Below are 129,536 nucleotides of genomic sequence, written 5' to 3'. Positions count from 1 at the left end.
TGGTACGAGTACGCTAACGGTAAATGTGTAAACAAACTCTGACCGAATCGTACAATGTGGGGATTGATACTTGCCGGCGTAACAATATGGTTGCCTATGATATTACGCTCTACGACGACATCTCACATCACTGTCATGCATTTAAAAAGGGTAAAGATGAAAAATAAACCGGTTAACCCATTGGCTGTACTAAGTAACTAGCTACGCGCAGTAGATGACGAAAAAGAGCAACGCAAGAAAATAGCATCGCTGGTACGCATAAAAAGACATATGCCATCCCTTTTTACGAAATCCGCCGTGACAGTCGCTAAATGCTGTTCCAGATCCATTAATTAGATCATGACGTTCGTCAAGTCATTGAAATTCGTAAAGAAAATTGAAAAAGAAAAAGAAAATGCAGACAACCCCCGGTGTGACACCAAGCAGACATGCCGTCGTGGTCCGTATAAAAAAAGAAAGCTTGACAAGGTACGGACTCGGTCAGATGAAGCCATCGCCTTCTCCCTCATTAGACACACGAAACAGTCTAATTTAGAAAGAGGGAGACACGAGGAGCAATTAGCTCAGGCGATGTTCATGCTACACTGACGCACGGCGGCGATGACTGCTAGACGGCGGTTTCGGCGGCACCATCAGTGGCCGACCCAGTCGGCTTGGGGTCCCGAAAGAAACGCTTATGGAGGCGGATGCAGCCCATGATTCTGGAAATACAAAGTTAACGGTTGAACTATGTCTGAGGAGGGGAAAAGAGCGGGCGATTGGTGTTGTTGAAAAGTGGAAGATTACTTACGCAATGAAGACACAGAGGCCATCATTAACAATTTGCAGCTTGCATTCGTAAGCGCCATATATGACGTACTGTGCCGCGGAGACAGCCAGATTGTAAATAGCCACCGCAGCGAAAACTCCACCGACGTAGTCCATGGCAAAATCTACGCGTTTGGAGGATTCGACATATTTAATAAGAATGAACATTCCAGTGCTCAAAATCATCAGAGAGACTATAAAGCTTCCGGAGATAACATTCTGTGAAAATACAACTTGTTAGCTTGACTTGTAGGCAGATGTCGAGGTGAGGGGAAAGCTCAGAGAAGCAAGGTCAGATAAGCCAGGCATGAGGACAGAGGAGAAGCAACAATGACAGGCCTCCGACACTTTCAGATCCCGCCGGGAATGAAGCAAACATGCTGCTCAAGAGGACTCAAAATGACAAAGAGACTGAATGAAAGCGTGACTTACCAGAGCCAACAATTTAGCCTTGGAAGAAGCGTCGATGGTCATCTTGCCGTCTGGGCCCTTCTCCCAAGTCCCGAACCTGCAGAAATGAAGAGCCGCAAGGAACATGAGACCCGCAAGGTGCATAATGATGGTAACCATAATCGCCAGGTAGATCTCCAGAATAGACAATGCGAGGGCCGCTATTCCAGGAGGTTCGTTCGCCTCAGAGGATAAAGCTTTGTCGGTTTCAAGCTTGGACTTGTTGGGGGCTTCAGAAGGAAGAGGAGTGTTCGAGGAAAGGTTGAGGAGCTCGGCCTCAGTAGCGAGAAGAGCCTTTTCATCAGCCCCGGTCCAGACGTACATAGGGTGCTTTTCGTCACTGGAAAAGGCCATTTCGAAGTCAGGCGTGGCGGAAGGGTGCTTGTCGTCAGGCTTCGCCATTGTGATGCGTGAAATCCTATTTATGCGTTAGTATCAACCGTGTGCTTTCCTTCAGTATTGATCGTGTGCTTTTCCCAGGTTCTTTCTGAGCAGCAGCTTCAACTGCGTGCTTTTCTCAACTCATTTCCAAGCATCACTCTCGACCCTGTGCTCCCCTCAAGCACAGTATTTCGGACCCTCTTCCACAAACTTACTTGAGATTGTTATTTTTTCCGTGAAAGCAGAGTGCGAGGAAATTTGAAACAACAAGAGGATCAAACAAGACCAATCACCTCGAAATCCTATGAGAGCTTGACAATTGACAAGGACAAGAACGAGACGAAGACGCGAATGTTTATTATCAAAATGTGTGGGGCAACGGGGGGAAGATTTAACTTATCGCTAACCAGACGCAGCGTGGGGGAGATGCGGGATGACGCTTTTAGCGCCAGGGGTTTAACGAACGCCAGAAGTAAAACCTGACCCTGAAAATGAGCACCGGATAAATACCTGGTCATATGACTTTTGCTTAAAAGGTACTTGGTGGGCGTTCACTTGTCGCTCAACCTAACCTTAACCCACGAGCTGTAGCTTAAGCGATAGGGCTGCGCATAGACAGACCCCTCCGAGCAGTCCAGTTCGCGGGAAACAGGCCACCGAGGCCACGGAATGGCTCAAGATTTACCTAAGGTATGATTTGTATAGGACATTACGAATACGGCACATCGAGGTGCATGGTAAAAGATGCGTGTATTTTAGCAATGGCGGCATCGGATTGTCGGCCTTGAATAGGACCTTACTGCGCGGGTCCAAGACAACAATCTCCGGTTCAGATAATGAACTGTTAGTCCTACGTAGTTTATCCAGCTACTTGGTGCTACTAGTAGTCTAATATAAGGTGAAATGCCACGGCTGGTCAAAGTTATAGAGTTTATTCATGACAGTAAATCCCTCCTGTGTGTCTAAACTCTGAGCACTTATATAATGAAACCCTCCTGTGCAATATATCCGCAAGATCTGATGACAATCCACGCTCAACGCCATACTCCATCATACTCTGAAAAGTCACTGCAAGCTCAGCATATAGCTGCAAATCAGCCCATTCTCCAAATAAACAAGACAAGACAACTCCGCCATCTAAAATCACCCATACGCCATTCAAGACCTCATACCCAGTGCCACATATCTACCTCACCCAACTATCTCTTGCCAACCACCACATCGTATCCTCTCACATTCCCCGTATTGTTCCCTTTACGCAACGACCTCCCATCCCTTTGGACAGCAGACCTATCCTCTGCCCCACTCAATCCCTCCTCCATACGCCGTAGTGTCTCCAGCATCCTCCGCATAGCCCGCATGCTCATCATACCCGCCTTGTGCACCCGCATTCTCTTCATCATCGCCGGAGTAGATCTGCTGCTGGAGAACGATGCTGTATACACTTGCCTTGAGCAGTGTAAAGACAAGACTTGTCTTGCGTTCGAGCGCGCGTAGGCCGTCGAGGATTTGGGCCGTTGGGGACCCAGCCAGATCATTCAATGTAGATGCCAACTATATTTTGGATTCTCTGTTAGTGGAGTCCAATGACCATTGTACTTTCCGACAACATCCATAGGCAAAAAAACAGTTACGACATACCCGATTCATGTTCCCCAACAGCCGCGCATATTCATCCAGCACTTCTTGCTCAAGTGGCGAAACACCCGTTGATGTGCCCGCACCGATGCTCGCGCCAAAGTTTGCTTCGCCGCTCCCACTAGGTGTTGTCGGAGATGCCATTGTATTATGCTCTAATTTTCGTTGTAATTTATTCGTCGCAGCTTATTCGTCGCAGTGTATCGTTTGCACCCTTGCCCGCTGAGATGATGGTGGTTGTATCGTCTGTACTGTTACCCGACACACTCTTCTCGTTCTTTCTTCCGTGGAAAGGGCCGGCGCAATCAGGTAAGCTTGAAAAGGTTTTTCTTTTTCAGGTTTCTGACCGTATCTGCGATACGCAACAAAAACGTCTTCTATCCTGCAACTGATCCGCCAATTCGCGAAATCCGAAGAAAAGAGACGCAAGGTATGGTTGTGCTTGCAGAACGCGCGCAAGATCGTATTATGCTGAAGAAGGGATATGCTCGTTTGGATATTTACAGAAACGGCGTTTGCATCGAGATGAGCTCGAAATAATATTCGGACGCGATTCGCGACGTGGGGGAGCTTAGGTGTGTTTGGGAATCTACTGCACCGAGGATGTTTACCGCCAAAGTTTATCATTGGCTGACTGCTATGGCTGAGCTTTCTTCCGAGTTCGGTTCACCCCAAGGTTCGCTTGCCTACCCACAGTTGCGTGCCACAGCCTACAATACGGCACCGCCACCACAGTCAGCATCACTGTCATAGTTGGCAATCTATTGCATGAAATTTGGCAATAATATAATAAGATCGTCATGAATTTTATCAAACATGTGCAGGCCGAGTACCATAACCGCAATTGTCCTACCGCCCAGCAGCAATTTCAATCCACACGAACCCCATGCGCAAACGTAAATACAAATGCAAATGCTTCTTTCAAACGAGGGCTACATAATGAAAGAAACCCCATATTCCCGTGCCGCGATTGTTGCCATGGATCGTAATGAGGTAATGAAGGAAATAATGAAAATGACGAAAAACGTCCTCGGAATCCATAGACAGTGGAAACTTGCGAGGAGATTTAAAAAAAAGCAATGCCAACGCAAATGTAATAAGAAGCCCGGAACATGCTCCTTATGACAATGACTCCGCTAAAAACTCCCAAAAGTTTAAATTAGATTGATCGAATTGGTCAAATATGGACAACCCAGTCAATCGAATGTCGAATCGTGGATTGTATGATTGCATGAATGCATCGACTGCCCTCTGATTGGATCGTTCAACAGAGAGGGGAAAAAAGAAGCAAGGCAAGTAATCAAGTCGTTCAGGTTCGTTCTAATCGTCGAAAGACAGGGAAACGATCCCCCGTCGGTTGAGTATGCTACATGATTTCTTTAAGGCCGTGTCCGCTACCGCGCGTGGCCGATATGATCGTCGTGATGCATGTGTGAATCATCACCATCATGATGGAGCGTCACGCTGTTGAATTCTTCAAATGGGTCGGGTCCCTCGTTGCCAGGGGTGGCTAATCCAGAGTCGAGTGGAACTCCCTTAATCCGAGAAGCGCTAATATCGACACTCTCGCTCTCCTTCATATTGCGGAAATTCATTGTATCGATGCCGCGACCTTGGTGGGGTATCATTGGCGGTTTCATATGTCGAAGCAACGCCCACTGTGTCGGACGGAAGAAAGGGTGAACTTTGACGTCGGAGGCGCCCGCACGAGAGCCCAGACGACGTGCTTCATCTTTGATGAGTAGCTTGCGAATGAGAGATTTGCAGAGACTGATATCATTAACAGATTAGCAAAACAAGTGACCCAAGTCGCTGGGCAGTGCGGAGAAAACTTACTTGGAAGTCTGCGGTGCCCCAGAGTGTTCTGGGAAAGGAACGTCGTCGCGTAAGATATTGGCAAAAGTAGCGTTTCGATTCTTGCCCTTAAAGGGGGTGGTCCCGTAAAGCATCTCATAGATCAATATGCCCAGCGTCCACCAGTCTACGGCACTCGTATGACCGCAGCCTTTGATGACTTCGGGAGCAATGTATTCCTCGGTGCCAACAAATGAGTTGGTTCGAAAGTTGGCAATGCACGATTTGGTGTCAATGGCAGGTAGAGATGATGCTGAAGCGCCGGTTCGGCCAAAGATCACAGTGGGCTTTCCACCGGGCTCAGATTGCTTGGACAGGTCAAAGTCAGACAACATGATGTGTCCAGACTGATGCAAAAGGATATCTACACAATAGTTGATTAGTATTTGCATGCGCACTGTCAAGCAAGGCCATTTTCCAAAACATACTTTCCGGTTTCAAATCGCGGTAAATGAAGCCCATGAGATGAAGGTATTCCAAAGCGGCAGTAACCTCGGCCGCATAGAATCGAGCATCATCTTCAGAAATGCACTTGCCTGGGCGAGTCTGGAGTGCTGTAACAATGGTTTAGTCGGTGACATTCTATCTAGGACAGGCATATTCCTGGCGACAGCATACCTCGGAAGAACTCTCCGCCCATACAGTACTCCATACAGAGGTACAAGTGCTCATCGGACTGGAACGAGTGATACAAGGTGACAATAAAAGGATGATTGCTGGTTGCGAGAATTTCCTGTTCTGCCAATGCCCGCTTGATCTTATTCCGCTTGATCATCTCTTTCTTGCTCAACACTAAGTCAGGCAAATACGTTAGTCCTCATCCACTAGACAAGATAAGGATTGACATACCCTTCATGGCATACAAACGGCTAGACTTTTTCTCCCGCACTAGGTACACCTTGCCAACATCTCCCTTTCCAATCAATTTGATCTTATCGAAACTGGAAGGGCCAACTTCAACATTTCGAACCTTGATCGAATTCGAGCTATATGTGCGGCGGAACGCAACCGCATTGCGTATCTGTCCAGGAGTCGGGAGTTTTCCACCTTCAGGAACTGGCATCAATGGATCATCGGTGGCAGACTCGACCAGAGCCAAAGACGAGGTGACTTGGTCCTGCATCAACGGAGCCTTGCCCAGCTCAGGCGTCATAGGCCGGTCCGCAGTTGGCCCAGGCACAGGAGCGGTCGCTGCGAAGAGACCTTGAGCATTTGGTGCCGAAGCTACGCGCCGTAGCTTCCGGGCCAGCTCGTCCTTGTTCGCTGCCGTCGCCTGGTCAACGACCCCTCCAGCTGGATCGACCTTCAATGTTGGAACAGGTGAGTCAGGAGGTGAGGGAGGCACGCTACCCTCATTGTGATGTCGGATCGCAGGTGGGCCCTGGTGGATAAAGTACGGGTTCGCGGTCATTGTGGGAGAAACGGCATCTTCGAGCGGGTTGCCCTCACTGGCAACAGTGGTCGAACGGTTTCGACTGATGTTGGGAAGGAATCGCGATTGTCGGAAGGCAGACTTGGACTCTTTGGGTTCCTTGAGTTCGGATTTAGGAGGAGATGTGCCATCGCTTTGGTTGGTATTGGATGAACTATTGATGCGGAAGAAGTTCTTGAGTCTCTGAGGGAAATGGCTGCCACCATTGGGGCCATTGAGCTTGTTGGAGGACGATGACATGTTATTGTGTCCAAACGCTCGCTTCTCACTATGTAAGGCCGAAGTGTTGTGAGAGCCAAACAGCTGGGTCATGACGCCGAACAGAGAGAAGCAAGCTCAGCACTCAGTAACCGTGATTTGTTTTTTTTTTTTTTTGTGGTTGAGCGACCACAGGTGTGTCCTCTGCTGCACGAGGAATCGGCGTGAAGCCAATATTCGTTGGTGTTGTGTGGATGCAGCGAGAGGTGGAAAGGGTTGTGGGAATATTGAGATTGGGTAATCAGGGGAATGAGGCGGATGATAATGACTGGGGGAGGGAAATAACGAGCGATGATGTCGTTGCCGATCTGGACACGACGAATGTCTCGGGTCAGTCGCACAATTCAGAAATCGGATAAATGTTCAACCCACGTACCTACTCAAAGCCCTGGATTAAGAATCAAAAGGGGAGAGGAAGAAAGCGAAGCCCACAGTCAGATATGGTGTAATGATTTCGTCCTTGGCTGATAGGTGAATCTGTGAATGGTGGAATTGGCCGCTCTATAATTCAGCGTGGCCGGAAACAAGGGTAAGTCAGATAATTATGTCGATATAACCACCTCAGAAAAGTAGCAATACGCGATTGCCATCCTTTTCAATGGCAGTAGTGAGTGGTGAGATATTGAAGTCGGGCAAATGACGCGGGAAGTAGCAAGAAGAAATGAGGTTACGAGGCAGAAGCGTCGTATAGATAGCAGCAGTAGCGACGGGAGTATTATTAGAGGCAAGTTTGGGGTCGACCGTGTTCGCGAGGTTGACTTCTCAATTTGGATATCTCCCCCAGTACAAGATGGGTTGTTGGTCCGTGATTTGCAATCGAACGATGACACCAGAAGGCAAAAAGTTCCTGGCACGAGTACACGACGCGCGAGTATGGAAATTGTACTAATACTCTACCTCCAGGTATTCAACAAGGAGAAGGAGAAAAGACCTGCGCAGGGCAAAACTGTTTGACCAAGTATGGTGCACCGGGATATGCCCAGACGCACACCCACACACCCACACATTCGCTCAGTGCAAAAGCAGCAGCTCGAGCCAAGGGAGACAGGAATGGGGGCTAGAACCAGACAGATACAAGACATCAAACAATGGGGGCGACTATTTCCAGTCTTTCCAAGTCCTCTACGAAACTATTCTCGGCCCAGAGTCTCTCTGTAAGCTGCTCCGTATCTCTGTTGCGCAACAATGAAGCGTCACCAGTGGCCTCAGGTACCCACAAAAACTCCACCCATAGTCCGGTAGTGCTTGCTCTCCGTACCGTAACCGTTTCCACGACTCCTGCTCTGTTATCGCTCCGGACCCTCTTGAAGGAGTTTCCCGGTGGAGAAGGCGACGCGAGCAAGGGTGGGGTCTCTCCGTCCGCTCACTAATGGGGATTTGAGCTCAAGCATTGGTGGCCGTACCGGTACGAAGGCAAGACCAATGTCTCCGGTCTCTGGCCTACGTCGTCCTCTTGCGAATCTAGAATAAGTTACATGTCCCCCAAAGACAAAAGCATGTCAGTCACGACATGTCATAAAAAAGACACCGTAGAAAAAGCAATGTGTCCAAATCCCCTCATGAAATCACACGCAGCCTTATTATTCCTGTTGCCGCGGGGTTGAGCAATTCGCTCGTCGTTGGAGGAAAAAGCGGAGATTGTCCCGAGGAGCGAGACGGCCCATGATTTAGAGCCGCTAAGGCCATGAAGAGAAGGTCAGTTGCTGTCTTGGTGTGCGACGAACGATTCTTCATCGCTGCTGTGCCTCTTCTGGCTTCTTGCCCGTCAATCAAGTCGACGCCTCGCCAAGTTCCGACGACGGGGATTCTGTCGTTCTCGAACGCCACCATCACGTTCCATCAGCCAAGCAAGCAGGAGAGTGCGGCTGGGCGGGGTGACAAGCGCATCGGCAAGAGCAATAGCCATGAGTGACTCCAAAAAGTTATAGCTCTGGCCCGCTGCAAGCGCCTATCAGACACCGGCGAGATCTCCATCTTATTAGCTAGCTCTAATTACCTCCACATAGACCGAGAGCGCACGTTCAACATTGAAAGAGAGTCATGAGAACATGTTAACTGAGAAATTGATGACAAAACTTGGCTTCCAAACCCAACCGGGTCCCAGGTCTTTGTGTAAACGTCGATATGTAACTTTTCTTTTTTTCCGGCAAGATCGGTATCTGTTGCCGCTATCAGTGCTCTTGTCTCAAAGCCTATCAATCAAATGAAACATATCGAGTAGGGCACACCTGCAGATGGTGCATGGACTGGGTCCATTGGACTGATCAAAATATGCTTCTATTGGGCCAGTGCCGGACCCAGGAGGCGAGGGTCTGCCGGCATTTCGCACGCATTGAAAAAAATTTCCCTGCTTCCGTTTCCTCAGGCATAATTCACTGCTATTGTAGGCTTTCCCACACTCTATTCGAAAATGTTCTCAGCAAGAAGAAACTTTTCCGCACTTTAAAAGCATATGAAATCTAGGTATATAATTAGTCCAGCGTCGAGAGCAAGATCGAAGCAGCGTTCACCGGACCGGACTCAATGCTAAGACAACGGTTTATTTAAGCAATTATGCCCGGCCAGATCTCCAGAACCGTATATTTAATATCAGCCTTCATTCACATTGGTTCAATTTTTGCACCTCTACCTCCTTTGGTCAGTGCCTATGGGTAGGAAAGCGTCCAAGGAGGAAGAGAAACTGAGTCAACGGCGGCATCTTCCGTTAAGTCCCCTGTTGAGTTGATTTAAAGCCGTTAAGTAGCTGCTGCTTATTCTCTGGGAGGCCTGTACAGTACGGCACCTTGTGGATATCTTATCTAGGAAGAATGTGGCCTTTCGACTCATCCTTGGCACCTTTCGTATGTTCCCTTATGAAATGTTGCCACAAAGCGACAGAGTGCCGGGATTCCGGAGGGTCGAGGATGTGAATATCATCATCTCATAATACGTACTGCCTGTGCAGATCAAACGTAAGCATCCAGTATCCACGGCATCAATGCCTCCGCTTTCCGTATTATCCAGGAAGCTTACCTGTGATTATTTTGCTGCTCAAGCTGATTTCAGTCAATGTACATACTCAAACACTCTGTACATATCTGCGTAATGACGTCACGGTCTACCGATTTATTTCCAGCCGTTCAAGACAAGGACAATGAATGAGTAGGAGCATGGATACCGCAGGATATTGGCCGTGGGGTTGCCGAGAGACATTAAGGAGGAATAGTACAACTCTTGCTTCGCAACAACACAACGGTGTCCCAAACTATCGGAACCCGCTCTAGCCGGTGCTAATAGCCTAATTATCCGGACGGACCGATCCATTTGGCTGACATACAGTAAATCTACTACTTAGCAGAAGGCAAGTCACTGATAACCTCTAGTTCAGTCACATAGAAGACACTGGAAGAACTAAACAAATAAACGCCGGTGGTAATAATAGTAATAATGATTAACTATGACTGCTCCTATCTGCTTAATCGTGAACCTTGAATCTCCTGCTTGAATAATATGTAGTGATAAACCTCAAAGAATGAGTTAAAACTACCTTGATGCGCGTTTCTATTCGCTGGCGTAAAAGTGAAATCTGCCGACAAAAGGAAACACTCGTGTTCAAGCAGTAAGATAAAGATGTAAAGAACAGGAATGCAGCGCAGCACAAATCATAGTCCGTGTGTAAAACATAAGATGGATGACTGATGTAAGCAAAGTAATAAGCAAAGTAAAGAAAAGTGAGCAAATCGAAAGCCAGTCGAGAGCAGCAGTCCGAAAAATCAGATAAAACAATGACAAAATACCCTCCGAGCATAGTATTAAAGAGGAACAATGTCGCGAGATGTACGTCGAAAAACAAAAGCAAGTTTGGGTAGACAAGGTTGAAAGAGGCTGGGCATAGTTAGCATTCTGTGCAAGAGTCGAACATAAATGCAGACGCAAAATATATGCAGCCATTGTCGAAAATTGAAGTGGTGAAAAAGCTGGGCATGTCCTTGTCAAAGGTACACTGTAGAAGAGTCCAAAGATCATGCAGCCATTGTCGAAGATTCAAGTGGTAAAAAAGCTGGGCATGTTCATTTCTTGGTAAGAGTAAACTTTAAAAGGGCCCATAAATCATGCAGCCGTTGTCGAAATCGAGTAGTAAACATATCAAGCATGATCGGAATCCTCTGTAGATATTAAAACATATCATAGAGGATAAAGACCATGCGACAAACAGTGATCCAGAGGTCGAAAACCAGAAAGATAAAACTTGACAAATTGAGTTGGGTCGGTGTGCGAGATGGCGACAAGAATGAGTGTTGGGAATGTGACTTCAAATGTTTGCCAGCTGACCTAGGGTTGAAAAACTGTTTCAAACAAAGAACCAAGTTCTCCAAGCCCTGTGGTCAGGATTGTTGCAATGTCTTTAAAATTTCCAATCCACCATCTCAGCTTCTAGACCCAAGCTGTTCTAACGCTTCGAGGGATGTTGCGCCTTGTATTTTGCAATCTCATCGCGTTCTTCTTCACGAAGTGTCTTGAAGAAATGCTCAACCCTGTTGTGATGACTTCGATTGAGAGTGACATCCTTGGGGCGAATAACGTCGGGTGTGGTAACACTTGGAGACGACGAATTATCAGATCTCATTCCAGAATTGACAGAATTGACTGTAGCAGAACTGGCACTGGAAGACGGGCCGGCCGTAGTACTGTGCGCAGCACCGTGTTCAGTTGTAGATGAAGACGTCTTTTGACTCAAGGAATCCGCAGCCCCGTCGTAGCATGGAAATCGGGCGACTGCTTGAGCAGAGGGACCTGAAACTGAGCTTCGAGCTTTGGTGAAACGCTGAGGAGTGGCTGACATCTTCCAGGTCTTCTTTTCAGTAGAAGGGTTTTTGTTCTCTTTAGTCGGCGCGTCTTTGTTTGACAACTTGCCGTTGTTGGGGGTGACCGGGACGTTGTCTGGGCCACCTTCTTTTCCTGAGGGCTTTGGGCCACAAGAAGAGTAGCGGGGATCTTTGAGCAGCTGAGCTAGAAAGACACTTCCGTATTGGACGGGAGTTTTGAACCTATGAGCGGAGAGGCGGTCAGTATTGAGGGCATACAGAATTATGGGTGAAGCAAAGGTGAGTTCAAGAGTGATTATGAAACAAGCGTGACAGTGAAGCAAAAAGGCAAACAAGACAGCGATGAATTTTGACTCACCCGGTCAGCCAGCTTTTAGAGCGTCCAGTAGACGTTAAAGTATCATCTCTGCCTTCCCCCTTACTTTCGGCAGTGGCGTTTTCAACCTTTGGTCGATAGCGTTTGACTTCTTCTTCAGAGTACGTGGGACTAATCGAATTAGGACTTGATTTCAAATACCCAGGAAAAGGTAGATAACTTACATATCAGAACTTATTTGCTTGACGTATGTTTTGTCAGCAGAGTGCCTGAGAGTATGCGGGTCGTCGCTGAATCCTCCCCAGATCACATCGCCATATGAGCTGAAATGAAGATGGCGAGCATTCACAATTTTGACAACATCAGCAACGGCAGCACGAACCTCAGAAAAATTCTGAGTCAAAGGCCGCCAATAAAGAGGGTTTATCCCGCGAGCCCAAGTCTCAAAGACGGAAAGTGGCTTGTTTTTACCCTCCTGCCAGAACTTTACAGCAGTGGGAATGACCTTATTACCAAAAGCGTCCGTAGGAGCGGCGGCTTCGAGCTTCCAAATGGGGATGCCGTTTGCATCGACCCATTGAGACACGCAAGATTCAGGCAAGAGCGGAATTCCGTCATTGCGCGGGCAGCGAGCAATAAGCTCCTTCATACGGAGATATTCGATAATTCCATCAGGAAGGCAATTGCCAGTTTTCTTATACTTCGCCAATCGCTCCTTATTCGGAGCCGGTGCACAGCCAAACACCCATCTGCCTCGTACTCTGAGTTCCCAAGCTTCGGGGACGTCAAAAGCCCAAATGTCGAGGCGAGCCTGTCGAGCGGCTTCTTCCATTTCTTCTTCAGTCTGCGAACAGTTGACATCGTTGAGATCGGCTGATTTCTCGACTTCTTGCTGAAACCAGGGTCGTAGGATAGGCGTACCGAAGGTCCGAATTTGTTCCAACATCGACTGGGCGAGGCGAGGATCGGTATCAGACTTCAGGGCCCAAGGCTCTTTAGCTTCGTCGTCGTTCGGAGGCCGAGGGATCCCAGCACCATAAGCACACTTGAATATTTCAAGGTAATCCAGCTCTTCAAGAGAGCGGCGAATCTCGTCTCTTTGGATGACAAAGCACCGACGTCGTTCAACCAGAAGCTTATACTGCTCTTGGCTGATGTTCTCTCGAAACCTCGCTATGTGCTTATCAATCTCCTTGAGCTCGCGTGTCACATAGTCAAGTCTCTCCTGAAAAGAAGAACCATGTTGACGTTGAGAAACAACAGGTTTCGCAATAATATTGTTTGTCATGGGCAAGACTTCGCGGGTTTGATGTTCCTGCGAGCAAGCTGGAGCGCTGAACATATTCATCTGTCCATGAGGATAGACGAAAGACCCATAGATTTGCTGCATTCCGACTGCAGGCATAGTCGATACCGAATGAGATCCGTTAACGACCATGACTGGCTGTCTGCTGGTTTGAGTGGGTGGGGCACCAGGGAGATACTGGACCTGTGCAGCCTGTGCAATGCCTGACAGGTGAGGTTCCGGATGCCCAGCAACCATGAGGTTGGAAGGCAAGGTCTGATGAACCAGCATTGGTGATGGCAGAGCCGAGTAATTCAAAACTGGCTGGATCATCGGGCTCATGATGTGAGGTGCCAGCATATGGGAAGTCAACACAGGCTGCTGAAAGGTTTGAGGGCCAACGAACTGCGGAACGACCATCTGATTATAATAAGCACTCTGCGGCAGGGGTTGAGGCAGATTGGCCTGGCCTTGTTGATAATCAACCGAAGGCTTGGTAGGGCCATCGGAAGGAACTGGGACGATAGCGCCACCGGGCGTAACAAACTTCGAAGGCGGAGAGGCCACTCGTTTTTTAAATTCTGCGAATTTTGGATCGTCTTCAGGGAATGCTCCAGTAAGAGTTTTCCGAGTGTGGGGAGGGAAAAGAAGACGATCGGCCCGTGGAAGCTGTGGAAGCTTAGGGTCGATCCCTTCAGTTTCCTCCATGAGGGACTTCGATTTAGGGATGTGCTTTAAAATATTTTCTTCAAGAATATTTGCCATAATTAGCTTATTGTTCTCGGATAAAGTAGAATAGTTCGAGTTGGATGTTGTTGAGCCAGATCTGCGCTCGGAGGAAGAGTCCGAGACGAAAGAATGCTCCTTTGAGAGCTTTCGAGGCGGAGGAGAGCCAGTTAAGATAGTCGCTGGAGAAGCAACTCTATACTTTGCAGGCCTGGGCCTCGTTGGGTAGGGAAGTGGAGCGGGCATGGTTGAGGAAACGCATGAGATGAATTGAGAGAACGATGCTGCCCAAAAAAAGGCGAAAGCAGAAGGACAGAGGGGGGGGAATGAGTGGCGAATGCGTGGACTCTTCAAGGAAGTGTGCCCACAAAAAGGTCACAGTGACTCTCGGCCAAACGGGTGGGCAAGTAAACAAAGAGAAAGCTCACCTTTCCACGCATCAGCGCTGAACTTTGAAACATTGCAGACAGCATTCTCTGGGCCGCTGAGCGACAGCAGGGTATCGATATCATAACTGAGCCTTTTCGAGGTAGCCATATTTGCAACCTCGCCGGCGACAATTTTTTGGCCGGCAGAAGATTGCTCAAACCCGCGCTCGCTGGCTGGAGTGAGGACGCTCACCCACTCTTCCTCGTCAGAGTCTTCACTGGAAGAGATCTCGATCAGCATCTTCCACTCCTCAGGGGAACCGTCATCACGCTTTCCGAAGCCCATGTTGGCACCGAGTCGGTTGTAACCGGAAAATAAATAGATAGTGATGATTTTCTTCGATGGAAGGCAACGCGGTGGTGAAGCTAAGCGGTAGAGTTGATGCTTCCGTGATGTGTTGAAGGAAGAAAGCGAAAAGAGAGGACCCACCGTTTAAAAGGTAGTGTAATCTGTATGTGCTAATGCTGGTTGCTTAGTCGTCGAGTTATGTGATGATGTCGTTCAATGTTGTAGCTGAAGAGTGTTCGTTCGCGATGTTTGACTGGTGTTTACCTTCTGCACTCCTGCCTTCACCATAACATATCTCAACAAGGAAGTGGCGACCCTCGACCCAAAAGGAACAAACAATTTCCTAATCAATCTGGACCAATAGTCAAGCTATCAATAACATTCCTATTGTCTCCCTCCGCTTGATAAGCTCCAAATGCCTTTTTAAGTCGGCGTTAGTATTGTCCCATTGAAATCTAATTACTCGGTATTGAGGATACAATACCCAGCATCACAATGGACATCACGAAATCAATACGGTATGGCAGGCCAAGCACCATCACTTCGACACCACAGGCAACGCAAGACATCGAATATGACTGTGCAGAATGATTCGAATCTTCAATAATTCAGAGCAGCAGAAACTAAGTAGCAAGAAAAGAACAATTCACGATGCGATAACTGCGTTGATATACATTGCATACCTTTGTGAGCAACCCATAGAGCATCAAGAACCTTATCAAAACGCCAAGCTCATTCGCTATGCTTGAGAAGATTTAAAAAGTGGGAAATGGTGAGACGTGAGAAAGTGCAGCTATCTGCGACGTGTTGTAGATCGGGCTGTGGGCGGCGGCGGTTCAAAGGCATCATCATCATCATCCGAGATCTCATCATCGCTCTGCGAATATCCCACAATTGATGAGCCTGGTACTAACAGCTATAATGAGAAAACTTACCGGTTCTTGCACCTTCTTCCGGCCAGGGCCTGGACTCTGCTGCGTAGACTGAGAAAAGTTTAATCTCGTTTGTCTCATCGATGACGCTGCTGAGGCCCTCGATGTTCGCTTTTCGGGAGATGCGGCCCTCCTATTTGCTCGTGTTGCCGTAGCTCTTCCCCGGCTTGACGTGGGTTTGGGTAATGGAGGGTCCTCTTCCTCATCATCCTCCTCTAGCATGATGATGTCCTGATCCTGATCCTCGCTTTCCTCAACCGGCTTCTTTCTCCCTCTTGTCCCAGCCGGTTTGGCCGCTGTAGTTTTCTTTGCACCCGTACTTGTCCTTGTCGCCGAAGCGGTGGTCCTTCCGCGACCTCTCGCTGGACGATTTGGCGAACGCAGAGGGGGTACATCATCTTCGTCTTCCTGCATCTCATTTTCCGAATGGATTAAAGCCCCTGGCTGATCCGCCCAGTCACCGTCCAGATCTGAGTCCCAGTTGTCGGGTCTGGGCTTGAGCTTGGCCTTTTTCTGTAGAGAGACGTGAGTAATTGTGCTCCTAAGCGAACGCGGAAAGTGCGGCCTACCGTCTTTTTAAGAACACCTGCAGAGAAAAGCTCCTCCAACTTGGACCGGTGCTGGTCCATAGCTTGCATTATGTCGTGCTCATCGGCCTGGTTCATTGCCATCAAATGTTTAATTTGATTGGACAAGCTTTCATTGACGAACATCTCCATTGCATGTTTGTCATCCTTGTCGACAAACTGACTGACTGCATCTCCGAAGGAGTTTTGGGGAAGGATAGTGAGCGACTGGGCCATGAGGAATTCGTGTACCAGCTTTTCCACTTTGACGTTGTCGATCGTAAGTTGTGCGATGACAGACTCTTCTGGTAAGTCGGGCTCGTCCTTGGATTTCCCTGATTGTATTCTGTAAGTGCTCAGGAGATATAGAATAGAAGAAGACAGACATACTAGCGGAAATTGTTTTCTTGCGGTAAAATTGCACAACGTCATTTACATTGGCGACTTTACCGACAAATCGATTTGAAAATCGCTGAGGGTTTTCGCAATCAAATTTGCCACCTTCTGGGGCAGTATATTCGACTCGGAGTCTTACGAGAGGAAGCGGGGCTTCTTGCCTTTCTTCGTCACCGGCTTCTTCTTGTGCTTCGAACCATTCTTTTTCAGCTTGCTTTATTAGACCTTCGACGATACCCATAAGGTATCGGGTGAGCTCAGTTCGATTGTTATCCTTTTTGGCTAGGGCCTGCATCCTCTTATCGTCTTGAAGAACAATCTCCTTCATCACAAAAGGGCGGACAGTTTTTAGCCGTATCGGTTCAACTTTGAAGTCTTTCCCAGTGACACTTAAAATCGCCACATATTTAGGCACTGCTTCCCCTGGTACGAGGGAGGTTGCAACAGAGGAGCCGGGCTGCATAACGTGGAATGAAGTTTCCGGGTTGAGCCGCGGATTAATGAGGCACTCATGTTCGTGGCCCCATACGACTAAATCAAGGAACTCGGGCAGAAAATTCTCCGGGAGGTATCCGGTTTGCGTATATGCGTGACTGCTTGTATCAGCATTGGCACCTGATTAAATAGAATTATAATCGCATACTGATTTTGATGTACGCTCATAAGATTAAACCAGTCATTCTTCATGGTGCTTGGCCGGAAGAACTTGACTTTTCCGTCTCTAAAGGTTCTGAACAATCGCTCATCTCGTACATTGCTCATGCCGTATAAAGCCAACTTGGTACGCCCCTTCTGCAGTAGAACTGGTTTTACGTTTATGTTATCGGACTCGGGGGTCCTGCCATAGTAATTCAATAACCCCGAGATCTGGAGTAAATCAAGAGCAGCTAAATGGCCTTCCTGAAATGTGTTAGTCCTCAGACTATTCCATGAACATAAGGTATGTTCCTATTGTCCATGTCTTTACGTACTCCTGACGGGTCATCATGGTTTCCATGGATAGAAAAGACTGGAATTGCGACGTTGATGTCTGGATCTTCGTAATTGACATGGTTGAAGGCTCTGGCCGAGCGTTAGTACGGCATGACAGCGTCAAAAATTTGGCAAAAAATTACCCTTGAAAGTTCTCCGATGCATCGCTCAGCATTTCCAGCTCGCAGGGCTTCTCGCCGTAGCAGTTCATCCGCAAGGACCTCATGACCTGGTACATAGACTTTCTCGATGGCTTATTGTCGTGGAACAAGTCGCCCGCCAACAGAACCATGTCGACGTCACGGTCTTTGGCCAGACACATTACCTCATGAAAGCTCTTCCAGCTGTCATCGCCCCGAATAGCATCTCGTTCATTGTACCCGACATGGTTGTCGGTCGAGACAAGAATTCTGATCGTATCGGCACCTATTTAATCACAGTTGCTCAGCAATAGCTCTAAAACCTCGAAGCAAATTCTCGGAATTGTCTTTGAACCAAGTTTTAATTGATATCAAACGCGACAGGTCTGTAGCAACACATACCGGTCGGTGCAGGCATTATGACAATCTAGAATCAAAGCTTCAATCCGTTGCGTTTTAGTGAAGCTAAAACAGGAAATAGGAAAAAGGAAGTCAAGATATTCCAATCATTATTTGAGACAAGAAACGATCTACTTTCTCAATGAAAGTCTAAAATAGACATCAAGGAAAGCTAGAACATGTGAGAAATGCTAGCAATTGCTGCCTGCCACTCTGCCTCTCCAGTAGGAAGACGCGCCGTAGACCGCGGGCCGCCGCGAACTATCGGCCATAATTGACCGACCCTGGCGTTGCTTAAACTTTGGTCCTCGCTAGTCTTCGCTATTGCGGGAATTGGTTAAACCTCAGACAACAGAGATCTCGGGCATCATCTTCATCAAATCCGATTTCAAGTTTGCGACGCCTTGACAATTTGCCTCAATCACAATGTTTCCCTCTAGAGCGCTCTTTGCGCGCTCCGTCTGGAAAGGTTTGCTTCCTAAGCTTTGATCTCATCTGAGGAATTGATTGTCGCTGACGTGAGATAAAAAGGACCTCACATTGTCCCGTAGGTAGCCCCCAGCTCGACTTTCACACGAACGCAATTCCCCCATTGCAATACGCATTTCAAAAGTTTTTGCGCGCGGCATGCCTACTTCATCATGGCTCGTCATATCCAAGCGCTTCAATTGCCCATGATTTGGCCCCTATCACGTACCCAGCTTTAGGGCAAACGCTCGCACCTTTCTCCCTTAATCTTGTTCCGGAGCCAATCTATTACTTCAATACTTCTGTACTCTCGAATATGCTGCAAAGGCCAGTCTGCGGCTAATACTCTGCCATTAGTCTTCCCATTGTGCGCCCCAAAGGCAACGAGCGGCCGCCGCCAATCAAGACCGATGCCCGGTCTGCCACCATCTTGCCCAATTTCGTCGGCCTGCGATTTCAAGTGCACAACGGAAAGATCTACAATGATGTGACCATCACGGAAGATATGGTTGGCCACAAGTTGGGAGAATTCTCTCCGTAAGTATTCCTGTGCTGTCAGGCACTTCGAAGGGCGCTGATGGGGAGATGCAGCACGAGAAAGCGATTCACATACAAGCAGACGAAGAACAAGTAAACTTTGAGATTTGGAGTGGGATTTCTATATATATCCGTGCAGCACAAGTTTGGTTGGACACTCGCATAAGCTCGGCGTTCTATATCGTTTATCAAGTTCACGTTTAAGGTTAAATTATACAAAACTATCATTTCTTCCTTTCTTAAGTTGAACTTCCAATGCTCCTTATATGACTGGTCGTATGCAGCGGTTATTTCTTCTAATTAGACCCTTTTACGGCCTTTCCCAGTGTCCGCGATATTGCCTCAACGCCTCGTTACGCCCAGCAATTTCTTTTTAAAAGAAGTAAACCGTCCCATATCCGATATTACCTGAGAAAGATGGCCGCACTCAAAAAAAATGGTGGAAACATGCAAGACAAAATCAGCTTCTAGCCATCCTTACCGATAGAATTCCCCTCTTCTCACGTTGACGCCGTACTCTCCTACTGCCATACCGAGATCCTCCATTGTCAGCACTGTTCTTCCTTGGCCACCTCCTTGACCACCTCCACCGAAACCAGGTCGCTGCATTCCCAGAACTGCACTTTTACCCTGGCCTCCGGCTGTATCTTTTCCTCCTTGCGCACCACTGGCTCCACCAGCCTGACCGGGCATAGGGAACCCTCCCGTTGCGCCCAAGCCTCCCATGGGATTGCTAGAGGTCGTATTCGATGAACGGATACGAGAGTATTGATATGCATCGGCGGCAATATCGGCGATGAACTTCTGGGTTGCGAGAGCAAGAAGGCGTGCGAGTTGGGGGGACGTTTCCGGTGGTGGCGGAAGGCCAGCTTTTGTGAGGTAATAATTCGTTACAGCGTCAGGAATCTAAGCATTTGTCAATAACCATTATCCTCAAGTCAGAAAGAATATTTGAGTAAATATGCGGCCAGAATGGCCCGCCTAATCTTTCCAAAGGGCTATTCAGAGGAACGGCTAAACATACAATCGGAGCGTAGTCATCCATCTTTCCAAGGAATTCTCGAAGCGTCGCATCCTTCTTTGAAGGAACACGAGGATCTGGTGCCGGGGCGACAGGGTCCACTGCGACATTGACAATGTATGTTAGCATAAATGTATACCGATGCCGATACAGTTCAATTGTAACTTGTAACAGTGGCGTGACAATTCGGCGACCGTTAGCTCCGCATCTGAAACAGAAAGAAGGAACAGATATTGACAGTGCAGCTTCAACTATCAATATAATCCAATAGAAAATTGCGCTCACCATCATCATCACCATCCGCAGCTCCGTCCATATTCATCGCGTTCGGCTGCGATGACGTTCCACCCATATCAATATCGGCATCGATGGATGCATCCAAATCTTTTTCCTCCTCTTGTCCCTCCTCTTTCTTGATTTCAGAATTCATAGCATTGCTGCCTGAGGAGGATGCCGAAGCATTCTGTTCAGAATGTTGTGATACAGGATTGACCTGCGGCGCGGCGGTGGACGCGGAACCAGGACCAGATGCCAGAGTCTCGTTGGCATCTGACATCTTGACAGTATAAGTATCAAATTACCAATATAGATGTAGTATTTGAAACGCAATACGATCTGAAGCAATGTTGCACGAGCTATTCGTTGAAGACGCGGCACCAATGTTTTACGGTCTGTTCTAATGATAGAGGGTCGCGATACGATAAAGCATGGATGATCTATGAAGCTTCCGGCTCTGCGCACGGCAAGTTCCGAACCGTTGAGCCCACAGGTCCAGGCAGAGATATGTATATCTATATTATAAGAGTTTATTCACCTCTATGGCAATTGACGAAATCTACATGGCCCTATCTATGCGAACAGAAAGGCGAAGGCATCGCATTATTCGAATAGTTATGGTACATTTGCGTAAACTTCGTGTCACTAGAAAAGAAGTAGCTAAAACCCCTTAACGCCGTCCATAGAAGCACCTCCATTTCCAAACATCCCGGAGCCAGACCATGGGAAAGAATGGCAAAACGGTGATGAAAGAGCAAAAAGCAAATTCAAAACTTTTCAGAAACCCAGCGGACGCACCATGACCAGTCAGATCACCCGACTTGATGTTTCCGTAACAAACCAGGGAAAATATAATAAATACAAACCTTTCGCGCCAGAATGCTATGCATAACCTTTTCCGCGCCTTGAACCTTTCATCAAAATAAAGAGCGTTACAACCATTTAACCTTCGCTTTGACCCGTAAACTCCGCTGCTCGGAGCGTTTGCTCGAGCCGCCTTTCGTAGTCGGCATCAGGATTAGAGACTTGTTGAGGTATTTGCTCAGAGATCTGCTGGGGAATTTGCTGAGGAAGCTGCTGGGGAATCTGCTGTGGAACCTGTTGAGGCATCTCCTGTGGCATTGGCTGTGCCATCGGCTGGGGTATTTGCTGAGGCATCTGCTGCGGGATCTGTTGAGATAATTGCTGAGGCATGTGCTGGGCAGTCGGGTGATGTTGCGGTGGTTGTGACATGATAGACGTCGCCGCCGGGCTCATTTCCGTGCTGTCAGCGCGAGAGCCGTTGGCGAGAGCCATAACGCCTTCAATGTGTGCCCGATCCTCTTCGCCCTTCAACCTAGCACGTTCGCGCGCTTCATGTTTAGCCGCTTGCGCAGGTGCTCTGGTCTTCAATTCACCAGTGACAAATTGAAGATAGTACGGCACCTCTATGCCACTCTTGAGAAAGAAAAGCTTCAGATTTCTCGCCTTATCCTTCAGCTGCACCTGATTACGGTCCTTCAGTACTTCATTCACCGTTCCGCCCGGGCCAAACATGGCTAAAATCTGGCTCCAATGCGGACCCTTGACTCGGTCGAGACCGGCCATCAGGGCGTTCTCCTCCTCAGTAGTCCAAGGGCGACGCTGGCTGGGAAGACCAGCACGGCGATTGTTCGGCGAAGCCTTGGCGGTGGCAGCTTGTCTTGCTCGCTCGTAGAGAACTTGAGTAGGTGCAGTCTGAGTGTGATAAGGTATATCAGGGACTTCGCCCAGTGTTTGAGCCATGGCCGGTGCCGCATTCGCATGTTGAGCGGCATTCGGATCATGATTCCAGAGCATGTGGGCTCGGTTCTCCTGCACAGGCTGATGCTGTTCTTGTGGCGGGGTGTGTGATGCATGACCCTCGTGCTGAGTGCCATATAAAGCAACTCGAACAGCATTTGCTGCCTTCGCAACCACATCGTCATTATTTTGATCGTAGCCCTGGGTTGCAGTGTGCACATTTTGATCGTGAGTATATTGCGGGGGTTCCTCCGAAATGGAGGGCTGAAATTCCGTCCCAGAGTACGAGGACCGGTTTCTTGAGGCCTTCAGATAATAACAGAATTAACCTTGTGGTCCAATGGAAACGCGAGAAGTTATTTAGGGAGAACGTACCTGAGGCGTCACAATTGACTCAAAATTCTTACTGACGTAGTTGCAGACCTCACGTAGGAGATCCTCCCAGACATACTTATCGGGCAATGCGGATAGATGTTCCTCGTCGTTCGGTTCCGCCAAGAGGTGGTCACGCCTACTGTAGGCACGCTTGACAAAGTCTTGCTCACTGGGCGCCAGTTGCTTGGCACCTGGCCGTCGGCCAAGCAAACGGTCCTCCAAGTCCTTTGGGAAAAGATCGTCTAGAATCTCTTCCCTTGTCCTTTCGCCATTTGACATGGCCGAGATGTATGCTTGAGTCTTCAGATCGAGATACAATGCGCCCTGCGATTTCAGAAGACGGCCCCCATCTGGAACAAACGTCTCAAGAAAAAATTCATTCAGGTGATAAAAACCAACGTCTTGGCTTCCAAAGACACTAGACACGAAAGTTGCGAGGTTGGATTTTCGGATCGTATCATGCTGAGCCTGCTCGTGAAGACTCAAGTCGAAAGCCGACAGGAAAGGCTCATGCTGGGAATAAACCTTTTTCGTGTGGTCAAAAAGAGACTTGAGCGTAGCATATGCGTGACCCGCGTCGGAGTCAGGTTCCGTGACAATAGTGAGGATATCCTGATACGAGCTCTTCGCCAGCGTAGAAAGTATCTGTGTTGACTGGAGAGACGTTAGTAGACTGCAGGCGGCATGGCATCCTTGGGAACGAACCAGATTGTCTAGGATTGGCAGACTCTGAACCCTAAGATGCATGATGGCATCGTTGGACATCCAATTGTTTGTGTCGAAGACATCATGGCCATCGCTTTCTCGTTCAGCTGCGTTCGTTTCGTTGCGATACTGGTAATCTACCAGTCCAGCAATTGCAGCTTCCCAGGGGTCCTGGGCAGAAGGATCAGGAGGAGGATCAACAGTCGAGTCCGTCTGCGATGGCTCATGCACGACCTCCTGAGAGACGGCCGGTTGCTCAATGCTCGGCAGCGGCGGTTGCGGGTCACCCAGCTCTGGCAAAGGCGGATGGGACGGAGGGGCCGGATGTTGCTCAAAAGGCGACTCGGGAATTGAGTCTGGAATGGAGGCATGTCCTGAGGCTTCCAATGCCTGCTTTAACTTCTTTCCCGAGCTGTCATCTGTGTTGGAGGAAGTCCGTCGCCTCTTCTTCAATCGCGCGCCGATCGTGTCATCGCCATCATGCGATTCCGAAATTTCCGGAGGAGCTAGGCTATCGAAATTTTGCTCCGGACCTAGAATGCAATTGGTGAAATGCCCCTCGGTCAGTCATGAACTTGACTGGGATCAATCCGTGTCGTGACGCCAGACTCTGGTCGCTGGGGGGGGACCACCCCGTCGCAGCGAGATGTCAAAACGCCAACAGGACGCGGCGCAAACTCACCGACATGGGCGACCGGAGGGTCGGTGACAGTGTGATCTATAGAGACGGCCTCGGCCATGGCCTAGAGGCGCGGTCTCAGCCTTTGGGATCGAAATGGGGGCGTATTCTGGGCGTATAGGTATCGTCACTCGTATCTCGTGAAGCCCTTGACCTAAGCCCCAAACCTGCGATGAGGGCAAGAAGGATCAGCCTGTACGTACTGCAGACGAAATTTTACCCCAAGCAGAAGTTCTCGCACTTTGCCAGCCGAACGGGCCTGTGATTGGCTAATGACTGTCAAATTTTGACTAATGGAGATCTCTTTCCTCTTTTGGAAAATTATCACCTGACAGGAAACTACTTTCCTTTTAGAGACAATTAATGCAGATTTACCTCACATCCTTGTCGTAGCTAAGATAAGATCATCTCTTTATCAGGAATCATCTCAACTCCACTTTCACTTCAACCTTCGTGTTAACCTCAGACATGATTTTTCCAACCTGCATATGCCAGAATAGTCGAAAATGAGCGTCATCATTGCACATTATCAGCCTTGTCGGTCTCAATTCCGTCACCAGGACAAAGGAAAGAGTCGTAGGGCAAAGCAAATATGCTACGTGCGGGGGACATTGTGGCTTGCCTTGGCTCAGCTCGAGGTCCACGTTTCGGGTAAAGTGACTCTCACTAATAAACGGATCGCTGATAAGCTCCTTGCCAGCCCGATGCAATGCGGTAATCGTACCTATACAGCTTTTGATACCCAACGTCTACCCATGCCTCTGCGTGCATTCTGAACCTTTCTTTGCTACTTTTGTATGGCAGCAAGATGTCCTTCTCAACGCTTGCGAGAGTATTGATACATCACTCACCAATGGTTAGCTAACCGCTCGCGTGGTGCTTTTCCGCCATGGGTGCTTCCGCATTCTTACCGCAGTATTTTGCGATTAGAGAGTCTGACAAGCATGGAAAGCGAGAGACGCCCGCCACATATAATGACTGATAGCTCAAGCTTGCGATTCTTGAGTGAAATGATGCAATAGGCAGAATTTATGAGCAGAATGCTTGCGGCATATCTTCGCCTTGGGGAAAGGTTTAGTGTCAGCATGGGCGTGTGAAACAACAGGCCCGCGCAAAGCATTTCATTATCTGCCCCCGCGCTGGGACAGGGAGCGAAAGCTCCATGTCATTTCTTGGCATTTTCCCAGTTATTGAGAGCCATTCCGAACTGGTACACCAACTATTGCATATCGCTCTGGCATGGCTAATGCCGCTTGCGATAAGCTTTGACTTTTCGGTCCAAAGCTCAACTGCGTGTTGTGATGTAAAGACGGTGTGGCTCCCGATACCAAATCAAAAGTCAGCCGTTAAGGCTGTCGGCACGGTTGATTTCGCAAGCAAACACTTTCCGCCGTCTAAAGCAATTTGTATAGTTAGACACACGCTTGAGGCTTGAGCTATGCACCAAGATGGTTGGTCAGGCGGAGGAGCTGTAGCCGTGCTGCAATGAGCTTCTCCCTAGGATCTCTCTTTCAAATAGCTGTTGCGCCCGCAAATGCTCATGATACCTTTTTTTTATGCTTCAACCTCCATGCTGTCTGTTTGCTCACTGTAGCTAGACCGTGTTACTTTGCATATTTGAAGCAATAATGTGGTTTTCTACTGTCAGTGCGCTTGTTGCGCTTGTCTTTTTGCGTGGCGTGAAGACTCAAGACAGCTACAAAGAGAGGGTGCATGCTTCTGTCATATTTACGCGGCATGGAGAGCGTACGCCCATTGCGCTTTCGAACTCTTTGACCTTGACACCGCTTGGAGCTCAGCAAATGTACCAAGCGGGCTCCGTCTTCAGAAACCGCTACGTTGTCAACGATCCGTCATCGCCACTGAATGCCATTATTGGCCCTGATTTGATTTCGGGCATCTCAACATCCTTGAACAATGATGATCTCTATATTCTCTCGACCGACGACGAATACGTTGCTGCTTCTGCGCAGGCGTTTGTCCAGGGCTTGTATCCCCCTACCGGCGACTTCAACGGCTCAAGCATCAATCCGTTCACCGAGTCTATCCTTGCAAATGGGACATGGATTGATAGCCCGTTGGGCGGATACCAATATCCACTGATCCAGACGACCTCATCGCTCGACCCTAACAGCATTTGGGTGCAAGGCGACGAAGATTGCACAGCATACACCCTATCCGGCGCGGCGTACTACGCAACTAGTGAGTTTTACGATACCGCGGCTGCAACGAATACCTTTTACGAAAATCTGGGTGCGACCATTCTCGACGGAGTGTTCCAGAATGAATCCATTGGTTATTATAATGCCTATCCAATCTACGAATATGCCAATTACGGCTACCAGCACAACATGACAATCCGGAGCATTCTCCTCATGGACTCTGATTTGCAAGACCTCCGCAATCTCGCCAGCCAGCTGGAATTCGCGCAAAACGGAAACCTGACCGCCGATGGGGGCATCAGGGCCATGGCCGGACGAACACTTGCCTCCAAGGCTCTCGGGCTCCTTGCCAACAATATCGAAACTGGCGGCACTGAGAACAAGCTGAACGTCATGTTTGGTGGATTTGAGCCTTTCCTCGCTTTTTTTGCGCTCGCACAGTTGCCCATGGTTTCCGGAAACTTTTACGGACTGCCGGAATATGCAAGTTCCATGGTTTTTGAGCTCTTCAGCATCGATATCCCCGCTAGCAACAACCAAACGTATCCTCAGACTGACGATCTCATGGTGCGCTTTCTCTTCCGCAACGGCACCGATGAAAACGCCGATATGATTTCTTATCCGCTCTTTGGTCGTGGTCGCAGCGAGACCGACATGTCGTGGTCCGATTTCTCCACCGAAATGGAGGCAATTGCGCTCTCGGACATTGCCCAGTGGTGCAACGTCTGCGAGGCATGGACATTATTCTGCATGGCATATACAAGCGACAATTCCACCTCTTGTCTAGGCGGCAATGATGACGATGACGACGACAAGGACAGCAACGTGACGCCTCAAGTCGCAGGAGTCATTGGCGCTGCTGTCACTCTCGGTGTCGGTATGATTGCCTTTGCAATTGCCATGCTCCTTTTCGGAGTCCGCTTCCATCGCAACAACGGCAGGCGAAGAAGCTCCGGATTCGGCGGCTTCAAGGGCCCAGAAAAGATGGACTCGGATGCGGACCTTACTATTGTCAAGAATGCCGCAGGTGTCGCGGTCGAGCCGAGAACTCATGAGCGCGTAGGAAGTTGGGAATTGTCCGACTCGCCAACCGCAGCTGGTGGTGCAGGTAATGCTGCTGCTGCTGGCGCAGGTGGACAAGCCCCACCTCGTCCGGAGCGCTCATGGAGCCAAATTTCTGGTCTGCAGCGGAATGGCCAACGGCACGCGAGACTGGATGACCATGACGAAGATGATATCGGAGTCGATCCGTATACGAAACCAGTGCGCATTGACGACAGGGTGTAATTACTTTTTTTTTGGCTCTCTCTTTTGATTAGCTTTCTTTTCTGGTTCTCTCCCCCCGTCTTGGTTCGTTTCTTATCTGTTTCTCGCTATTCTTCTCTCTTTTAATAGCTCTACTTTTCGATTTATTTATATCCCAGCTATATGCCTTGTACTTATTCCGTATTACCCAGGTCAAGGCTACAATATGATTCCCTTTCTTTCTTTCTTTCTTTCTTTCCCTAGGAAACGGAGTATTTATGGTCTACCCAGTTCCTGCTTCTCTATATACGCGCGAGTCCTACGATCGCAATTCCGGCGTACACTGTTGTATATATAGGTATAGGCTCTAGTCTATGCGATATATCTGATTGTAAAGAAATGAATATTACGCTCGTGTGAACTATTTCTAAAACAGGTCTATCAAGATAACGTACGTTTTACGCCCTTTAAACCAAAAAAGAAATTGTCTTGGCCCTCTAGAACTTTCTGAACTTTCAGAACCTTCAGATCCTCCAGAACCGACGTAGCGGCCTCTCCAAAATAAGACAGTGATAAGACAGTGGACCCTCGGGGGTGGGGAGATGGACCTCAAAAATTCACCAACGGCCTCTCAAATCCCAAAACTCTCGCCACAAGCACCGCCAACCCAAGCACAATCCACCCCAGCACCACGCCCGCCATTACCGCGTCCTTTTGCCCACCAAACACGCGCCGCAGCCACGCCTGCACATCACCCACGACGAGGAACTTTTCGCCTTTATCCCGCCGCGCGCGGCGCATGCCGGGCAATCCGTCCAGACTTGCCGCGTTCCAGTCGCGCTGGTACGAGTGCAGTTGGTTTTTCTTGATCTTGTTCGCGGCCCAGTGTGTCATGGTCGGGCGGTCGGTGAAGGGGTCTGCCGCTGTCGTAGTAGTGCCAGTGGCGGTCTTGGCGTCTGGAAAGGTCGATGATGGGATAGATGCAGAGGATGGTGATGTTGGAGGGAGAGAAGAGGAGGAGGGTGGGGCGTTAGTAATGGTGATTGAAGTAGCGTTAGATGGTGGCGAAGAAGAAGCAGTAGAGGATTTGCTGTCAGGAGACATGATGGGCACGCCGAAGCCGCAGGATGTTTGGACCTGCATTGAATCAGTATCATTAGTCAAATGACTTTATGTAGCAATGTGCATGAAAACAAAAATACGAGAGACCAGAATATAGGGAAGTGCCAAGGGAGAGCAAAGAAAGATAAAAGGATAAGAAAAGAAAAGAAAAAGGCAAAAGAAAAAGACAAAGAAAAGAAATGGGAATATACCTTCCACACATCCAAAAAGACAATCGCTCTCGCACCCACCGTCTCCACCTGCTCCTTGGTCATGCCAAACCTCTTCACCGCATCGTCCCACCTGGATCCTTGATCCCACTCAACCACACTGGCATTGCAAAAGAAGCGCATAATGCGCGGCGAGGCGCCAAAGCTGCAAAACATGATCGTCACGCGACCATTGCCTGGCTCGTAGGCATGCGAAATCGTCTCGCTGCCGGATCCCGTCGCGTCAATGTACGCCGCGTGGTTCTCGTCCAGGATGCGAAACGTACTCCGCGGATGGCCCTTGGGGGAGATGTTGACGTGTCGGCCAGCAAGAGGCGCCGAGGCCGTGAAGAAGAGAGGTTGGTTTAATGCCCAGTCGGCGAGATTCGAGGAGATGGACGGGTAAAATGTCGGCATTTTGGCGTCCCTTTTTGTTGTGTTGATGTTGTGGCCCTATTGGTGGTTTTCTTGTTGTTAAAAGTCAATGTGTCCTGCTCTTCTCCTCTTCTCCGGAGAATTTTCGATGCCGATGTGTCCTATGGTCTAGGGAAAGGATGAAGGTATAATATTTTGTGGTCGTCTGAGAAAACAAAAAGTATGCGTCCCAATAGCAGTCACAAATAGTCTGACGACAGGGTATGTTACTATATATGACTCAGATCCGTCAACTCAATGGAAGTAGCAGTCAAAAAAGCCGTACTATCGATTGGCTGTCAACGTCCTCAAACGGCAGCTTAAAAAAATTAATGTCCTTGTCTGGAATTGATTTTTCCGCTTGGACTTATTTCACCTCTTTGGTGTATGGTGTCTGTATGATTGCTCTTGGAGAAATAAAGAGACCGAGGGACGAAGCCAATTGGGTCTGACGGTACGACCGCAGGGACCAACAAATATATACAGTGTACGGTACCAATAATATAAGCTATTAAGGTGACCAGGGTCCGCGAGACACGGCGGGTCTAGAGGTGAGTAGATCGGATAGATAATTGTAAGCCGATACCGTGCGTGCTTCGGCGGATGGCTCTTCCGTCATCAATCAGGTGAGGAAGTAAACAGTATAGTCTGTAATGATTCCAGTCCAGTCAATTCAATGAATCTTGACTTCCAATTCGATTGCAGACGTTCTTGCTGATCAAAAACAGGAAGAATATAAAATACTGAGTAATAAAATGATTACAAGACAGAGAAGAGGATCGTGAGGATCGTAAGGTTCGGATATAAGCATTCGGCATTAAATGACAGAGGACTAGAAAGGGAACTTGCCGATTGCATGTGCCGCTTCTTATCGATAATCAAAGGGCTCTACGGAGACATTGACAGTCATTTGCAGACTCACGAAATATCCATCAATAGTCCAAAAGATTGATCATGAATCATGTCTTCATTTATTGAAATTCATAAACAACTAATTTCAATCATTCTTGACGCTGAGCATCCTGCTTGCAAACCGACGAGCGAAACCCAGCTAATCGTGTCAAGACCTATAAACCTGTTCAAACATCATGAATAAAGCGCCAGCGCCAAAAGAAAGTAAAACCTCCAATTTTTCATTTAGGATATTTTTGGCCCGCTCTATGCGAAAGGAGCATCGCCAAAGCGAATAGCCACCGTCTTGGTCTGGCTGTAGTGCTCGAGCGCAGCCTCGCCGAGCTCACGGCCAATTCCAGACTGCTTGTAGCCACCAAATGGAAGCTGGTGGTGGAGAGCATTGTACTGGTTCACCCAGACGGTGCCTGCACGGAGCGCATTCGACACACGGATAGCAGTGTTCAAGTCTCTGGTGTGCACGGCACCAGCCAAACCGTACATGGTGTCGTTGCCCAGCTTGATCGCCTCCTCTTCCGTCTTGAACTTGCTGATAGTGCAGACGGGGCCGAAAATTTCCTCGCGGGTAATCGACATCTCCGGAGTGACGTCGCTGAAGATGGTAGGCTTGATAAAGTAGCCCTGAGTGCCCCATCGCTCACCACCAGTAACGACAGTAGCACCCTCCTTCTTGCCTGCCTCAATGTAGCTATACCGAGCGTCAGTAAATCGTTTCTTCAAGAAAAATTGTATTACATTGGACAGGATAGCTTACCCCATGATGCGGTCAAACTGGAGCTGCGACACCTGAGGGCCCTGGAAGGTGTCCGGGTGGAAGGGGTCACCAAGCTTGTTGGCCTCGGCACGCTCCTTGAAACGAGCAAGGAACTTGTCGTAGATGCCCTCCTGCACGTAGACACGGGAACCAGCACAGCAGCACTGGCCGTGGTTGAAGTAGATACCAAAGTTGACCCATGAGATGGCATTGTCAATATCGGCATCGTTGAAAACAATGTTCGGGCTCTTGCCACCCAGCTCGAGAGTGCAGAGCTTCAAGTTGGAGTTGGCGGCAGCCTTCATGACGGTACGGCCAATGGCAGTGGATCCAGTGAAAGCGACCTTGTCAATGTCCATGTGCGATGCAATAGCAGCACCGGCAGTCTTTCCGAAACCAGAAAGGACATTGATGACACCAGCGGGGAAACCAGCGTCACGGACAAGCTTGGCAGCCATGAGCGCAGAGAGAGGAGTCTGCTCAGCAGACTTGATTACAACAGTGTTACCGCAGCAGATGGCGGGACCAATCTTCCAGGCCCACATTTGCAGAGGGAAGTTCCAGGGGATAATCTGACCAACGACACCGAGCTAAAGGTAACATTATCAGCCAAAACGAACAGATACATTGGTAACGTCTAAATCTTGAGCAATACATACCGGCTCCTTGCGAGTGTAGTTAAATGTCTCCGGAACAGTCTCAATTGTTCGGCCCTCAATCTTGTCGGCGAAACCACCGTAGAAGCGCAGACAGCCAGCAGCGCCAGTGACGTCAGCCTTGGACATGGAAATGGCCTTGCCATTGTCGAGGGACTCAATCGCGGCCAAGATGTCAATGTTCTCCAAGAACAGGTCCGCAAGTCTTGTGAGTAGGCGACCGCGGTTCTCGGGGGTGACCTTGCTCCATTCTCCCTCAAAGGCCTTGCGAGCGGCCTCTACAGCATGGTCCACATCCTTCTCGGTTGCCTCTTGCACGGCGCAAATGACCTCTTCGGTGGCGGGGTTAATGGTATCGAAGGTTTGCTTATCAACGCCAGAAACGAACTGGTTGTTGATGAAGCTATGGATGGGAATCGAATTAGCCACGCTCAGCATTGATATTCAGTGACACAAAAGAAGGGGGAAGAAATGACGATGAGCCGCAATTATTTAATGGGCTCATCAAACATAAAGAGAGCACACTTACAGTCCAGTCGGTTGCTCATACTTGCCCGTGAGGGGCGTCTCAATGTGAGAGAAAAGCATTGTGACGATTTACTGAAAGGATGAAGAAAAAAAAAGGCTAATGGTATCAAGAAAAAGACGTAATTCAATGACGAAGCGATCTGATGTAGATTGAGGTGAGAGTGAAGGAGATTAAGAGCAGAGAGAGCTGGGAGAATGAAAAGGGTAGGCCTGGAGGCAGGAAGGATGGACAAAAGACTTTATATACGGGGAGGGGCCGCACCACCAGGGCGTGGCAAAGGCCACGAGACCCGGGAGACCCCTCTTAGAGCTACATGTTTCGATGGAGCAAGAAGACGCCCGACAGGCCGTGGGTATCCATGGATACAGGACGAACGGGGGCAACGTGCTCCTTGCGCCTGCCGGCCGGCCGACCGAAGGGGAAAGAAAAGAATTATAGGAAGCTCTCTGGCATCATAGAGTAAAACAAATCATCTGATTGGATAATGCAGAGATTGACATAGTTGCCGGCGCGGAGTAAGTTTAGTTTTTGGCAACACCAAAGGTGGAGCGGAGAATTGGTAGGATTGACATTGGCGTGGGAAGATCAATCAATGCCAAAATAAAGCTAGATGTGCTAATGCCCGACACAGTTAGGGAGACACACGCTCTTCATTTTGGGTGGGGTGGGTGGGTGTGCGTGTGAATGTGTGTACAAAGAACAGTTTGTGGTGCGTGGATGTTGGTGGGGGGAGCAGCTTGGATGGCGCCAAGACCCTGGCCGGAGTTTACGCAGCTCCTTTTCGCCTGCCCCTGCTGTCCCCATCAATCGTTCATACAAGTCATTTCTCTATTTTCTCTCTCCCCTCCCCTCCCCATTGTTATCATCGGGTCCTCAGGGATGCATGAGAGCGTTGAGAGACAGAATGAAAGGTATTGCCTCACGCGCAGAGAAGGCATAATATCCTGTCCATATAGCCAACGCCTACAAGGTCAATTCCCGGTTTGGACTCTGCTTCTTCATATGCTGGACCCTGATGCTTTCAATCTTCGCTCACTTCAACTATAGAATTTCGAAAGTAAACGCAGCGTCCAGACACCAAGATGCTCATTGCGGATGACAATTTGAGTGCCTACCTTCTTCATGCCCCCAATCCCAATCTACGTGTCCAGGCAGCGCTCCAGGTCCTCATGCCAAGTAAAAGCTCGTATGACCCTCAGTGTATCCACTTTCGACTCCCTTTTGGTGTTTCGCCTCCCAGGGTTGTATCAGTAATAATAAATTGACCAACGAAGAGCATTGAGGTGGATTTTTGCCTGCCCCGCTAACTGGCTCACCCTGCTTATCCACGTCGGATGCAAGTCTGTCCCCACATTTGCCTCCCCCATGGAGCGGCCGTAAACATCGCCGCGCCCTTCGTAGATGGACCCCAAATTGCGATGCACGGATGACAGGGTGCATCACAGCCGAAGATTTCACGGCAGAATAGGCAGCGAATAGGCATCAATCACACCTCGACCCTGCGGCCGCCGTTTATGGTACGTCTGAACGGATGCGGTGCTTTGGCCCGAAGGCTGTCGCTACTGGTGGCTGGCCACAACCCATGGACGCAGTAAACAGTCCCTTTGGTCCGAACATGTCCAGGGTCGCAACACCCGCCCTGTCGCTGCATCCTTGAGCCATGTACGGGTTTTGCACCTTTTGAAAATCAATAGTGAGTCCCCAAAAGAAGCATTGTAAAACGAACGATCCCAGCATTTGGTTTTGTTCGCTCTCCGAGATAATTGAATCCCTTGAACCAGTTCATTATCAGTACAGTACGGACAGCGTTGGTGTGGGGCGAAACTAACACAAAATCCGGTATCCCCACTCGAGGTTCTTTCCCAGCAGATTACCCCACATTGTCATATGGACACGCAAATGATGCGCCCCAACCAAAAAAGAGCAGGTTCACTAACGCCGGAGAGAGTCCGTCGTGGCCATCCTCCTGTGCCTTTTGCTAGTTCTTCCGCTTTTCCTTTCGTCCAAGATCTGATTTGACCACATTGTGGCTGATGATAGTCGTTTCGAGCTTACTCCCTGGGTCTGTAGACCCTCTTTGATATGCGTGGGCGGTTCTAAGTCTGTAGCATTTGCGTTCGACCGGCACGGGTGACGGGATGTCGTTGGGAAGCGGAAGGGATCGTCCCAACATGTCATCACCCCCCTCCTCCTCATAGCTCCCATGTCGACTTTTCCATTCAAAACGGACATGATACAGCGTGTAGCTCCCTTTGCGGACTGCTTATCCTCCTTAAGTCCGTTGACCCTGACTCCTTGCCTCTGTATGAATAGAATGGACCATGTTTCGCCTCGCTCAACCATGTCCTCTCGTGCATTGTAGAAGTCGTATTTGCCATCCCTAGCTAACGTCCTACGAACTGGTCATAGATTGTATTGAAAGATCAGCTTCCAAAAATACTTTATCAGCTTCTGGAAGAATAACATATTGCCCTGTTCAAAGACTGCACGGCCAGCTACACTGTACCTGATTCCAGTTTGGCTCATTGCTTTATATGGCCCTTCCATTGTTGTGAAAATACAAATCTCGTTGTTTCGAACCCCAGTTGTGCCATTCCAAATATCATTGCAAACATGCACTCATTGAACCTCGGTATCAACACATCTGGCGGGCGCACAGCGGAGGTCCATTGATAATAAACTTGACTCTGCCCAATAAAATTAGGGAGGCACTCTCGTATGTCGTAACCTGTCCATATCGTACCTGACTCTAAATTGCCTTTGGTGTGGTTGTTAAAGGAAGCCGGACCCACAAAAGCCCCACTGGGACCGTCATGACGCTGTTGTATCCACGGTGCAACATTGCAATTTTGCACGAGACCGATGTATGATGAAATAAATTTCCTCTTTTATTTTTTTATTATTTTTTTTCCCTTCAAGTTTCTATAGCGATGGTGAACGCCTGTACTTTCTACAAAACTTTCTTAAGACTTTACTTAGATACATAAAACAGTCTTGAATTTTCCTCAAGTTCGGATGTGGAGTAGAAAATAAGTATAATGCACAATATTTTCACAGATGATTTATAAATTTGAGTTGAAGAATTAACACTCAAACTATTCACCTTGGCATATACCTTACTCCGATACAGAACAACAATGCCATACGTACTCTGAAATTAATACCCACATATTCTTCAATTTAATACGCTCTATGGACGATCGTCAACCTGTATGATGCAATGTGTGTCTCCTATTCTGGTGACGACCGAGGGACCGTGATGCTGCGTTGTAGGCTTTGACCACCAACCGTAATGCTTTTGAGGCGATCGTGGTTCGAACCACGAAGGAGGAATTCGATCATGGAATTATTTCTAGAACGAGCTCCCAAATATCTGTCATAAAATTCCATCCAGATGGAATAAGGGAATAGGATAAGAAAAATATATAAAAAAAAGGAAAGAAATGAATGGCAAAAGTTGATCACCAGCCCAGCAAACCCGTCCCATACCAGAAGTCGGTGCGATCCGGCGCCGCCACTCCATGGTGAGAATGTCTCTGCAGAATTGCTTCCCTCAAGGGTCATTCTCATTGCTTAGAGCTCCACAAGCGATTCGTGGGTTACCCGCACGAGTTGAGAACTACCACAAAGTTCGAACCGGACACCGTACTTCCGTTGGTGTGATCGGGGAGAGGTCCGCTGGGATACGGCAACCTCCTCGACTTACGACCATTACAGCCAAAATATTTTTGGGCTTAACAACTTTATATACCAAAGGTTTGCACTTTTCACGCTAACCGCTTCTATTTGCACGCGGAGTATATACAACCCGTCCCAACTCTCCGGGCAGAATACAGCACTTGAAGCAATTGAACCATTGTTGAGTTCTTCTAATCTCTACAAAGGTATTCTGTGATGATATTTCTCATATCGGCTATGAAGCAGATGCAACATCAATAAAAAAGAAAGGATAGAAAAGAAAACAAATATATGCCTCGCGAAAACTACAGCCCAGCTGACCGATGAGTTATCGCTGCCAGACAACGCTGCACCTGGCCCCCGCTGTCCCGCGGCGAGTATGAGATAAGAGACAACTATGGTACAGGTATTGGGGAAAATCTTGTACCTCCCGAAAACTCCGGTATGCAAGATATTCCGAATGCGAAGAGAGATCTTTGACATGCGCAAAGGGTAATCGAGTCGAAACACGGGTTTCGCGTTCAGAATAAAGAGAAAAAGGAGATGAAAAGAAAAGCAAACAACAAAGTCTTTGAGCGCATGTCGTTTGTATGGATCAATATGCATAAGCCCCGGTGCTGCACATGGTATGATATGGATATTCAAAAGTACCGCCCGCGCACCTCCGCTGTCATGTCGTAGCGTTCATCTCCGGACACGTCGTAATCATCGCTCATATGCACATCACAAAAAGTACTCGCCTCGTCCACCGCGGCCTGCTGGCACAGCACGCTGGTGGTCGGGTACGGCGCTGAAAATGGTGAATTTGGGGTTGAGATCCTCGCTGAGGTTCATAATTGATGCTACATTGCCGCATCGGTAGCAATAATTGGGAGCGGACCACACCGTAACCACGTCCTTGTTTTTGAAGTGGTACTAGAAAGTAATGTCAGCTGACGCCAACGACGTGGTATAGCAGCGTTGGACATGTAAATGCTCACCTTGTAGCCCTCGTTAACTAGCTGATGTGCTCGAGCGATCAGCTGCAAGCCGTTGACGTGGTTGAACTATAGACTTGTTAGCGGGGCAATGAAAGAGTGAGTTGCGAGAGATGCTTACCTCCGATGAGACCTTGTCGCCGAATAGCCAACCGGCACCACGAGGTGACACGGCCCAGGTGTCAACGTCCTCAGGGTCACTCCAGACCAGATCGCAGAAAGCACCCTCGTGCGGAATCTCCTGAGCTCTGGCAACGACTCGAATCTGATCAAGCGTCCGGATTTCCGGACTGAGGCCACCGTGGACACAGAGCACTTTTCCATCTACAATGGCAGCCAAAGCCAGGAAATCAAATACCTGGCAACAGGCCTTCCATACAGAAGCATTCCCATACTTGGTCTGACACTCCTCGTAGAATCCATAAACCTGCGTAATCTGCCGTGATTCATGGTTGCCTCGAACGAGAGTAATCCTATCAGGGAATCTAATCAAGAGAAACGAACCGTCAGCTCAAAGTTATGATTCGACAGGAAAAGCTTGCCGCCTTACTTTGCTTTTAGGCACATAAGCAGCGTAAATGTCTCCAGACTGAAGTATCCACGGTCGACGAAGTCGCCCAAGAAAACGTAATTCTGCTGCCCAGAGCCTGAGACGCTTTGGCCACGGCCACGCATTCCGACTCCGGAATCATCATCCCTCGTGCTTCTACTGTAGCTTGATGTTGCTTCCGACCCTCTTCGACGTCCTCTTGATCCCTCCTCATCGACATCGTCGCCGCCATCACTAGTTGTTGGTTGCTCTTTGGCGCCACCTGATCTCAGCTTTCGCTTTAACTTCGGGTCGGTGATCTCCGTTGGAGGCTCAATATCATCAGATGTTATAACATTTGTTGGCACAGTTGGAGCTTCCACATGGGTGTCGTTAGGCATGCCACCGGCCACTCGGAATAGTTCGAGGAGATCATAAAACTGGCCATGAATATCACCACACACGGTAACCGGGGTCTTGACTGGTTGGATATTGGATTCTGTATGTTCAAAGTAAGCATTTGTTCTAGATAAGGAGTAAGACGTCCGTCGACGAGGCATCCGTAGGCATCCGCGCTACGATGCAGGCCAGTAAATTACCTTCCATCAGACATTCTTTGACAATGTCGCACAACCGTTTCATATCCGCCTCGGGAAGATATTTGCATTGTTTTGCCTGTTCAAGCCATTCATCTGGACCCGCCCCAGGCGCCAGCCGCGCTGGACCTGGCTGGGGCACCTGCTCGCCTTTTGGCATGATAGGCGCACTATCAAACAATATCGAGCCTTTCTAGATGCAATATGTCCAGTGAGAATGTGGTGCAACTGGACACAAAGATTATGTCGTTGGCTGGGACACTGGGTCACAGTTCGTGAAAGGCTGAGCGTCTTGTGTGTAGCGTCTAGCTTCACACCTACAGTGCAATTATTAAGGTCAGCATCGATGTGGACCGAATTGCAAAGGGTGCAGGACATACAAGGGGGAAATGGTACAGCTAGAGATTAGATGAGTGATCACAGTATATTCCGGTCAAGTGTAATTATCATATGAGACGTCAAGACCCTGGCGTCGCATGGCAACTCATGACCAAGTCCACTCGCCCTCGAAATCCTCGCGGAGGTCCCAGGTACTTTGTTCCCGGATCTCCGTTATCGCTTACTGTACACATATCCACTACGGCAGCCAAACTGCACATCTGGTCTGAACCATCAACGGTAAGCTATCCTGTGAATTGAAGATATCAGCAACTTTTGCCTCATATTTGGAATTTGACTTTTCAATTGTCTATTCCTTTTTACCCGGCAAAGGAACACCATCAGCTGGCACATTTCTGGTCCGGGATCAGTATGGCTGCCGCTGGTGCGCCTATTTCGATAGCGAAACCTTCTGCTGATGGCCCAGTCAACGGGATTCTTGCAGTGAACCCCTCGGCGATCCAGAAAGGTACATCGGCGGGCAATACACCAAAGACAAGCTCTAGCAGATCGAATGCGCCCCGATTAAAGGTGATAATTAGGAGGCTTCCACCAGCATTTAGCGCTACGGAACTCGATACTGCTTTGGGCGATGAGTGGAAAGTAGGAGCAGGAAAGATTGACTGGGCGCAATACCGGCCTGGCAAGGTCTCCAAAGAGTACAGATACCATTCTAAGCACTTCCAGAAAAGATGCAGCGCTGATGTCAAATCTACAGTCCGGCAAAACCTTCACGCCCTTCTCGAGCTTACCTCCACTTGACCGACACGACTCATCTCAATGCGCTTTCAGAACTTGTGCGCAATACTACTTTTCACGATGCAAAAGGCACATTCAGAGACCCTTGTTTATTAGCGCCACCTACAGCAGAATTTGCTCCGTACGGACGAATCCCGAACGGCCGTCGTCGAAATGATGCTCGACAGGGCACAATAGATCAGGATCCCGAATTTATCGACTTTCTCGAAAGTCTCACAAACCCAATTCAGAAGCCACCGAATGTTGATAATTTGCCCGAATCGACCTCAAAAAAGGAAGAGGCGGCCACGACTACGCCGCTTGTTCAATACATTAAAGAGAAGAAAGCCGCGAAAACCAAGGAGCCAAGTACTACTTCTAGGGGATCGAAAGAATCCAGAAGCGAGCGAGTTTCGGAAAAGAGAATCCTCACAAAGAGTAGCAAGGACGCTGCCTCCAGCCAAGAGAAGAAGGGTTCGCGCGAAGCACGAGCGGAGAGGGGTGCCAAGGACCCTATCAAGGTTCTAAGCAGGGAGGCCTCAACCCCTAGTAAGAGAAGCCAACCCTCATCCCCGACTGTTGCCGCGGCTCCGTCCAAAGAGACAGAGAGGAAACGAGAGCGCGGAAATGCAAGCGCCGCTGCAAAGATACTGCAAAGGGATTTGGGGCTTGGAAGTGGCAGTGGCAGACGTGGATCAAAGCGGGAAACAAGCACCGAGACTACTTCGGCCGGAACATCATCTAGAGCGCAGAGCTCCTCCAAGCAAGATGAACCAGCGACAAAACCTAGCTCGCCAGCGCCAACGGAAAAGGGAGCATCCACTAGCACGAGGGCTCCCAAAGGCGAAGGAAAGCGCGCACGTGGAGAGAAGAAGACGGAAAAGAGTGGAGTCTCGTCTACTACTCCTTCACAGACACCCTCTCCAGCTCCCACTCTTTTGAAGAAGCCGGGTTCTGGAAAACCCGGAGGGGGACAAGCAGCATCTCGGCCGGCATCGAAGGGAAGTTCAGCAAACACAGCTTCTTCCAACGCTCCTACGCAATCAACTTCTGCCGGTCCTACGCAAGCATTCCTAAAACATGCAAATGTCTCACAAGGTATCACGGAGCCATTGGTAACTACATCTATGAGCGCATACGGAAAAGTCACAAAGGTCGAGATGGATAAGCGCAAGGGATTTGCATATGTTGACTTTGCCGATGCTCAAGGCTTACAAGCCGCCGTTAAGGCCAGTCCAGTCAGCATCGGTCAAGGTCAAGTCACTATTGTTGAACGAAAACCTCAGGCTCGTTCGACACCAAGTGCCAAAGGAGGCAAAAGTGAGGGCCGTAGCTTGGGACATGCAGGAGGAAATTCAGGAGCGATACCAGCAAAAGGTGGACGAGGTCGAGGACGCGGAGGCGGCGGCGCAGGAAGAGGATCTGGGAATGCAGGCGACGCATCCACAGCGTAGCCAGCTTGAGCATGTGCAACACATGAATAACTCCATAGTAATATGACAGGTACTCAGAACATATTTTACCATTGCCGCATAAGGCATCCAATGATACCACACTGATTTTCGAACGACGGGTACCACTTGACGATCATAAGTATGAAGAACAACATGAGCTACCCGATATTTTAGTCTTATGGCCTTGTATAGATCGGACTTTGTCTCGCTACGAAAACAACACACTCGAGAATACATTGATGTCACATTACACGGAAACTGTAACAAAATTATTTGTAAAGGAATAATATTCATTTCTATCAAAATCTTCCCGCCCCACCATTGCCCATTGTCTCCAAAAAGAATTTGCAAAAGCAAGCCTGTCAGACCTCCACCAGCACCCACCCTCCTCGGCCGACCGAAGTCTAAGTCGAAAGAGGGTCGAGATCATCACCACTCTCTAATTCGTCACCGACAAAGTCAGATCTGAACAAAGGCGAGAGTAAAAGGCTTCACTCTAGGGCACCGGGGAAATACGATCATCAGCCAGGTTGGAGATTCTGTGGCTCTGGTAAGGAGCTCAGAAGAGGACGTTTACTATAGAATTGATTCTATCTGTAGATTGCGAAGACGCACGTTAGCAATCGATTCATTTCAAAATGCACAACTGCATAAAGAGCAGAGTAGAGCAAAGAGTGTTGATTTGCACTCTTTAGGGGGGGGAGACTCACGAAGTAAAGTCGACTAAAGAGAAAAGAAAAGAGTTGGAAAGGGAGAGCTCTATTTATGCTGTTTGGCAGGGTCTCGCTTAGGGCTGCCAAGACCTGAAGAAAAATTTCTGTTACGAGACCAGAATGGGAAGCCGTCACGGTGTTACCCGGCAGATGCCGGTCATCTCGGTCCGGTGCAGGGGGTGACAGTTCCTTCACTCCCGTTGACTTTTTTTCGCGGGTGGCCAAAAGTACGTACCGTAGTCAGTGAGAGTGTGGTCCATGGTGGGGCAATTATTGGTCTCCAGGCCCGGAGGGGCTCACAGCAAAGATGCCGGGAAGTCTCTGTTAAGATCAGATAAGCCGAACGCTCATTCGTTGCTGTCGACTGACTCTCCGTTTATCGGCCCGCCAATTGACTCTACTTTTGTAACTTTATTGCTCATCAGTTTAATTGTTTTGGATGACCCAGGAGCAATTGAACCTGTAAAATTCACGCATCATCATGCCTTCTTTCACACCGTCGCAAAGATATTTGAGCACTCGCGGAGGCTCCTACGATGTACGCTTTCCTATTGTTGATTGGTGTTATTTTGCACTCTTGCGTGATTTGAGGGCGTCAGGAGTCAAGACAATTTGGGGATGGAGTCATGCTAACTTCACATGTCAAACATTAGTTGTCTTTTGAGGATGTAGTCCTCAAGGGTCTTGCCTCTGACGGAGGTCTCTTCATCCCCGAGGAGATCCCCAGTCTGCCTGCTGACTGGGAAACGAAATGGAAGAACCACTCATTCGAGGATCTTGCATTTGAGATCATGTCGCTCTACATTTCCACCGCCGAGATTCCTTCAGAAGACCTCAAGAACATTATCCGGAAAAGCTATGCCACCTTCCGCACTCGCGATGTGACTCCTATTGTCACTCTGGACGAAGAGAAGAAGCTGCACCTTCTTGAGCTTTTCCACGGCCCGACTTTCGCCTTCAAGGACGTTGCCCTCCAGCTGCTTGGCAACCTCTTCGAATTCTTCCTCATCCGCCGGAACAAGGGCAAGACTGGCAAGGACCGACACCACTTGACCGTTGTTGGTGCTACCAGCGGTGACACTGGTTCCGCCGCCATCTACGGCCTGCGCGGCAAGACGGACGTTTCCGTGTTCATTCTGCACCCCAAGGGCAAGGTCAGCCCCATTCAGGAGGCTCAGATGACCACTGTCCTCGATGCCAATGTTCACAACTTGGCTGTCAAGGGCACCTTTGATGACTGCCAGGTAGGAAATGCCCTGCGCTGACACCTCAATGATGCGCATTCGTTGTGCTAACAGAAACATTTCCAGGACGCTGTCAAAGCACTTTTTGCTGACCCTGAGATCAATGCCACGCACAACCTTGCCGCCGTCAACTCTATCAACTGGGCTCGTATTCTTGCCCAGACCACCTACTACTTCCACTCCTACTTCTCCCTCCTCCGCTCCGGCAAGTTCGCTCCCGGCTCCAAGGTCCGATGGACTGTCCCCACTGGAAACTTTGGCGACATCTTGGCCGGTTACTTTGCCAAGCGCATGGGTCTCCCTGCCGAGAAACTCATTGTCGCGACCAATGAGAATGACATTCTGAACCGTTTCTGGAAGACTGGCTACTACGAGAAGAAGGCTGCCAAGGGCCGTGAGGCTCTCGATGGCCTTAAGGAGGATGGCGCAAAGGCACAGGTTGAAGGTGTCAAGGAGACGCTCAGCCCGGCCATGGACATTCTGGTCAGCAGCAACTTTGAACGTTTGCTGTGGTACCTTGCCAAGGAGGTTTACGGCAAGGGTGACGAGACCGAGCAGCGAAAGATTGCTGGACAGAAGGTCAAGCAGTGGCTTGATGATCTGAAGACGAATGGCGGCTTCGGCGTCGAGCCTGCCATTCTCGAGGGCGCTAAGCGCGACTTTGACAGTGAGCGTGTGTCAGACAAGGCCACTGTTGAGACCATCAAGCAGCTCTACACTTCACACCCCCCTACGGCAGCCCACAGCGATGCAAAGGCCGAAGATGGCACTCGTCACAAGGGTGGCTACATCCTTGACCCTCACTCCGCCGTCGGTGTTCAGGCTTCTCTCCGCTTCATTGAGCGCCTCGCTTCCCCCAACACCCACCACATCTCGCTCTCTACCGCTCACCCGGCCAAATTTGTGCAAGCAGTCGACCTTTCTCTGAGAGACGTGCAGGGCTTCAGCTTCAGTGCTGCGATCCCCAAGGAGTTTGAGGGTCTGGAGCAAAAGGAGAAGAGAGTCATTGATGTGGAGGAAGGTTCTGGTTGGCAAGGCATCCGGGAGATTGTCCGGAAAGAAGTTGCCAAGGAGATGGGTCTTGCGTAAATATAGGGTGTCTGAAAAGCAGTCATCATTTGTGCAGCAATTTTTTTTTTTCCTTTTTAACATAATTAGACTACGAGGTCATGTCACTTTTATATCCTTTAGCTGAGAATAGACAAAAATATGCATTTTTTGGTTTATGAAGATATTCTTGCCATACTGGACTTAGGTGGTTGCCGTACAAGCTCTGACCACAGCGAGACCCTGCCTTAACGTCACCATGTCAGGATGTCGGTTCCTCGGGTCAAACACAAAGCACTTGCATATACTCACCCAACCCCACAACTCTTCGTCATTGCCCCAGTTGAAAGCATTTGACATCTTTCTTCTGAGCTCAATGGAGCATCTACACAGTCATTAGAGATACCGGATCAACATATACATAAATCTAAAGCGTCCCTTTTCCACAAATCAGCATCATGGTTCTCAACGACGCCGGCTTTTCGCCGGACTCTTCTCCGCCTTCTGATCGCGACCCCTACTCCTCTTCCTCCTCCAATTCTGCTACATCCTCGATACAAATCGACACAAGCAAGATCCCAAAACCGGTCCCCATTTTAGGCCCGTTATTCGGGTACAACCAGACTTACCTCGCGCATACTATTGAAAACCGCATCCGCGCTGCGTCCAAGGTCCTCAAGAGGCCAACCACACAGGATGAATCCGAAGCACTGGCATTTTGGAGTGGAAAGATGCAATCCATAGCCTCATGGGGCCGCCCAGTCGGTCTAGCGGCAGGTTGGATCCAAGCATACCGCACGGCCGAACAGTTCCGGTTCCCGTTTATCAAACCGAATCCCGAATTCAACAGGTACCAATTCTACTTTGGCATCAAGGGCGAGCAAGCGCGGATGCTGTGGAATGCACTCCGAGTAGGCTGCTACAGCGTATTAGGCGTTTGGTTCGGCGGTATTGTCGTAGGATCCTACGCCGCAACCGTCGCAGCCGTCGGCGAGCAGCGAGACCCACGTCTAACAGACTTGATTAATGCCATTGCGGAACGCGTCCGACAACATGGCCCACTGCGAACCCCACCGACTGACCATCATCATCATCATCAGAACGAACCCCGAGGATTTCCATCCCAGCAGCATCCCGGCTATCCACGACCGCAATCTGGATCATCAGCTCCTGCGGCGGGTATGAGCAGCGACGATGACGCGAGCCCTACAGCAGGAGGATTCGGCGACGATACCACGTATTCTGACGTGGCCGCATTATCCAAGAGCCAAGATACCTCTGTCATGTCAGACCAGCAAATGCAAGGTCTCCAGACCCAGCGACAAGCCACGGTCGACAAGATGCGCGCAAACAGATATTCTTCTTCTTCTCCTCCTCCATCTGAACAATCTCCAACCTCCTCGTCCTCATCCTCCACCAATCGCGGCACTACTTTCTTCGACGACGATCCCCGCGACCACGCCGACTACAACTACGCATCCACCTCTAATTACGACGAAGACGACGACGACATGAGTCCCACTGCAAACACACAGCGCCGACCTCCCGCAGGAGCCGCTGACGCAACTAGTGGATCCGTATGGGACCGCATCCGCCGCGAGTCTGCGCATCCCGACGCAGGCCACCAACGCGGCGCATGGTCCAGAGCAGCAGCAGCCGCAGGGGCTTCGCGGACCAGCGAGCCCAACCCTGACGAGTATCCTCCCGCAGATCGCCAGCCTGCAACAAACACCTGGGCTCAACGACGACTAAGCAGTTTATCCGGCGGTGCTGGTGGTTCTGATTCTACCTCCTCTTCTTCCTCAGGCGCAGGCGATAGTTTCACGTTCTCGTCGACAGACGAAGACCGACAACTTGCCCAGAATGAAGCACAGCGCGATTTCGACCAGCGTCTTGAGCGCGAGCGACAGGGCGGTGACTTTTCGTCGTCCCAGCCGGATGGGGCTGGGAAAGGATGGCGCAGATGGTGAAGCTAGGTCTCGTTTCTCACGGGTTCCTTTAACTGTTTAGGGATTTTTTTGTTGTTAGGGGTTCTCTTGTATTCTGAGAATCTGTTTGGAGGATTCAGGGTCTGAAGGTCTAAAGTTTGGCATTTTGACGACTTTCCATTTATTATACTTACCACTCTACTTTTATGCGAAAGGTTTTATTTCCTTTATTTTCTCTTTTGGGAGCTATCATAGGGCAAAGTCCAGCGAACAGTCAAAGTCATATTGTATATAAAACAGCAAAAAAAAGTGTGCTTGGCTAAAGTCTAGACAGAACTGACGAAATCTGAATAACACGCGAAACACAATTACTACTTAACTTATCGATTGTGCCGTAACACTGTCTAACTAAAGTACATGTCGAGATTATCAGCCAGTTTAACAGCTGTCAACGGAATGTCTGACAACATAAGGTGCATAAGCTCGAGGAGAATCTGGATTATCTCATTTGATTGGTATTCATTGGAAGATGAAATTGGAGATGGAGATAAAAATTCGCTAAAGTATAGGATATAAAAGGAAAAGATTCAGAATAAAAAAATAATCAAGAAAAAAAAAGGGTGGAAAAAGAGAGGGGTTTAGAAAACGCCTAAAAGGGAAAAAAATAAAATAAAATGAAATAAATATCACAATTCAACTAGTAAGTACTTATACAGCTCCCCTTCAGAACTGGGGGCTTCCAGGCAAGATGCTGCTCAATGCTCAGTGCTCAGGTACCAACATGACTGTGGGTGCTGCGAGGGAGGATACAGATATCTCGCATGCATGGCAGTTGTATGGCAGGGTATCGTCGTTGATGATTATGTGATGAGACAGAAGAAAAGAGAGAGAGAAAAAAAAAAGAAAAAAAAAGGAGAGAATGCAACGGACTCAAAAGGCTGTTCAGATCGGCCCTCTGTGGAATGGCTCTTAACATCGTCAAAAGGTTCATAAGGTGGCTCGTAAACGGTATCGTTCTGGCAAAGGAAGGGCTAACATATTTTTGGTTTCGGTCTTATATGAATGGACGGATGAGACAAGCTCAGATCATACCGCCTTCATGCATCGCTGCGGCAAATTCTCGTGGGCGTCTTCCGGTCTTGTACATCAAGGGGGGATTTCCTCTTGGGAGAGGCTGTGAAAGAGCCTGTTCAAGTGTTACTCCAGAATAGTTGTCGTAAGGGGAAGACTTTTCTTGCTGCGCTGAGGAAGGTGAGGCTTCAGGGGGCCTCTTCTCCCTCCGGCCTCGACTACCACTTCGCGGATGTTCGCTTACATTCTTCATTTTGCTCGAAAGCGTCGCTTCTTGTGTACTCTGCCCTCTGCGATGCGGCGACCTCAACGTATGATTCGCGGCCGCTGGCGGAATCTGGGTAGAGATTTGAAGTTGAGGTGGCGCTGGGGCGTCGTGTTGAAGCTGGGATTGGGATTGGGATTGCGGGAGCTTTACGGCTGGCGCAGTGGCCGATTTCGAAGCTTCTTCTTCTGTTGGAATTCCGGCCTCTTTGTCTTCCATAGCAATGTTAATCACTCCGACCGCATTGCCAGCTTTGTCCGGAACCGAACGATCTTGGGAATACTCGGCCGGCTTGGGAGGCACTGGAGGCGGTGGCGGAGGTAGCGGAAGAGACGGCGGTGCCTTTTTCTTGAGATGCTGCAGTTCGGCCAGCAAAGGCGGAGCTGATGGGACTCGATTGGTGTCCTCTGGCTTCAATGTATTATTTGCGGCCTGTGCCGCCTCGTCAGCATCAAGCCCATTTAGCGCAGCGTTTGCAAGGGCTGCGGCTGCACCAAAACCTAACTGTCCGGGCTCAGATTCGCCTGGGGCAATCTTCCTGACAGCGTGTCCCTGCTGTCCTGAGGCTTGTCCTTTGCTAGGTGGGAGATTGTGAAGAAAGGCCGGATGCGTTGGGAAGCTGGATGGCAGGGGACCCGGGGATAAAGGCCTATCAGGGATGGGGGCTGACATGGAACGACCCATTATATCGTCCGGAATCCCTGCCTTGAGGTGGTTCGGAAATTCGCCAGTTCCTTCCTCGCTGAAGGCGGACGGCAACATTGATAAGTTATCAGGTACGTCAGGAATATAAAATTCATGGCTGCTTCCGCCTGCAACTTTGTTAGAGTGCAAAGGATGAGGCATAGCCTTTGGAGTGGGCGGCAGGCCGATCCCGATAGCAATACTACTATTCGGATCAAAAAACGTCGGCCTTCTTTGCGAAGAGACGGATTTGCTTCGTCTTGGCTCGCCGATGCCCCAGCGAGACATCATGATCCAGGCGTTCGGATTATCTCTGATGTCTTGCGCCGAGCATATCTCCACAACGGGAGGTCTCGATTTGGCAAGTTCTTCTGGATGTGGAATGAAAGGGACAGAAGGACGGCGCGACAGTGACTTACGGCGGTCTTCAAGCTCTTGTGCAGCCATTTGACGTTTGAGATCAGCATCACTGTCCCATAAGTCCGACTCATCTGTACGATTCCCGTGCCGGTGTTGTTCCGCCGAAGATCCGCCAATAGCTACACGAGAGAACGCTTCATCCTCTCGAGCCTGGCGGCTTTGCGAGCGATTATAGCGCCGCCGGCGGTCAGGCGACGGATCTCGTCGGGCACTTGAGCCTCGTTCGTTTTTTTGCCTGCTACCGCTTCTGTACCGTCGGGCAGGAGAAAGGTAGTCGCTAGACATTGAAACTTCATCCGTACTTGTCAATGCGGCCTGGGTCATGTCGTTCGGCTCCGTGGACATTGGTACAGGTGACGAAGGAGATCTTGACGGTTTCCCCTTTCCTCTGGACCTGGATCGACCCCGATCACCCTTAGGAGGATGAGCCATAGAATTCTCTTGATGGATTCCGGCTTTTCGCTGTGCACTCCCTGCTCGTTTACCGGCATTTTGACTCTCCGCTCTTCTCTCTTGTGACTGTTCATGAGCGTTTCGGTTGGAGGTTGCAGATGCCTTGGAACGAGTTTTTGAATGCGACTTTTGCTGGCTGCGTTGCGAACGCTGGCTAGCGTCTGCATTCGGGGAAGTGGACCGATAGTACTTCTCTGCGTCAGCAGTTTCACACCTCGGGTATAGCTTGAGATCCTCTGGAGACATTGGTACGGGTGAAGACGGAGATTTTTTAGGCCTCATGTATCTCACATCTCTCCGCCCACGACCTTCGGAAAATTCAGTCTGCCTATCCTGACTCTGCATTCGAGCATCAGACGGAGCTTTAATGTTCAATCGCGGTTTTCGATCACGGCTTTCTTGTCGATGTCGACTTCCACTCCGATACCGCCGAGAATAATAATTTGCTTCTTCAAGGCTGCTTATAAATTGATCGATGCTTCTACTTCGCATTTCATGTCGTGAAGAGATTGAGGGTGTCGAATTGGCGGACGAAAAATTATTTCCACGGTTAGATGCATAAGCATCAGATGAGCGGGCACTGGTTGTGGATATATAATCTCCCGTAAGAATTGATTCGATCGGTGGCCATTGAACTTGCACTTCCTCTCCCTTCATATTGCGTGGCCCATCTCGCCGCTCTCCGTTCGGATTCGCAAAGGAACCTTGTACAGGGGAGTAGAGCTTGTGACTTGGGGAAGTTTGGGAACGAGGGTCCTTTGTTTTCGGATCATACTTGGTCGCACTCAGAGTAGCTCGAGAGTCCTGTTGACCTGACTTCACGCCATTGCCCTTCTGCTTTTCCTTCGCAGATAATGAGTCAACAATCGTAGCTAGTGAAGTCGGCTTTGCAAATGGATGAGGCGTGACATCTACAGGAGTCTCGCCAATGGAAGGCAGCCGTTTTCTGCCATATCCGCCTGGCGTCCGCCGGGCTGAAGATGGATTGCTCCCTCGGCCGTGAGGGCGAAGCCAAGCTCCGGGAGAGTTAGAGAGTGCTGTATCAGCTATGGGAGTGACTCCAATATTGTTCATTGGCGTGCGATCATCGGACGTAATAGCCGAGAAATATGAGCCAGGTGCAACCTGGTTGGAAGGAAAGGACGTGATAACTTTCAACGCAGCATTTTTAGTTGTTAATCGATTCGGATTCCCTGTTCCGGGAGGCGACAGAGGTGGACCAGTAATGATAGGAACTGGCGGCACTCCAGGGGCTCGCACCCCTTTGGGAACCTGACCAACTTGGGTTGGGCTCAAGGATTGATTTGCTAATGCCGGTGATTTCAACGATGACTCGTGGTTATGACTGTGGTGATGATGGCCATTTGCTGACAAATGTTGTATATTCGATGATTTAGATATTGACTGCCTGCGTGTTGGCGGCGTCCAGGATTCACATGGACCTATGCTAGTGCACGAGAAACTACTGCTTATGAGATTTTAATCTTAAGTATCAGGAGTGCTTTGAGCTTACCATCTCAATGCAAGCTGCTGCTGAGAGCTTGTGATTGCATATTCTCCCCAACGTCTAAGCAAATGAGACAAGCGTTGCCAATCTGTGGGGAAAATAAGGCAGGTCAAGAGAACTGCCTCTCTAAGTTTATCATTAGTAATGATATCTGGAAAGTAGAAGAAAACTTACAAGAAGTAGTTCCGTGAAACATAGACCTCAACCGCGTCCTCCTGATCCCCGAGACCAAGTAAAATTGTGACAGAGGAATGAACGTCGCCTTTCTCTAACAAACGCTGTACAAAGGCCTGGCCAACTTTCTTTGTTGATGCCTGGCCACCGATTTGGCTCAAGGCCAGCAGCATCCAGTCAGATGCAGTCATTGACTCAGACCCAACCATTGTCTTCATCATCTGCTCATCAACGTCCGTGATCCACTTAGAAAGGAGTACAGCAGCAGGCGAGCCAGGCGGCTGATGGGTCACTGCATAGAGTAAGAGGATGAACAAGTCACTTTTTCAGATTTTACACTTACATTCATCTTTTATCAAGTCTTCAATATCACCGTGCCACCCAAATACTACACGCAGTGTTTGCCGTCGAAGATCGTCAGGAGTTAGGTGACTCTCGTCTCGGCACGAGGGAATCGTATATGGGACTTCTTCCAATTTACTCTTTGTATAACTGAATATATCAACGACTTTGTTGGCCTCCGGGCTTCGGAGAAGTTCGTGCTTAAGACGTGAACCGGGCCGTTTGATGCGATGAGAAGAGGCAAAAGAAGATGAGCTGCTGATGGAAACACTGTCGGCACCGCCATAGGACATTGTTCCATTAGAGAGAAAAGTAACGTCACTCGACTTCGCCGAAATGGATGATTTGGAAGGGTAGCCCGGCCGGTAGCGACCCCCTGAAGATCTTGAACTGGCAGACCCAGTACGGCTCAGGGCGGATGACATTGAGCTAGTCGTATCAATGCGATTCTTCCGGTCGGCTTCCATCTCTGCCATTTCCTGCACAATTTTCTGCAAAGGGGTCAACGCTGCAGAATCCTCTTCGCTCTCGGGTTCACTTCTCAGTGCTGTCACGGGTGTGTTCCCGGAAAGACCTGTGCTTGAATGGCCCCTGCCGGTCGATCCAAAGCGAGGCGGGGCAGGAACAGTTGCTGGGAGATGTCGAACGCTTGCAACCAATGTAGGAGGGCTTAACTCATATTGTTGAACCGTATCATCCCGACTCAGGGTAAAAAGTGTCGCGGTAGGCCCGTAATTTGTTATTCCACAGACGTCACCTGCAATCGGAACGGTTTCGTATGTGACATGCTTTGTCCGAACGTCCCAAACCACCACTTCACTGCAATCTGCGTCAGAGAGCCCCAATGGAAATATTGCAAGTGTGTCGGGGCCAGCATTAGTGTCTACTTACCCTTCTGAGAATTGGACAATTCTGCCGTTCTTAGACCAGCCCAGCCAATGACGCCCTGGCTGACAAGATTCTGGCCGAGTCAGTGCACGGATGACTCGGGGAGACTCGCTCGACGGCTGCTTTGGAATGCTCCAAACGCGAAGGTCTCCATCCATTGTTTGTGAAGCAAGCATTGAGGCCTTTTGCTTGGAAGATGATGCATGCCATGCTAGATGAACTAGTGGCGAGGGAGCTCGAGAGGTTGTAAGTGTGTGAAGAATGGTGAAAGTTGGCTGGACTGTAGCGATCAAGATGGAACCGTTCATATAGCTGGATATAAATTAGCAATCGCATTAAAAGAAGTTCAGTGAGTGACTCAAACCCAATGGCAAATGTTTTGCAGTCGGATGACGGAGCCAGCGCTGTTATAGGATCGAAAATTGTACGAGTAGAGAGATGCTCGGAGGTGGACGGTTCGAACAAAATGATATTGCCCTTGGAGTTGCCTGAAATCTATTAGTGATGCAAAAGGATACTGGTGACAGAAGGAGACAGCATACCAAAGGCAACGTTGCCATTTCGCATCCAATTTGCGACATTGATATGCTCGAACGAGGCAAACCGTGCAATTTCTTGTCCGGTATGCATATCCCAGACAATTGCAGTTTGCCCAACATCATAAGTTACGGCCAGTCTGCCACCGCCTTGAGCACTGGCATTATCTACCGAGAGTAACAAGATGTCTTCGCGATGGTTTTCGAAGTACCTCTCAACAGCGAGAGTGTCATGATGCAGACACACCACAGTAGGCCCTCGAGTGAAAAGGAATAGAGAACCCGTTGCAGCGCAGATTCCGAGGACGCTTTTAGATCGTAGTTTCGACCGACTTGGTGCTAGCTTTTTCACCGAATTATGCGAGCCTTGCGAGGCAGACCGATGCCTGATCAACTCCTCCGCAGACATGTCGTCGACAAAGGCTCAATCGTGGAGGCGCCTGAAATCTGTCAGATTGCCGACAGCAAACGAAAGGTATAGCTCATTGAACTCCACATAAGCAGTACAGGAAGAGATTCAATCTTCCTGAAGATGCGACTTTTGGCCACCTACCTCAGAAACATTCGGTGAGAAAGGCTCCAAAAAAGCTTGAACTAAGACTGCGTACTCTGCGCGGACTGCGTGGAACGGCACGAGATGCGCCTGTGTCGAACACTCAGCACAGGTTATACATAGCACTGCAGCTTATTTAGGGGTGGCAGGAAGCCTGAGCCGCCATATTCGGCACAACTAAGCGCCGCACCACTGAGGTGGAGTGCACCAGTGTGGCTGCGTGGGAGGAATTAGCCATGCAGTACGAACCTTGATGCATATGGTACGATAAGAGGAGATATCCGGCCAAAGCCAATAACCTGGGCAATACTTAACAACAGCAAATTCGTTTTATGCTGAACAGGCCAAGCAGACCGAACATTAAAGCTTCAAATCCAACCAGTGCAACATAATATCAGATGAACTGAAAGTCTGGAAACCTACTCTGGAGCTCGAGTGGCGGCCCCCAGACCAACACAAACGGCGGAAAGAAGAGGAGGTATGGTAGCCCTCCGCTTCTAAATGGAAGATTGTGCATACGAGCAAGAAACATCCAGGCTTTGCAAGGAGCCAACCAGAACTCGTTTTTGAAAAGGGGAGGTCAGGACGGAATCTATTGTCAAACTGGATCTTTGCCGAGGATAGGCATCGAGACCAGTACTACAGGTCTCATGTTGACATGGGACCTTGAGTGTACTGGACGATGTTGGTTCAGAACAAGCATGGGGGGCGGGTGTGATCAATTGACAGACCGGCAGGTCAGGGACGTCGATAATCAATCAGGAAACCCAATGACACGGGTCCGCCGAGTTTGACGAAAGGGGCATGGATGGGGAAAATGCTGTATTAGGGTCAATCATTGGGTCTGCGGGGGGACGAACTACGGGCGGCCAAATCGGTCTCTAACCTGGATAGACTAGCGACCCTGTTGCAAAACGCCCCTCTTTCTTTGCTCATCGCTATCGGGTTCCAATTGCCCTCCGTCACAAGAATTTCCTCGCGATAAAGTCCTTCAGCCCTTGGTCCCTTTCTGACCTGGCTGGGAAATTACTTTGGCTGCATATTTGTAACTTCCAAACCAAAGTCTTGTCCCTATTTTTGTGACCTGCTTGAAGTTTCCTCTATCTTAGACGCAGGTCTCACCTCATTGTCTGCCGCGCTCAGCTTTTAACCTCGAATTTTGGAAATAAGCGCGGGCACAGCACACCTAGGAATGGGTTCAGTAGCAGGACATTTCTCGTGCCCTTTCTGCATTTTCATTTCTACTTCTGACAAGTAAGATGAGGATAGCTATGCATCAGCTTTACACCGCAGTATCCTTGGGCTCCAAGAGCTATCAGGCGCTGCTCGAGGCGAGGCCCGCTCTCTCGGTATCATCGCAGGTCACGTTGTCACACATCAAACACTCGCCCTTGCCGAAGGAAATGGAGCACGATGTGCTGTAACCTCTGAATGGCGAGCACTGCAGGAATTGAAATGTAGGTACAACTCAGAGCATCCAGCGATGCATCGATCAAATTCTCCAAAAAAATTTGTTCGTTTGATTAGTGCACGCAGCAGAGAGTGGTCTCTTCGCTGGAATAGCGTAACGACGATCAGAATGGTTCAAACACTCAGCAAAGCTGCTGAATCGTCGTTTTGCCCCATAGGCTAACTGCTTAAGGAATCTCCGTCACCGCGCCATTGCTGACCGCCGTCTTTCGTCCCGTGGACAGTACGGGACCCTCCCGTTGTCCCGTTCCGACATCTGCCTTGTCCATGTGGAGATGTGGGTCCAATGCGACCAAGTCCTCCTCTTCACATCTGAACCCTTCTCTCAGACGATCACAGACCACTTGTATCACTTATCAGTACTAAGGTCAAGGCTCTGCACAGCACAGCACTCTATTGCGAGGAGTTTATCCGAACATAAAATTAACATTAATTTACTATTGCTGACTTGAGCGTCTGAACACCGCTCCGAAAGATTCTAGAAGATGCGCGCCTCATTATCTAGGTACCTCCTCAAGGCAACCAATGCGATCAAAAGCACGCGGGCGAGAGGGCGAGATGCCACGACATGTCCAAAAACAGACCCGAAAATGGAAAAAAAGCCAAGCAAGGGTATCCCATGGACGATTTAAACCGTCTCTGCTTAACTCCAATCATTTGCCAAATCAAAATTCAGATTCCAATCAAAAACTCCAACAAGGGTATCATTTGCGACAGCAAAAAAACAGAAAATGATTGGGTACAAGAGGACGTGACTTTCTCATCACACCTTGTGATGATGATGCCGAATCGTTTCCTCGGCCCAATTTACGCGCCCGCGCTAAAATGCGGCCCACCCAGGCCGTGGACCGTGACTTCGGCCCATCCGGCCAACCCCGTCCAAGCTCGTCATTTATTTCTCTCGCTGAGCCGTTTTCTCTCATTTCCCCAACGGACACCATAACTGGTGATAAGAGAAGCAGCGATAATATGAGCCATCACTGTCACTCCATGTCGATCCGTACATGGTGCCTGGACGCCACACAGAGCCGTTTCTTGATGACTGAACCTTGTGCCTCAGCACAAGGTCCTAGCCCTGATTCGAAACAGAGACTCGATTCTCTTTATGCCAGTCATTTCTTAGCAAAGTGACTGGCTTTAGTGGCTGCCATCTGTGGCGTCCATCCTGATGCCGGCGACAGCGGCGAGGCTCGTGATATGAGCGACATCACGCTGTGCTTTGCCGTACTGTCTTGTGCGGAAGAGCATGAGTCTTTTCTTTTCTCTATTCTGCGATTCGCCATGAATCATATCGTGTCTAAGGAAGTACATTGACATTAGTACATTGACCTCGAATACCAGTCGTCAGAGCAACTAACCTGAAACACGAGCAATTACTTCACTCTGCTCCAATGGCCTCTCCATGTCCCTCTCACTCTGGGATCTCCGAAATGGGAGTCATGGGCTTGGAAGGTCTGCGATGCTTGCGAGAGCTCGAGCTCCGTCGGCGCTTCTTCTCCGGCTGTTGCTGTTGTTGACCGGAGCACCACGGAAGCGGGTTGAGCGCAAGCACGTTGACGTCAATCATGCCGCTGGATGTTCTTGGGGAAGAAGGCTCGGCATCCGTGTCGAAGACGTCTGGAAACAGATCTGCGTCTGAAATGTACGCGCTGGGCTCACTGGAGGGTACCTCCGAGAGCGAGCTGCGTCGGGGCCACGACGGGTGTGCGCAAGAGCGCTGCGAACTTGTTGACGATGGCCGCGGAGTAAGATCGACGAGCGAATCTACTGGCGAAGACCCGGGAGATCGCTTGTAAAAGGAGATGGGCGAACTTGATGGAGAATCGGTGAATGGCATTTTGTTGTTCTCTTTTATTTATTTATTTTTTCGGTAGTCTGTCGAATTATTTGTCGCGTTACTGGATCACAGTACGCGATTTACCTGTTGAAGCAGTAGGTGAAGAAGCCAGGCGTTTGAGGACAGCGACGAGATTATATTTTTTTTTGTTTCCCCCTTATTTTGTTGCCTTGGACTGGATGACGGCAATGGCGGTAGAGTCACCCTGGCCTCTGCGTAGCGCGTGTATTTGTGTATGCGCGCGCGCGACTTTTGAGGGGTTTGAGGGATTATCGGAATATCGTCAACGGATGGTTTGTAGCGTGTACAGTGTATGGCGTGTGATGTGGTGTGAGTCACTTGAGTGATCCAAGCTAAACGAATAGGTCCGAATAATTAAATCGTATGTTGATATACAAATGGTAAGTAATCACAGATAAATTATATTGTAATTTGAAAAAAATGTGGGTCGAATTTTTTTTGTAGTCGTAAATTCTGATGTTGATTGTCGCTGTTGATATCGTAGCGTTCGTAATAATATATGCCCACAGTATATAGTGTGTTGTGTAAGGCTGGACTCCTTTTATTTTCGGACACCGACTCGCTGTAACTTATGTATGTATGTATGTGCGGTGGGGATGTGGATGTGTACGGTATGTATGTTGTCCAAAAACAAATGACGACAATGGGAGCGAAGATCAGCTCCCAAATCCGTTTGTGCTGCCGGGATATTATATTAAATTCTTTGACTCTGAGCTTTTTGCACTCTTGACTCTGGGCGAGCGGAAACGAACGGAAAAGTCAAATATAGGATGAACGGCTGTAAAGGGGAAGGAAAAAGGAGGATCACGGTGAGATTTTATGTTTACCGTGTCCTGCGCCGCCCCCCCTCGGAGTTCTTTATAGTTTTTTTGTGTTTGCGTGTTGCTTTGCTTTGCAATACTTACTGCTCCCCCCCGGTCCAGTCCAGTCCGTGAGCATACAAAGGGTCTGGTCCGGGGCTTGTGTGCGTGTGTGCTTTTTTGCTGTCTTTTTTTCTTTATTACAGCTTACATGTAATGTACTGTACTGTACAACAATGTGTGGGTGTTATTATTTCCAAGGCCCGTGTGTGTGATTCACAGAGATTGCCCACCGCCCAACGCCGCCATCGCGCCGCCGCCACTTTCACACGGACCCTGACCTGGCCCTCTCCCCCCCGTCCCCCTGTCTGAATGGAAATCTTAATCCCTTGGATTACTGTGTGCCAAGTCTTGAGCTGGGGCACAAAAGGAAAAACGACAAATGATACGGTACGGTGGATTGGATTGGATTGAACTGTTTGACTCAGCGAAACTAGGTAGGCAGCAAAAACAGCGAACAGCACCGCGAGTAAATCTCACACCGACAAAAAAAATGTCATGCAAAATGCAACATGCAACCTGTAACCTGCCTAGGATCTTGGTCAGCCCCCGACGCCTCTCCGCTGTCCCCGAGAATCCGGGTCCAGTGGGTTGGATCAATCGGTACGGAGGTAGTGCTACACTTGACCAAACCCCCCGTGGGGTTTATTGGGGTCTCGGTGAATGAGAGAGAGTGTGTGTGATATGGTTTCCTGTGGGATTGGGGTCGCATGGTGTGCCACAGTGCAGATAAACTCTAGTCAGATTGTAAGCGTTGGTAATCCTTGAATGCTGTAAATCCTGTAAAGCTCCTACCGTGGCAGGCATTAAGATACTACCTACAAAACAAGATGAACATGTGTACCCGCTCTCGGGACCGAAACACGGGGCAAACGGGACACCGGTGATGTGTGTGTGGGTGAGCACAGAGCAACTCAGACAAAGAAAAGAAAAAGAAAAGGTCAGACATGAGGGGGGTGGCTGGATGGAGACTAGACCCCAGAATTTCAGAATTTCCAAGAACCGGATGAGATTTCCGGACCACCTGGACCCTGAATTAAGAGTCCTGTAACATACCCGTGGGGTTTTCGGGGTAGCTGAACTGAGGTATGGTAGGTATGGTACTTGCACTAACTTTACCTGAGATACTGAGATACTTTTGGATACTTGGCTGACGAGGAGACAATGGGGATAAAAGAGCAATACATGCTCTACTTTTCTCATACGGATACGGCATAATTTATACGACTACAACATATTACATGCAGTAACGGTACGACAATACCGTGTCCGAGACAGTGAAATCATTGAAGAACACAGTCATCTCGTACATGGTAATAATAGTATATTAGAAGATATTGATTATATGGAGGTGATAATACACTATGACAGGATATCGAGGAACTAAAAGTAACGATAAAAACAAAAGCAAAGCAAATATGCTACAGGACACCGTACGCCTCAAAACATACAGAGTTCCGCCAAAGCCACTGCCAACGCGTACGCGTACTACGGCATCCATCCGGGCCCTCCGACCCTGTCAGCCATCCCGTCGCCAGTGTTCCGTATGCAGCGACAACTTGACAGCCCAAAGCCCAAAGCTCGAAGCCCAAAGAGCAAAAGAGCACAAAACCAGAACGCCAGCTGACGAGGGTCCACGCCAGAACGCCAGCCGCCAAACGCCAAACACAAATGTCAAACGCCACAGTGCGAAACTTGATCAAGCCTGCTTCGGGGATCCAGCCGCTCTGCATAAGTTCCATCGTGGTGGCTTTGTCTAATTAACAGTACGTAGTAGCCACGGACCATGTGGAGCGCACTACGTACTACTGGTATTCCACAAAAGATCAGATCTCTACCCGTCTGGCTATCACTATTTCCCCCCTTGTATGGGTCTAACGTTAGTCTACGAGTTTACTAGGCCCCTAGTCGCGGATCCAGCGGGCCAGCGGGCCAGGAACGCCCTAATGCCATGAAAACGCCACTTGGCGCGCCTGGTTTGAGAAACGTATCGAATTTTGACCAGTAGATTGCATAACCCAGTGTGTATGTGATGGTGATGTGATTGTCTTATACTATATATGTCCCTATGTTTGATAGGATATCAAGAATACGATGGTTTGTAGTATACGATATGGAAATAGAAAACTCAGGCACGTTGCGGTACCACGGGCTGACGATTGAATTAGACGTCTGATTCAGTTCAGCAAGCCTCTTGAGTATTATGATCTCCACTGCATCGCTATCTGGGCAACGCGAGATAAGAGGGACGGTATGGGATGGTATGGGTAGCGACCATGTTACGCGTGGTGGTATACTAGCAATCTATAGGACAGCAAGGACAGTCCCATCGCATGCAGTGTAATCTGGACCCAGTGTCGTGGGAATTGATATATCGGGTCAAATGCCTTGACTCACCGCCTGTGTCGCCATGCTCTACAATTTGAGATATACATGCCTTTTGCAACTTTTATTTCGGGGATCCAAACTGTCGGTAGTGTTCTTGCTATATAGTAGCACCGCAGTATTGACTGGTTAATTGTCTAGGTATTTAACTACAGGTGACCGGCTATCACAAAGGGTCAACTTAATTTGCGGGGGACCTGGGGGGCTAGAACTACCTAAGAGACTAATTCTACGGGAAGCGAAAAGTTAAGTTGATTAGTATAACTAGACCCACGGGTAGCGAACGGGCCGAAGTGAGCTACATTAGTTGAACTTTACTTAACTTTAGTCTGCCAGGGTTTTCTCGGCCAGATCTTTGCCAAGTATACACTGTAGGTAAGGTAAGTTACTGACCGCCTAACTCTATACCCGCTACAGACAACGCGGGCTGAGGTAAAGCCAAGCGACCAAACTTCACCCAACAAACTCTAAGTCAATCCTTTCCTCTGATCTGGCAGTGCGTCCGCATCCGCCACGCATTGCCATGCTTTGAAAGGGAAATCTAAGCATGGGATCAATAATTTAACTTTGTGCTATCCTGCCATGCATGAACGGCAACTTATCCGGCATCCATCCGATAAGCCACCATGCTGTCTGGCAAGCTGTTGTGGTCCATGGACAACCGTGGCGCCCTGCAATGCAATGGAAATCACAAGCTGTTAGACCTACTCTATTAGGTATATCCAATCCCACAGTACGGTAATGGTGGCCGATATCGGGGAGTAAAACCTGATGTGTTGTCCACGGTCACAAGCAATAAAGGCGCCCAAGAACATTACATTTCACTGCATTTATTGATATTTTATAGTTGGGCATGGAAGCAGTGCCAATAGGGATGATACCGCTTCTCTGACACTTCAAACTTAATTGAAATCCTGTTGTTCAACTGAGCTGTCTTTGCCTTGGCTTCGAGTCTCGTAGCGTACAGGACAGTATCGATGGCGGCTTACCGACGTGTCAGTGGAAACCTACAGCTATGGCTATAACCGAGCCCAATTACAGCGGCGCACCCAACTGGCTCACTGATATGCTACACCGTATCGTCAGCCACAATGTCCACTACGTTGCATCGCTGTATTACTGATCCATTAATCATCCTCTGCACTTGGCAAAGTACCTTTGCGTACCCTCTCAGCTTGACAGTTGATAAGCATGTGTCAGTCAAGCCAGCCTCAGCAAATATCCAGTGAACATGGCGTTGTACTGTGCTGAAAGTGAAACATTCTGGTGGTTTCCTCCCAAGTAAATATTTGTACTCTACTGTGCACCGATCTCAGTCATATTAAATCATCTGTCTCAAAGCCAATTATCCCAATTTCCACAAGTATTGCTCTTGTACCGCTGGACCTCAAAGCTCAGCTAGCACAGGAAATAATCCTCAGAACAGGTAATTTACCTTACACATATGACGTCTACCTGGACTCACTGCACTGCCTCGCTGTCATCGTCGTTCGATAACGACCACATTTCAATTTTCTGGGTCTGTCATTCTCAAGTTTATTGCTAGTTAATGGACGTCATTTTGAGTATTTGGTTGTACTGCAACAAGAACCACTATTGAACAGGCTAAGTACTCTACACATTACAAAGTGGAGTGTTACTGTCAATGTCACTATCATTGTTGCATCATATCATAACACGAAGAATTATCCGACCTGAAAATAAGGCTGAACGAACAAAAGAAGATAGACCTGAGAAAGGGCCCGGGCTGAAGAGCATCGTGGTGGATACACAAGTAGGGCTGGTGTCTGCCGTCACTCGCGAACATGATGTCCAAGCTTGACGAAGATCATCATGACGATCGCTCCCTTTTCCCTTCGGCCGAGGGGATGATGGTGTCCATGCTTTATGGTATGTCTACGGAGTACCCGATGAGTCGAATGGAGTGTTTCCATGATTACGCACTGATATTACCCGTCATCGCCACTATTACCTTGCCTCTAACATGAATAGCCGTTGTGAATGAAGATATTTTCCGTCTTACGTTATTACTCTTTATGGGGTATACTCCGTGTGGGGTACAGTACACTCTTTCCGCTGATGCATTCTTCACTTTGTTCTTCTACCACTGTAGTGTTGTTGTGTGGACAATATGCGGTCTGACACTCGAGACTAAATCTGACACTTGAAGCGGCTGGTTGTCTTCAAGGTCACCGACCTATCTGCGTGTCTGTCTAATTACCCGTCTTACTTTCTGATGACGGCGCAGTGCTGTCAGGGTCGTCATATTGGTAAGTAGTAAAGTTACCCCGGATTTCGACGTTGGTTGGCCGTAATTTAGTTACCGATTAGTTCCCGACACTAACTACCCTACGGAGTACCGTCTTACTGCGTGGGGTACGGGGTAGACTAATACTGCTGACAAAAATTATGTTGTCTGATGCGCGCCAGTCCCGCTGTCACCTCTGAGGCTCTAAGGCTCTGTAGTTGAGCCATTTGGTCAGGTGGACGTAATTATTGCCTGCTTATCGTCAGGTCACAGGGATGATATTGCACAGGATTAGTAGATGGATAAGCTGAGACCCACGGGCTTCTCGTTCCCCATGTAGAGCATTTCATTATACACGTTACTTACGAATTATATTGCATAAAGACATGCGCACAGATATCAATTGCAAGAATCCAAGAAATTTAATAACAAAGAACCAGTAAATAATCTTTTGAAGTATGTTTTACAGTCTTAGTAAACTGGACAAGCGCTGGACAACCGCTGGACAACAAGCTCACTACTGTACCTCACCGAATAACCCAAACCCCACCGCCAACCAGTGTACTACAGGTAGGAATACAAGCGACGCATAACTACACTTCCCCAACATACAGTACCTCACTCATACCAAACCAAACCCATTCCACCTGTATCCACAGCCGAAACATGTCTCGATCAATCCACAAAAACCACCTTTTGTGTCTGTTTAATTAGATACAGAGACATCTCAGACAAATCTATTTAAATCTTAAACATTGCCATATCCATTCGACTGTACTATACATGCTTTTCCCATCATTGACACCGTTTCCCATTATTGACCTAATTCACATTTTTCGAGCTCATTCCCATTGTTGACATTGTTCCTTGAATACATCGTCATCCCAGACTGGGTACATCCCAGCACAAAAGTCGCTGTGCCCCAGAGTAAAAATCACTAGTACGACGTCATCGGGATTATATTTTACAAATTTAATTTACAAATGGCGACTACGTGATAGAGCAGGATATGATGCTACGTGTTTGATTAGAGTACCCCAATTTACAATTTACAATTTACTATCCGTGATTCGCGATCCACGATCCATGACCCCGACCCACAATTTGAGATCCACGATCATAATCCACGATCACGATCCACGATCTAAATGACGTAAATCAACTCATTAGATAGACAATACGATTTAGATCGGCCGGATCTACATTCTAGAACACACTATTCATTTAAAAATTCGACACCGTGGTCGAAGGGTGACGATCAGGAATCTACGTCAGATAGGGACGTCGAAGAGAGATTCCAACGTCATGGACTTGCAGTTGAGGCTAGATGTATTTGTCGTGTTTGTCTCATGTTATACAAGGCCTAGAGGGACCTGTGAGTGTGTAAGTGGATATGGTGGTATGCAAGAGAGAGGACGCCGTAGAGTTCGTGTAAATGTGGAGAGTGTGGAGATGTGGAGATGTGGAGAATATGCTGTCAGCCACAAACTCGTACGGTGGGCATCTGGGCATAGCCACAGGTCTAGCCATAGGGAGACTCGTGGCTTGACTTTTGGTCTGTGGCTTCATCTGGCCTCCGCCATGCCCTCCTCTCGAGCTTCAAGCCTCAGAGTAACTTGCCATGCTAGACTTATCTGCACGTGAGGCAATCTCTCATTGTTCAGCTTTGGCCTTGGCCTCGGCCTCAACATCAAATCCGATATTATTTTCCAGGCTCAGCCTCAGCGTCTCAAATCCATCGACCACGTCTACACCACGTCTCGAGTAGTCGTGCTCGAATACTGTATCCCTACGCCACGACCGTCACCGAGGGCTACCTAGTATGTAAATGTCACGGAATGTACTCTTATTATTCCCTACTCTCATTTCAGTCAAACTTAATCTCAGATTCTTTTCTTGTCAAGATAGTAGTGTAGTCTAGATCTGAAGAACGTAGTAACTGGTCTCGAGTCTCTAGTCTCTAATTCACCTACGGTAGGTCGCCAAGGCACATAATAACCCCAGGTTTCTATCCCAGTCTCAAAATATGTGGACGAGTATAGTATACTACTGCAGACGTGCAAGATCCCTATGCCCCGACGTCCCAGAATCACAAACGTTCGAATAGCCCCGAACCCCGAGCGCTCCGAAGCCCAAAGGGCTCGAAAAGTCCAAGACTCCAAGGTTGAGTCTAAGATCCCAAGATCCTAAGTTCTAAGCTACTAAGATACAAAGGCGCTAAGGCGCTAAGGCACCTACCTTAGGCACATGTACTGACGGGCATAGAATGCGGAGAAGCGGGGAATCGGGGATAAACAGGATAAAGAACGTGAGAATCTGGGGAAATGCAATGTGAAATGTGAGAGGCGAATTGTGAATTGTGAATTGTCCGAGTCTAGTTCTCCTCATAGTCTTCTAACTTACAGATGTATCTTGTAAGTTGAGTTTAGCCTAGAGCCACAGTACAAGGCTTGTCCGTCCGTCGGCCCGTCGGTGCAACGCGCTAAGAGGAGAGACTCTGGGTCAAAGAACAAAGAACAAAGAAACAAGGTAGTTATAACTTGGCAGAAACTGATTTAAAGTAGACTTGTACACTTGTACACTTGTACGAAGTGTATGGCATACTTCAATCTAGAACTGACTTTAAATTTTAGTGTTCAAAAAGAAGGCGGGGAAGGGAGGATCTGATCTTGTTTGATCGTTGATCGTTGATCGGGGAAACAGGATACGGTCCGGTCCCCGGTCTCCCTGGTGCCCTGGTGCCCTGGTGCTGTCGCTACCATTTAGCATTTAAGATATAACTAGGATTTAGATTTGGTTTGCGTTTTACTTAAGCACCCAAGTATCCCAATACCTACCCTCGCTCGTACAGAGGTGCAGATGGACCAAGAGATCAGTGGAAAGGTACAGTTAAGTAAACTAGCGGTCTATCTCTTGTCTCGGGAACTCGGGACGGGAACAGGGATCGTTTGCCATGGTAATATATGAAACATAAAGCATGAATCCCGTATGATTCCACACTTCAGAAAGAAGAGCTACGAGTGCGGTATGACTTTATTCTTATTTTAAAGCATGCCGTACGTATTAACGTATATATCGAGTAATAAAGTAGTTTAGCAATTTTGAGAGTTTGAGTCACGATTGCAATTCTCACATTATATATATATATATATTTTCGTTTTAAACACTATAGAATAAATAAAGAAATAAATAGAAATAAAATAAAATGAATAAATGAATAAACGACTAAATAAAAAAAAAATAAAATAAAAGCCACAACCCGTTGACCACCGCAGTACTATATAGAATATGTAGGTAGGTATGTAGGGTGCACGCCGGATGCCCCCGAGTTGGGTGTTGGGCGCTGTTTTATTTCGGACACCGACAGCGACAAAGACATCGGGAATATCTATCTTGTGGCTTGGCATGGCTTGGCCAGGTGGAAGTTGAGATTTGCAAACGTTCAAACGATATACTTGTAAACGTACATGTTTGTAAACGACGTACAAGTCCATACAGGACACGGACATAGGGACCGGGACATACAGGACAGAGTGGTAAACTAAGACTACACCGACATTTGAAGGTACAATGACAGTGAGAAAACCGACAAACCGACAAACCGACAAACCAGCAAGTCAACAAGCTGAGAAGCTGACAGAAGAATAAATTACAGAGTACAGACCAGCAAGACTACATACCCACGGTGGGGCAAATGACTGGCCAAACGAGTATATGACATGGAAGACGGGGAGACGATAGGACAGACATGACAGACAGACAGACAGGAGTGTACGTAAGGTGTCTCCAGCCTTGCGATTCACCGCTTCGACTGGATATAGCCATGAAAGACGGAAAAAATGACGCGTCAAATAAGACGGGAAAAACAAGACGAAAAAGACAAGTAAAATAAGACAAAAATGACGTGACCAAATACGGTAGAAATAAAACGAAAAAGCCGGACGAATAAGACGAAAAAGACAGAAGGAATAAGATAGTAAGACGATAGACTAAACGCACGCTGCCGAGCATCCGAGATTACGACATTAAATCTCCGGCCGACGGCCTTACGGGAGGGTCGTACCGGTGCAGTAGTGTATCATGTAAGTGGTCCGTCCGAGTAACTACCTTACGTGCAAGGGTATGGGCCAAGACTCAAAAAGATCCATGTCAAGATGAGAAGGGGATGACATGGATAAGAAGGGAAACAGATGGAAAGCGATAGATCATATTTTATTTCAAATGAGTTGAATTTTGAAGACGAGAATGTCAAAATCTCGTTTGGCTGGTATAATACAATTTATCCCGTGCTGCACTTTCGAATATAGAAAGTGGGCTTGGAAGACGATGCAAAAATGCAATTGACAATGGAAAAGTGCTGGGCCTAGTAGATTTGGAAAATTGAATGGAAAATTCAATAAAAAAAAAGGAAAAGGGAAAAAGAAAAAAAATCGCCAAGGATTCCAGAATCCTAAATTCTCACGGAGAGAAAGAGCTAAAGTGATTTGTATGTAAACAAGAGAAATGTACATGATATCATGCCATTCATATGGCCGACAGTAAAAGTCCGAGATCTGATAGACAAAGGCTTGGAATACATGGTGTATGATAAAAATCGTTTTAGTCATGATGATATTAATCAAGGAGATGGCTGAGCAAGTCGTTGCTCGGATTGAGAATGTAGGGTCTGCTGAGAAGAGGGTATAAAGCGGTTATGAAAATAAATGAAGAATGCTATTCATTTATGATGCCCCGGGGGTTGGGGTGCCGCCTGGCGTTGGCGTTGCGGCTGTCGATAAAGGAGTGCCTCTTGAGCCATCGACGAGACGGTTCTTCTTCTTCTTCTTTTTCCGCGGCACTACGGCAGGCTTGCCGCCGTAATCGCCCAGTTGGAGATGTGTGCCACATGTAAGACATATGGCTCCTTCGGGAGGAGAGCAGAATACTGACAGTCTTGTAAGTATCGATTTAATAAAAAGGTGTGAGCAAGGGCAGGTGATGATCAACTTACTGCTGAGGCAGATTGAGCAGACGAAACCAATGTCCACGACGCGCTTGTGGCAGAAACAAGCCGCGCGAAAGTCGACGTTGACTTGAGTTGGGAGGACAAGATGTCGTCTGCTGGTCTGGTCGGGCAAAAATGCCATCATGAGATACTGCAGTAGTCCTTGCGGATTGGACAATGACATGTATACTCCACGGGTAGCGTCCGAGGCTTGCTGCAAAAATACAGTGTCGCCGGCAATTTTGCAAATGTCAATCGGTACGCGCTGGATTGGTGTAAGTCAAGGGAGACGGCAATGGTAACGCGACCAGAGAACCTACCTTTCGCTGAGCTGCAAAAATGCAATTCATAATAGGAATATATTGAAACGCTAAATCGCCAGATACGCTTATGACCAAAATCCGACTCTGTAGGGTCGGCCGCTTGTCGGGCTCGCGACCGTCGTTGCCGGCCTGGTCGCTAGGAACACCACCGCCCGTGGTTTCACTATATTCTATCTGCTGTCGATTTATGTATGCAAGTGCCAGTGTCAATGCGCCGGCCATCATAGTGTAGTTGGAATTCTTGATATCGGCCTCGGTCGTATTATCAAAAAGAGCGCGCAGATTCGTCATGACTTCATCCTCAACCAACGCAAACGGCCGGTATTTGTTGGCATCGTCGGATTTTCGAGGTGCCTCCTGAGGAGCACTTGTAACATTGTTTGCATCATTCTGGCGCTTCGGACCATGCAAAAGAAGCTTGGGCTTGGGGGCGGGCGTTGCGTCTGTACCAGACATGTCAATGTCTGTATCTTCTCCAGTCATGGCGGTCTGCTGGGGCGCATCCTGATGCGCAGTCCCGCCATGTGGTTTTGACGGCGTGGGATAGAGCCATTGCGCCCGCTGAGAGTGGCTTGCGATTACAGCGACCTTGTTGGCGTAGTTGAATGCAAGATGAGCATTGATGAATACCAGGATGTTCGCAATAGCCTTGGAAAGCGGTAGCGTCGAAGAGAGCAAGGACCAGGCGTGAGGGTTTGTATCAAGGACTATAGTCAGAAGCGATGGAGGTGGTACTATCCAGGGAAGAAGCACATGTCAGTATAAAGTCAATCAAAGCTCAGCGCTGTTTCCAAAGAGCTCATTACCGTTCCAGTCCTTCTCATAGTGCTCAGAGCCGTCAACGGCGTTCATGCTGGATGCGAATAGCTCGACCACATCTCATGAACAGAGCTTGCTGCGAGCAAGTATGTATTGTCACAAGTGGAACTTTCCAACGACTTGCTTGTGATTCTCCGTGCAATGATCGAATTCGAGCAAGAATAATTTTGCCCAGATGGATTCAAAAGCAGTCACGGAGCTATAGGGAAAGATGATGAAAGAGAGCTTGAGGATCGGCTTATTCCGTGACGGGAGAAGAATAAATAATTGCTTACGTAAGAGGATCGGCCCCCCAATGGGACGGTTGAGTCGAATGTTGAAGACGCGGGAAATGTCATGACTGGCCGTCTGATTTTCGGGGACTGCTGGTCTGACTCTTGGCTCACTCAACCCCCGGGAAAAAAAGCAAATAAATTTGGACCCCTTCCGATCCCGCGGAGAGCACTACGTATTACTACTGCTGCTTATCATTACGGGGACAAAGAAAAAGAGAGAAAGAGAGAGAGAGATTTATCATTCTATTAATCCCTCGGCGTTTTCTCATTCCCCCTCCGCATTCTTTCTTAGTTGAGCTTCTCACTCGTTTCGACTATTTATTTGTTCTCCGAAGCGCCCGCTCTACCCCCGTCCCATCGAGGGCTGTGATTACGCCGCTCGATGAATGATAACGCCCGACTGATCTGTGCACTAATATGTCAATCGTCGATGGCGGAGAGGCGCGCGCAAGTTACCTGGCCAAGAACGCACTGGAGTTGGTGGCCGCCGGGAAGATAGAGGTAATTTTCTCTTGGCCAGATAATTTCTCTTCAATAATCTAATTTTGAGTAGGCCGGAGCGCGGGCCGTACGAGAGGCCGTTTCAATAGACCCCGATAACGCAGATGTCAAACGAGCTTTTGATGAGCTACAAAATGACCAAAATAGAGATCCTTTGTGGATTCTGTGTCGCCGCTTCGTAAACGACCGAGACGACTCTGCTGGCCGCGAGGCCATTCACTTCCTTGCGCGATACGGCGCCAGTGTGCCCAGGAGCATCGGCGAGGAATGCGTCAAGCTCCTGTTGGATAGATCCAAGGTGACCTATACACCTCTGGTGGATGAGCTCGTTGCGGCGCTTTTACGGCAGAATGTTGGCGCAAGAGCTGAAGTCGCATACCAACTGGAGACAAAGATAATCGGCATATTCGAGGACCTGTGGATGATTGGAGACCAGGCGACAGATGCGCTGTCAGCGGTGCTCCTCGACCCCCAGGCATGGACGTCGCACACCTCGCGCATCCGCTGCGAGGGCGACGTCTTTCACCTTCTAGAAGCCAAGCTCATCGAAGCTGGCCAGGACCATCCGAGTCGCGCAATGAGAGTAGTCGCGCGACTTCTTGCCGCCGACGCCGAGAACGTCAAGGGCCGCGTGGACGAAGATACCTTTGATGTCATGTTAACTTCTCTCGACAATCGATTACCTGCCGATCTCCGAACCCAAGCAACATTAGCTGCAGCCAAATTCATCGAAGCGTCGCCAGACGATGGTCAACGCCACCTCAACAAATTTGTGCTTTCCAGATTGGCAAAGCAAAAGAATGACGACTTGATTGTTGCCTTCTCCGCCGCGGCTGCAGTCTTTCCGGTCGCGTCTGCCGTTTGCATTGGACTCTTCCTCAACGAAGGATTTGTTTCATCACTCGTCCCCGTTTTGAACAAAAAGGCAAAGAGCAGAAAGGCAGAGCGAGCTGCACTTGACTTGTTAAGCGCAGCCTGCATTGACCGAGCATGCCGAGAACTTATTGCAAAGCACTGCACGGAGTGGCTGGAAGACGTAGTAGAAGACGGAGCAGTACAAGAGTCCGCTGTCGCCGCCGTGATCCTGGCAAAGATTCGCGGTCCCGGAGCCCTTGACCAGCCTGCTCAAAAGGAAGAACCCAAGGTGCAAGAGGTGGGCAAAGAGACGGCTGAGCTCGTCGACATGTTCAAAAAGATGATTGTCACAGAGGACACTTCAACAACACAGAGCTCGATTGAGGGTCTCGCATATAGTTCTCTCCAGCCAGCCACCAAGGAAGAATTAGCAAACGACAAAGCATTCCTCACGCATCTTGTCCGAACAATGTCTGAACATCCCGACGACCCTAACCTCATCTTTGGCGGTCTCACCATTTTCGCAAACCTTACTCGCTTCTTGCCCAACTTCTCCGAAGAACAAAAGCGCATGTCGCAGCTCAAAGCCTACGCCAACGTCTCCAAGCCCAAACTCGAACCAGACCCTCTCGACTCCGAAGACAAAGTCACTGCTCGATGCAAAGCCGTCCTTGACGCCAACACCGTGCCCCTGCTCGTAGCCATCAGCAAAAAGGTCTCGCCAGCCAGTCTCCAACTCACTCTATTCATCCTCCTTTCCATCTCCAAGGGCCCCAAACACCGCGGCCAACTCGCGCAGCAAGGCGCCGTCCGGCTTCTTCTCCAAGCATACGCCTCCATCACCGGAGACACCACCGCAGACATTCAATCCCGCCGCGTCGCTGCCCACGCGCTCGCCCGGGTCCTCATCTCCGTCAACCCTTTCCTCATCTTCCCTTCCTCGGGCGCCTTATCCGCATCTTCCGCCGTTCGTCCTCTCCTCCTTCTCCTTGAGGACGACCACTCTGCCGAGCAACGCGACCTTCTCCCCGTCTTCGAATCCCTCCTCGCACTCACCAACCTCGCCTCCACCGACGATTCCACCCGCGAATCCCTTCTCCGACTCGGCTGGCCCGCCATCGAGAACCTCCTTCTCGCAGACAACACCTTCATCCAGCGCGCCGCCGTCGAGCTCGTCTGCAACCTCATGGCCTCCCCCGCAGGCGTGGCCCATTTCGCAGACGGCAGCCCCGCAGCCAGCAACCGGCTGCACATCCTCCTTGCCCTCGCCGATGTCGACGACTTCGCTACCCGCCGCGCCGCTGGCGGCGCCCTCGCCATGCTCACCGAATGGGACGCAGCCGTCACTGCTGTCCTCAAGCGCGAGCGTGGCGTCCGTATCCTGCTCTCCCTCTGCGAAGAAGAATCCGACGAACTCGTGCACCGCGGTGTCGTCTGCATCCGCAACCTCGTCTGCGCGCCGCATCCTGCAGGCGACCTCGGCACAGAAAAAGTCCGCGCAGAAGGCGGCGTCGAGGTCCTCAAGCAGGTCCTTGCCACGGCGAATAACCCGGACATTCTCGAACCTCTTGTCGAAGCTCTCAAGGGTCTCGTGGCAGGCGGAAGTCGGATGTAAACTCCCGAGGGGAGCACATTTATTTCCTCCGTTCTGTTGTTTTTCTCTTTTCTTCATTTTCATTTGCTACATTGTTTTACGGGATGCGCTCTGCGGCAAGGATAGGAAAGGAGTAATATCTTGCTTTTTATATAAGCTTTTCGCTTTTAACGTGGTACGCGGGTGCTGTACTTTTTTTTACGATCTTCGCTCAGACTGTCTGGCCTTCTTTACATGGCCCTTGTTTCTTTTCCTTTCCGTTCCTTTCCTTTTCTCCTCTCTTTTCGGGAATTTACAATATTCGCTTTTCTTCGCTTTCTTCGCTTTCTTTTTCAGCAGGCGACATATATCAATCGATTTGAATCTGCGGGAGTTTTTATTCTAAACCGGATCTGATGCACTGGATGTTGATGGTAACGTTAGCGGTATCGCCAAGAATTCAAATACGACAATGTCACGATGTTTAAACTTCACAAATTCAGCAAGTGCATCGAATATCTTCTTTTAAAAAAATTGATATTCTTTTAAAAAAAAAGTGACAAACGAGAAGATGTGAAAAGAAAATTGGATCTGTTGTATGAAATGCAAAGCTAGCAGTGTAGTAAAAGGGTAAAGTAGTGACGATGCGTCTTTTATGGATTGACGAACGCCAAACCTGGATTCTATATTCTATTAACGCCTTAAAGAAACACAAGAGAAAGAGATATAAAGAGGTGGCAAAAATAAAGGGAAAAAAAAGGAAAAGGATCAAGTGAGAATAGAAGGCAGACCCTCAACGATAAATGCCCGAGTTTTGCACCAAAAGAATTTCAACGAACAATGAAATTGTCCAACACGAGAGGGGAAAAAAGGAAAGAAGAGCTAGATCGCAGAGTATGAAACGCATAATAGACCAGGGAGACGAGACCAGGGAAAAGAGACGACAAGAATTTTATCTTCGGGAGCTCTTCATGGCCTCTTTCCGCTTGAGGCGCTCGGCGGCTCGCATCAAGGAAGTCTTGATTTCTCCCTTTTTGAAGGCCCCAATGTCGTAGTATGCGGGTGCAATGTCCTGTAAGTGGCGAAAGAGTTAGTACTTGGTTTACTTGCGTAATGGAAACGAATGAAGGGATATGAATGAATGGGTGGGAGAGTAGGGAGAACAGGAGGTTTGAAAGAAATGAAAGGAATAGAGACATACCAATAACCATTCGGCCTTGACGCTGGTCACAGTACGAATGTAATTCTTCGTGGTGAGGACGAATTCATTGTACAAGACCCACTCGCTATCCTGGCCGAGGACGGTGCTGGGGTGCAAGAGCACGCTCTGGTCATCCTTGATGGTCATGTAGGTCTTGCCGGTACCTTCCTTCTTGGCGGCCTGCATGAAGAAACCAGCGCACAGAGCACGGCGGATATTCTCATAATATTTCTTGTCCTCAAATGGTGTGGAAATAAGCTCGAGCTCCTCGCGCTCCATGATGCGGCGGAGCTGCATGCGGACATTGTCGGCAGATTGCAGGGCCCGCAATGAAAGGAAGTGGTCGTGGCACCACTGCTTAGGGTTCTCCTGGGCCTGCGGTGACTTGAAGGCGTGGTAGGCATTGAGCAGGGTCAACTGGTCGCCGTCGGGGTGTGCGAAGAGCGCCTTCATCTCGTCCGCACGCTTACGGTTGTTTGCGGGCCGGACGAAGATTTGAGGCACAGAAAGGAGGGCGGTGAGGGAAAGGATTTCGTTCGAGCAGTAGAATTCGGGAGACGAGATGAGCATGACGGCAAGAGCAGGGTCAAGAGGGAACTCGGATGCAAGGCGGCCGAGAGTCGTGAGATTGCCGTCGTCGTCCAGGCAGGCGAGGTAATTGAGTTCTTCCAAGGCGCGCATAAGTGTCTCCGGGGCAGGAGGATCCATGAGGTCAAAGTGTACAAGATCGTCAATACCAAGCTTCTTCAACTCCAACACTGTCGAAGCAAGGTTCGATCGGAGAACTTCGGGGTGAGTCTGTTCGATAAGTTCTTTCTTGAAGGCGCCTTCGGTATACAATCGGAAGCACTTTCCAGGACGGGTACGACCAGCACGACCAGCACGCTGCTGGGCGGAAGCCTTGGAGATGGGAGAGACCAGCAAAGACTCGACACGAATACGAGGGTTGTAGACCTTTTGCTTGCTAAAGCCAGGGTCAACGACGTAGACGATACCGTCAATGGTCAATGACGTTTCGGCAATGTTTGTCGAGACAATGCATTTTCGGCCAGCGCGACCGCCAGGCTTCCGTGCCGGGGGTGCAGGTTCAAAGATGCGCTGCTGCATCGCCGGCGGAAGGGTACCGTAAAGAGGATACACCTTCAAAGGTCCACTGTCGGCTTCCCGAATCATCTCCTCAGCCTCAAGGCTGATCTTCCGCACGGCGTCTTCAATCTCCTCCTCACCAGTCAAAAACAACAAAATGTCTCCTTCAGGCTCCGAGGCGTGAATCTGAAGAACCGTCCGCAAAGCAGCCTCGACGTAGTCTCGCTCAGGCTCGGGCGTATAAAAGATCTCGACAGGGTGAGTACGACCGGGAACAGCAAGCAGCGGTGCGTCGTTAAAGTACCGCTGGAACTTCTGCGCATCCAAAGTTGCAGACATAATGATGATCTTGAGGTCGGGTCTCCGAAGCGACACCTCCTTCAGCAGACCCATCAGAATGTCCGTAGCCAAGGTACGTTCGTGAGCTTCGTCAAGCATAATGGTACTGTAGCGCGACAAGTTGTGGTCGTTCATGGCCTCTCGCAGAAGCATACCGTCGGTCATGTACTTGAGAATGGTCTTGGGGCCGGTGTTGTCCTCGAAACGAATGCTGTAACCGACTTCCTCACCCAAAGTCACGTCCATTTCCTGCGCCACACGCTGCGCAACTGACATGGCAGCAACACGACGAGGCTGCGTACAGGCAACCTGCTTGCCTTGAAGATGAGGAAGATCATCGAAGAGAACAAACTGAGGAATCTGAGTAGTCTTTCCCGAACCTGTCTCACCAACGAAGACGAGAATTTGGCTCTTCTGATAGTACTCCAGAAATTCATCTCTAGACAAAAATTAGCTTGCTTTCCTCCGCAAATGAGCATATTAACACAAAAGGCCTTACCTCTGAGCATGCACGGGAAGGTCTCGTCGACCCTTTAAGATGCTGAAATATCTCTCTGATAGTTGCTGACCATTGAACGGATTGCTGGGGCCATCCTCTGCCTTTTTGGCCATGGCTGCTGTCGAACCGTGCCTGGGAAACTTGGCCAACGTAGTGTCTTTCCAGAAGCCATTGACTCTGGGCTTTGAAGAGGATCCATTTGCGTAGTCGCCATTTGTAGAGCCGTCATACATATGGGCGAGGTAAGGATTGTCTTTTGGATCCATCTCTGTTAATGCACCAGTTTTCTGGCGTTTCGCACGCGAGTCGTCCTGGGTTGCGTCAGGTCTACGATCCGCCATGAGTACTAACGGAAGAAAAGACGTCTAACCAAAGGATTGTGCGGAGGTGAAAAGAAAGGAAGGGAAGGAGGTTGGACTCCGGTGAATGTGGTTGGAGATGAATAGTAAGGGTGTTTCTTTTGCTTTGAAAATTATCGGATCCGATCTGCATCTTTGGTTAATATTGCCACCGCACTAATCGCCCACCGCCTTTGCTTATGTAATTAGTAAAATCTTAATTTTCATGGATTTTCATTGGCTGAAATGAAAAGAAGCTACTGCTACCAGAGAAAATTCCCAATTAGGAAACTTTTATGGCGGGACCCTTCAACACCAAAATCACAAGTCAACACTTTACCAAGGGGTTTGCCAGTTACGAGCTCAAGCTGAGGACCCAACCCTTGGTCCCCTTGCTGCTGACGAGAATTTTGAAACACAAGGCTTTTCAAAAAATCTGGTTTGAGTATCAGCCTATCCTGCTGCACATTGCGTCTCTGAAAACAAGGCCTTGTTTGACGCTCACTTCAAGCGCATGGTTTGCTTATCCTGCATACTTGATTGATCTTGTGGCCAGTGCTTCTTCACGTCTTCTTCACTTCCAATTCGGAATTACTGTTGCTCTAAGGGCACCTCATTTGCTTTGTCAGGATACCGCTTTGAGCTATATTCTTTAACCAACACAATTCTCAAGAAAATGGCGTCCGCAGGGTACGATGAGCATTACCCCACGTTTTACATTGGGCAGCATGAGACCCAGCGCTCCCTGCCTGTCACGGATGAGATACTCCGTCAAGCGCAAGCATGGAATTATGATATGCTTACCACGCCAATCACGACGCCGTACTTTCACTCGCGCGTGCTAACCCTTCTTTCTAACTATTTATCGGAGCTTTCGAGTCTGTCTGGTGACGACCTCACGCTGTCAAGCAGCAATACACTTCCGAGCAACCTATCCGATGTTAGGCCGCCGAAGTCAGAGCCTCCAGCCCCCGTCATACCTTCTCTGAGTCCTGTGGACACTCCGCTGACACCCAATGATACTATCTCGCAAATCATCGCGTGCGCAAGCTCTTGGATTGATCTGGCATCTCCGGACCCGCTGATCGCGAACATCTCAAGACAAGTTTTAAATTTGGAAATGGCATACGCAGCTTTTTGTGGCGTTGGAAACATTGTTATTCCAGGGCCGCGCCTGCACCACCAGGGTAGAAATACTGGAGAAGGCATCGCACAATATGCTCGCGCTGTGCAGGAGGCCCTTGCTGCGGGGCCATTTCTGCAGGTTCTGATAAACCTCCCTATGGTTGACCAGATTGATGCGGAGCTGGATGAGGATGTGATGGGCAGCTTAGCACCGTTTGCGCGGGATCAATACACCTCTCAAAGCACGTTGGGAAGCAGCAAACCTGGAAGCAAGAAGGTAGACATGTTCGGCACATGGGATGCGTGGCACATTATCAGAACAATGTGTAAATACAATTCGCGGTTGTCCGTAGGTAAGAATAGAGGTCTTGGCAGCATGCTGTCCATATTACCCCCCATACCATCCTCCTAGTGCTGCGTTCATTTTTGCCGTTCAAAATTCAAGATTCTCCAATTATGCATATGTTCCCATTTCCAAATTCTCATTTACGGCCTATGATCATCAACATCGCAAACTAACAGTTGGTGCTAATAGTACTCAACCTGCCGCGTCATCATCCTCCGGCAGCAGTCCAGTCGAGGTGGCTTTCGGAGCCAGTCCGCATCATTTCAATCCACCAAAACAGTTTCCTTAAAAACAGTAAAGGCTATCCGGTCCTCTCTAAAGCCAATCAAAACATCATCACACGCTTCATGCGACTCCGGACTCCGCCATGGTTCCTACTCAGTGACGTGGGCCCCATCCCAGGGTTTGAGCTGAACAACAACCCGCAAGCAACCGCGGCCGCGGCCGCATCAGCAGCGGGTTTTCTTAGTCCCAGCGCAACAGCTGATGCCGCAGGCGGAGTCAGCAAATCACCATCACCAGGCGCATCGTCACCGACTCCTGCTGAGGCTGCAGCCGCGACACAGCAGTCTGCAGAGGCCTCAAAACGCTCCAAAGACCCTACTCCCCACCTAAGCTACATGCGACACTTGCAGCGAAACCAACCTGCTAAAACGCCCATTGAGCGTTTTGGCGCAGGATACCAGGACTACCTCCAAGCGCCCCTCCAGCCTCTGGCCGACAACCTAGAAAGCATCACTTACGAAGTCTTTGAAAAGGATCCTATCAAATACGAATGGTACGAGCGAGCAATCACTCGGGCTCTGCGGGACTGGGTAGATTACAAGAAACCCATGTCCGGGCCGCGGGGCAGATCAGTCGTCATCGCCGTCGTCGGTGCAGGACGTGGACCCTTAGTCACTCGCGCATTAAGAGCCAGCGAAGCCGCTCGCGTCCCCGTCGACGTCTGGGCCGTTGAGAAGAACCAGAACGCATACGTTCTCCTGCAAAGACATAACGAAGAAGACTGGGGCGGATGTGTCCACGTCGTCAAATCAGACATGCGCGCATGGAAAGGACCCTGGTGGGATGAATCCGAGCTTCAGGAGGAAAGAGGCACAACCTCAAGTTCCATTCCAGAAGAGCCCGAACTCGACGAAGACGACCTAAGCCTAGCTGGCAGCAGCGGTTTCGGCGTCGTCGACATCCTCGTCAGCGAGCTCCTTGGTTCCTTTGCCGACAACGAGCTCAGCCCTGAGTGTCTCGACGGCGTACAGCATGTCCTGAACCCCATGCACGGCATCAGTATCCCATCTTCGTACACTGCGCATTTAACTCCCATTTCCGCGCCAAAACTACACGCAGACATTGCTCTTCGCACCCCCGCCGACTCGTCTGCCCCCGAAACGCCCTACGTCGTCATGCTACATGCGATTGATTTCTTATCGACAACTGCCGTAGCCACCGAGCCAACAGCTGCACAAGAAGCAGAAGGCACAGGCACTCCTTCCATCCCCCCAGCTCTTAATGCATCGGCCGGTAGCGGAACTACAACAACATTCCAACCAAACATCAAAATCGCTTGGGAATTCGAGCACCCCGCGCCCACTAATACCCTGCTCTTTAGCCAATTGCGCAAAGGCGGCGGCATCCAGAGTGGCGGAGGAGGTCTCGCTGGCGGTGATGGCGCAAACGAACATAATGCCCGATTCGCAAAACTCTCGTTCCGCTGTAAAGATCGTGGCGTGTGTCATGGTCTCGGCGGGTATTTTGAAACCGTCTTGTATGATGATGTCGAGCTGAGTACGAATCCCGTATCCATGGCGCATAAGAGCAAGGATATGATTAGTTGGTTTCCGATTTATTTTCCTTTGAAGGTATGTCTCTTTTCTTTCTTTCTTTCTTTCTTTCTTTCTTTCTTTCTTTCTTTCTTTCTTTCTTTCTTTCTTTCTTTCTTTCTTTCTTTCTTTCTTTCTTTCTTCCTTTCTTCCTTCCTTCTTTCTTTTCTTTTCCTTTCCTTTCTTTCTTTTTTCCCTTCTTCTTCCTATTGCATTCATCGATGAGGTGCTATTATTCCGTTCGTTCTTTATCGCGACTTAAAAATTCCGGAAGCGTGATTCCGCTATCCCCATCTCTCAAACTCAATCTCTTGTCACACAAGAAGAGACGAGAAGGAAGGGGGGCCCGATCCCATCTCGTCTAAGCCGCGCGAGAAGAGAGGGGAAAACAGGAGAAATGAAGTCTAAGCAAACCGAAACTAACGCTTCTCACTGCCCAGGCACCGATTTATTTCCCAGATCATTCAGAGCTAGACGTCTCTATTTGGCGTCAAACGGATGATCGAAAAGTTTGGTACGAGTGGATGGTAGAGGCTTTTGTTCTTTTGGGCGAGAAGAGAGTTAGGTTGGGCGTTTCGGATCTGCATTCGAGTAAGAAGAATGGTTGTTTGATGTAGAAATCGTCTCTTAGCGAGAGTTGGAAAGGGAAAAGCACATGGCGGATAAATTTGTTTGATTCTGAGAAAAACAGGAATCTATTTGGACTATTGTGAGGAAGGTCATGCATTTAGCATGTAAGGGTGGAAAAATTAAGTTCTGGACAATCAATGCGGATGATGAGACACAATTGCATCCCATGCTTGAACAGTTTTATCATTTTGAATAGCTGGCCCAATGTGATTCGGATTGCTCCCTTTCAAAGTATCATTTATATTCATGCCACAAGTGGGCTGTCATATCCACCGTTCTCCGGTGCCAGTTCTACAACACAAACCACCACCAAGTCTTCTAACCGCGCCCTTCCGTCATAATTGGCTGTGATACCTATGTCGGTAGTTAGCTGTGATACAATAAAAAAGAAGATATGGGGTGAGGGAGACGTATAAAAAAATTGGGTGCCCCCCCTCCTCCCTAGAGGTAAAGGGGGCAGTGTGTTGCCTCCTCGGCCCAGTTCCCCCACAGCGCGCTGTGACCCCGACCCCCACCAGCCACAAGAGAACTCTCGACAAGACATCGTTACGAGAACGGTCAGCCTGCCAATCCACAAGAGCTTCCATGCAAACATCACTTATCCCCAGCCGCGCTCCATCGTTGCAAACACAAAGCGTATGTTCAAACACCACAGTTCCTTACCAATCAATCACTCCTCAGGTACCATCAGTGCCAGCGGTCTTGGCTTGTCTGCCAGTGGTAAGCTAGAGCTGGGGCCACTCCCCACATGAGCCAAAGGGCAGATACTAGGACAGACAAGCACTAAGCTTTGACTCCACTCGAGAGAAGTCCCGCCGTTCATATCTGTTTAGACCCTTCACCCATCCAGGGAACTACCTGTATATTCGCAGCAGAAGCCGGTCTGTCAGACAAGACCAAGTGCCAAACACTGGGGGTATCGAGGATGTTAAATGTCGGGCACAAGGCTCGTAGCTAGCATACGCCCTGTTTGGACAACAGAAAAATTGGAGCTTGGTCAGTGTTAAGGATAGAATAGACTTCTGCTTCAGGTGTCAGCAACAGGTGAAAGCGTAACTTGATCAAGGGAAACGATTCTCTTGCCAACTCTCGGATCGTCTCCTCGCCTTGCCACGTCAGACCCTAAATTTTCCATCCCAGTCACCTTTCGGCATTTATCGTCGCCTTTTCAAGCATCGCCGTCGCTTGCCGACGAGATCCCAGAGCCGCGTGCGAGTCAACATATTCTCTGTGATTCCTCGAGGAGCTGCCTTGGGTAAGGTGTCTCTCTGTTTGTATGTGCAGCACCCTCAGTGGTCGCCTTTTGATTCCTCCCCAACAAGACTTGAGCTTGATCACCGAAGTGAAGCAAGCACAGAGGTACAACGTGGGTGGCATTATAGAAACGGACACAGGCACCGATGGAAAACCGTCTCCTTCCCCCTCTCAGATCCCTCCGAACTTGGGGGGTATCGTGTATATCCTGGTATACCTCTTAGCTGTCAGCGCTCTCTATTCCCGCGCAGGATGTGACAAGCACATCCAAATGGGAGATGATTAACGCGGCTGGTCGGACCACACCCAAAAGAGGGTGACAACGTCATTGGCTGTTGCCGTGACGAAGGCTTTGCAAGCGGGAGTAATCTCCAGTCAGAGAGGAGAGGTTGGAGAAAAGAGCCCAGTGTTAGTCTCCATAAAACACGTTTGGTGTGGAGGTTATGCTCAGGTCGTCTTCTCCTTGCTGGATACCTTCTGCAAACATGCGATTACTGAATTTGCCTCCCTCAGAAGTCCCGGATTTCTGAGACGCATTGTCGATGAGCCCAAATACTTGTTCCTTCCATTTCTGACGCCCTTTCACAAATATACTGGTCCTTGTTGTATATCATTAAGTCTCACGTCAGCAAAAAATGCCGGGGGCCCAGTGTTCCATAGTGGTATCATCTGGAGCAAGACAGTAAGGCAAGTCCACGATGCATAAAGCATACGTGAATGCAATGGACAAATTTCTGTATCTAGCGTTTGCACCTCGCTGATGCCACAACCTGCTGGTCACCGTTGAACACGAGGGAGAGTCCATCAAAGCAAGTAAAGACAGAACCATCGGTTCATAAGTAGAGATGGAGACACCCATACAAACGAATGATGTGGACATCGATACTGAGCAATGATGAAGGCATCTCGCTGCGTGCCAGCACCGCAGGGCATCTTTCTGACGAGTGGATGCAAGGTCGCAAAGACGCAAAGACAGTCCTACAGGACACACACGCCTCGCTTCACGCCTAGACGCGATTCCGACGAGTGGACGATTCGCGCCTGTAGTCTGCTGCCAGTGGCCGAAATTTTGCCCGGACATGCATTTGTTTGTAAGCCGAAGAAATCACCAAAGATGATTTTCACTGTGCTCTGATGACCACGACAGGAAGTAAACAGGGAGTGCCAGCAAGAATCGCGTTTCGCGTGACCTGCGAAAAGACAGTCGGTAGAAATGGAACAAAAACAAGTGCTCATCGCCAACTCTCAAAGAAACCAAAGCAGGGAATTGCAAGAGAAACAAAATCAGATCGAGGGCAGAAAATATGACAGCGCAGAATGTGAAGAACCTAATAGCGTTTGAAATCTCAATCTCGCTCGGCATAACCCATCTTCGCTCTCCTCGTCCACTCTCTAGACGTTCCGCATTGCAGAAGCAGCCCATATGACCGAAGTGCTGCCAGCAGGAATTTCTCGATAGGTGCCCGTTGCGGAACTTATCATGACCGACCCATGGAGATCTTCCTCTTTGCCGTCCCGAAGGACTCTGGTTGCCACGATCCCCCCCTCGGTTACCAAAGACCATGAGCTTTCCCCGTAAAGGTGCGACCCAGAGGGTCAGTGGGCCTCGTTGGGGAAGTGACAGACTTGTAAGGCCACGAAACTTAGTCTTCCTTGAAGACTCTTCCGACTGATGTACTTAGGGTTAAGTTCTAGACCCTTATCTCTCCGTAACGAGACAGAAAGATGAAAGAACTAAAACTATATGGAGGGAGCACTGCATTTGGGTTATGTGATGCCCAGAAGATGGGCGAGAGACCCGCTACCAAGAGGGCACGGTATATGTTGAACATCGCACAGGCCGAGGGGTCGCCGTTTAGGTGCAAGGACGGGGAAGACGCTGAAAATCGGATAAAACCATCAGATGAAGATGAAAAAAATAGGAAGACAAATGAAACAAAGTGATAAAGCAAATACAACGAGAGCCGTTTGGCTGATGAAGATCGGAGTGAAGAGGAAAAGAAGAGAAGAGAGGAGAGGAAGCAACAACAACAACATCAACATCATCATCATCGCGAGATGGTTGGCGACGCGATGAGGAAGGAGCAGCGACGCGCTTATCACGACATCACGTGATGAAATTATTTCTCCTCTCACCTTTGACGTAGCAAAGATTATCACAAATTAATTTCAAGAACATTTGTGACGATATTCTAGAACCAAATAAATCAACTAATGTTGAAGTCATAGACAAATGTAAAATGACAGTAAATAGGGCGGATGCTTCACTTGAGGCTGCAGAAGCGTTTCTGGCCCCCGTATTCTCTCGAAGTGAGCATAAATATTCTCTAGGAATGTCACATGAAGCTGATGGGCCTCAGAATCCCTGGAGCAAGTGCGCGCTCAGTCTTTTATTGAGCGATTATCCACGGGATTGAATGCAGATGAAAATGCTCAATTATCACCTAAAACCAGAGTCTTGAAAAAAGCAAGCTCTTTACTAGTCGCAATACATAAAGCTCTCATTTACGAAAATGATACTTCCGGACAAAAAGCAGATGAATATCTTTATGAACCAAAAAGACGGAGAATAGTCAATGGACTCTTCGATTTGATATCCCTCGAGGGTATCTATCCCTCACTATCTCCAGGAGTGGGCATACCTGTTGAAAGACGTGTAAAGTCTGTTCTGCCAGCAGGGGTGGTGGCAAAGCCTGTTGCCCGCGATGTTCAGACCGAGCCTAATTCTGAGGCAATACGGGATCTACAAGACAGTATTGATGCCCTGATTCAAATTGCTCAGGATGATAGAAAGGGGCTCGAACCTCTTCTGCGGGATAGGACCCTAGTTGACTTGATCTGCGGCGCCGCGGAACTAGCATATGGTCCTAGCAGTATAGGATCAAACAAAGAGAAATATGACACTATATTTAAGCGTCTCCTGGCCAAGTATGTCTTTGACATTCCTCTTTTGCGTAATCCTATCTTTGAGGAACGTTCTTTCTACAATCAAACTGCTTCCATTCCCTGGCCTGGACTAATATTATGCTATCAGTACCCCTACATCCTCCCTCCTTCCCATCCTCACCTCTCTTCTTCAGCCTACTACCCCAGAATGGCTGCGTCCGCGTCTATCTACACCGTTATCTCTACTACCTCTTCGTCCACGCGGCGTGCGGCATACCATAGAGTTTCTGGCCTCTACCGCCCCTCCACCGCCGCCTCCTGCGAACAAAAAGGACGAATCAATTCCATCGCGAGGTCCACCATTGCCGCTAGAAGCAATAACGCAAGCTTCGAAGTTACTGTCATCAGTTCCAAAGATGATGACTGCAGAAGCTTATTTCAGTCAGATAGCACCGCAATTGCTGAGCCTTCTAGACGGCGAGGACGGCCCAGAAATGAGCAAAGCCGCGGGCGTGATTATTGGCGGCGGTATCCTTGGAAGACGCATATACGGTGCGCCTAGGACCATTGGTTGGAAATGCTTCGTCGAGCCAGTCTTAGGAAAAGTTGATCCTGGACTGAATACGTTTATCACGGAATCATCGATCCCGTCCCTCCAAAACGAAGTTACTGTCCTCGTTTCCGAGAGCGAACTCAAACTTGCCCTTCAAAGACTGTCGACATTGCTCACGTCTCATCCAAACCCAGGGTTGACCAAGAGGTTGCTCACGCCAGTAAAGCTGCCCTTATGGGCACTCCTCTGCTCAGCCAGAGATACGGACAAGACCGCCTATTCTTACGCCAGCTCTCTTCTGTATGCATATTTCAAAGTCTCCGCAGGGACGCCTCAGATGATTGAATTATCCGAAGACATCATGTACGACGGCCGATCCTGGTGGACATATGAAGCCCAGCCGAGCGGCGAAATCGCTGTGATATCAAGGAATGATAACCAATCTGCCTCCCGCAACATGGTTCAATATGTCGAACAACTGGACAAGCGGGTCGATGAATATATCCGACTCGTCTGCTCAGACGACAGTGACAAGGACCGTTTCAGCACTATCTTCCTCGCCATCACACGACGATGGCTTCTCGATCCTCTGAAAGCCCCAGCCGCCACACCGAACCAGCTTGAGCTTGGGCCTGACAATTCAACCGACTTACCAAACTCTCTCAAAATGCTAGCCAATGCCAAACTCGTTCAGACAATGCTCATAAAACTCAAGGACAAACTTGCCGAAAGTCCGGGTCAGCTTTTCGAGCTAGTACAGCAACTTCTCGAAACCTTTATCGAAAACGACAAGGCTAAACGCCAGAGAATCGAAGCTCAAAGCAAACCCTCAATTTCTGGCCTCAGCTCCATTGTCCAGCCAGAATCGGACTCCGCTGCCCCCGGCATCTCCTCTTCTCAATCCGAGGATCCTTCAGAAATTGCATCCATCGCACTAAGTCTCCTCTCCACCATCTTGTCATCGCCCGGATTCTCCCCTTCTGCACGAGACATGTCTCTGCTCTCCAACATCCTCCCATCTCTCGCCTACCTCTCTAGCATTCCATCCATTCCGTCATCTCTGTCCATGGCAGCCACGAACCTCTCCTCCCTCATATCCTTGCATGCCTCCCTTCCGCAGCCTACCGCTGCTCCAACCGTAGACCCGCACGCAGAAGACCGCAAAACGCACCAACTAGCACTTACATACCTCACCGACCCTGTCCCGCCCGTCCGAGCACAAGGTCTTTCTCTGCTCACTGGCCTTATATCTTCACGCTCCCCTACGCTTGATATCCCCGTTACTACGATCCTCTTGCTGGGCCTACTCCAAGACGAAGACGAATACATCTACCTGAATGCAATCAAGTCTCTTTCTCTGCTCTCACAAACCCATTCCCGAACGGTCATTAAAACGCTCTTGGAACGCTACGTTGACCGCGACGAGGAGCTCAGTCTCGACCAGCGTCTCCGACTAGGCGAAGCATTGCTGAAAACCGTCGAGGGCCTAGCTGGCGGCCTGGTAGGAGAAACTGCGAAAATGGTAGGCGAGGCAACGCTGGCTGTGGCTGGACGACGAGGCCGACGGGTAAAAGCGCACGAAGAGCGCGAAAAGAAGATAAAGAAAGAAGACGATATGAAACGGGAAGCAGAAGATGCTTGGGGCGGAGAAGTCCCGCAATTTGGCGAGGATGATCATGACGAGGGTAATGAGGACAGTGATCAACGCCGTCAGCGCGAGATCGACCAACACCTTGCCCAGATCATCGAAGGATGGCAAGGCACCAGAGATTCCGATGACGTCCGGGTCCGTACGTCCGCGTTGTCGATTCTCGGCGCGGCGATCGAGACAAATGTCGCAGGGCTAGGATCGTTGTTGACATCTTCTGCGGTGGATCTGGCGATTGCCGTGCTGACGCTAGAGACGGCTGATGAGAAAATTATCCTAAGACGAGCAGCAGTGTTGCTGGTTATGAGCCTGCTCAGGGCTTTGGATAAGGCGCAGGAGCAAGGTATCAAGTTGGGTTTCGGATTGGCAGGGGAGAACCTAGCAGAGGTGATTCGCGTCCTGAAGTACATTGAGGCAACGGATAGAGATGAGATTGTGGTGGGCCACGCGAGAACTGTGGTGGAGGAGATGGAAGTCTGGCAGGGCAAGAGTTTGGGGATTTTCGGTACGCAAGGCATTGGTCCTGGTCATGAAGCTGGAGAAATTACTGAAGTTGGTCTCGGGGCTGGGAACGCATTTGGAGAACAAGGAGTAGGGATAGCTGGGCTGGCGATCAATCCTGAGAGTCAACAGAGAACGAGGCCCAGGATTGAGGAGATAGAGTAAGATTCTGACGCAGTCGAAATTAATGACATGTAGATTTATCGTGAAGGAAAAGTTTTGATTCTAAGAAGAATACTCCAACGACTCTTTTATACAAATATAAATCCCGTAGCCTAGAGCGCCGATGCCAAATGATATATCTTTCCCGTTTTCTCTTCGTATTCTCCGCTTTCAAGCTTACTCGGCCTGCGTTTGATGGATACACCGCGGCGTAATCGAACCTGTCACAGCCAGAATGCGGCTCTGTACTTCGTCTTTCCTCCGCTTATCCGTATCCATACGTCGTGCTAGGCCTTTCTCGCAGGCTCAGAGTGGTCCTTGACCCCGGCAATGCTGCAGGTCTTGTTCGCATCGCATTGCCCATCATCCGGTGTTTATCCTTCCATCTTAACGTCGGCCTCCTCCTTTTTGCCCTTTGCAGCGGATATCCATAGGACATTGTTGCAACTGGCGCGCGCGTTAGATTTTGACTTATGCTCTAACTTCTTCACCTCTGTCAGCGTTCAGGCGCAGACTTACCGGATCAGAACCTCGCCCAGCGTGCCAGTGCTCTTGCCATCGATAAATTCTTCCGTACCGCTCAGCTGGATGTTCATGTACGAATCAACGCTGACTAGACGGCCCTTGTATTCGGTCTGACCCCACTTTAGGCGGACAATGACATCGTCGTTGACGCTACAGCATTTGTTAGCTGATTGCGGACATGCAGAGTTATCCGATGGTACGGAGATTAAGGAAATTCGCGAAAAGACGATTGAATTGATGCAGTATAAAGGATCGCATGGAATGTTACAGGCACAGTAGAAAGACGTACAGGTTCTGCAGCATGGGCCGCGGGTTAAGAGGAATGAACTGCGCAGATGAAGTTAGCTTTCTGAGCTCCGAAGTGAGCTAACAAAGAGACGCGCAGGGAACGCGCAAAAGAGAGAAGGGAGCTTACACTCATATTGTTCGATCGGATAAGGGAGGAAAAAGAGAAAGTGGAAGAGGAAGGAGAAAGTGACACGCAAGTATGGTGGATTGATGATGCGCAATCACGTCGTAGTGGTTGATGTCGAAGACGAAAATTAAGGTTGCGGCTTAGATCGCTCTCGCTTGCTCGAGTCTGGGGATTAGGAACGGCGGTGTTGCTCCGACGTCTCGTTCCCTGCCAGCAGCGGATATTATTTCGTGTCAGAAGAACTTTTTTCAGCATTTGATGACTATTGATGTACTCTAGATTTAAAGAATATTCCCTGTCTTCGCTTTCGACTTCATCATTTGTTCGAAACATCATGCTGTGATGGGCACTGGTTAACATTGGCAACGGACCCTTTCAACATCGTGACGGCGTGCCTCTTCAGCTCAAAAGGCTACCCCTTTGACTTCGACACACCGACGTTATTTTGCCATTACGAAACCAGCTGATCATTTTCTTGGCCACGAATTTACTTTGCATTTGTTCAATATGTTTAGGGCCTTGATTTGGACAGGACGGGTTTACTGTAATCACAGGATGCTATTTTGCTGCAAGAACACTTAGCAAGTCTAGGTAAGTACCAAGGGTACCTTCTAATCTACAAGCTTCTTCAAGAAGGCACTATCTCTATAACACCAAAAGACACCCTTCTAAAAGGTTCCTTATGGCTATATAATTTAGTTCTCTGTATATTTATAAGCAATCATTCTCCTTTGTTATGTTTATAAGCAAACATTCTCCTTCGATTACTCATTGGCCGTCATACTTGAATGCATCCCGACTCGCGTGCTTAAGCGCATCCGGGCGTCTCCGAAAGTCCGAAAGAGCGAGCACAGCTGTTTCCACAGTGAAGTTTATAAGACGTCTCATTCCATAGTCATGCGCTGATCTAGTTATTCTTTTGATACACATGTCTTGATGTCAAGTGTCCTACTCGTCATTTGCACGGAACAGAAAAATATTCTTACTGCTTTGGTGATATTTGACCATACATCATAACATTCTCAACACATTTAAACAAACCTTTTGAGGAAATCAGATTTTTGGTAATATTACACATTCCGGCCATAAATCCTTGATCAGACTCCTAATTACTTCATTTCAGGCCTATCCGTCACTCGGGAAAGCATATTTCGACACCATGAGCAAGCTATTTGTCATCATCGTCACGGTGACAGCTCCACATGACCATGTTCAAAAGGTCTTCCCAGCGCATCTTGAATGGCTTCAAAAGCACTTTTCCTCTGGAAATCTGCTGTCTATTGCCCGAACGATAAACGAGCTCGGTGCGATCAATATCGGCGTTGCAGAGTCGGAGGAAGCTATGAAGGAAATCATGGACACCGATCCAATTATGCCTGGTGTTGCCAAGTATGAGCTCAAAGAGATCGAAATCTCAAAGATGAGTCCAGCTTTGCTCGCATTTGCAAGATCTGAGAAGTAAAGGAGGGGAATGAGTTGATAGACTGCATGTTGTCGAATCCTCTCTGCTGTGGACGCGCCTGCCTAGCTCGCAGCACTTTGGTTCCTTAATTTCAACTGCAATGAAGTTATTTTTGCTCTCTTTTTTGGTAATTGTTGAGAGTTCTTAAAATTTGAATCTCCCCGCTCCTCGACTCCATTTTTCTTTGCAACAAATCAATTTCCCTTGGAGAAAGAAAAGTCAACCACCTCCGTAGATTTATGTTGCAACGCCACGCTAAAGTTTTCACGCATTTATGCTCGCCGAATCTCCCACTTCAACTCCTGAATGCTAACTTCTTCTCCTGCTTTTTCATCGTAATCGAACCATTCGCCTTCAGAAAGGTCGATACCAGCAAACTTGGTGCCTGAGTCTAACCCTTGTGCAACCCATTCGCCCTAGACCCATCGACGTCAACAGACTATTCACGAACTCTACTCCACACGTTTTGTATGGAAAAAAGACGGTTCGTTGCAGCTAAACTTACATCTGGCTTGAAATCAGTGAACTCAAGGCCGCGGCAGTCAAACTCGATTACCTTTTGCCGAGTCGGGGGCGAGTTATACTGGTAAGAGGCAGGAGCGGCTTTGATGGTTGCAGAGGCTTCTCTCTAGATGGACACAAAATGGGTCAATGATAAACAATTCAGCAAGAAATGTCCAGGAATGTTCAATCTCATATACCTTGCAATTTCTGCATTTCCAAACAAAGTTTGCTTCGCCTCTGCTACCTGAGAGCTCATTGGACTCCTATTTCGACGGTTAATATGATAAAAATTAAAAGTCAGGTGACTTTTTTTTTTGGTTCAAGATAACTTACAAAACGGCTCACGTTTACCCAATTTGCATGTGTTTCCCGACATGAGGTACATTGCACCTTGAAAGTGTAGTAGTAAGGATCTTCTTCGGTGTCATCAGGGCGAAGGTCTGTTACACTGTTTGCTTGCGTGGGGTAGTCAGTCGTTAGAAAGAAATCGAAAGCTTGTAGTGACAGAATAGCTTACCCTTGCAACTCTGCTGTTAATGTCAGAGATAACATACTAGAATTACTTTGGAATTTGGAGTGAGTGAATTAGCACACTCAAAGGATACACAAGCAACAAATTGTTGTTTTTGTCTGTTGTCGACCATGGCGGGGTGTTTCTTCACTGGATGTCCATCTCGTCATGTTTGCACTATTTGCATCGGCCGGCACCTTACCCGAAACGGCACTAGCTAATTTCCAAGCAAATGCTACCGGGACCTCCAAACGATAATCATCACCAGAAGATCGTCACCGGCAGATATTCTCTAACGCACGCTCCTGCTTCTCACGAGGACCCCAGGAGGTCAATTAATCGTCGACGGCCCCGGGCGACTTTAATTGACTCTCCAATATGCAGCGCGCCTGGACTCGGACGGCCCAGAGCAATCTAGGCCGTTACGGGTCCGGCCTGTCTGCTCTTGCCCGACGTCGTGCGGCAATTCCACGACCCCGACTCCGCCCTGGCGATGCCTTCACTCTTTTCTATTCATGCATGTTTGCGACAGCAGCAGTTGTTGATGCCAAAGTCAAGGATACCCGTCGAAGGAATCTGGATGATGCCATTAAGGATGTGAAAGAAAAGTTGCTTGCGTTGGACATACAAGAGGCTACTGAGCTTGGCAGTGCTCTGAAAGCCGCTAATGGGTCAGGATATTCGCTCAAAGGCGTACCTAGACTTTCAATCCCTGGGTGGGATATTACTCAGATTCTCCGTCCATATCTCTTCAATACGCGCAGCACCGGGATGACACGAAACAACACTTATATGTCGGATAAAGGACAAGAAGCATTGGTAGATCGACTTTCGGATATGCTCTCCGGGTCCTCGGTCAGTAGCCATCCAGCAAAGTCAACACATGCATTTGACTCGCTGGAAAGAAGGGGGGATAATATTGGTCGAGCTCGCCCACCGAGACCTCAGAGCGAGCGGAAGATCCTCGTCCAAGAATTCTCAATTGCCAAGCTCGCCATACGCCTCCTTATTCATTCGTCCGTAAGACATGAAGAGGATCATATTGATAAAAGCTCTGAGGCTGCCGTGCAAAGACAACAGGATGAACTGGTTTCTAGGCTTCAGGAGATGGATCGTCGATTGCGCATGCTGCGATATAGCCCGGAGGCCTTTACAGAAGGTGGATTTGGCTCACCGCAATACCCGACATATCAGTCCCTGCCCTATCACGAACGACGTGAGAGCGAACTGGCATTAAATACGTCAATCATGGACGTACTCAATGACTATCGGCGTGGACAGTCCCCCCTTCAGGTTATGCTCGGCAAGATCTGCTTCAATTTACTGGCATCGCCGACGCCTCCGAACACTGAAACTTACAATCTCCTCGTCATCTACTTCAGCCGATTCAAGGAAAGCAACTTGGTAAAGATGGTCCTCAATTCCTTTGATGAGAGCCATATGCGACCAAATGAGAGATCCGTCTCGTCGCGCCTCAAATTTTACACTGTGACCAACAACAAGTTTGGATTCAAGGACTACCTCGCGAAATTAGATGGTCTCAAAGGCGGTACCGCGCTCGCTCGTCCTGGCATCAAGGTCTCGGCTGGGAATGATCGCCTTGTAGCTCGCGGAGGCAAAATTTTCCAGAAAGCGCCACGCAATCAGATCGTGTTCGGGGCTCTAATCAACGGCGCATGCAAGTTTTTTGGCTTAGAGAAGGCGCTGCATTGGTACGAACGCATGATTGAGGAAGGCTGGAGCGCCAATGTGGAAATTCTTACAACACTTCTTCGACACTGCGCCAACACCGAGAATTGGGAAGCCGGCCGGCTGGTCTGGAAATCTCTTCAGGCATTTAACGCCAAGGCTTCCAGTCCCCTTTCCGACGAGCAGCAAAGGATAGATGATTTCGCTTACTACTGGATGCTCAAGCTGTGCAAGGCATGCAGCGAGACTCAGGAGTACCAACGAATTCTGCGAGAAGCAATTGCAAATGGCTTTTCGCATAAGCGAGTTGTTCATTCGCCAGTCATGGACAAGACGGCAAGGTACAAGCTGCGCAAGCAGCAAAACCTACGCGTTTCTATCGGGGAAGCTGCGAATCCAGCTCGAGCCATAGAAGCCATTGAGTCTTCAGAGCTGCCGGAACAAGAAGAGGTGGCTCCTCAGGTTTCATCGCCGCGCCACTTCCGTTCAGAGGAAGCGTATCACGATATTGATTATGAGGAGCATCGTCGTCCTGTCTACATGGCCAGTGCATGTTGAGCTTGGGGTGCACTGCTCTCTGATGTGAATATTCTCTATGGCGTTGCGTCATTGGCGTTTGGGTTGACTGGGAATTTTGAGCAAGGTGGTGGGATTTTCACTGTTTTGTTTGACGTGTGGATTGGGCCCGTCCTGTCCCAGATTGCTTTGGCTTACTTCTATGTACCTTTTCATTTTGTATATCTCATGTTCTTGTCTATATAGTTTCCTTAACACCAACGATACCGGTGTATATCCCTTGTTCTAATCGGTATCGAATGAAAATTCCTTCTATCATATATTCTGATCGGGGATACCCCTTCCTGGCATGGTAGCTAACTCTGGGTCTAAGGATGCTTAGGAGGATTTTAAAAAGCACCTTAACCTAGTGATGATTTTGATGTCTGTAAAACGTTGTCTACGCTGAAATTTACTGGATTCTATGGGAAAGAAAGTTATAATGTTTACTGTCGTTTGCGGCTTTGCTTGGTCTGCAAAAGAGGAAATAGGACAGGATGAAATGTGATATTTAAGAAAAGGCGATACTCGCACCGGCTCGTGGTTGATAGCTATTTAGGCTTCGACCATGGCCACAGTGCAGCAATTGATGGGGAGGCAAATCCCACTGCCAGGTGAACGCCCCAATTATGTTTCAGCTGTGACATCTCTATCACATACACTAACAGCTGTCAACCTCACGCCATTTGCTATGCCTACTCTCGTGTTCAACCAGAAGTCCTCAGACCGCTCAATGGTCAAATGACACCCTTTTTTTTTTTTAGGAACGCTGCTCATATGCACCGGGGCACGAGCCAGTTACAACCAATCCCGCAAGTCGGTCCCGTGCGTCTGATGATACAATAGAAGCTCAGTGCAAGGCAATGAATCTGCTCATCTCCCTGTCCTTGCTTCCTCTCTCACTTACCGTTCCATGCAAACCGATTATTTTTTTTAGCACGTCAGATTCCTCCGACTTGATTCAAGGATTCAATTGACAAGAGGTAATTATCTCACGGGAATTCAAGGGTCATTACAGCGCTACGTCGGCACGAGATCTGAAGGATTCCATTCCTGAGCGGGAACAGTTTACGCAGTTAGGCAAGCTCACCAGCCACGCGAGCCTAGGATCGTCGTCGTCGTTATCGCTAACAATAGCCTACGATAAAGCTACCGGAGTACATTTCGATTCGATTTGCTTCTCGTTTTTTTTTTTTTTTTTTTTTTTTTTTTTTTTTTTTTTTCCAGTAAAGCTTGCTCGGGCAGAATTTTAAAGAGAAGGAAAAAGTCTCCTTCACAATTATCTTTGTCGAGGAACTGCAGGCTTGTTATGAAGACTTGCGTGAAAGAAAACGCAAATAGAAGACAAGGTTTGTTTGCCGTTCCTTGCAAGCGACCAGCGATTTCGTCACCATTCCCTCGATTCCCAGCATTCGCTCGCTCACACACGCACTACGATTATCTGCAAGATACCATGGGGTGAATTCTGCTCCGTTCTGCCCCGCCAGCAATCCGATCTACCCGCATTCCCTTGCTCAAGACAGACTTTTCGAAAAGCTTTGCTCCAGAACATAAACTGCCTGGCACCGCTCTCGCAACTTTACCTTCAAGCTCTGGTTTCACCGGTGTGGCATTTCTGTTCCCCTGTGGCGCTTACGCTTGACCATTGCTAGGGCCTTCTCCTCTCGCTCCCAAAGTAAGCTCAGCCCTTGACTCGCTTCGAACACACTTGACCACGTTTGGTCTGTTCTGTGGATTGCGGAGAGCCGTGACGGGAGCTCCGGGGGGAAATGGCACAATGAAGCTGACGGTTAGATGCGCTAGAGACCTCGGGACCTGAATTTGAGACCTGAGGTGGATACATCTTTGGATCAAATTGACCAACGGGAAGCTGCAGATCCAGCACACGGCCTCCGAAGTCCCTCTGTTTCGAACATTATAACTCTCCATATATTTCAACTACCCGCAACTCCCGCAAAATTCAACGAATCCTGAAAGTGGATTGCGGCACGCTACCCTGCTCTTGGGCGATCGGATGGCTTATACCTTATCTACTATCCGAGTACACGCTTCTGCTATCGGTCCCTGTAGAGTGAAGCTACGTGGGAACATTTGAAGTGCGCCTCCCGTGCGGAATAGTTTCCAACACATTGTTGTCTTCATTTCATAGTCATTTGGAGGAGACTTCATCCTCTTGCGGCGGGAAGTTTATTTGCTTCGGTATTGTGACTTCTCTGGATTACCACGCGAAATGAAGTTTGGGCGGAATCTTGCCCGGAATCAGGTTCCGGAGTGGTCGTCGGCGTACATTGACTACAAGGGCTTAAAGAAGCTCATCAAGGCCGCTGTCGAGACTGTTCGAAATGGAGGCAAAGCTGACCTGACCGGTGAGTGGCACCAGCGGTGATTGTGATCCGTCCGCTGGCCTCCGCAGGGCCCCCACTGACTTCTGCCGCGCGCTATTCAAGGTTTCTTTTACGCGCTCGACCGGAACCTCGAGGACGTGGATGGATTTTACAATAAGAAAAATGCTGAGCTGGCAAGACGCCTGAAGCTGCTCCATGACCGCTATGGCGGGTCAATCGGAGTACCCAACGGTATTGACCGAGACGAGATTGAAGAGCTAATGGCTGCTTTGCTTGAGCTTCGCGGCAAGATGCGACAATTGTCCTGGTATGCCGAAGTGAATCGGCGCGGGTTCGTAAAGATTACCAAGAAGCTTGACAAAAAGCTCCCGAACACGCGCTCTCAGCGGCTCTTTTTGGAGTCGCGGGTCGACCCCAAGCCTTTTGCGACCAATTTGGGTCTGTCAGAAGCATTGAACAATGTCAATGACTGGTTATCCAAGTTTGGAGACCACAACATCTTCAACGACGCCAGTTCAGTACGCTCGACCACGTCTCTGCGCCATGTTTCGTCGCGGTCAAGGCTGAACTTGCCGACGGCGATGCTCGAGTCAATTGATAACGCCATTCGCTCGGATGATTCGACGACGCTCGTCGAGCAGCTCATGGAGGCCCACGACGAGATGGAAGACCCCCGAGAGTTAAACTTCCAGCGGCTATTGCTTAACCTCTTACAACGCGCCATCTCGTGTCGCTCAAAGTTGTGTGTCGACGCCATGTTGGACATGATTGATACACTAGAGGAGGAGCGCGACATCAATCATCGTAATTGCTTGCACCGGCTTGTCATCGCAATTGGCCGTTCCAAGACAACTGGGGCTGAACAGGAAGAAGGTCTTTCCTCCAACCTTGCGGCCAATGGAACCAATTACATTTTGCCGGCCGCGCCTCCAGCGATGGCTCCGCCAAATTGGACGAACAAGGAATTGGATGACACCAAGATGTTGGGTCCTGACGATGAGTCTGTGATCTTTCTGCGTTTTCTGCTAGACCATTTGCGTGAGCGACAGCAGCCGGCGCTCAAAGCAAAGGATTTATTTGGCCGAATGCCGCTCCACTATGCCGCCCAATTTGGCTTCGTCATCATCTGCCAGACTGTGATAAAGTACATGCAGGAGTGGGGCCAATTCGACGTCAGCGAAGGAATTGACTCGGCTGTTTGGCAAGACAACGATGGGTGGGCGCCGTTGCACTTGAGTGTACTTGGTGGGCACCCCCTGACCACCAAAACTCTGCTCGAGGCAGAGAACTGGAAGGGCTCGAGCGACAACAAGGCGGCGGCGCGGAAAGCGGTATCTAAGTCAGGTGCGGTGCTTTCCTTGGCCACAAAGTCAAACTTTCATGTCATTGTCGAGATGCTTGTCGAGGCCGGCGTGGACATCAACTATCAGGATGAACAGGGTGAATCGGCGTTACATGTCGCAGCCCGCTTTGGCCATGAAAAATGTGCGCGTGCTCTAGTCAAGGGCTCATCCGCGCAACGTGCCAATACAGAATTGGTCGAGAATACATTTTCTTGGACTCCGCTTTTCATCGCCTGCGTTGATGGTCATTTGGGAGTCGTCGAAATATTGATTGAAGCCGGTGCGGACCTTGAAAAGGCTGATTCTTCCGGGTGGACAGCCAAGGAACACGCTGCGCTGCGTGGCCACATGGACATCGCCAAGCGCCTCGCCGAAGTCACTTCGGCGCCTGATGTTTCTGATTCTGAGACGTCCACTGTAGCTTCTACTTCGTCACCCGCCGCCGCCGCCGCTGCCGCCGCCGCCTCTGCGTCTTTGGAAGATAGAAGGTCTGGTGTAAGCAAAGAGGCGCGAGAAGGCGCCAAAATGGCTGAATCCTTCAAGACGTTTGGTCACCGTTACCTAGCCGATCAGAGTATGGTTCTCGTTAGTCTGGGCAGTATGGATATGCGAAAGGACGTGCAAGCTGTTCAGCTGGATCAAATTCCGTTGTCGAATGCCCACGCAACACAGCTCGACACGGCTTTGTCCGTTGTAATTTCCGCTGTCGGCGCCACTGGAGATCCAAGCGTGATTGATCTCCCGGTACAGGACAATGTCAGCACCGATCCAGTGACGTTCACGACGCACGACGCCACGAAAGTCAAGGTACTTTTCGACATTGTCCCTACCTACGCGGGGTCCAAAGACCGCATTGTGGGCCGTGGTGTGGCTATGCTTTCGAGCATTAAGCCTAGCATCGGTTCAAAGCGTATTTCGCTGCAGGGAGATCTCAGTGTACCGATTGTTGCGGCTGATACTCTGGAGGTCATTGGAACCGTCAATTTCAACTTTTTGATCATCACGCCATTTACGCATCCGAAAATGTCCATTACAGAGCAAATGTACTGGAAGAGTATGGCTTCAACAATGGTCATTGGCCACAGAGGTGAATACAATTTTTGCTCTTCTCTCCGTCCGGGGGTGTCCCTAACTCCATTACAGGTCTCGGCAAGAATATGACTGCTCGGAAGTCTTTGCAGCTTGGAGAAAATACACTACAGGTGGGTGTGAGCTAAATGCAGCTTGATGACTCAAAAGCTGACGATCGTAGTCTTTCATTGCTGCGGCCAACCTAGGAGCATCATATGTTGAGGTGAGTACAATCTATTTTAGGTTTTTCTGTATTCATTATGCTAACATGTTTTATAGTTTGGTATGCTTTTCATCCGTCTTCCGTTCTGGCTTCATCCTAACAACCCTAGATGTGCAATTGACCAAAGACCACGTGCCGGTCATCTACCATGATTTCCTCGTCAGCGAGACAGGAATCGATGCTCCTGTGCACACTCTTACTCTGGAGCAGGTAAAGTTTCTCTTTGAATCTGCAGTTGTTTCACCATTTTGGCTAACCCCTCCCTCAGTTCTTACACGTCAGTGATACCCAGAAGCCGAAGCTGCGCAAGGAGGGATCTGCAGATTCCGCCAACCAGGCAAGGGATGATATTGCTGGTCTTGCCCGGCGAGCCCAACGCTCCATGTCAGTTGGAGGCGGCAGTCATCATGACTCAGTCTCTGATATGAGCGAGCGAATGAAGCACACGCGGGATTTCAAGGAGAAGGGCTACAAGGGCAACAGCCGTGGCCACTTTATCCAGGCTCCTTTTACTACTCTGGAAGAAATGTTCAAGAAACTGCCAGAGTCGATTGGCTTCAACATTGAGCTGAGTATGTCAACACTCCTCGGACTGGGCATGTAACTTGATCACTGACAAACATGCTAGAATATCCCATGCTTTATGAAAGTGAGGAGCACGAAATGGACACTTATGCTGTCGAGCTCAACTCCTTTGTCGATACTATTCTCACACAGGTCTATGATCTCGGCAAGAAGCGCAAGATGATCTTTTCGAGCTTCAATCCTGACATTTGCCTGCTGCTCTCATTCAAGCAGCCTTCAATTCCGATCTTGTTCCTCACTGACGCGGGCACGTCTCCTGTCGGCGACATCCGCGCCAGCAGTCTCCAAGAAGCTATTCGTTTCGCCTCGCGATGGAACTTGCTCGGCGTTGTCTCTGCGGCTGAGCCTCTCGTAATTAGCCCACGATTGGTCAAGGTAGTTAAGGAATCTGGTTTGGTGTGTGTTTCATACGGCGCCGTCAACAATGACCCAGAAAAGGTCAAGGTATGTCTACTGAAGGGTGCTGGGATATTATGTCATTTCTCTGAACTATACTAACTATTAAACAGCTGCAAGTCAGGGAAGGCATTGATGCCGTCATCGTCGACAGCGTACTCGCCATCCGTCAAGGTCTGACCGGCCAAGGCACTGCCTCTGCAGCCCCGAGTAAGCCTGCAAGCGCCGCTCCTTCTGGAGCAGCAACGCCCGTTAACAGTGGGGGTCATGGTCCGCCCAAGGTCCCAACTTCCACTATCTCTTCATTGAATGGCGCAATCAACGGTACTGGGTCCCATTAGTCTTAGTCCTCATGGCACAAATGCCACGCAGGATTTTGTCAATGGGTAAGGATTTGCTGGAGAGACATTATCATCACTCGAGGAGCTGTTCATTCTTAGTTATGTATCTATGACAATTGGGTTTTGGTCTGTTAGGAATTGTGGGAATTTACGCTGTTGCGGCAGTATTCTTTTCGAGCTTTATGGAATTGCTGAAAAAACGGGATTTTCAGTCATTCAACTATGTATGGTGTATATTCATTTAGGGGTAACTTTTGTTCATCTTTCTTTCAATCTCCATGTCCATTTTCCTTTCCATTTTCCTTTCCATTTTCCTTTCCATTTTCCTTTCCATTTTCCTTTCCATTTTCCTTTCCATTTTCCTTTCCATTTTACATTTTTCCAACTTTCGACTCTTTCCTCCTCTTGCTTTTTTCCCGAGTTTGCATACTACCTTTTCCTTTCCAAAATTCCCGCACATACATATATACATACATACTACTTTGTCCTATTTTTGTTTTTCCCCCCTCCCTTTTTGGTTTACCGTTTGTCCACAAGAAGTCAATAGGGCAACCTTCAACGCGGAACGCGCGCCTTTCTTAGCCTTATCAAAAGCCTTTACTACGTTATATTTTTCTTATATTTGCATCATATTTGTGGAATCGAGGCGCTTCATGGTCTTTATTTTATTTTATTTTTTTTTCTTGTCTTTTCTTTCTTTCTTTCTTTCTCTCTTTCCTTTTTTGGGACCTTTATTTAAAAACCATCAGATCATCCATTGATATACTCCTCAATATATTTTCAACCTCTATTAGTCTCTCCGCATTTGTGTCATCTAGTTTATTGCATTCCATTGAGTGATTTGGTTTATCAAGTCCTCTTCATTATTGCCGGACTTCGGACTTATTATACATTTTGGTCCGGCCGGGTAAATTGCATTATGCATGACCTTTCTATTCTCTTTCTCTTCTCTTTTTTATTTTCATTCTGTTCTCTTTCTAATCTCTTTCTGTTCTCCACAACTCCATGACTCCACGACTCCACGACTCCACGACTCCACGACTCCACGACTCCACGACTCCACGACTCCACGACTCCATGAATGACGACTGAGGACTGACGACTGACGAACCCTCGTGGGCTCTCGGGATCTGTCGTAGACTCGTAACCCATGGGTGATATATGATATTCTGCAGTACTGCGTGGTATGCATGATATACTTTTCTGTCCCATCACCAGTCACGACTCACCACTTACCTTTTTCAGAGCAAGGTAGACCATAGACCACAGTTGTACAGTGCCTTTGAGAGGGTTTAAAATGCATTATGATTTTCTTTTCTTGTCCTGTCTTGACATCTCTTCTTGGTCTCTACTTCTTCTTTTATTTAGAACTAGTTGGTCATGGACTTATAGAGTTACAGAGTTACAGACTTACAGACTCAAGGACTTACCAACTCATTGACTCATGGCATGAGTCTATGACTTGTAACAATATATATAAGAGTAACAATAAGAACAAAATAGGGAGGGAAAAAAAAGAAAGTAGAAGGGATGTAAAACACACAGACACACACACACACAGAGAGAGAGAGAGAGAGAGAAAGCAAAGAAGAATAAAATAGGGAGAAAAGAGAAAGAAAATAAATAGGATAAAATAGGATAAAATAGACGGGGAAGGTAAAAAGAACAAAAGGAGCGGAGAAAAACCCAACAAAAAAATTTGAGATAAAATAGACCGGTAAGAAAAAAAAAAAAAAAAAGAACGAGAGAGGAGAAGACAAGATAAAAAAAGGAAGACACGAAACAGAGGACAGAGAAGATACAAGACAATGAAGTAAAAAAATAATATTCGTTTCTCATTTAATTCATTACATAGTTTCTACTAGCTAAGATCCGCTATGCCAATGTTTATCGCGGAGTACGTGCTATTTGACCATATGCCATATGCCATGCGCTCTTTATATCCATAGCGAAGATGTGGAATCGATGCTCTGCCCCGAGAAGCATCAAACAACAAGTGAAAGGGAAAGAGAAAATAAAACCATTGCTCAAGCGCTTCAGGCAATTTCCTATTGGGATTTTCCAATTGGTTGGCAACAGAGGGATATTCGGGTAAAGTTGGATAGATAATGGTCAGCAATGCTCATGAATGTGTGAGGCGACAATGTGTGCTGCTAGAGGAAAACAAAAAAACAATACAAAGAAATTAAAAACAAAGAAATAATAAAAAATAAAAAAAAAGGAAAAAGGAATAAAGAATGAAGAGAAAACGAAAAGGAGGCCTGGATTACTGCTTTCGAACAACCCGTAACAAGGGCTGGATACGCGCTCTTCGACTCAGGCCGACGCGGTACGGGACATGGCTGCCGCGAATGGGGCTATGCTGACTTGGACCCTTGGATCCTGTCCCGCTGGTGGCAGTGTCAGAGGGTTCAGCGGCATGCTGCTGGTCTTGAACCTTCTCCTTTTCAGTAGCCTTGGTTCCTGCAGGCCCTAGTTCATCTGCATAAGAATCACCAGCTAGTTCTGCACTTTCAACCGCGGTGATGAAAGAAGGCTCGGCTCGTTGAGGCATTTTCTTCCGTTTTGATACTGTCGGTCCTAACTCCGGCGGTGGCGTTTTCCTGGCTGAATTAGCCGTCGAATTGCTGATGGTCATAGTATGTGTATTATTGATCGAGCTAGGCGGAATAGTCTCATGGTCCTTCTCCATGTAGGCAGGACGTGACCAATTTTCTGGCTGATCATCGCCTGGGCGGGAGCGAGATCTAGATGTGGAATTAGAAAGTGAGTGCACCCTGTCCTTTGGCTTGGAGACGGTCCTAGATTGGCGCGCATTGGCTTTGGCAGTGGCCGATTCAATTGCAAGATCGCGATCAGTCTGCTCACTCAGATCCAAGTCTAGTTTTGGACTCTTTTCCGAATTAGGAGCATCATCTTCTCCTTGGCCAAGGGATGAGATGGATTGGCGCGCCAGGCCATTGCAGGGGTCATCCAAAGGGCGATCTGTAATGTCGAAATCTGTTCGATCTAATGTCACGCTCTCGTACGACCTTGCAGGAGACCCTGCATGATCGAGCTGGCCATGTCGAGCCGTGCTTGCATTTTGATCGGCGCCTTTGTAGCTTGACGCTTCGCTTGCAAAGCGAGCCTTGACATGTTCTCTACCCCTGTCGGCTTCGGCATCTGTGACAGGGGTAGGAGCACGAGGTACATGAACTGAAATATCGCCCTCCTGATTGGATTTCCGTCTCTTTCCTTTCACCAACATTTCTTCAGACATACGCGGCCCGTCTCGGGCCGCTCCTAATTTTCCATTATCAATCTCATCACCCACCCCTGCCGTCGGCTTGGTTGATACTCGGCGCTTTTTGTCAGCCTTGTTCACTCCATCCACCCCATCCACACCCTTGGCCGAAGGCCCTGAAGCGGATTGCCTATTCTGGCTTTTGACTGTCACCCTTTCACCCAGTATATCCTCCTGATGAGGATCCCTGATATCATGTTTGACCCCCACATTTTCCGGACGGAGCGATTGAATGCCAGATTGGGCGTCTTCTGTCGCCTCATTTTCTTTGTCCGAAGCCCTGCTCTTTCGGCGCCGAGCCTTCAGTTGGGCTTCTGGGCGCTTTGAAAAGTCAATTGGGTAGTCAAACTCGATCTTGCTTGCGCGTGACCGGCTAGGCCGTGGTCTATAATGCTCCCGTGGGAGGCCGCTATCCCTGATACCGTAGCCGTCTGCCTCCAGCTCATCTGCCTCTAAGACATCGCTATGATCCTTGTCATCATCATTAAAGATTGGTTTGTCTTTTGAAGCCGCCTTCGGCGCAAAATCCTCGTCTTCCGAATCAGACATCTCACGAGGTGGCAGCGTGAAACCCATGCTAGTTTTTGTGCGGCGTTTCCTTCGAATGCGCGGCCGTGAAAGCATTGAGATCTCGTCCGGGAAGTCATTCGTGGACATTTTATTGCCCGGGATCCTGACTTGGATGCTTGTCTGCCTGGGCGGAGATATTCCGCGGTCTGAATTTGAGTTCGGTTCGACAGATTTTGACGGCGGGCTACTCGGCATAGGCCTAGAGAATTGACTAGCCGGAGTGTCTAGAGAATTGCTTTCCTTGCCGATCTTGGTATCCTTGGATATTGACTGGCTTGGAGTGGTATTTGGAAGAGTGCTTGACTCGCCAGGAAGACGTTCAAAGAGGTCCGCTGGAGCATACGTTTCGGGGTTAGAGCTGAGATGGTCCTTTATGCGAGGTTGTGTTTTCAATTGTTCTGCTAGCAATGGACGTGGTAAGGGAGAGATATGTGAAGTATCAGTACTCATTGAAGTAGTCGTTGGTGGTAAAGAAGAGGAGATGTCATGTGGATTTTCCAATGGAATACGTTCACTTCCGTCATCATTTTCTGTGATAATGTTTCTTCCCCGGAGGCCATTCGAGGCTGGGGAAAATTTGAAGTTGATAGAATGATACTCTAGCGGCGCTGCCACGGCAGCTGTCTCCGCTGAATTAATTTTATTGCAAGCAGCACCTTCTGCTGGGGATCGCCGGCGTCGCTTGTGAGGACTTATTGCACCATGGCAATGGCCTTTCTTGTCGAGCTTGAAAATGCTGGCTTTGCTACCATGGCAAGTTTGCGACTCATGCTTTTCGTGTAATGGATCGTTCGACTCGCCGCTACTAGGAAATTCCCAAATGTCCGGCAACTCTTGAGATTGGGCATGTTTACTAGGCGGAAAGTTCGATCTTCCCAGCCCAATTTCACTATTTCTCCTGCGAGGTTTGTTTGCCCGTTCGATCTTGTGGAGTTGGTTGTCATCGCCAAAGCCAATTGAAGTGCGTCTCCGTTTCAGTCTAGACTCTGCAGGCTCAGACAGAAAAGCGCCGGCTGCCGCACTGATGTCTATCCCAGCATTGGTAGAAAATATCAAGGGTTCGTCTGTTAGGCTGGTGGCATCGAGACCAGGATTAGTCACCGGCATTCTTTCACTCTGCGTAAACAGCTCTGTTTTTCTGCCCGGGCTAGAATCCCGGGCTTCAGCAGCGGTGACCAAGTCCGAAACTCTGCCTGGAGAAGGCTTGATCAGGGCATGACGTGCTTCAAGAATATCCCCGCTCAACACAGAGTCTGAAAGCAATGATTCAGCAGAAATATTAATTGAGAAGTTTGCAAGCAAGAAAGGAAAGGTTTACTGCTCGCAGGTCCGCACGTATCGAGCGCGAGACAACTGATGGGAGCAATGTGTATAGGAAACCATAGGCTCAGTAAGGAATACATCAGGATTTAAGAATCATCAATCGAAAGACAATGTGTGCAAAATGATATTTACGGATATCTGGGTATTAAACAATGATATCGCAGATGTGAAAATAACGTTTTTTCGGAGGACTTACCGGTATATGTCGTTTCTTGACGGCTCGACTTGGGCCTTTTCCCCTCTATTTGAACATCGTTTGTTTCCTTGGGACGCAATTTGACACTTTCACTGTCAATTGCATCTCTTCCTTGTGACAGGGCAGGCGAAGCAGTCATAGTTTGGAAGTAGCTGCCTCCTTCGCAATCTGCATGAACCTGGACATTTTCATGATGATGACCATCGTTTCCCTCGCTATCCAGTTGGATTTGATCCTCTTTATAGAAAACTCCCGGCTGCTCAATAGCGACTTCATCGTCTTCTTCGTCATCTGAGTCCAAAACCACACTTCTTGTCCGGAGAGTGGGCCAATCCAGCTGTCCCATATTCATGCCACCCACATCTATCGGACTGGCTCATCTCACCATATACTTCAATGCAATGCTCAAAGTAACGTACTGTTGAAATGCAAATGAAGATCTAATCATTGAAGGCATGATGAATGCTCTGTATTGAGGTGCGATAACCCCCGACGCGATGCCAACGCGAGATCACGTGACTGACAATATCGCAACTGTGACTACGGATTTCACTGGAGCTTTTGGTCATTCATGCTTGTTACACAAATACATTACTTCTCGCTGACTACATAATAGGTATCATGATATAAGTGACATTTTTCGCCTCTGCCAAAGAGCCAACCGCCTCTACCTCTTAGCTCCTCAAGCGCCGTGACTCCACAGATGGCGGAGGAAAAGACAGTAAATGAAAAGAATCTGTACAAAGGTATACCGTGCAATGCAGAGAAATAATATGATAGTCCATCAGTCAGATACCTTATTCAAAAATTATCTTGACAAGGAAATGTAAGGTGGCAGGCCCATGGAGAATAGTCGAGGATCACTCCAGCGTAGGCACAGACATGACACCCCGGCCAAAAAACTCGCTAATTGTGCCAAACTTGTCGCTACTTCGCTGCAACGCATCGCGAAACATCTCGTGCTTATCGGCAGACTCGTCCTGGGCACGCCGTATCGCGCGGATTGTGGCATTCTGAGGGGCGCAAACGGGGCACTCTACCTCGTCATCCATCTGGTTGAGACAGCGCTGGTGAAAGGAGTGCTTGCACATAAAGTGCACTTTGGGCAAATCAAGAGTGCCGCCGCATTCCGCACAACGAGAAGATTGGAAGACTGCAGGCTTGGTGCCGAGCTCGTCAATTTCCTTCCTTTTGGCTTCTGTCTCACTTCGGTAGCTTTCAATGAGACGACGATTCTGAACCAACTGTCAGTGACTATAAAGGACTTTGGAAGAATTTAGATCGCTTACATTATTTATCTCTTTCCGCTCGCTTTCAATCGTTGCGCGAAGATACTTCTTCACGAGACCCATTGTGGCAACGGCATTGACGCTTAACGTCTGAATTACTTGCAGAGGTGCCATGAGGCCATCCTCATCAATTTTCTTCAGTACAGCTTCAAGTTCGTCACCGGCTTCAGCCAGAATACGAGGGTTTGACGTAAAGTATGCAAGCGCGGCAGGATATAGTTGGGGTTCCTCGGGCCCATACTTTTTCAGGGCACGAATAGCGCCCTCCGTATCATTCGCGGATGTGTACGATCTAAAGATATCAAAGTACAAGCCTTGTTGCTCGCGGACAAGGATACTTCCATCTCGGAAACTCGAGAGATAGGAGAGCAGCAGCACGTTGGAAGGATCAATAGGTATCTGAGAGGTGGGATATTTGTCAGCACATCAGACAAGCGAGCCAGGATGGGTAAACGTACATCCTCTCCATCAATCAACCGTTTCGCTTTTGCTTGCCACTCCGACTTTTCGCCTTCCCGTTTGCCTTTTGCTGAATGCAGGTACATTTCAAAAAGCGTCGTGTAGAGATCAATCTTGTCCTCCTCACTAAAGGTCTGATCGCGAAGGCAAGCTTCCATAAAGACAATAAACTCATCGGGATGGTCGACGAAGCAAGAGAATGCAGACCTAGGTTTCGCAGGCTCATATTCAGGGACTATATCCACTTCTGGACCTTGCAGACCTTGGGGTTGTTGGCCCGGAGTCCCTGGGGCTGATGAGGCGAAAGTTGTCATGTATGGAAGTGGAAGGAATGCGGCTAGGCTTTGTACAGCGCTGGACACACCGCTCTGTGCTGCTGGTTGATCAGGTAGTATTAGATCTCTTTTCGGTCGAAATTTGCCCGTGTAGTAGTCGATGAATAGCTGAGTAGTATCCCTGGGGCAATGCCCCAGTAATACCCGTGCATATTTCATCAGATTAGGATACATCTGGATTTTCATATAAGCATGGCCTATTTACAGTAGAGCAGACCTTAACTTACCTGGTCAGGCTCTAGCCGCCAGATGTACTCTAGCGCTTCAGCATACTTTTTGGAGTCTTCAATCAAAATATCTACCACCAACTCGTGCTCTCCGTGCTTTGTCGCCAGATAAGCCGCCTGTTCAAAGTATCCTCCCTGGCGGCACATGACAATTGCCGTATCGAGATCGAATTTGAGATCACCGGGGGATTTGATGAACTTTTCCAGTTTGGTAACATCTTTGAGCTTAGCATAGCAATTGAGCAAGAGTGTGGTATGATCGGCAGTGGCTCGATGGTGTTCGTGGAGCTCTTCAAGGTATTCAATTAAATTATGCATTTTTTGTGTATCCAAAAACTGTCCACAATATCAGCTCCAAAGCACAAGGAATCGGCGTTTAGTGTGCGTGCTCACCTTGCGGATCACCTGGGACGGCTCGGTATTGTCGATCGCTTTGAGGTATTGCTGCATGGCAGCGTCATACTCGCCCTTTTGGTAGAGATAGTCGCCGTAGCGGCGAAAGATGACATTTTGCTGGGAAATATCGACACGAGCCTTTTGTGCTAAGCTAATAGCTTGGGTATACATGTTTCGGCCATAGAGGATCTCTAGTTTCTGCTTGAATGATTTCTCATGATATCGATAAAGCTACATGGTGATCAGCGAATGAGGAATTTCTCCAATACGACCGAAAAACATACCTTCCCTTCCATCGTAAGCAAAAAGAGATCTCCCCATTCGGCAAAAATCGCCTTCACTTGTGAGACCAAGGATTCCGAATGGGTCACGAATCGCAGAGCAGTATCAAGTAAAACGAAACTCGATGTATTGAATAATTCATCGGCCTTGCTTCCTCCAAACCTCCTTGCTGTACTCGAATTCGGCGAGGAGCTGGTTCGAGGCGGAGACACTAGCCCGATATAGTCCTTGTAAATGCTTACAAGCTTCTTTGGTCCGTCGTACGGAAGGCAGTGCAGCCTTCCATGAACACCATAGTGGTAGATGGCATCCTCGCGAGCAACCACGATCTCTCCGCTTGATTTGTCCACGGTCATGCAGCCGACACCACACCCACGTTCTTCGAGGACCCGCGCGGGTTGGCCCTGGCCTCTTCCGGAAATGACCAAGGTCAAGATCCGCGCCGTGGTGGCGATGTAGAGAGTAGTAATGGAGCCCTCGCGAAAATCGACTCCCGTGATGGGCTCTTCTGATTCGAAAACTGTCCGCTGCTTTGTTCCCCGATCATGGATCAAGTCGCCGCGTATGACAGTTACCGATCCGTTTGCAAATCCGACAGCGACTTGAGAGAGATCATCCAAGGTAGCCAGGGCGGAAATCTAGAGCTCGCCAACATTGTGTTAGACAGCAACCCCCCACCAGACAAAGCAGGGGACCTACAGGAAATTGTCTGCGCCCATTCTGAATCGAGACCGTACTCTGGCATTTGGGGTGTCCCGTCTTCTTCTCGGTCTTGTCTAAGGCCCATACCTTCAATTCTGGCTCATTGGACAAATCCTCCGCGACAGTTAGCAGAAGCGAGGTGCCATCAATTTGCTTCATGTGCGTAATGGATCCGGTGTCATATGCCCTGAATGAGCGCACTATGCGAAACGACGAGGACAGGATTCGCACAACGCCATCGGCGCCGCCCAAGAAGATGGCTTCGGAGCCCGTACAGATGCAGCTCAGCTCATTGTTCTATGCCGGTCAGTCTCAGATGCATCATCTGTCACGCAAGATATTGCAGGGGTAGTTCCTACATCCAGGGATGGAGCGCCTTCTCCCTCCGTGGGAAGCTGAATTTGAGAAACTTCAAAGAAGTTGAATGTTTTCCACTGAGCATAACTAGGTTAGCCGCAGAACCAGGATAGAGGAAAAGCGGCACAATGGGTATGAGGGGTTCAACAAACCGCCAAGGACATGACCGCCGATCGCATAGGCCGGGAATTGTCGGCAGGCCTCTGTTCATGGGATTCTCTCCTCTCACCAATGATAACTTGGGAAGCTATTTAGGCTGGATGTTTGGAGGAGCTCGGGGATGCGGAGGATTACATAATCCCGGCTTGATGTTATCATGCTTGATCTCCACGATTAACTACACAAATCAGGTTTAGTTAAAGCAGTCCCTGTTTCTCTCGCTTGGGTTTACAGCTATCATACTGCACGTGGGTAATCAATAAACTCAACTCAGCCTGTGGTACCCATAAGCTTCCATCAAACAATCTGTGAACCGTGGCTTATTTTCCCACTTTGTTCAAACCCGAATCATCTGAAATTTGCTCAAGCTTATTAATTTGGACCAGTCAAGTCACAAATTCTATGATTAATCCTTGCCATTGATGCTAGTGGGCTGCATGATATTTGTCAAAAGAAAAGTAATAGTTTCACAGGACGTGAGAACCAAAACTGGGCAAGACTCGACCTTACAATTGACCGGGATCATAAAGAAGACTTCGAAGGTTTCTTAAGTAAGGTACGGTGTAAGGGGCAGGTACGGTGTGAAAATCGATGCTAGATCGTTCGTCATAGCGTCTCAGACTCACTTTATCAAAACCAGAACGCTCTGAGGCTTCTTGACGCGGACGACGAGAGAGCCTCGTGATGACCTTGCGTTCGAGCTCGGACCTTTGAGATTTTGCCAAGATCACTTCCTCGTTACCTCCCTCCGTAAAAGATTAGACAACGCGGCGACCCGGTCCACCGACTGCTAGCAAGCGCCACAGAAGCCAGCAGCCCGGTTTTTAGAGCACGTTACGCTATTCTATCGCAGGCTTCAGAAGCCAGATTACCAACCGGAATAAGTCTAATGTGCCCATTTCATTTGAATTGACTTTTGATGGCCGCTTGGACTCATTTCTCGTGCTCGCAGCTTAGCTTCGAAACGGCTTGAATATGAAATTCTTAAATTAACTCCTCCTCTATGTTTCAGGAATACTTTTGTACAGCAGAAAACCGCTCCAGGTTGCCGAGACTTGTCCTCGTTAGAATATCTTCAGCGCATGCAATGGGAAGCATGATTTCATCGATGCTACCCATCGGGTCTCGGATCCACCATGTGCACAACTGTACCTTGGGCGCGGCACTCATGTGCAGCATCAATTACGTCTCACAATGCAAAGAATGATGTGTTTAATGCATGTGTTTTTCTTTGCATAAAGAAACCCAGAGTGTCGTATTGTTAGTGGTGTTAAAATGCTTTGTTTACGTGTCTAAATTGCCCGAATTTGTTGGCTTATAGTCGGATCAAGCCTTTAGGAGTGGTTTGAAAATCCTTTTAGTCTCTTGGCTGTCAAGCAAGGGGCCATGAGCGTGAGACCTCGAAGCTGAAACTGCCCCAGTCACGACGCGAGGAGTCCATGGATGAGGTCGCACAGGAAGTTGTACCATAAAATTGACGCGTGTTCTGTTGCATCACGTTCCAATTATGCTTTGAAAAATTGTGCAGACGAAATTAGATCACAGGGTCCGATTGCGAATTGTTGCTGATGCAAATGAAAATCGCTCAATTACTTTGTTCTGGTCATCAAAATTTGGGATTGTTTATAGGAGTTTAGCGGGATTGCCATGGCTGGCCTGCTTCAGGACGCCTCGGACGGTTCGTCGATCGGCTGGATACGACCACACTCGCCGATTTTACCCAGCTTCGGAAGCTCTGGCGTGCAAAAGTAGCTGCCTGAGACGGGTTCTGTTCACTGGACAAGAAAGAAAGAAATCCTCAGCCGAAAAGAAAGCGATAGTTAAAGTTTCGGCGCTGGTGGGGCCTAAGGTCCACAGCGACCCGGAACCCTTTTCTTCCCCGCATCGGGAATTTTACGAGGGCTTCTGGGCTTTCTGGGGTCAAATCTCTTGCTAAGGTTCGCCCGAAGGCGTCGCTTCAAAATTCGACAACAATCTTCGATGGCTTTTGCCATTTGGTTCGTCTCAACATTGCAAAATACGACACGATAAAAGCCGATTCTCGGGACTAATTTTCTGTACCTATATGTTAATCCCTTATCAGATAAAACCGTTATGACTTGCTTCGGGTGCAAAGCCATGGGCGAATTGGTTTTGCTCCTGTGGCGTCTAGGCAGCGCACGTCATGACGCGTGGCTGATTCAGTGGCAAGAGAGGCTCCTGCGCTCTCCCGTCTGCTAAGATGGGAGGGTCCAGGTCAGAGCGAGAGCGCTTGTCGCGGAGTGTACCTTTGTACAAGCGACTTTAAGAGGTTAGTTGGGACGAAAGAAAACAACCTCGTGGGGTTCCTTTCTTTGGGTCGTGGGACGTGTCACAACGTTGGATCGTGCGACCGGTATATGCCAGTCAGCACGGCCCTCTCGACTAACTACATCTCCTTCAACCTCTGCCTAAGGTAGTGTGTACGGCTGGTCTCCACCTGAAGGGGGAAGCATGACAGTACTACGCACAACAGGAGGCACAAATGTTACTTTATCCCGCGGGAAGATACGAAAGTCAGTTGCGCCGCTCGTCACTTCGTATCTTTGCCCTTCTAGCTCTTCCGCCCCTCAAAACAAATCAGCATACCGCCCACTTTCCCGTCCCCGAAAATGGAGACTTAGCTTCACGGAGGGATGAGTGTTACACTATCATTGCCATGGACAAGGCAGAGACCGCCTGTTGGCCTCCTGAAGCCGGGCACATGTTGACCAATTACCAGAACCCCTCTTAGACTTCGTTGAACAAAACATGAACAGATGGGCAGCATTGCGGCATCGACTGGGCATATTGTCCTCTTCCTAGTGACCCTTGTCATGGGCTAATTTTGGTCGATGCATGCCCCGCTTCGCTTGCCTCGGATTGCAGTGTTTCAATGAGCCCAGTAGTCTCTACGATTGTGGCTGCGATACTCGATCTTTGCCACCGACAACGCCATCCTCATGAGACTCTACGGAGTATGGCAGAGAGTAATGTTCATAGGTTAATTTCGGCATCATAGACAGTCCGCTAATTGAACAGCAGTGGCATCGGACTGAAATCATTTATTGGCCCCTATGGCCAATGGTATTGGTGCGGGTAAGGGAGCATGCATAAATATAATACCTGTTCAATTTCTTGCGCTGTCACGTCCTTCGACACTTACTCTTGAGACCCCTGTCGCCGGCCGGGGCCGTGCTCGCTTTGGTCTGTGATCTTGAAAACCATTATTACAGTTACATGACTCGTCGATTCGCCTCTCCGTGGCCTGTTCGGCCTTACGGAGTAAGTGGCTCGTTGGTCCTTGGTCCACCTCAGGACCGATGTCGCGTCACTCCGAAGGTGGACTTCGTATTCATCTACGCCAACATCGGCACGGAGACCATGGCGCCGACAGTTTTTGTAGCTTTCGGCAAGCGCAAGGTTGTATATGCACGTAGTGAAAATGTGACATAAAAAAAATTAGAAACCGCAACTCAAATTGACCTGGCTCAGAAACAGAAACAGCAGATAACTAGAAGAAATCCTGCCTCAATTGGCAATTGACAGGGATGATAAGCCTGCTGCCGGTACAGTAAGATGCTGCGCAATAAGCGAAATGATCCGAGGAGACCACGTCTCCCAGGCTGGAGCCGACAACAACATTCATCAAGACTCTTTTTCGTGGACGCTACGGATGCCTCACCAATGGGCATGCGAGGAGAAACATGCCTCCTTTTTTGGATGCTCGTGTGTCATTGGCCTTGTGGCCTGAAAAGATAAGCCAGCAGGAATTGCTGTACCAGCGGCATCTTTCCGCGCATAAGCTCCAATTTGTCCTCTGACTGGGACATTTACATCTGCATGCTTGTATTTGCTTTCTTTGGTGAGCCTCGCTCCCCCGGCCTGGACCCACGGCTTCACATGTTGTCTCGATGGATCTCTCCCCAGGGTTCTGATCCCATCCTCGTGGGGCTCGAAAGCACCGGCCCTGGTATTGAGACCTTCCGCTCCGCTCTTCGGTTTTCCTTGCAGAGTTAGTGGGTAATATTAACAGGCTTAGCTGAGTCTCCTTCGAAACCCATCAGTTTAGATACCAAATACATTCCTGCCATTGGCCGTTTTCCTTGGCCAGCAAGTGGCCGAAAATGATTCGTCTGGCAGATCATAGCATGCTGACCGCTCCGGTAACTTTCCGGGGCAAAATACGGCAACCCATTGATTTGAGTGGGGAGTGACGTTGGACGACAACATCCAAGCCTCACTGTATATTTTGGGCCAAGGAGCAGGTACAGTGCCGCAACATTCGCCTGCATTTGTACAGGGGCAGAAGAAGCCAAACCAAGGGTGCCCGCTTCCCCAGAACTATCAGGGCAGAGCGAAAGCTGTGCGTTGTGCCACTGAGATGTCTTGGGTTCGTATCCCTGCATGTCGTGCCGGCCTTTACCACAACGTGTGAAGTCAAATCTTAGCACCCCTCACCCCCACTAGCAAAAGGGTCTCCTCGTGCACTTGTTGAACATCATGTAATTCGCTAAGCGTATGCTCGTCGGACCTCATCATCCATGTGCGAGCGTCCGCCGCCATTCAGGCCGCCATTCAGGCCGCATGAAGAGCCATGGGGAGGAAAGCTCATGTCGGTCCCTTGTCGGCCGTCTTTAGCATGGACAAAATTAGACGCAGCCCCATGAATGGTTCGATTCGTCTTGAACGTACAGCTAGACCCTCGACCCCGAGCAGACGGCTCTGCCGGCTCCTTGGATTCGCAACCTTCATCACCATCTGGTGGCTAGATCTGGCTGCGTCGAGGCTGAAGCCTACCGGGATTATCGGTCCAAATAAGTCAAGTTCGTGTGGTCCAATGTTGTTTCTCTAGATGCACCCCAGCCCGATAAATGCTTAGGACAAGCAAGTTCTGACCATCAGGGGTCCTACCCTTTCGGGATCTGTGAGAAAGGCTGCAAAGAGCCTCGAGGCGATCCTACGAGTTGGCGCACTTGCATGAGCCTAAGCAGAGCTATAGACGGTCTTCACGAGGAGGTCATGTATAAGCCGCACCAATATGCCTTTATATGAGGCGTCGTCTGCCCCTTCAGCTCGAGAAGTGGATTCAAAGATCAGCGGGCTTTGTTGTTGTGAAGTGTGAATCTTCTTTCGTTGCTGCCCGCGCTATCATCCTGAGTGAAGACGCAATACTTCCAGCGCCCAAGCTGGTGGGCCAATTCGTTCGTTATGCGTCTCTCAATTCAACGGTTCGCGGCCGCTTGGCTCCTCGCTGTAGCTCCATTTGCGGCGGGATTGGCCTCTACTGACAGCATTTCTGATGCGGACCCCGCGCAATCAGGGTATCTACCCAATCACAACATGGATCCGGCTGTGGTGGACAGTTCTGAGTTTGGGCAGCTATGGAAGATTGCTTTCAACTACCAAGAACAGGTATGTGACCCTGAAGACCCCAATTGAGCGAATACGCAAGGTAACCATTGGCCTTTGGCCATTTTAGTTCTACGCAAAACCATTGGTCTATACACCACCTTCGACCGGGGTACAAATAGTTTTTCTGGCATCGTCTCAAAATTATATCAGAACCCTCAACGCAAAGACGGGTGATATTCTGAATGTGCGGCAGGTACAGACACCATTTCTGCAAGCAGAAATTGGCTGTACCGATATTCCTAACTACATTGGTATCACCGGAACCCCAGTCATTGACCCCAACACGGATACAGCGTACTTCTTCGTTAAGACTTACATTCCAAACTTCAGAGCTTCTGGAAATACTGGCGTATTCAATGGCGTTTACTACTTTTACGCCGTTAACGTTAATACTTTGGAAGATGTTGAAGGCTATCCCATCCTCGTCGATGGGTCTGTAGCTGATAACGACCCCTTGAAATATTTCATTGGGGGCGTCATTCTGCAACGCCCAGCCTTGACTCAGATTGGCAGCTATGTATATGGAGCATTTGGTGGCCACTGCGATCTCTTCAACTACACCGGGACAGTGATTGGCGTCGATATTACGCAAAAGAAAATCATAACCAATTTCGCCACCGAAGCTGGACCTCTTTCCGGACACGACACGAATTGGCAAGACAACGGCGGTGGCGGTCAAGGCGGAATCTGGATGAGTGGCATGGCCATGGCAACTGATGGGGCGCGAATGTTCTTTGTCACAGTAACGCTCTCTCCCAACATTACCTAGATCAGCTAAGTACAAAGTGCAAGTCGGCTAATATGTCTGTTGAATCTCCAGGGGAATGGTCAGGGGCATGAGAACTCTGGAACTCCTGCGTCTGGAAGCAGCGGGTGCCGTACGCTCGGTGAAGCAGTGGTAGGTTATACATAGTCTCGCCCCGGGACTTGCAACCAAATGCTTATGGCTTTTTGCAGGTTAACATTGGAGTTGGGGACGGTGGAAAAGTCTCTTTAACGGACTATTTCCAGCCCTACAATTACATTGGAATGGATGGCGATGACCAGGATTTTGGTGAGTTTGTTTTGAGTTTATATTTCCATCTCTAGGGCGTCGATCATAGATCAACTGCTTGCTAATACTTTCAAGGCTCTGGTGGCATCTGTCTCTTGGATTCCACTGTTTTCCAGGGAACTGGTGTATCTCGCATTGGCGTAACTGCTGGTAAAAACGGTAAAATCTACATTGTCAATGCCGACAATCTCGGTGGCTATAAGCTAGGACCCGGTCAGACGGACAATGTGCTTCAAGTTATTGACAACGAAAAACCGGTTTTTGGCGGCTCTGGTTCGTATCCACTTGAGGGTGGATATATCTATACCACTCCGGTGGGATATCCTACGTATGTCTACAAGCTGGGGTTCGACTCTACTGGAAAACCAGTCTTTTCCTCAGTAGCGCAAACGCGGGAGTCGTCTGCTGGCCGAGTAGGAGTCGGCATTCCTACGATCACAACATTCCAAGGCAAGGCGGGCACGGCCATTTTGTGGATGTGCGACCCAGATGCAGGACTCCGCGCATGGTACGCAGTTCCGGGGTCGGATGGCTATTTGAAAACCATCAACTTGCCTCAGGTGAACGGCCTTAACAAGTTTCAAAGGCCTGCGTTTGGAGACACGCGGCTCTATGTGACAGACGCAAACGGTGTCTTATACTGTCTTGGATCTCCAGTCAACCTTCCCCTCAATTGCACCTCGCCTGTTTCATTTGGAGATGTAGCGCTCGGATCCTCCAAGACGGCGACAGTCACCTGCACAGCCATTATTGACATTACCGAAGTCATTGGCGCCACGACCGGAGACCCTTCTTGGACTGTAAATAATGCAACTTTGCCTCAGGGTGCAGTCAAGGCGGGAACGGTGTTCACATTTCCCGTTACGTGGGATCTTACCCACACCTCTGTTTCTAATGCGCCAAATGCGAGCTTTCCAAATGTCTCCCCCGGTGTGAAGAGCACCGCGCTCACTCTGCTGACTGAAAACGCGGTGCTTGGCTACGCGTCAGTCTTTCCCATCAGTTTGACAGGCGAGGAAGTGAGCGAAGCGGCTTACTTATCCCTAACTCCCGTTAACATTGCTTTTGGAGGACTGGTTTTGAATGACAGCAGTGACACCGGCGATACGATTACGATGCCATTCTCCATAGCCAATGTTGGTCTCTCCCCATTGACCATTTTCGGTTACGGTTATACGACGGAGGACTTGGATGATGATGATGTCGATTATACGAATGCTACTCAAGGTGATGATGGGGTCTGGGATCTTGGTTATGGTTTCACATCATTAAACCTACCTGATGTCGGCACTGTCATTCAGCCTCAGCAGTCCATAGTCGTCCAAGTCACTTTCGAGCCACTGAATGGGACAGGGCTCTATCAGAGTTGGCTCAATGTATGGACCAACGGTGGTTCTTCCTATACCGTGTTTGAAGCATCGGCTTCAACTGCGCCCATCGCGGTAATGACAATCAGCAATGGCGAAGGTGGATGGTTACCACCAACCAATGTGCTTATGGACTTTGGTAGTGTTGCCCCAGGAGGCAATGCCACTCGTGTGATACAAATTTGCAACGAGGGTGGCTCAGTTCTCACAATTTCCAAGTCAAAGCCTCCGCTGGGAGTGATCCGGGCGACGGCGGCAGGCATTGATCTCCATGAGACCCAGACCATACCTGTAAATGAGTGCGCTACCGGAACTGTCATGTTCGCTCCCAACATTGAGCCGCCAAATGTGCCTGACTTCACAGTCACAAACACTTGGACTCTGAATACTGATGATCCGAACTTTGGCGTCCATGTTGTGCAGATCCAGGGCGTGGTGCATGATAGGATAATTGGACCTACCCTTGCCAATGGTTCCGCTCGATATCTCTACCTTGGATGCTACCAGGACGGCACAAATGGTCGTTTGTTACCCCAAGAGCCATATGAAAGCCAAGATAATACAAACGACCTTTGTCAAACGACTTGTCTGTCGCAAGGGTACATTTTCGCCGGAACCGAATATCAAGATGAATGCTGGTAAGTGATCAAACCCCCTTCCGGTGTAGACATTTTTGTGACACGGATTTTGTTCTAAATTGACCCAGGTGTGGCAATAATCCTCCCCCATCTTCATTGTTCCATGATGAAAGTGAAGCTCTGTGCACTTTTGCCTGCGCTGGTGATGCCAGTGAAGCGTGTGGAGGCGTTGGAGGTTACATTAGCATCTACTACGACTCAACCAAATATACGCCCGGCTCCAACGTGGGACCTTCGGGACCTATCGTTGTACCTTCGGTTGCAAATTACATCTCGATTGGATGCTACAGTGAGGGCACTAATGGTCGAGCTTTGACTGGCAATGCGCCAGCAGCTCCAGCCGGTGGCATGACGATCGAGGCGTGTGAAACCGCTTGCGCGGGATACGTGTACTTTGGTGTTGAATATGGTGGGGAATGGTAAGCATTTGCAACTCCTGGTCTCCCATATTCAATTTTGCTCATGCTTTGTCAACAGTTACTGCGGGAACACGCTTAATGCTGGCTCAGCACCGGTTGCAGGTGATGCAGCGACGAGTGGCTGCTCGATGACTTGCGCTGGTAACAACACTGAATATTGCGGCGGGCCAAATCGGCTTAATATGTACCAAACAAATGGCACTGCTACTTCCACCTCGTCTGGCGCGCCATCTGGTCCTACCGCGACTGGGCCTGTCACTGTCTCTCGTGCTGCTAACTTTATGTCTCTCGGCTGCTACACCGAAGGAACCAACAGCAGAGCACTGACTGGCAAGGCAAGTGCCGGAAACGCCAACACAGTTGAGTCTTGTGCGACATCTTGCTCAGGGTTCACTTATTTTGGTGTGGAGTACAGTGATGAGTGGTAAGCTAATGCATTATTTTCCCTTACAATTCCGAATCTATCTAATGTCTTCAAAGCTACTGCGGCAACCAATTATCTACTGGATCCCTGCCTGCAACGGATAATGGCTGCACTATGACATGTGCAGGGAATTCAACAGAGTATTGTGGTGGACCGAATCGCCTCAATATGTATAGAGTGAATGGCACTGCAACGTCGACCTCTTCTGGCACAACTTCTGGTCCTACCCCTACTGGCCCGGTGACTGTCCCTGTTGCTGCTGGCTTTGTTTCTCTTGGTTGCTATACTGAAGGAACAAACAGTAGAGCACTGACTGGAGAAGCGAGTGCTGGAAACACTAATACAGTGGAGTCCTGTGCCAGCTCTTGCGCAGGATTTAGCTATTTCGGTGTTGAGTATAGCGATGAATGGTAAGTTTCTGTCAGTTGCTGTGAGAGATCAAGTCCACTAACAGTTCCCGAAAAGCTACTGCGGTAACCAGCTATCCACTGGTTCCATCCCTGCGACTGATAACGGATGTACAATGACATGTGCAGGAAACTCTACAGAATACTGTGGTGGTCCGAATCGACTGAATATGTATAGGATAAACGCAACCGCTTCATCAGGCAGTTCGACTACGGCTACGGGAACCACTTCGCCTACTTCAGGACCGACGGGGCCGATTATTGTGCCAGGCAACGCTCTTTTTGCATACAGCGGCTGCTATGCTGAACCAAATGGAGGTCGAGCTTTGCCAAATCTGATTGCAGCTACGGACACCATGACTGTGGAGCAGTGCCTTGGATCATGTGCAGCATATGAATACGTCGGTATAGAATACGGCCGCGAATGTTGGTGTGGAAATAGTCTCAATACGGGCGCATTGAAAGCGGCTTCCAGTGACTGCAGCATGACTTGCAGTGGCAACAGCACTGAAATATGTGGTGCTGGCAACCGGCTAAGCCTGTATCAGGCCAAACCAGCAGCACTGAGCTCCAACTTTGCAAGCGGCAGCAGCACTAGTAATGCCACCGGCAGTGTTTCATCCTTTAGTGGAACTGTCACGTCTCAAGCAATCTCTGGCGCAAGCACTGGCTCCAGTTTTACGCCGTCAAGTACCGTCAGTTCTACCGTCCTTTTTTCAAGCATCAAGACCTCCTCAGGGACACCGAATTCGACCTTTCCAATCACTTCCTCGTCTCTATCCACTATTACATCTTCAAGCTCGTCTGCAGTATCTAACTCCGGAGTATCTTCGGCGTCAGTTACTGCTCATCCTTCGTCCTCCACGCCACAATCCGGCACAAATAGTACAATTTCGAGCGCACAGTCAAGTTCCAGTGGATCTACATCGTCTCGCCCGTTGTCATCCAGCTCAGGCTCGAGCAGTATCACATCTTTGCCCACCTTGAGTAGTCACAGTTCTTCGAGCAGTGCTTCTAGTACGGGAAGTAGTTTTGCCTCTGGAAGTAGTAACTCAACATTACATAGCTCTGTTACAATCACTAGCTCGTCTGCGTCATCGACGACTTCTGGAGGCGGGTCTTCCAGCTCGCACAGTTTGTCAAGTTCTTCCGCGTCTTCATCCATCCGGGCATCTTCTGGCTCCTCCTCGTCGAGCGGTTCCGCAACGCTTTTGTCTTCGACTGCCTCCGGAAATCATACTTCAAATGCTGCAAGCTCGACGCACACCTCTTCCGCGGGTTCGAGCCTGTCTAGCTCATCGTCAACTCGCATTTTGTCGAGTTCTTCAACTCATTCTAGTAGCACCAGCTCAACTGTGACCGGCTCCGCCAAACCGAAAGCTTCTGCGTTGCTTGCAACGCCCGCTGTGTCAACTGCTTCCATTTCGAGTCCAGCAAACTCCTCAGCAGCTTTGTCCTCTAGCTCAGGCACGGTGTCATCATTCTCGACGATTTTGCCTACATCAAGTTTCTCTACAAATTCGTCTGTTACATCTTCGTTTTCCCAGACCACGACATCGTCGGGCTTGCGATCAAGCTCAAGCGTTAGCTCGTCTTCTGCCGGATCATCAAGTACATCATCTAGCTCATCTAGCTCATCGATCAGTTCCTCGAGCAGCCAGTCGAGCTCAGCCAATTCAACTACGGAGTCTGTGTCAAGCTCTACAGCTGGAAGCAGCAGCAGCAGCAGCTCTGCTCTCGTTTCATCTTCGTCAAGCTCGCCAAGCTCCAGCAGCACTCCATCCTCTTCTACGTTCTCAACGCTCACCACTTCTTCTGCGTCTTCCACGTCTTCTAGTTCCTCCATCTCCTCTTCGTCCTCCGCTCCAACGTTTGCACCTACTCCTGGGCAGACCATCGGCGCATGGGTATACCTTGGCTGCGCTAATGAGACCAGTCCTCGCGCACTGGTTGGCGCCACGTTTTCCAACGCCACTGGCATGACAAACGAGGCGTGTCAGGACTTTTGCTCTAGCAACAAGTACAATTACGGTCTGGCCGCTACTGAAAATGGCACCGACTGCTATTGTGGTAATAATCTGCAATCGTACTCTGCGCTCGGCCAGACGGGTTGCTCTCAAGCTTGTTCGGGCAACTCGTCCGAACTGTGCGGCGGCAAAGACCGTCTCAGCGTGTACAATTTAACGTCGTACATCCCTCCGACTACTGTTAAGGCCGCAGGAAGCTACGTCTACAAGGGGTGCTTTACGGATAAATCTCTCACGGACCACCACTACACCAACACGACCGGCATGACAGTTGAGTCTTGCGTCGAATACTGCCAGTCCCAAGGCTCCGATTACGCGGGTCTAGAAGATTCCCAAGAATGCTACTGCGCGGGATCAATTGCCACTTCAGCATCTCAAGTCGACGATGCACAATGCGATATGTTGTGCACCGGGAATTACAGAGAGTTTTGTGGCGGGCCGACTGTTCTCGGAGTCTATTACAATGACCCTACGTCACTCTCGGACGATGGCACACCAAAGAGCATTAACGACGATAATTATGCTACGGTCAAGGCAAATACCACCCTGCCCAGCAGCTCCAGCAAGTTGAGATTCAGAAGATATGAGAGCAGAAACCGCGCCGTGAGAGAGAGGATCATGGGAGAGTCGTGATGCTGTGCGTATTACGCGTAGTCTCCTTTTCGCTGCTTTTTAATTGTTGATTTTACTTTGTTATCTTCCATTTTAATGCTCTTCATTCCAACCATTCTTCATGGCTGAACTGCAAAGCTCTCGGCTCATCTCATCGAACTTTTTCCATCTCATATTTAATATTAGTTTGGCGTGGGTCAGGGAAAGGCGCGGCAGTTCATATCAAGATCAGGTCAGGTCAGGTCCGGTCAGGTCACGGTAGGGCGGGATTAATTGTACGGCAATTTGGCTGGCGGTGTTATTAATTAGACGGGGTTGGAACGGACGGTAGGAAGCCGAGACGGCATGGGTAGATTTTTGTATTTCTTCGCTCTCTTCGCTCTCTTTGATCATCTTTGATCATCTTTTCTCATCATCATATTTTAATCACTGTAATCATTTTCATTTTCATTTTTCTCTCTCGTCTCTTACTTATATTTTATATTTTATTCATATTTACATTTTTCATCATCATCATTGTCGTCGTCATCAACATCTATTTACTTGACTTGACTTCGCTTCAATATATCATCCCCTCTTCACCGTAATTTACTCCGTAGGCATCATACCTACCTACCTTACTTATCTTAGATACAGTACCCAGTTTTATTACATCACATATGGACATTCTCTTCCTACACCGTGACTTGTAGCGGCACTTTGCAGCGGCATTTTTCCACACATACGGACCCCAGAATCTGTGTGAATGTCATTTTGTATTGTATCAGGCCATGTCGTTGTGATAATGTGTTCTTTTTTTATCCAAAAAAGTTGACGTGGCGCGCTACACCCTTCCCAAAAGGTAAAAGACAAAGTGAAAAAGAAAGACCCTATCCGCTATCCCTTCTAAAATGCGTTGCGAAGAAAAAAGAAAAAAAGAAAAAAACGCCAATCGAGAATTCTAATCTCCATGTTTCCCCGTGCATGGGACGAGATGAAAAGAGACGCTTTATACGCCTGTAGCTCCGGTCTTTCCAAAAAAGTTAAAAAAAAAAAAGTGATAGGAAAAAAAAGGGGGCGGGGGAAGGTTGGGGAAAAAGGGGGAAAACAAAAAAAAAAAAAAAAAAAGGAAAGGAAAGGAAAAAGCGCCATGATTATACGCGTAAAGAGGATACGATAATGTAAATCTAAAAATTGCTGTATGCAGACAAACAGGAAAAGGGGAAAGAGAGAAAGAGGAAAAGAGACAAGGGAGTGGAGAACCAACCCCCATCCTCCCCCGCCCCACCTCCCAACACGGCCCCAGGGAGAAAATGAGGACTTGGGACGAAGAAAGGTTTTGATGGATGATGGATGACGGATCAGGATGGATGATGGATCATCAAAGATAATAAGGATCATGAGGGATCAAGGATCATGAAGAAGAGGAAGAAGTACGCGGCATCGGCTGAGAGGATGACCGTCGGCGGCGGGGCAATACACCCAGCTCCACAAGTCTCTCATGTTCCTTTTTCATGCTCGTTCCCGCGCGAGAGAGGACCTGTGTCGTGCTGAACTTGAGACCGTCTACCCAGCGCAGTGGACCTCTCGGCTGAGTAGTCGACGTGTCTGACAATCCTCCTGTGGTCTTCTTCTTCTTCCTCTTGTTCGCAGGGATAGACGAGAGACTAAACGCATCGGCGAGCATCATTTCGTACACGTCTCTGCGTAAGCGCGTATCTTTGTCCAGACGGTCGTAATACAGCCTTGCTTCTTTCTCGGCATGGTGCTCTGCTGTATCCTCCGAGTCATCATCATCCTTGTCGTCATCGTCGTTGTCAGTATCATCAGAGGATATACTGCCGAAGCTGTTCCGTCGGGACGAAGACTGGCCATTGTCGGCATCGTCGGAAAGATACCCGTGAAGAGGCTTTCCGAATAATTTCCCATCAAAGATCCCCCTGGCTTTCTTGCTACCCGAGGCTGATGATCGAGTGGTAGCTAGACGAGTGTGTCCAGGGCCATTGCGTTTCTTGCTTAGCCGCTGCTGTCGCGCAACTTTTCCAGAAGTGTCGTCAGACTTGGTAGATTTGACAGAATAATTCCTACGCCTGCGGACAGCAAGTTGGTCCTGCGACGCAAGTTCCGCGACTGCGCTGGGCGGGTAAAACCCCATAGTAATTGGATTATTCCTGAGATCTAATTTCTGCAGGGTATTCCGGAATCTGGACAAGACGGAGATGGTGTTGCGGAGTCGGTTGATTCGATTGCCTGCGAGAAGAAGTTTTGTTATGCGTTTGAGACCGAGCAAGGGACCAATGTCTTTGATCGCGTTGAAATTGAGGTTGAGTACGCGGGTATTGGCAAATGTTGGACCGAAACTTTCGGGGAGTGTGGTGAGCGAGGAGGATGAGAGGTCGAGATGTTGGATGTTGAAAAAGGCAAATGTGTTCCTCGGGTGAAGAGATGGGTAGAGCGGAGGGACAGAGGAGTTGTGGTCGGGTTTCAGAAGAGAAAATAAAGATGTAAGTGGATCAGGGTTGCCGGAGAGATAAAGCTTTCGTGCTTCACAGTGGGACTGATCAAGGCGGAGAATTTGCGAGATAGTTGTCGAATCTGACGAAGTGGAGCTACCCTGATTGCTTGAAGGGTTACGGAGATTGGACCTTGTGTATTGGTCTTGAAGAGAGAATATGTCGAGGTTGCGCAATGCATCGATGCCATCAACGTGACGAAGACAATTCTCGTCCAGGAAAAGCTCGCGTAGGTTACGCAAGGCTGAGACATTAATGGACGTAAGGAAGTTTCCGGAACAGCGCAGCGAGCGGAGATGACGCATGGGTTTGGCCTTGTCTGGACAGAATGTGGTGAGGTTATTGTCATCTGTCGTAAGTTCCTATCAGTGATGCCATCTCGGGCTGTAAGATGAATGGGATGTCTCACCAAGGTTGAGATGGACCAGGGAAGAGAGCTTATGAAGATTGAGAACCTCCGTCAGCTCGTTGCCTGCAATGTCGAGATGAGAAAGTTCTCTCCTGTAGCATCATTATCAGCGAAGAGATCACATGCGACTGACCAAAAATTGCATACATGTTTGCTTCCCCAAAGTCCACCTTTTTTATTTGATTGCCCTTGACGCTCAATTTGATCAAACCGTTCATCTCAAATACCCCGTCTAATCTTGTAACCTTGTTGTCGTCCGCTCTAAGCTCTCTGAGATGAATTAAACCGCAGAATCCTTCCAGACTATCAATGTTATTGCCAGAAACGTCCAGATACTGCAGGTTGTGGAGATGGCCCCAAGCACTCAATCCTGACAAATAGTTTTGCTGCGCAATCAGCGTTCGCAAAGTCCCGGGAGCACCGCTTATCTGACCAAGCTCATTGTTCGACACATCCAGCACTTCGATGCGGTTGCAAAAGTTCTCGAGCGAATGCAAAGTGACCAGTCCCTTGCCGTTAAGATCAAGGTCGCGAATATAGTCCCAGTACGGTTCATAAGGCTCCACCTCAACCAAATTCTTCACCAACTCCTTCACTGCAGTGGTAAAATTGCCCTCTACTTCCTTGACAGAGAGCGAGCCGCATCTTCGGGCAACGTAGCTCACGTCTAACTGGAGCGACTCGTCGGCTTGATTGATGGTAAAATCCGGTAGTGGGGCCAGGTGAAAGCTCACATGTGAGCGGTTTCCAGCTGTGGGAGGCGGAACCAAAGACTTATCACCAGGACTGCTGCGAATAGGTATAGGGGTTGTTAGCGTCAAGTTGAAGCTAACATTACGTGCCTGGCGTGGTGTGCAACAGAAGGAAATTTCACGCTGCTCGTCGATACGGGAAATAGACCGTGTTCCAAAAGAAGGTCCAGCAAATGATGTACGACGAGCTGGCCCTCGGTACACGGACGATTTGGGCTTAAACCCAAACGATGCGCGCCTTGGCGGAGCTGCTTGAGCGCTTTCAGCCTTTACAAACTGGGGAGACTGTTCCAAGTCAGAGTCATCGATGCTGATCCCACTCAGGTCATTCTGTGGCCAGAAGACAGGCTTCTTGGGCTTGTGCTCCGGGCTGTGTGACACTATCGGCGATGAAAAGTCAAGAGTCTCCTCTCGCTGAGGTATAGGGTCGTCCTCTTGCAGTGCAAAGTCGTCACCACCTTGATTCATGGAAAGCGTGGGCTCCCATTGTGAATCTGTTTTTTCTGGGGTTGCCAAAATTTCATTTTTGGGCTCTTTTTCGTTCGAACTGGCAGTTTTTATCATCTCCTGTCCCCAAGATGTGGCGCGAGTAGATGTCGTGGGTCCGTCGGATGTAAGATGTATAAAGGTGGATCGACCGGAGCTTGATTCGGGCAGCTTTTCCGGAACCTCTGGCTCTTGCTTTGACGATGATCGAGACTTGGCTGGAGCCTTCAGTTCTATTTGGCCCAGGCCAATTCTTTGTTTCACGCCGCTGTTCCCGAGGACGGAATCTGCTGCATCATTCTGGCTGCGGTTTTCGTTAATACGTGCTTGTTTGATTCGACGCAGCTCCTCTGTCTCATCGACAGTCAAGTCAGGTATGCCTCGCAATGGGTCTTCTTCACTGCCCTCGGACACGAAGCTCTCGCTTTCAGGTCGCTTGCTCTCAGCACTATCTTGTCTGCCTTTGACCCAAGCCTTTTTAAGAGGATCGAATCTCATTCCAGCAATCTGGCCAAAGATTAAGTGTGACACTTGGTTCGGTGCAATGACACGTCGAGCTTCCGACCGTTTAGATGACGCTGTCGTATTCGTAGGATTTGATGATACCAAAGAGCTGTGGGAATTCATCTTGGACATTGCAAGTCCAAAGCTCGACTCAACAGTCGACGACGCAGAGTGTTTTCTCTTGCGTTGGCCATCACTATCCTGCATATCTCCGTTAGATGAAGCACTTCTTGCACGTTCAGACAGCTTTTCACGATGAGCCGAGCTACTACTCCGGCGACTGGCTAAATTTGATGAAATTTCCACAAAAGGATCTTCGGTTAGGTCAGGCTCGTAGCTCTCGTCAAACTCCCTTACGGGAGTCAAAATTCGTGCGTCTGGCGGCCGCGGCACCCTCAAAACGGGTCCTCTGTTATTCGCGTGATGTTGCACTTCGGAGAAGGAGGTCCCGCTCATTGGGCGAATATCTTCTGTGATTATGCTCCCTTCATCAATGACACTAGATCTGATGTCTGATTCTTGAAGATCAAAAGGTTGACTTCCCGGACGTCCTCCCGCTCGAATGAAGCTCATGATTTTCATAGCCTCGTCTAGGAAGTCCTGTGTTGTTACAGAGCTCCTCCTGTTATCTTTCATCATTTTCCTGTCCAGGTTTGTCTTCAGAGCAGTCAACTCTTCCTTGACAGCGTCTCTTTTTGCCATTGAAATGTTATCCGCAGCATGTGATGTTGGTGAATGATCATTGATAAGAAGCGACCCGAGGGATTCTCGAATCTCAGCAATGGTATCCTGATCAAGCACCGACTCTGCTCCATTGTATGGATGTTGATGAGGAGTAGGGGTCCTCGGGCGTGGAAATTGGTCTGGCGATATAATTTCGAGCATACCTTCGCTGTAGTCATTATGGCTGGGGGAAGCATTCGTGGTGTCATCCATAGCAAATTGCATTTGCTGATGCGCACGTTGTGCGTTCTGGACGTCCTCTGGGCTCGTTCCCATTTGAATAATGTCCGATTCTTGGAGGGTGCGGCGTCTTTTCGGTGTTCGATTTTTATATGGAGTGGCTGGTGCCCGCTTTCCGTCAGCCTGACGGAGGTTTTCTTTTCCGCCGCCAGCCTGGTACGGACGTTGAGGCGATCCTCTAGAAGCTCGATCCACCCTATTAGATATAGATTCCTGGCGGTGCTGAGAGGGTTTCCGATGGGCTACTCTTGACACTTGGACAATAACGCTTTCACCGGTTGAAGAATCCTGAGGGGGTTCGAGGTGAAAGTTGAATTGTGTGTGAGATGCGGAATTTAGCTCGGAAAGCGGGCGCCTGGTCTCGCTCTCATCTTCTTGCTGATCAGCTCTGACCCACGGCGGCGATACTGCCTGCTCAAAGCGATATTGATCAAGACCGCCTTTACCGAAACCATTTTCTGAGAAGTGATTGCGCATGTGAGGTCGAGAAGTTGGTCTATTCTCGGCCTCATTCTCCGGAGAAGAATCGTCAGAGTCTTCGATTGCGTTCTCGGACGCATCCACGGAGAAAGGATCAAGATTTCTCTTTGCCGCAGAGACAATGTCTCCCTTCCCACCATCTTCCTCGTCATCTTGAAACACGCTGTCCTCTATCTGACTCATTCTTCGAAGCAGCCGATCATTGGTAAAGGTATCATAGTTCCCAAAAAGCTTTAAAGGACTAACGGCTGGATGAACATATGTCGCTCCGTCTCCGTTTCGGTCTGGACTTCCACTAGGGGTTTTGAGAAATGCTGGAGGTGTCGGGGCTGGAGGCTGTAGCGAGTTGTTGTCCGTGAGACTTGTGTGGAGCCCTCGATCAGGCGAAGAAAGCATCCCGCTTTCCCCTTCACCTTCCTGATCCGAAGCGTCATCTAAGATGATTGAAGGTAAGGAAGATCGACTAGGGCTACGACGGCGGGTGGAATCATCGTTGGGGTTAGCTCTCGTTCTGATGTTGGCAAAGCCCATTCTTCCTCGCAGTGGCTGCTCTGTGCCTGTCGAAAGATCCGCGGGAAGGGACTGATTCATCCAGCGATCCGACTGCTGACTAGAGCCGAATTCCGGCCTGGAATACTCCAACTGCTCAGATCGTGTATTATCAAAGGATGGGTTGCCTTCCTTGTCGCTCAAGTCAAGTTCTCCTAATTCCCGCAACATCTGTATTTCAGACGCGTCCAGCGCAGCATAATCCACACCTCCATCTGTCAGGTCACGGCGTGAGACGAGGATTGGGCTGATCCTTTCGTTTCGCTCCTCTTCCAGTCCGCTTGCAGTCCTTCTCGAGCTCTCCATCGGCTTGGGCACGCTCAAAAGGGGGCTAGAATTCACCGGTAAAGGCCGTCGAGTAGTACTTGTCGAGAAGCTCTCCTCTTCAAAAGGGTTGGTCACAACCCGAGCCTCACGAACCGGATGCTCTGAGGACTCTTTCCGCGGTGCGTCTGCAGCATGAATTGGAGTTTCTTTCCCCTGCTCGCTCTTCGACCCGGTTGCTTCATCTTTCCGTACTCGTGGGCTCTTGATACTACCCAATGATGACCTTGTTGCGGGACTTCCTCTATTGCTAGTGCTAAGATATTTGCGTTGTTTCTTCTCATTCGTTCTTGGGGTCGTCGTCCGTCGCGGTGTCGGATTTCTTGGTGCCGCAGAAGAATGCCAAATCGGCGGAGAGGATGGAAGATCTTCAATGATGATGTCGGCCTGTGGAAGACGCCACTTTGGCTGGCGTACTGACGGCGGGTTAGGTCGTTGAAATATGTTTTCTAGCCCCGCAGAGCTGAACAGATCCCGCTGCTCGCCATATCGAAAATTTCCGTCAATCAACTTGCGCTTCCATTCAGGGGTATCTTCGGACCCCCACTCCTTTCCCGGCGACGTGCCTATGGATTTATGTTGAATCGTATTATGCTGCACCGTGTCCGCTGTTGATGCCGTGTTTGTACGTGACAGAACTTTAGGTCTGTCAGCGGACGGCGTATTTCGCGGCAACTTGGAGGGCGTCACGGGAGCAGCCTTCGAAGAGACGCTCTCCCTGCTCTTGGTTCGCTCATGCAGAGCCTTTAACCGCGGTATACGGCTGCGAGAATTGGTAATCTGACTAGTGTCCACGGCAGGCGGCGCATTCAATGAAGCCTGAGGCGATGACCGAGGCTGTGATATCCAATCCTCTGAGAGCGAGTCCAACCAAGGATCCATTGTCGCGTAGCGTCAATATTTCCTTCACTTTTCCTCTCCTGCGCGTCTCATTGACTTGAAATCAACCTGTCGCTGATTCAGAGCCCGAAACCCAACAATCAAATCGCGTAAAAGTGGAACGACATGGAAGGCTACGACAATCTGTTGTTGCTCTGCGACGATGTAAGGGCGGACGCGACGATCAGATTGGCGATTGTATTCGAGAAAATGGGCGGTGTGAATATGGCAGAAAGTAAATATGGCGATAAGATCGACGCGCTGGGATCAACTGGTAAACATGGAGCAAGCGCCGGCTGTAGTCGAGTGACGACGGAACGAAGCCTGGGGGGGCAAGTGTGACTGGTTGTTTGTTATGGACTGTGGAGGGATCAACCTCACCGCCATGCTCGGCTGCTGACTCAGCTATAACCAGCTGCCGGCAATCCATATGAGGAAGGCACAACGGACGGAGGAGCACTTCGATCAAGCACGACAGACAGCTGGCACAACAATATTTGGAGTTGAATATTCGTCAAACATGATGCTGCAAATATTATTATACAATCATGGCTGGTCTCACATGATACTTTCCTCGTTGTGCTCCGCTCAACTAGATACACTTTAGTAGATCATCAACTTCCATCTTCCTAAATATTACTTTATGAATCCTCTATGTCCTGTGTTCGAGTTTATTGCTTCAAGCTCAGAGGGATTCTTAGAGCGAAAGACTATGTAGAATCAATTCAGAGTGCATGTTGGTCATTGTTATCCGGCGACTTTAGTTTTGATCTATAAGGGTAGACCTGAGAAAGTCACTCGATTTATAAAATCATTTTGAAAATGTGCTAGATTCTATTGTTACTATCCTATTGACAGACATACAAGAAGAAAGGTTCATTCTGTTATGGTCGATGCTCATATAGAAGCTTTCGTGTTGGAAGAAATTGAGTGAATTTTCCATAGTTTCAAATGATTTTGAATGAAGCCTGAAATAATGCCAACCAACCAGAAAATCCCCCCCCCCCTCCCAAAAAAATGAAGTATTCGAAATTTATTTTTCAAGCTACTACTCAGTCAATAAGGCATAGTTAACTCAAAATTCCATGCGATTAATTATTATGATAGAATTGATGTCTTTTTCAAAAGCAACCGTGATATTGGGAAGGTCACAGCGGTTGCCCCAGACAACCGCTTTAATTGATTCACGTGATAGCGCGCGTGAGCGCGTCCGCGTGTGCATACACCAATCACGGAGTCAAAGACGCCAGAGCTGCATGATGGAGGTTGCCGAGAGTCAGAGACCCGCATCCTCCGCCAAATCCATTCACAGTATCATTTCCGGGCTGGGGAGAGGACATTATGCCTTCGGGCTGATCCTTTACATATGTTTCGATAATTAATCTTCAGATACATCCTCATGAACTCGAGCCGGAAACCGTGCGAATCAAAATTATGGCACTTCGATTGCCGCCGCCGCTTCGCCAAGTTTCGTTTGAACCCTTGACGGACTGCCATGAGTCCCATTCTTCCATCGATAGCCAAGACGAAGAAGACGAATATTCGCAACCAAGAAAACGTCAGAAAATCGAAGATTTGGCGTACAAATACCTTTCTGGACAACCGCTCTTCATACTTTCAGCCAGCCTCAAGGGCCCATTTGATCAACAATGGGTGAATCCGTGGAGAGCGTCAGCAGGGCTCTTTGATAATGTGGAAGACCGGGATCCCAAGGTCAAGGAACGGGAGCAGCACCAGCATGAGAAAGCTGCTGTAGAGGCTCAAGTGCGGCACAAAAAAGTGGAGATATATCCCCACAGAACGAATGCCTCTGAGCCCAGCCAAAACGGACGGGTTGTGTCTAGTGCATCGGCGGCGTCGGCGTCGAACGGGTCATCAGGCTTTCAATCGAGTCTCACTCGCTATGAAGAGACCCTCCTCTACCAGGAACAGGAAAAGCTTGATAGACAAAGACGAAAACGAATACGTAGAGAGGCGCGTATCCAACGGGCGATGAAACTCCAGAACGACGGACGGGGAAAAACACGAGAATCTGCCGTTGATTTGACAAGCCTATCGGATGAGGAGAGAAAATTGTTAAAAGCATTAGGGGCTGCTCATTTGAAACAAGCATTGAATGGTCGTGATTGCGAGCGGGTGACGCAAACACCGACACCCCTTGGACAGAAGCGCAGAGATGAGAAGCAGGTTCATACAAGCAATTTCTCGTCCCAGAAGCAGAAACAACCAGACTCGATATCGGGAGACGAACGCCACGATCGGACCAATGACAAAAAGGCAGGCCAACGAATTCGGGATAATAAGTTGCCTATTTCTTCGATGCTTTATGCATCCCATTCACAACCTAGCTGGTGTAGGTCCGCGACGGAACCACGCAGACATTCTCATTCGTTCACTCGGACTCAGAGCTCAACAATTCCGGAAGCTGAAGAAGCAATTTCGCTCTCGCAGCCCATATTGCAAAGGCACACCACGCCGTTATCTACTTCGAAAAGGAAACCAAACTCATCATCCATTGCTTCAGGGAGAGGGGCCCTTTCTGTATCATTTTTCGCAGGCACTCACAACTCGAAGGAGCAGAAGGTTGATACCTCAAACTCTAAGAGCTCTCCTGAAGAGTCTTTCAAAGGAGCTTTCAAGCGACCAGAGCTCTCAAGGCGCCATGTCATGCAATTTTCTTCTCCACGTGATCTTGCAACAACTCCATGGATGGTAGACGCCAAGGCACACCAGAAGGTTGATGAAGGCGGAAGCCTGTTGAATAAGCTTTTCCGAGGAAAGGAGAATAAAACGCCGCCTAGTGGTGACAATGGATACTATGTACAAGCGGAGTCGCTAGACATGACCGAATACATTGACGATACAGGAGATACCCAACCTGATAGCAATGTGCTGAAGTATCCTTCTGCAGATTCAAAGGAGAACCCTTCCCCGAAGCCTCAGAAACCAAGTTCCGCTCAAGAACTGGGATTCAGCAATGTGTCCAGCAAACCATCGAAAACGACTGGCACCACAGACAGCGTTTTCGCTCCTCTTCGCACGAGTTCTATGCTTCCAGATCGCCAAGACTCCAAGGCATATAATTATACGGAGAGCGAAAACACGCAGGCATTCTCCACCCAAGCAGCAATCCTCATGGCACATAACGAATTCAAGGCCGAAATTGACTCTCCTCTCCATCATAATCTCTCTGCACTCTCGCC

General features: G+C 49.0%; 41 protein-coding genes across 41 annotated transcripts in view; 16 read left to right on the top strand and 25 right to left on the bottom strand.

The window, feature by feature from the left end:
• Positions 1-597: 597 nt before the first annotated feature.
• L228DRAFT_273897 (hypothetical protein) lies at positions 598-2,038 on the bottom strand. Its single transcript, XM_018335599.1, has 3 exons — positions 1,240-2,038; positions 791-1,026; positions 598-701 (listed from the first exon to the last, which is right to left on the bottom strand). Exons 1-3 carry the CDS (start codon positions 1,657-1,659, stop codon positions 608-610), a joined length of 750 nt encoding a protein of 249 aa, XP_018185045.1. The 5' UTR covers positions 1,660-2,038; the 3' UTR covers positions 598-607.
• An 890-nt stretch (positions 2,039-2,928) lies between these two features.
• L228DRAFT_271284 (hypothetical protein) lies at positions 2,929-3,420 on the bottom strand (the record flags this gene model as incomplete). The annotated part of the gene is made up of 2 exons (XM_018335516.1): positions 2,929-3,192; positions 3,280-3,420. The coding sequence occupies 2 exons, from the start codon at positions 3,418-3,420 to the stop codon at positions 2,929-2,931; spliced, it is 405 nt and encodes a 134-aa protein (XP_018185044.1).
• A 1,250-nt stretch (positions 3,421-4,670) lies between these two features.
• Positions 4,671-6,802, bottom strand: L228DRAFT_254414 (Pkinase-domain-containing protein; the record flags this gene model as incomplete). The annotated part of the gene is made up of 5 exons (XM_018333829.1): positions 4,671-5,046; positions 5,113-5,494; positions 5,559-5,684; positions 5,749-5,922; positions 5,980-6,802. 5 exons carry the CDS (start codon positions 6,800-6,802, stop codon positions 4,671-4,673), a joined length of 1,881 nt encoding a protein of 626 aa, XP_018185043.1.
• Positions 6,803-10,860: 4,058 nt separating this feature from the next.
• L228DRAFT_251084 (hypothetical protein) lies at positions 10,861-13,290 on the bottom strand (the record flags this gene model as incomplete). Its single annotated transcript, XM_018333478.1, has 3 exons — positions 10,861-11,847; positions 11,984-12,112; positions 12,166-13,290. Coding segments are annotated over 3 exons (1,852 nt in total), but the record flags the coding sequence as incomplete, so codon positions are not given.
• A 2,172-nt stretch (positions 13,291-15,462) lies between these two features.
• On the bottom strand, positions 15,463-18,093 carry L228DRAFT_254413 (DNA repair exonuclease; the record flags this gene model as incomplete). The annotated part of the gene is made up of 8 exons (XM_018333828.1): positions 15,463-15,546; positions 15,605-16,114; positions 16,171-16,502; positions 16,558-17,156; positions 17,207-17,463; positions 17,535-17,625; positions 17,679-17,961; positions 18,078-18,093. The coding sequence occupies 8 exons, from the start codon at positions 18,091-18,093 to the stop codon at positions 15,463-15,465; spliced, it is 2,172 nt and encodes a 723-aa protein (XP_018185041.1).
• A 383-nt stretch (positions 18,094-18,476) lies between these two features.
• Positions 18,477-19,280, top strand: L228DRAFT_251081 (mitochondrial ribosomal protein S19). Its single transcript, XM_018333477.1, has 4 exons — positions 18,477-18,543; positions 18,606-18,621; positions 18,900-19,079; positions 19,134-19,280. The coding sequence occupies exons 1-4, from the start codon at positions 18,501-18,503 to the stop codon at positions 19,174-19,176; spliced, it is 282 nt and encodes a 93-aa protein (XP_018185040.1). The 5' UTR covers positions 18,477-18,500; the 3' UTR covers positions 19,177-19,280.
• Positions 19,204-20,795, bottom strand: L228DRAFT_251079 (transcription initiation factor IID, TAF10 subunit). The gene is made up of 3 exons (XM_018333476.1): positions 20,386-20,795; positions 20,104-20,201; positions 19,204-19,985 (listed from the first exon to the last, which is right to left on the bottom strand). Exons 1-3 carry the CDS (start codon positions 20,654-20,656, stop codon positions 19,557-19,559), a joined length of 798 nt encoding a protein of 265 aa, XP_018185039.1. The 5' UTR covers positions 20,657-20,795; the 3' UTR covers positions 19,204-19,556.
• A 187-nt stretch (positions 20,796-20,982) lies between these two features.
• On the bottom strand, positions 20,983-24,057 carry L228DRAFT_251077 (hypothetical protein). The gene is made up of 4 exons (XM_018333475.1): positions 23,900-24,057; positions 23,218-23,750; positions 22,513-23,166; positions 20,983-22,443 (listed from the first exon to the last, which is right to left on the bottom strand). The coding sequence occupies exons 1-4, from the start codon at positions 23,955-23,957 to the stop codon at positions 21,319-21,321; spliced, it is 2,370 nt and encodes a 789-aa protein (XP_018185038.1). The 5' UTR covers positions 23,958-24,057; the 3' UTR covers positions 20,983-21,318.
• Positions 24,058-25,524: 1,467 nt separating this feature from the next.
• L228DRAFT_241702 (phosphoglycerate mutase-like protein) lies at positions 25,525-27,345 on the top strand (the record flags this gene model as incomplete). Its single annotated transcript, XM_018331345.1, has 1 exon — positions 25,525-27,345. One exon carries the CDS (start codon positions 25,525-25,527, stop codon positions 27,343-27,345), a length of 1,821 nt encoding a protein of 606 aa, XP_018185037.1.
• A 1,330-nt stretch (positions 27,346-28,675) lies between these two features.
• On the bottom strand, positions 28,676-29,065 carry L228DRAFT_251075 (hypothetical protein; the record flags this gene model as incomplete). Its single annotated transcript, XM_018333474.1, has 1 exon — positions 28,676-29,065. A coding segment is annotated over exon 1 (355 nt), but the record flags the coding sequence as incomplete, so codon positions are not given.
• Positions 29,066-29,141: 76 nt separating this feature from the next.
• L228DRAFT_44114 (hypothetical protein) lies at positions 29,142-29,587 on the top strand. The gene has a single exon (XM_018336603.1). It carries the CDS (start codon positions 29,252-29,254, stop codon positions 29,477-29,479), a length of 228 nt encoding a protein of 75 aa, XP_018185035.1. The 5' UTR covers positions 29,142-29,251; the 3' UTR covers positions 29,480-29,587.
• A 598-nt stretch (positions 29,588-30,185) lies between these two features.
• On the bottom strand, positions 30,186-31,937 carry L228DRAFT_215027 (aldehyde dehydrogenase; the record flags this gene model as incomplete). The annotated part of the gene is made up of 4 exons (XM_018330058.1): positions 30,186-30,627; positions 30,694-31,283; positions 31,353-31,752; positions 31,879-31,937. The coding sequence occupies 4 exons, from the start codon at positions 31,935-31,937 to the stop codon at positions 30,186-30,188; spliced, it is 1,491 nt and encodes a 496-aa protein (XP_018185034.1).
• A 2,977-nt stretch (positions 31,938-34,914) lies between these two features.
• L228DRAFT_44040 (hypothetical protein) lies at positions 34,915-35,586 on the bottom strand. The gene has a single exon (XM_018336602.1). The coding sequence runs from the start codon at positions 35,446-35,448 to the stop codon at positions 35,110-35,112; it is 339 nt and encodes a 112-aa protein (XP_018185033.1). The 5' UTR covers positions 35,449-35,586; the 3' UTR covers positions 34,915-35,109.
• A 693-nt stretch (positions 35,587-36,279) lies between these two features.
• Positions 36,280-37,818, bottom strand: L228DRAFT_271273 (Metallo-dependent phosphatase; the record flags this gene model as incomplete). Its single annotated transcript, XM_018335515.1, has 5 exons — positions 36,280-36,471; positions 36,537-36,602; positions 36,655-37,006; positions 37,084-37,561; positions 37,662-37,818. 5 exons carry the CDS (start codon positions 37,816-37,818, stop codon positions 36,280-36,282), a joined length of 1,245 nt encoding a protein of 414 aa, XP_018185032.1.
• A 503-nt stretch (positions 37,819-38,321) lies between these two features.
• On the top strand, positions 38,322-40,328 carry L228DRAFT_251070 (hypothetical protein). The gene is made up of 2 exons (XM_018333473.1): positions 38,322-38,695; positions 38,755-40,328. The coding sequence occupies exons 1-2, from the start codon at positions 38,409-38,411 to the stop codon at positions 40,226-40,228; spliced, it is 1,761 nt and encodes a 586-aa protein (XP_018185031.1). The 5' UTR covers positions 38,322-38,408; the 3' UTR covers positions 40,229-40,328.
• A 1,037-nt stretch (positions 40,329-41,365) lies between these two features.
• On the top strand, positions 41,366-43,398 carry L228DRAFT_224672 (tryptophan synthase beta subunit-like PLP-dependent enzyme). Its single transcript, XM_018330352.1, has 3 exons — positions 41,366-41,479; positions 41,595-42,185; positions 42,252-43,398. Exons 1-3 carry the CDS (start codon positions 41,423-41,425, stop codon positions 43,272-43,274), a joined length of 1,671 nt encoding a protein of 556 aa, XP_018185030.1. The 5' UTR covers positions 41,366-41,422; the 3' UTR covers positions 43,275-43,398.
• Positions 43,399-43,538: 140 nt separating this feature from the next.
• L228DRAFT_251068 (hypothetical protein) lies at positions 43,539-45,522 on the top strand. Its single transcript, XM_018333472.1, has one exon. It carries the CDS (start codon positions 43,691-43,693, stop codon positions 45,200-45,202), a length of 1,512 nt encoding a protein of 503 aa, XP_018185029.1. The 5' UTR covers positions 43,539-43,690; the 3' UTR covers positions 45,203-45,522.
• Positions 45,523-47,752: 2,230 nt separating this feature from the next.
• L228DRAFT_251066 (hypothetical protein) lies at positions 47,753-52,381 on the bottom strand (the record flags this gene model as incomplete). The annotated part of the gene is made up of 9 exons (XM_018333471.1): positions 52,303-52,381; positions 52,054-52,143; positions 51,507-51,940; positions 51,329-51,452; positions 50,968-51,276; positions 50,078-50,895; positions 49,735-50,026; positions 49,567-49,686; positions 47,753-49,515 (listed from the first exon to the last, which is right to left on the bottom strand). Coding segments are annotated over exons 3-9 (3,794 nt in total), but the record flags the coding sequence as incomplete, so codon positions are not given.
• Positions 52,382-54,660: 2,279 nt separating this feature from the next.
• L228DRAFT_285879 (hypothetical protein) lies at positions 54,661-55,826 on the bottom strand (the record flags this gene model as incomplete). The annotated part of the gene is made up of 2 exons (XM_018336389.1): positions 54,939-55,826; positions 54,661-54,820 (listed from the first exon to the last, which is right to left on the bottom strand). Exons 1-2 carry the CDS (start codon positions 55,358-55,360, stop codon positions 54,661-54,663), a joined length of 582 nt encoding a protein of 193 aa, XP_018185027.1. The 5' UTR covers positions 55,361-55,826.
• Positions 55,827-57,227: 1,401 nt separating this feature from the next.
• L228DRAFT_263786 (hypothetical protein) lies at positions 57,228-57,983 on the bottom strand (the record flags this gene model as incomplete). Its single annotated transcript, XM_018334527.1, has 3 exons — positions 57,228-57,265; positions 57,298-57,322; positions 57,693-57,983. The coding sequence occupies 3 exons, from the start codon at positions 57,981-57,983 to the stop codon at positions 57,228-57,230; spliced, it is 354 nt and encodes a 117-aa protein (XP_018185026.1).
• Positions 57,984-60,434: 2,451 nt separating this feature from the next.
• On the top strand, positions 60,435-60,794 carry L228DRAFT_271267 (hypothetical protein; the record flags this gene model as incomplete). The annotated part of the gene is made up of 3 exons (XM_018335514.1): positions 60,435-60,516; positions 60,619-60,667; positions 60,740-60,794. The coding sequence occupies 3 exons, from the start codon at positions 60,435-60,437 to the stop codon at positions 60,792-60,794; spliced, it is 186 nt and encodes a 61-aa protein (XP_018185025.1).
• A 3,158-nt stretch (positions 60,795-63,952) lies between these two features.
• Positions 63,953-64,464, bottom strand: L228DRAFT_43925 (hypothetical protein). Its single transcript, XM_018336600.1, has one exon. It carries the CDS (start codon positions 64,381-64,383, stop codon positions 64,009-64,011), a length of 375 nt encoding a protein of 124 aa, XP_018185024.1. The 5' UTR covers positions 64,384-64,464; the 3' UTR covers positions 63,953-64,008.
• Positions 64,465-65,093, bottom strand: L228DRAFT_43924 (hypothetical protein). The gene has a single exon (XM_018336599.1). It carries the CDS (start codon positions 64,883-64,885, stop codon positions 64,547-64,549), a length of 339 nt encoding a protein of 112 aa, XP_018185023.1. The 5' UTR covers positions 64,886-65,093; the 3' UTR covers positions 64,465-64,546.
• Positions 65,094-65,102: 9 nt separating this feature from the next.
• Positions 65,103-67,215, bottom strand: L228DRAFT_285878 (transcription factor Tfb4). Its single transcript, XM_018336388.1, has 4 exons — positions 66,988-67,215; positions 66,179-66,915; positions 65,865-66,123; positions 65,103-65,798 (listed from the first exon to the last, which is right to left on the bottom strand). Exons 1-4 carry the CDS (start codon positions 67,031-67,033, stop codon positions 65,596-65,598), a joined length of 1,245 nt encoding a protein of 414 aa, XP_018185022.1. The 5' UTR covers positions 67,034-67,215; the 3' UTR covers positions 65,103-65,595.
• Positions 67,216-67,387: 172 nt separating this feature from the next.
• On the top strand, positions 67,388-70,687 carry L228DRAFT_263784 (putative actin cytoskeleton organization protein). The gene is made up of 2 exons (XM_018334526.1): positions 67,388-67,776; positions 67,829-70,687. Exons 1-2 carry the CDS (start codon positions 67,693-67,695, stop codon positions 70,244-70,246), a joined length of 2,502 nt encoding a protein of 833 aa, XP_018185021.1. The 5' UTR covers positions 67,388-67,692; the 3' UTR covers positions 70,247-70,687.
• A 104-nt stretch (positions 70,688-70,791) lies between these two features.
• On the bottom strand, positions 70,792-73,760 carry L228DRAFT_257143 (P-loop containing nucleoside triphosphate hydrolase protein). The gene is made up of 3 exons (XM_018333963.1): positions 73,330-73,760; positions 71,406-73,269; positions 70,792-71,276 (listed from the first exon to the last, which is right to left on the bottom strand). Exons 1-3 carry the CDS (start codon positions 73,668-73,670, stop codon positions 71,157-71,159), a joined length of 2,325 nt encoding a protein of 774 aa, XP_018185020.1. The 5' UTR covers positions 73,671-73,760; the 3' UTR covers positions 70,792-71,156.
• Positions 73,761-74,019: 259 nt separating this feature from the next.
• L228DRAFT_43888 (Skb1 methyltransferase) lies at positions 74,020-77,746 on the top strand. Its single transcript, XM_018336598.1, has 3 exons — positions 74,020-75,145; positions 75,328-76,994; positions 77,396-77,746. Exons 1-3 carry the CDS (start codon positions 74,344-74,346, stop codon positions 77,570-77,572), a joined length of 2,646 nt encoding a protein of 881 aa, XP_018185019.1. The 5' UTR covers positions 74,020-74,343; the 3' UTR covers positions 77,573-77,746.
• Positions 77,747-81,079: 3,333 nt separating this feature from the next.
• L228DRAFT_285874 (hypothetical protein) lies at positions 81,080-84,592 on the top strand (the record flags this gene model as incomplete). The annotated part of the gene is made up of 3 exons (XM_018336387.1): positions 81,080-81,149; positions 81,200-81,767; positions 81,874-84,592. 3 exons carry the CDS (start codon positions 81,080-81,082, stop codon positions 84,590-84,592), a joined length of 3,357 nt encoding a protein of 1,118 aa, XP_018185018.1.
• Positions 84,593-84,692: 100 nt separating this feature from the next.
• On the bottom strand, positions 84,693-85,736 carry L228DRAFT_251055 (small nuclear ribonucleo protein SmF). Its single transcript, XM_018333470.1, has 4 exons — positions 85,530-85,736; positions 85,404-85,441; positions 85,109-85,264; positions 84,693-85,036 (listed from the first exon to the last, which is right to left on the bottom strand). The coding sequence occupies exons 1-4, from the start codon at positions 85,533-85,535 to the stop codon at positions 84,964-84,966; spliced, it is 273 nt and encodes a 90-aa protein (XP_018185017.1). The 5' UTR covers positions 85,536-85,736; the 3' UTR covers positions 84,693-84,963.
• A 625-nt stretch (positions 85,737-86,361) lies between these two features.
• On the top strand, positions 86,362-87,313 carry L228DRAFT_263780 (hypothetical protein). The gene is made up of 2 exons (XM_018334525.1): positions 86,362-86,593; positions 86,653-87,313. The coding sequence occupies exon 2, from the start codon at positions 86,689-86,691 to the stop codon at positions 86,989-86,991; it is 303 nt and encodes a 100-aa protein (XP_018185016.1). The 5' UTR covers positions 86,362-86,593; positions 86,653-86,688; the 3' UTR covers positions 86,992-87,313.
• L228DRAFT_285871 (DUF866-domain-containing protein) lies at positions 87,264-88,047 on the bottom strand (the record flags this gene model as incomplete). Its single annotated transcript, XM_018336386.1, has 5 exons — positions 87,264-87,407; positions 87,497-87,619; positions 87,693-87,758; positions 87,829-87,943; positions 88,013-88,047. The coding sequence occupies 5 exons, from the start codon at positions 88,045-88,047 to the stop codon at positions 87,264-87,266; spliced, it is 483 nt and encodes a 160-aa protein (XP_018185015.1).
• A 228-nt stretch (positions 88,048-88,275) lies between these two features.
• L228DRAFT_251053 (hypothetical protein) lies at positions 88,276-90,675 on the top strand. Its single transcript, XM_018333469.1, has one exon. The coding sequence runs from the start codon at positions 88,385-88,387 to the stop codon at positions 90,251-90,253; it is 1,869 nt and encodes a 622-aa protein (XP_018185014.1). The 5' UTR covers positions 88,276-88,384; the 3' UTR covers positions 90,254-90,675.
• Positions 90,676-95,385: 4,710 nt separating this feature from the next.
• Positions 95,386-96,693, top strand: L228DRAFT_43755 (PLC-like phosphodiesterase). The gene is made up of 3 exons (XM_018336595.1): positions 95,386-95,804; positions 95,861-96,261; positions 96,327-96,693. Exons 1-3 carry the CDS (start codon positions 95,615-95,617, stop codon positions 96,552-96,554), a joined length of 819 nt encoding a protein of 272 aa, XP_018185013.1. The 5' UTR covers positions 95,386-95,614; the 3' UTR covers positions 96,555-96,693.
• Positions 96,607-97,396, top strand: L228DRAFT_43821 (hypothetical protein). The gene has a single exon (XM_018336596.1). It carries the CDS (start codon positions 96,833-96,835, stop codon positions 97,313-97,315), a length of 483 nt encoding a protein of 160 aa, XP_018185012.1. The 5' UTR covers positions 96,607-96,832; the 3' UTR covers positions 97,316-97,396.
• Positions 97,378-97,888, bottom strand: L228DRAFT_43741 (hypothetical protein). Its single transcript, XM_018336594.1, has one exon. The coding sequence runs from the start codon at positions 97,764-97,766 to the stop codon at positions 97,440-97,442; it is 327 nt and encodes a 108-aa protein (XP_018185011.1). The 5' UTR covers positions 97,767-97,888; the 3' UTR covers positions 97,378-97,439.
• Positions 97,856-98,607, bottom strand: L228DRAFT_43823 (hypothetical protein). Its single transcript, XM_018336597.1, has one exon. It carries the CDS (start codon positions 98,391-98,393, stop codon positions 98,010-98,012), a length of 384 nt encoding a protein of 127 aa, XP_018185010.1. The 5' UTR covers positions 98,394-98,607; the 3' UTR covers positions 97,856-98,009.
• L228DRAFT_251051 (hypothetical protein) lies at positions 98,386-100,994 on the bottom strand. The gene has a single exon (XM_018333468.1). The coding sequence runs from the start codon at positions 100,858-100,860 to the stop codon at positions 98,821-98,823; it is 2,040 nt and encodes a 679-aa protein (XP_018185009.1). The 5' UTR covers positions 100,861-100,994; the 3' UTR covers positions 98,386-98,820.
• Positions 100,995-102,526: 1,532 nt separating this feature from the next.
• On the bottom strand, positions 102,527-106,225 carry L228DRAFT_251048 (vacuolar protein sorting protein-like protein). Its single transcript, XM_018333467.1, has 9 exons — positions 106,129-106,225; positions 105,979-106,053; positions 105,617-105,916; positions 104,920-105,555; positions 104,633-104,866; positions 104,240-104,575; positions 103,677-104,186; positions 103,219-103,617; positions 102,527-103,164 (listed from the first exon to the last, which is right to left on the bottom strand). Exons 1-9 carry the CDS (start codon positions 106,138-106,140, stop codon positions 102,790-102,792), a joined length of 2,877 nt encoding a protein of 958 aa, XP_018185008.1. The 5' UTR covers positions 106,141-106,225; the 3' UTR covers positions 102,527-102,789.
• A 5,118-nt stretch (positions 106,226-111,343) lies between these two features.
• L228DRAFT_271254 (WSC-domain-containing protein) lies at positions 111,344-118,516 on the top strand (the record flags this gene model as incomplete). Its single annotated transcript, XM_018335513.1, has 9 exons — positions 111,344-111,547; positions 111,615-112,289; positions 112,368-112,445; positions 112,505-112,601; positions 112,677-114,606; positions 114,675-115,025; positions 115,084-115,449; positions 115,506-115,859; positions 115,915-118,516. 9 exons carry the CDS (start codon positions 111,344-111,346, stop codon positions 118,514-118,516), a joined length of 6,657 nt encoding a protein of 2,218 aa, XP_018185007.1.
• A 1,372-nt stretch (positions 118,517-119,888) lies between these two features.
• Positions 119,889-126,336, bottom strand: L228DRAFT_263773 (hypothetical protein; the record flags this gene model as incomplete). The annotated part of the gene is made up of 3 exons (XM_018334524.1): positions 119,889-121,336; positions 121,397-121,488; positions 121,544-126,336. 3 exons carry the CDS (start codon positions 126,334-126,336, stop codon positions 119,889-119,891), a joined length of 6,333 nt encoding a protein of 2,110 aa, XP_018185006.1.
• A 1,431-nt stretch (positions 126,337-127,767) lies between these two features.
• The window catches only part of L228DRAFT_271252 (hypothetical protein), a gene marked incomplete at both ends in the record, with an annotated part of 2,817 nt that continues 1,048 nt past the window's right edge, over positions 127,768-129,536 (top strand). Inside the window, one exon of the mRNA XM_018335512.1 lies at positions 127,768-129,536. This exon is cut by the window's right edge and continues 1,048 nt beyond it. Coding sequence (XP_018185005.1) covers positions 127,768-129,536 — 1,769 coding nt within the window.

Source organism: Xylona heveae (assembly GCF_001619985.1).
Source record: "Xylona heveae TC161 unplaced genomic scaffold L228scaffold_13, whole genome shotgun sequence".
Taxonomy (NCBI): domain Eukaryota; kingdom Fungi; phylum Ascomycota; class Xylonomycetes; order Xylonales; family Xylonaceae; genus Xylona; species Xylona heveae.
The sequence above is the reverse complement of the archived record's forward strand: the minus strand, read 5'-3'. Positions and strand labels throughout refer to the sequence as shown.

Bases quoted from the DNA above. Each gene is read 5' to 3' on its own strand.
- L228DRAFT_273897 (XM_018335599.1), bottom strand. From the start codon at position 1,659: ATGGCGAAGCCTGACGACAAGCACCCTTCCGCCACGCCTGACTTCGAA. The intron at 1,027-1,239 runs GTAAGTCACGCT...GTATTTTCACAG, and splicing joins AGGCTAAATTGTTGGCTCTG to AATGTTATCTCCGGAAGCTT. The intron at 702-790 runs GTAAGTAATCTT...TTGTATTTCCAG, and splicing joins GGCCTCTGTGTCTTCATTGC to AATCATGGGCTGCATCCGCC.
- L228DRAFT_251081 (XM_018333477.1), top strand. From the start codon at position 18,501: ATGTTTCCCTCTAGAGCGCTCTTTGCGCGCTCCGTCTGGAAAG. The intron at 19,080-19,133 runs GTAAGTATTCCT...GGGGAGATGCAG, and splicing joins AAGTTGGGAGAATTCTCTCC to CACGAGAAAGCGATTCACAT.
- L228DRAFT_251079 (XM_018333476.1), bottom strand. From the start codon at position 20,656: ATGTCAGATGCCAACGAGACTCTGGCATCTGGTCCTGGTTCCGCGTCC. The intron at 20,202-20,385 runs GTGAGCGCAATT...TCAATGTCGCAG, and splicing joins TGCGGATGGTGATGATGATG to TGGACCCTGTCGCCCCGGCA. The intron at 19,986-20,103 runs GTATGTTTAGCC...ACAAATGCTTAG, and splicing joins TGGATGACTACGCTCCGATT to ATTCCTGACGCTGTAACGAA.
- L228DRAFT_251077 (XM_018333475.1), bottom strand. From the start codon at position 23,957: ATGGCCGAGGCCGTCTCTATAGATCACACTGTCACCGACCCTCCGGTC. The intron at 23,751-23,899 runs GTGAGTTTGCGC...ATTGCATTCTAG, and splicing joins CCCTCCGGTCGCCCATGTCG to GTCCGGAGCAAAATTTCGAT. The intron at 22,444-22,512 runs GTACGTTCTCCC...TATTATCTGAAG, and splicing joins AGTCAATTGTGACGCCTCAG to GCCTCAAGAAACCGGTCCTC.
- L228DRAFT_44114 (XM_018336603.1), top strand. From the start codon at position 29,252: ATGTTACTATATATGACTCAGATCCGTCAACTCAATGGAAGTAGCAGT.
- L228DRAFT_44040 (XM_018336602.1), bottom strand. From the start codon at position 35,448: ATGAGAATGACCCTTGAGGGAAGCAATTCTGCAGAGACATTCTCACCA.
- L228DRAFT_251070 (XM_018333473.1), top strand. From the start codon at position 38,409: ATGGCTGCCGCTGGTGCGCCTATTTCGATAGCGAAACCTTCTGCTGAT. The intron at 38,696-38,754 runs GTACAGATACCA...TCAAATCTACAG, and splicing joins CCTGGCAAGGTCTCCAAAGA to TCCGGCAAAACCTTCACGCC.
- L228DRAFT_224672 (XM_018330352.1), top strand. From the start codon at position 41,423: ATGCCTTCTTTCACACCGTCGCAAAGATATTTGAGCACTCGCGGAGGC. The intron at 41,480-41,594 runs GTACGCTTTCCT...GTCAAACATTAG, and splicing joins CTCGCGGAGGCTCCTACGAT to TTGTCTTTTGAGGATGTAGT. The intron at 42,186-42,251 runs GTAGGAAATGCC...AAACATTTCCAG, and splicing joins GCACCTTTGATGACTGCCAG to GACGCTGTCAAAGCACTTTT.
- L228DRAFT_251068 (XM_018333472.1), top strand. From the start codon at position 43,691: ATGGTTCTCAACGACGCCGGCTTTTCGCCGGACTCTTCTCCGCCTTCT.
- L228DRAFT_43925 (XM_018336600.1), bottom strand. From the start codon at position 64,383: ATGTCCGTGTCCTGTATGGACTTGTACGTCGTTTACAAACATGTACGT.
- L228DRAFT_43924 (XM_018336599.1), bottom strand. From the start codon at position 64,885: ATGCTCGGCAGCGTGCGTTTAGTCTATCGTCTTACTATCTTATTCCTT.
- L228DRAFT_285878 (XM_018336388.1), bottom strand. From the start codon at position 67,033: ATGAACGCCGTTGACGGCTCTGAGCACTATGAGAAGGACTGGAACG. The intron at 66,124-66,178 runs GTAGGTTCTCTG...ACACCAATCCAG, and splicing joins TTTTTGCAGCTCAGCGAAAG to CGCGTACCGATTGACATTTG. The intron at 65,799-65,864 runs GTAAGTTGATCA...CAAGACTGTCAG, and splicing joins CTGCTCAATCTGCCTCAGCA to TATTCTGCTCTCCTCCCGAA.
- L228DRAFT_263784 (XM_018334526.1), top strand. From the start codon at position 67,693: ATGTCAATCGTCGATGGCGGAGAGGCGCGCGCAAGTTACCTGGCCAAG. The intron at 67,777-67,828 runs GTAATTTTCTCT...AATTTTGAGTAG, and splicing joins TGGCCGCCGGGAAGATAGAG to GCCGGAGCGCGGGCCGTACG.
- L228DRAFT_257143 (XM_018333963.1), bottom strand. From the start codon at position 73,670: ATGGCGGATCGTAGACCTGACGCAACCCAGGACGACTCGCGTGCGAAA. The intron at 73,270-73,329 runs GTAAGGCCTTTT...ATTTTTGTCTAG, and splicing joins CTTCCCGTGCATGCTCAGAG to AGATGAATTTCTGGAGTACT. The intron at 71,277-71,405 runs GTATGTCTCTAT...CGCCACTTACAG, and splicing joins TCAAGGCCGAATGGTTATTG to GACATTGCACCCGCATACTA.
- L228DRAFT_43888 (XM_018336598.1), top strand. From the start codon at position 74,344: ATGGCGTCCGCAGGGTACGATGAGCATTACCCCACGTTTTACATTGGG. The intron at 75,146-75,327 runs GTAAGAATAGAG...TGGTGCTAATAG, and splicing joins CAATTCGCGGTTGTCCGTAG to TACTCAACCTGCCGCGTCAT. The intron at 76,995-77,395 runs GTATGTCTCTTT...CTCACTGCCCAG, and splicing joins CGATTTATTTTCCTTTGAAG to GCACCGATTTATTTCCCAGA.
- L228DRAFT_251055 (XM_018333470.1), bottom strand. The intron at 85,265-85,403 runs GTACGTCTTTCT...CAAATGCTGTAG, and splicing joins CGGCCCATGCTGCAGAACCT to CGTCAACGACGATGTCATTG. The intron at 85,037-85,108 runs GTAAGTCTGCGC...CGCGCGCGCCAG, and splicing joins CTGGGCGAGGTTCTGATCCG to TTGCAACAATGTCCTATGGA.
- L228DRAFT_263780 (XM_018334525.1), top strand. From the start codon at position 86,689: ATGAGCAAGCTATTTGTCATCATCGTCACGGTGACAGCTCCACATGAC.
- L228DRAFT_251053 (XM_018333469.1), top strand. From the start codon at position 88,385: ATGCAGCGCGCCTGGACTCGGACGGCCCAGAGCAATCTAGGCCGTTAC.
- L228DRAFT_43755 (XM_018336595.1), top strand. From the start codon at position 95,615: ATGTCAGTTGGAGGCGGCAGTCATCATGACTCAGTCTCTGATATGAGC. The intron at 95,805-95,860 runs GTATGTCAACAC...CAAACATGCTAG, and splicing joins TGGCTTCAACATTGAGCTGA to AATATCCCATGCTTTATGAA. The intron at 96,262-96,326 runs GTATGTCTACTG...ACTATTAAACAG, and splicing joins ATGACCCAGAAAAGGTCAAG to CTGCAAGTCAGGGAAGGCAT.
- L228DRAFT_43821 (XM_018336596.1), top strand. From the start codon at position 96,833: ATGTCCATTTTCCTTTCCATTTTCCTTTCCATTTTCCTTTCCATTTTC.
- L228DRAFT_43741 (XM_018336594.1), bottom strand. From the start codon at position 97,766: ATGGGACAGAAAAGTATATCATGCATACCACGCAGTACTGCAGAATAT.
- L228DRAFT_43823 (XM_018336597.1), bottom strand. From the start codon at position 98,393: ATGAGAAACGAATATTATTTTTTTACTTCATTGTCTTGTATCTTCTCT.
- L228DRAFT_251051 (XM_018333468.1), bottom strand. From the start codon at position 100,860: ATGAGTACTGATACTTCACATATCTCTCCCTTACCACGTCCATTGCTA.
- L228DRAFT_251048 (XM_018333467.1), bottom strand. The intron at 105,917-105,978 runs GTAGGAACTACC...TGACCGGCATAG, and splicing joins AAGGCGCTCCATCCCTGGAT to AACAATGAGCTGAGCTGCAT. The intron at 104,867-104,919 runs GTATGTTTTTCG...ATCACCATGTAG, and splicing joins TGCTTACGATGGAAGGGAAG to CTTTATCGATATCATGAGAA.